A 144,179-nucleotide genomic window follows, 5' to 3' on the forward strand; every position below is an offset into this window, starting at 1 on the left:
CGTAATTAATTTTTAAATAAATTTTTTTTGATTTTTTTTCGTTTTTGCGACGGATTAGCGACGGATGATTCCGTCGCTATTCATATTATTCTAGCGACGGCTTAGCGACGGAATTAAATCCGTCGCCACGCCGTGGTCGCCGTTTAGTACCGGCGGATTGGCGACAGAATGTAGCGCTCGTTATTCTGTCGCAATTAGCGACGGACTTGGCGACGGAATTATTCTGTCGCCAGTTAGCGTCGAAATATTCGCGACGTAAGCATACTGTCGCCGCGTTGTCGCTAATCCGTCGCTAACATGGTTAGCGACGGATTAGCGACGGATTAGCGACGGAAGGTGGTCGTCGCTAATCTACTGCTTTGTTGTAGTGACATCCGATCCGAAACATCCCTAATTGGGGGTTCTATTGTAAAAAAAATAGATCAGATTTAGGTTGGAGAACATATCCAATCTGATCCATTTGTCTGACAAGCTAATAGCTATTGGGTTTACTTGGATGGATCTGATAAGGTCCAGATCATGATATACCCAAATATGAATATGCATATTGAGCAGCATGCCCGAATCCAAGTTTGGATGCGAAGCAGATCTGATGTAAGAGTTAATCCAGATCCGTAGTATTGAATCTGGTTGGGGTACTTGAAACTGTACCCGCTTATTAAATGCAAATCAGAACTATAACTGAAGTTAAATCCGCTGTTTAAAAATCAAAGTGTAGTATCTGGATCGTTTGCACTGCAGAGAGAGAGAGAGAGAGAGAGAGAGAGAGAGAGAGAGAGAGAGAGAGAGACCTGTTGGGTGATCCCTTCCCTGCTTTCTTGCACTTCCTTCTTTCATTTTCTTGGCATTTCAGGATTTCACGTAAGCCATGGAACATACAACAGTGAGGGCAGTGTGGGGTAATAACATCCACCAAGAGATGGAGTTCATCCATGACCACATAGTGGACAAGTATCGTTACGTGACCGTGCATCCCATCCTCACCGGACTCCCGCAACCGAACAACCGCTCCGCCCATTCCACCCCGAACACCATCTATTCCCGCATCGCCGACAACCTCAACTCCGGCCGACTCCGCCTCTTCCAGCTCGGCCTCACCTTCTCCGACGAGCGCGGCAACCTCCCCTCCCACCCCCACACCGGCGAGAAATTCATTTGGGAGCTAAACGTCATGCTTGCCAACTCCCCATCCGATATCAACGCCGGCTTGAGGCGGTATCTGACACAGCACGGCGTCAACGTCGACTTCAACATGCAGAACGGAATCCACCCGGACACCCTCTGCTCCGAGATCTGGTGCTCGGGCACGATCTGGAAGGACGGCATCAAGTGGGTGGGCTTCCAGGCACCCTTCGTATTGGGCTCGATGCTGAAGGTCCTCCAGGAGCGCGTGTCGGATACGCGGCAGGGGTTCCTGGAGAGGGTGAGGTTATACTTCCCAAACTTCTACGACGTGAGGCATCTGATGGTCTCCTGCGGCCTCTCGGGGACTCTCGGTGAGGTCGCCGGGTTGCTCCGGTTGCGAGCGGAGGAGATGGTCGATTTCAACCTGGGTGGGCGAGGCAGCCTTATCACTTTGCAGGCGTTCTTGGCGTTGAAGCGCCAATACTTTCCCAACGGCATTCCGCAGAATCATGCCAGTGTGTTCGAGATCGGTGGACTCTGAACGAGAGAGAGAGAGAGAGAGAGAGAGAGAGAGAGAGAGAGAGAGAGAGAGAGAGAGAGAGAGAGTTCTTGAAAGTTTCAGTTTCTTGCTGGTGTTGGTAGTGCAAAATTAGTGCTGTCGATCGATGCTGAGAGTTCCATTCGTGTCTTTTTATTTTTCTTGGTCATTGTGTTTTGTTCTTCTCCGTCAAGCTTCGTCATGGCGACCCTCAGATCACTGCCATCGATGCATTCGTTTCGTTTCTTCTTTTTTTTTCTTGGTGGTTGTGTTTTCATCTTCTTGATTGTGTTTTCATGTTCTTTCTTCTTGCAGAATGGAAATTCGTCATGTTACTTGTTCTTTGGATTTGAACCTTTTTCACGCCTACATTGATTACTAGTCACCCATCGAAGGATTGGACGCAATTCTGTTGAACTCTTCTTTCCTTCTTCTTCGTCAAATATGATTCTCTCTCTTTCACGCCTACCTTTCTTGGGCGTATGAGACACGAGCTGACACGATGACACGGTCACGATGCTAACAAGCATTGTTTTGGCGTTCTTTTTTAAATGATATTATAACACTTTTTCATTTTTACATTAAAAATGCATGTGTTATCATTGAAATACCAAGAAATAATTTTTTATTGATTAAAAAGTTGAAAATTTTCCGTGTCCTCGTGTCCTATTTTCTGAAAATTTTTGGAGCTTGCGAGTCGAACTCAAGTCATGTGCCCTAGTCTCCACGAATCTTCAGGACATAGCTTGCGTCGTTTTGAATTTTAGATTTTTCACATTTTAACACGTTCTTTTGGCAGGAGCAGTTACATATGACGGTATATTCTACGTCACCACCGCGCATCGCACTTGATGGAATGTTCGTGGGCCCCACTCTCACATATCTCAAGGTTCCCAAGTGAGATGTGCGGTGTGCTTTCAATGATAACACACGGAATTTGTTATATATCGTATGACCGTAAGAGGGGAGAGTGTTTTGCCACATGGAGTACGAATTGCAGTCTGCATTGGCGAACAATAGCTCGTGCTGTGGCAGATCAGGACATAGTGAAGTTCCTGTTCAATTCTCCACCGCACATCTCACATGAAAACAGTGAAAGAGTGGTGACGCACACGTCGATCAGCTGAGATGTTCGGTGGGGATTCAATATCACCCGATCTGCTGTTATGGCTTCCGGTTCTATCAAATAATAAAATATACCTGGTGGTTGGTCTTGATGACTCATTTCATCAACCCTTTTTGCATTGTATGAAATTTAGAATTTTAGGTAGTTTTTTTTTTTTGGGGTAAGGATGCTTTTTCAATTTTATCCCTTATATCATAACAATAGTCATTAGGGGTGTCAACGGGTCGGGTTTAACAGGACCCGATCTGGACGAAACCCTATAGGGTCTGGGTATGGTGACAAATACGAAGACCTGATTCTGGAGCAGAAGATCTGATTAATACATGGATCTGAGTATAGTTTATGAAATTTTGTACCAAGTTTCGATTAAGACCTGCAAATTTTCAGTGTAAAAATGATAAAAAAATATTATTTTACCAGCTATGATCCAGGTCTGGTTCATGTAATTCTTATCGGGTTCGGGTATGGTTTCTCTTATAGTAGATCTCATTAAACTTTGTTCTATAACCAATACAATACCCAAAAATCTGGTCCAAGTCTAGTTTAACCTGGGTCCCAACCAAACCCTACCTGCTGACACCCCCTAATCGTCATAACTAATGTTATCAATATCGGCAGAATTTTGATACGTTGCAAACCTGAATTGACTATTTTTTAATAATATAGAATACCAAAAATATTTATTTAATATTATTTTAAAAAAAATTAATGGCTTTATCAGGGGTCACGTTATGATTGACATAATAATTTATTATTGTTTTTAGGCCAATACAGAACAATTCAGTTGAGTATCAGTATCTCTGTCGATACAGCTGAATCGGTGGCCCAATTTTTTTATATACTGCCGAGCTTAATCGGGTTTATCAGTCATCGTGTCCATGCTGACACGAATCTTGTGCCTCCTGGACCACCTTCTCTCTCTCTTTCATACACTGTACAAAACACATGCGTACACAGACTCACATACATTCTTTCCCACCCTAATTCGGATTTTTGGCTCTACCTCTGATTGAAACGAGGGCAAACTTTAGGAAAACTAGCTTCTAAAATAGGAGAAACTCATTTCCTTTTAATGGCAAGCTTGCTTCTCCCCTTGCTTCTGAAATCTATTTTTCTCTGTTTCCTTGATATTTTCTTCTCCCATTTGTTGCTTCAACCTCACTTCCTATATTTTTCATATTAAAATATAATAAATTTTTATGACATTAATAAAATAAGTATGTGCTTATGAGCTTTGGATTCATTTTTTTTGAAGGAAAAATATATACTTTATTTCAGCAGAGAATTACTATACATTATATAGGACTGACGAGAGGTCAGTCCACGTTGATTACAAAAGAGATTCAAACTGTAGGATGAAATGGTATTGAAGATTCAACCATTTGAATGAGATGCTTTGACATAGTTCTTGAAGAACCGTTTTTCAAAGCACTTTACTTGACATGGATTTACCCTAAGTGTCGCAGCTCGTTCCTTTGCAATCAGATTGCTCCCCAAAGTATCAAAACAAAATACTTCCATGCAAATAGCTTTTTGTTACTATTCATTTTGATAAAGCTGCCAAGAATTACATCTCTAAGTTGAACATCTCCAAAATAAGTGATTAGAGCTTTCTTCCAGCTTATCACAAAGCGAGCATGACTTGGGAGGAAAATGCCTCTTCTTTTAAGAGCATAATCCATGAGAATCCCTTCATAGAGATGCCCTGACAGGAAAGACCAAGTTCCATAAAGCTTTAAGGGGTAACCACAAAAGCTTGAGAGAAACAAGCATACTGTTAACACGATGAGATAGAGAATGATCCATCTCTATAGTGAGTTCAAGTGATGTTGTCCATACAATTGTTTGGTTTATAGAGCTCCAACAACCCCACAAGCCTCTTCCATTCATCAAAATCTATGTTAACTTTCCTCGATTTCCTTTCGAGATCTTTTTCTTGAGACCCCTAAATGAAGGGGTAACCCAAGGTATTTTAAGGGAAGTTTACCAATGTGACTCCCAAATAGCTTGGTTGCAAAATTGCTAAGCTTTTAAGGGGACAAAGCAAGTCTTGGATCCATTAATTACAAGGTCCAACATTATGAAAAATGTTCTAAGCAATATCTATAATTTGGCAATATTGAGCTTAGAGGCTTGGCCAAAAATGAGTATGTCATCTGCTAAAAAAATATGGGAGAAGAGTTGAGTTCTGCGTATCTCCACCCCTTCAAAGAAGCCACCCTAATGGCAACATTAGGCATAGATGGCAATGCCTCCATGACAATAATAAAAAGAAGAGGAGATACCCATGGACGCAAACTTCTTTTTTCAATTAAAGAACTCATCTCGATTGCCATTGATGCAAACTGCCGAACATAAGATGCGAAGACGTCGCCTCGTTGTCGCTAATCCGTCGCTAACCATGTTAGCGACGGATTAGCGACGGAATGTGGTCGTCGCTAATCTACTGCTTTGTTGTAGTGGACGCTCTTTAATCCACACCACCCATTTTTCACCAAAGTTAAGCCGAGTCAAGCAAGCTAATAAGAAGTCCCATTTGATTGCATCAAAAGTTTTGGAGAGGTCCAATTTGAGGATGAATGTCTGCCCATGAATGGAATGTATTGTATGAATTACCTCATGAGCTAATATGAATCCCTCATTTAAACACGAGATGAAAGCATGCTAATTGTAAGAGATAATCTCATTTATCACTTTGCAATTGAGATTCCAAAAGCATGGAGTACAATTCTAGAAATAGAGATAGAACATCTTCTTTGCATACTTTCTATATTTTTCAAAAAAAAGGCATAGCCCAAACCATTTTTCTAATCTCCTCTTCAAAAAATGGGCTCAGAAGTGACTGATGCACTTCCTCATTGAATGCTGAAAAATCCATTGATCCTAAGTCTGGAGCATCAAGTTAATCACAACTATGTTTTTCTTTAAGTGAAATAGAGAAGTAAGCCAAAAGTTCATTTTTTTGAAAGTTATTGTTCCCATCAACTAAAAAGGAGATATGATTTATTCTTCTCTTAGAAGCAAAGCCATGAAAATACCTTGTGTTTCAGTCTTTATAATAGTTGAACCATCCTCATCATTCTTAATTAAGCTTAGCTCGGTTTCTAATTCCTCAAGTTCTTGCTCCCAAATTTGCAATTCTCGAAACGTAGTTTGGTCTTTCTCTTTCAGCCCAAGCAATAATGTTTTTCCGCACCAAGTCAATCTTCTTAAGAATCCATTGTGCTACCCGTTTCTCTTCTTATTTAGTTCTCTACCAATTGGATTTTGAATCACAAAATGATGGGTCTCTTAGCCACCACTGCTCAAATCGAAAGCAGTCCTTTGGGCCACTCATAGTTCTATGAAAGCATAATGGGGACATGATCAGCCAATGGTTGACTGCACATCATGACAACAATTCATAAGCGGAATTAGTAAGAAACAATCCAATTTCTTCAAAATAGGTGGGCATTGATTATCTCCACATGTAGGGTGAAATATGGATCGGATCCAACCTGATGTGACTTGGTTTGACATGGGTACATCATGGGATGGCATAACTCATGTGAGTTATAGGGCAGTTATTGCAACTGCCGGTAACCGCGGATAGTGGTAGCCACCCACTATAGACTTCTCTCATAAGTCTATAAGAAGAGGCCTGGTTGTTTGATGAGAACAACCAAGGGGTGTCATCTTTCTCTCATTTGGGTTCAGGGTTCTGCTCACCATCGACTTGACGGCTTCAGCTCATTGTAGGCGTCGATAGGTTGAAGAGAATGCAGAGCACCCGTGTACACTTATTCCATCCATGGCGTCCACATGTATGTATTTTAGATATTACATTCCGGTTCTGTTTTGAAGAATGCCAACATAGGGCCCTCCTCTATCTCAATAGCACGGAGCTCATTAAAATTAACAAATTCAATAAGCTTCCTCGTAAATATATAAGGCGGATGCATTCTATTTGATTCTTAGTTTTCCTTATTTTCTATGTCATTTCATAGTTTTTTTTATAAGCAAACTAATTTATAGTTGTGGTTGTTAATTTTGCATCATTTTATACATATTTTTTTCTATTCTTTATCCTTTTATGAAATATTTGGGAGGATATTTTTTAGAGCATTTGATTTTCTTTTTAAAGAAATATTTATTAGAGGATTTGATCGAGACTTAACTTGTCTCGGCTTCAAACTGGGGTTGCATTCAAACCTAATATCTATCAGGCAAAGATTAGTTTCTCTCCAATGCCAAAGTCCACACAATTCAGAGTTCTTGATCAAAAAACCTTGAAAATTTTCATATAAAAAAAGCCTGAACTTTCCATAATATATTTCACATCTGGATTTTTATACAAAATCTATACCAAAGGTACGTAGTGATCCGGTCTGAAATATATTTTTTGTTTCTACAATTGCAAACAGACCCCGGATCTCAATGTGTCAAACAAAGAGATGGCTCACACACTTTGTACAATTGCATTGCAGCTGATCTTTTGATCATTAAAGATATTCAATCTGCACCAATGTGGGAATTTGCTGATTCTGATTCAGGGTTGAATCAACCAAGTTTTAACAACAAAAGGGCATGTCAAAAAATATTTAAAACTATTTTTAACCATTTCAAGATTTATTTGGATTCAGCCTCCCCTATCATCATACCCTTTCTTGAGATCTCATCGATTCTAAGTCGTTTTGATCGAATCGGGCTAGAGAGAGATAGAGTCCCCGATCGATCACCACCTACTTTCCCGGTCTTGGTCTTGGCCCAATAGCATCTTTCAGGCTACATGGCATCTGTCCTGGTCAGACAAGTCAGGGGTAACACTCGCGGGATATAACTAGGGGTGTCAACTGGTCGGGTTAGGTTCAGACCCAGGTGAAACCAGACCTGGTCTTGATTTTCGGGTATGGTATCGGGTCCAAACTTGGGTCTAATCGGACCCATTATAAGAAAAATCATACTCAAACTACATGAATCAGACCCGGGCCATGCCTGATAAATTAATATTTTCTATCATTTTTTCATTTAAAAATTGTGGGTCTTATTTGGAACTCGGGTCGGGCCCGAGTTTGACATAAAATTTCACAACCTATACCTGGACTCCATGTATTAATCGGACCTTCAGGTCCAGACCTAGGTATTAATTGGGTCATCTTATTTATCACCACACCCGAACCCCTATAGGGCTTGGTACGGGTCTGGTTTGGGTAAACCCGATCCGTTGACACCACTAGGTATACGGCTCATGTTTGGTTCGGACCCAGATGAAATCAGACCAGACCCAGACTTTCGGGTATGGTATCTGGTTTGGACCTGGGTCTAATTGAACCCACCATAAGAGAAATCATACCCAGACTTGAGATGAACTACATGAATCAGACTTGAGCCATACCCGATAAAATAATATTTTTTATCATTTTTATATTGAAAAATTCACGGTCTTATTCAAAACTCGGGTCGAGCCCTTGTCTGGTATAAAATTTGACAAACTATATCTAGCTCCATGTATTAACACTACAAGAAACCTGTGGATTAGCGACGACCTAAATCCATCGCTAAACAGTTTAACGATAGATTAGCGTCGGATTAGAGACGTATAGCTTCTATCGCGATTTTTTTGACGCTAAGTAGCGACAAAAATTATTTGTCACTACTTTCATCGCTAATTTGCAATGGATTAACGACGAAAATGATCTGTCACGAGTTTGTCACTATTTTAAATTAGCGATGGATAATATTCGTCACGAGTCCTTCGCTATTTTAAATTAGCGATGGATAATATCCGTCACTAATCAATCGCTAAATTTAAAAAAAAATTGCTCTCTGTCGGGCGGTATTCCGGCAGCAATAGGCCGGACTTGGACCGATTCGTCAACGACGGCGGAGGAGGAAGACGACCCACCACCGGATCCCAGCAAGACGTACTCCCTCGGCCCCAAGATCTCTGATTGGGTCTCGCAGAGGTCGGAATGGACCGATCTCGTTGTTGACGGCCATGACAGAGACGAAGTCGGTGGCGGCAGGAGTCGAGGACGCACTTGTGCTCGGTCTGGGTGGTGACGACGTGCCGCTTCTTATCGCGGTAGAAGCGCATGAGGCCCTTGACGGAGATGTTGTTGGACTCGGTGGCGCCGGAGGTGAAGAAGATCTCCTTGGTGTTGGCGGTCACATGGAAGCGAGCTGCTCCCTGGCGCGCTTGACCGCCTCGTCCGACTCTCAGCCGTAGAGGTGAGTGCGGGAATGGGGGTTGCCGAAGCAGCCAGTGAAGAAGGGAAGCATCGCGTCCAGCATCTACGGGTCCACTGACGACGTCACCTGCATGTCCATGTACAACGATCGCCCCGCGATCCTCATGCCCTTCATCGAGATTCCCCTTCCCTCCTCTGCTGTGTCCGATGAGCCTTACGATGGCGAGCACGAGGCTCCGCTTCATCGGCCAGCGGGATCATCGGCCAACGAGATCTTCCGACGAGCCTTGCCAGTGGTCGCTTGACCTTTTCGACACCTGGGCTCTGATGGGGCCGAAGGGGAAGATCAGGCACAAGAACGCTTGTTTGGGAACGGTTTAAATCTCACATCAGTTTAAATTTCGAACGGGGAGAGAGGAAAAAATTTGCGCCTCAGGTGAGATGGTTTATTAAATCGAAAATTAGCGACGGATTAGCGACGAAAAAATTCCGTCGTTAATTGACATTTTTTTGTAGTGTTTTGGCGATGGAAAAATGTTCTCGCTAATCCATAGTTAATTAGCGACGAATTTAGCGAAAGAGATATTTTTGTCGCTAATTTTGTAAATATTTCGAATGTTAGCGACAAATAGTTTTCTCTCGCTAATCCATCGCAAATTTGAGATGAAAAAAATCCATCGCAAATTTTCGTCGCTAATTAGCATTTTTCTTATAGTGTAAACAGACCTTCGGGTCCCGACTCAGGTAAACCGGACCCGTTGTAACTGCATAATCAATGAGCTAACTGTCCCCGTCACCCTCCACTGCGAACCTATATATCTTCAGTGCTGAGAGAGAGAGAGAGAGAGATATGTGCTGAGTGATCCCTTCCCCGTATTCACATTCTTCCTTCACACACTTTCACAGGCCATGGAAACTGCCACAGTCAAGAAAATCTGGAAAGACACCGTCCACCAAGAGATCGCGTTCATTCGCGAATCCATATTGGGCAACTACCCCTACGTCGCAACGCACCCCTACCTCGCCGGCTTGCCACGGCTGCCGCGCCCCTCCATCCCTTCCACCACTTCCACCCCCGACTCCATCTACGCCGCTTTCGCCTATAACATCAATGCCGGCCGCCTCCGCCTCTTCCAGCTCGGCCTCACCTTCTTCGATGATCACGGCAACCTCCCGACCCTCCCTGGCACCAGCGAGAAGATCATCTGGGAGTTCAACATCAAGCTGGCGGACTCCCGGGACGAGCTCGACGCCGAGTTCCTGCGGATCCTGCAGCGGATGGGCGTCGACCTCGAGTTCAACCTGCGGAACGGCATCAACCAGAACATCTTCTGCGTCGAGTTCTGGCGGTCGGATATAAGGAACCGAGTCACGTGGGTGGCGTTCCGGGGATGCCTCATCTTCGGCACCTTGATGAAGGTTCTCCTGGACCGGTTGCCGGAGACGCGCGAGGAGTTTCTGGAGCGCCTGAGGTTGTACTTCCCAAGGTTCTACGACGTGAGGCAGCTGATGGTCCCTAGCGGCCTCTTAGGGAATCTGGATGGTGCCTCGAATTTGCTGGGCGTGCCACTCGAGCCAAAACTATTGGAGGACATGGTGCAGGGAGGCCTCGGGAGCCTCCGCACGCTGCAGATGTTCTTGGCGTTGAAGAGACAGTACTTTCCCAACGGCATTCCGGAGGATCAAGCCAATGTAGTCTTCGCGATCGGTTGATCGAGTCTGAGCAAGATAGAGAGGATCATCTTCTTTAAAATGGTTTCGTTTCTTTTTCTTTTTTCTTGGTGTGTTCTTGTTTTGTTCTTCTCCATCAAGACTCATCATGGCCACCCTGGAGATCACCGCATTCGGTTCGTTTCTATTTTCTTGGGTGCTTGTGTTTCTCGTGTTCTTTTTTGTTCTTTTCTTGCATGTGAACTCGGCTCTTTTATGTTTAACAAGCCTGAGCTTCTTGTTCAAGCTCGGCTCATTTACTTACTCAAATGAGTCCGAGACAAGTTTAATCGAGTTGAGCTCGAGCTAACTTGGCTCATTGTGCACCCCTTTGAGTCGATCACAATGCCAACCTTAACCCATATCTCTCTTAAGGGATTTCAGCGGGTTAAGGTGGGCAGGTGCATGCCCACCCTCCGGTTAATGTGGCTCCGCCCCCATGTGTGTGAGAGAGCAAGAAAGACTTAATCATCAAAAGTAATGAGAACTATCTTTTGGTATGCGCTAATTTATACGTTGGGCTTGAGCCCTTGAGCAATTGGGGTGATTTTTTTTTATCCATAAAGATATTAGGTTAATATAGATCATTAACCTTTTTGTACTTTCTAAAAGTTAATCTTACAGTTTGTTGAAAATAACACTATAAGATATTAGGTATATGTTTTGGTGATCAAAATTTGCAAACAAAAAAAGTACACCCCATAAATAATCTATTCATATATACTCTTTATTTTCGCACAATACTTGAATATGGAAGCTAATACATACCACATTTTGTTCTTAAAATTTGACATAGAGGAATTATTATGATAAAACATTTGCAACTAAAACCGTGTTTGCACTGGTGATCGCTGAGAGCGGATCAGGCCAGTCCCTCTTGATCTTTTCATCCATGGTGATTAACGGCATCAAATGGTTGCAGCCAAAACTTTTAAAGCCGTTCATGCACGATCAACAGCATTATTGCATGGTGAAACACAAGCTAAAACCATGGTGGTTTGATGTCATTGGGTGTGCATGGAGCCGGGCTGGGCCAGCCTGACAGGCTTGACCCCGGCCCAACTCAGTTACAATCGGATTCGGATCAGGCCGAGCCCTTTAAAACCGAGCCAGTCAATGTAGTCTTCGCGTCCTGTGCATTTTTCACATGGGCTCGGCCCGATTAGGGCTCAATTACCTAATCGGAGCTCAGCCCAGCCTGACTAATCAGGATATGGTTAAATGGATCTCCCACTTTCTACACGGGTTCACAGCAACTTGCAGCCCCGATCCACAAACCTTCTCCTTTCACGCCCAGGCCAGTAATCCTATTCTATCTGAAACGAAGGTCAGCAACCTTAAATCTCGCCGCACCAAGTTATCTAACGTCCCTTCAACCTTAAAACATCAAAAACTGAATCAGCCGATGTTTTATGACGGAATGTAATTCGTCGCTAATTCGTCAATAAATTGATGATGAAATTTAGTGACGAAAACATATTCATCATAAAATTTTAGCGATGGATTATCGACGGATATGTATCTGTCGCAAAACCAAACCAATTCTTATTTAGCAACGAATTATGACATTCACTAATCCATTATGAATTAGCGACAGATCAATTCTGTCGCTAATTAGCGATCAAGAAATTGTGACAAACGTTATCCATTGCTAAGTCATCGCCAATTCATCGCTAAATGGATTAGCGACAGATTTGTGATGAATTATCGTTGGATAGCATCCGTCGCTAATCTGCAAATTTCTTGTAGTGTCGGGGCCTATTCCTTTTGCACTATCAAATGAAAGGCAGCAAGCGTATGGCTCAGGCCTACATTTGATAGTCAGGCCTTTAGATAGATGAGGGTTTGCCCAGTTCACCTGATTCTAATTTTGATTGCCTATTGGATATGAATGCAAATGACTCAACTGCAATGATGACTGTAGGGTCTGTGCAAGACCAAGATCCAACAATAAGTCTTCATGAAAGTCGTCTCATGGAATATTCAGGGGTTGGCAAATAAGTCTACCCACAGGGATCTGCAACATCTTTTAATTGCATAAGCCAGATATTGTATTCATTCAAGACCCTCAAATCTCTCCAGACAAGTAGCAAACTATTTTGAAGCGTTTTCCAGACGATTTGTCTATCCTGAATGATATCGACATGAAGGGTGAAGTACGTATTTTCAGTTTATGGAATCCTCGATCTATTCACATAATTCAGGCTGACAGATTTGCTTATTACATTCAGCTCTGTTATGCATCTCACCATGCATAAGCAGTTCGTAGTTTTTGGTGTGTACATGCCCCCTGAGCCCCCGATACGTCGAGAGGCATTATCACTTCTATTGTCAAATATCCTTAATGTGCAACAACCTGTCCTGGTTCTTGTCAATTTTAATGCCATGCGTAGTTATCATGACAAATAGGAAAGGGTTAGACCAGGTTTTTGTAAATTAGACTGGGTGTTCATATCCCATGAATGGCTGGACGTCATGGGTACCAATCATTTTCTCCATCATTTTTATCCCTCTGGCATCAAGCCCTTTTTGCTTTTTCAAAATGTGGTTTCTCCATCCCCATTGTAGAGCTATTGTAGTTAAATGCTGGCACATCAGATCTCGGGGCTGCCTTGTAGAGCGTGTGTTGCATAAATTGCATGAAATTCAACTTCGACTATGGAATAGGTACTTTGTTGGGAATGTTGAGCAGAAAGTACATATTATCAAGGAACGCATTGATGGTAATGCTACTGACATGGAGAATGGGGACTCGGCAGCTTTTGAGAGAGAGCCCAGGTTGCGCCATGATCTGACAATGGCTCTAAAGGAGGAAGATTTATACTGGCGCCAAAAATCAAGACAATTTTGCTTGCTGCACGGGCACTCAAATAGCTCATTCTTCCATTCATGGTAGGCGGGCCCATAATGCTATTCATTCTATTACTCATGAAGAAGACATTCTTTGCTCCATCGAGGATATATGTGCAACTAGCTGGCAAAGAGTTTTTCTGTAAAATAAAAGAACACAGCAAAGAAGCAAAGAAGAAGACTTTACGTGGTTCAGCCAGTATGGCTTACATCCACGGTACAACCAGAGAGAATCCTTTTTCATATCAAGAACAACAAATACAAAGGGCTTAATATAGCCCAGCCATAAGAGGCGATAAGCATAAAGAAAAGGAAAGCTAATCTTTCCAAAAAGGAGAAAATGAAAGCAACTCAGGTTGCACAAGGAAAGACAAACTTAACACTCCCCCTCAAGTGGGGAATGTATATCAAAACAACCCCACTTGTTCAAAATGATTTTAAATTGAGCACAACTTAATCCCTTAGTGAGAGCATCGGCAAGCTGATCTTGACTCTTGGTAAATGGAGTACATATTTCTCCTTTTTGAATTTTTTCTCTAATGTAGTGGCAGTCAATCTCGATGTGCTTCGTTCTTTCATGAAAAACTGGATTGGCAGCAATATGAATAGCAGACTTGTTATCACAATACATATTTATTGGCAATTCAATGCTAACTCCTAATTCAGTGAGAAGAGACTTGGTCCATATCAATTCACAAGTAGTAGAGGCCATTGCACGATATTCGGACTCAGCGCTGGATCTTGAAACCGTGTTTTGTTTTTTGCTTTTCCAACAAGTAATATTTCCTCCAACAAAAATACAATATCCTGTGGTAGACTTTCTGTCTGAAGATCCTGCCCAGTCGGCATCAGAATAGCCTTCAATTTTATGATGGTTATTTTTGGTATAGAGGATACCTTGCCCAGGACTACTTTTGATGTATCTGAGAATACGATCAATAGCGTTGACATGGCATGGCTTTGGATCATGCATGTATTGGCTAATAACGCTGACAGCATAAGCAAGATCAGGTCTTGTCATAGTAAGATATATAAGCTTTCCTACCAGCCTCTGAAATTGTTCAACATCTCTTTTTGAAAGACTTTCTTCATCAGTATCGAACCTAACATTAGTCTCAATAGGAGTATCGGCAGGCTTAGATCCAGTTTTACCTGTTTCTTTGAGAAGATCCAAGGCATATTTTCTTTGAGATAGAAAGATTCCCCTTTTTGAGTAGGCAACTTCTATTCCAAGAAAGTACCTCAATTTTCCTAAGTCTTTAATATCAAAGGCTTCATGAAGGTACCTCTTGGTATTGAGAATTTCATCCTCATCATTTACTGTTATTATAATATCATCAACATATACCAATACAACAGTGAGATTGTGACGATTTTTAAGAACAAAGAGAGAATTATCAGAAATACACCTTTTGAAACCTTTTTTCTCAAGAGCAAGACTGAGTTTAAGATACCAAGCTCGTGGAGATTGTTTTAACCCATAGATAGCCTTTTTTAATTTGCAAGCAAGTTCTGGATTTCCTTCTTGGGGGTGTCCAGGAGGTAACAGCATATAAACTTCTTCTTCTAGATCTCCTTGAAGAAAAGCATTTTTAACATCAAGCTGAAACATTTTCCAATTATAATTGCAAGCCACAGACAAAAGAATCCGAAGACTATTCATTTTGGCCACTGGGGCAAACGTTTCTTCATAATCAACACCATAAGTTTGAGTAAATCCCTTGGCTACTAGGCGAGCCTTAAAGCGCTCTATAGTACCATCACTCTTATATTTTGTTTTATATACCCATCGGCATCCTACAACCTTTTTATCTTTGGGTAGCTTGCAGATTTCCCAAGTTTCATTTTTATTCAAGGCATATAATTCTTCCATCATAGCTTTAATCCAAACATCTTGACTTTTTGCCTCATTAAAAGTGCTAGGTTCTTGCACAATAGAACTAAGAAAAGCAACATACCTTTTTGAGAGATTGTTGTAGCCAATGCATTTTTCAATAGGATGCTCAGTTGTCATGTAAGTGACAAAATCTCTAAGATAGCTTGGTGGCCTAATAGTCCTCTCAGATCTTCTTATAGATTGCTCCTCCGACTGATTTAATGAGTCACTTGGTTGGGTGGCTTGGATATCACTTGGCTGAGTATGAGTTATAGCTTCAGTGTTGATAGCTTCAACAGGTATCACATCATCAAAAGAGCTTGGCTGAGTATGTGGCTGAGTGTGAGTTATAGCTTCAGTGTTGCTATCTTCAACAGGTATCACATCATCAAAAGAGCTAACATTAGGAAGGACAATAGAATCAAATATATTTTTCTCCCCCTGATGAAGTTTTTTGGTTTCATCAAAGTTTTCTGAAAAATAGGGAGCAACTTCATCAAAACTAACATCTCTAGAGATATATAAACGACTATGAGTAACATCATAGCATTTATATCCTTTCTTGGACGAAGAATATCCTAAAAACAGGCACTTAATAGCACGGGGAGTCAATTTGTCCTTTTCATATGGGCTGGTAGATACAAACACAGAACAACCAAAAATCTTAAGATGACTAAGACTCAATTTCCTTCCTTTGAGAATTTCCATCGGAGATTTTCCATTAAGACGTTTACTAGGGAGCCTGTTGATTAGATAACATGCAGTAAGAACAGCATCACTCCAGTAGTATTTAGGAACATTCATTTGAAAAAGTAAGGCTCGAGTTTTTTCCAACAAATGCCTATTTTTCCATTCGGCGACTCCATTTTGTTGAGGTGTCCCAACACAAGAAAATTGATGGTCAATACCATTTTCTTTTGCAAAAAACTCAAAGAACTAATTTTTAAATTCAGTTCCATTATCAGACCGAATAGCTTTAATCTTGGCCCCATATTGAGTCTCAACAAACCTGTAAAACTCCCTGAATTTAGAAAGCACTTCATTTTTGGTTTTCAACAAGAAAATCCAAGTAAGTTTGGAGAAATCATCTATAAAAGTGACGTAGTATCGAAAACCAGAATATGAATCAATAGGGGTTGGTCCCCACACATCAGAATGAATCAATTCAAACATGCAAGAAGAAACAGTCTCTGAAGTAGAACAAGGACGACGTGATAATTTTGCAAGTCTACAAATATCACAATTATTGCAATCAAACTTATGACCAAAAAATAAGCTTTTAAGAGCATAATTGGATGGATGTCCAAGACGAAGATGCCATAATTTACTCTCTTCTCCCCTTGACATGAACGCTCTACAGTTTTGCTCAAGAATATAAAGCCCATGAACTTTTTTTCCTTCACCAATCGTCATCCTCGTCTTGCGGTTCTGAAATAAAACATTAGTTGAAGAAAAGGTGACAGTACAATCGAAGTCTTCAACTATTATGGCAACAGACAACAAGTTTGATGTAAACTGAGGAATGTAAAGAACTTTGGAAATAGTCTGATTGTTAAAAAAGTGGATTTTTCCAATCCCTTCCACTTGAACGACTTTTCCATTGGCAACAGTAACAAGTCTCTTTCCATGATCATAACTGAAATCTTCAAGAAGAGAAACATTTTTTGCAATATGTTCTGAAGCTCCACTATCAATTATCCAGGTGTCATAAGAGTTAGAAGGCATACATTTATTTGTAGAGCTTATGGCAGAATGGGAGAAAGCAGTTTCGGTCTGACCATCTTTTAGAGATTGGAGAATATCAAAGATCTTGTCTAAAGACCGAGTGTTATCATATCTTTGTTCTATAGCAGCATGCACCAGTTTTTGCTTTTCAGTGCCAGGTCGACCATGAAGAACCCAACATCTCTCACGAGAGTGTCCCTCTTTTTTGCAATGAGTGCAAAACCATTTCTTGTTTTTAGCCTTTCCACGATCATCAAGAGTTTTCAAGGCTTCTGTTTTAACACTGAAGGCAGTTTTATCAGGAGTTTCAATCCTGCTGACATGGTTTATAACCTTCCTTCTTGATTCTTCTCTCATAAGAGTAGCAAAGACAGAGTTTAATGAAGGAAGCTCAGAATTCATAAGGATCTGGCTTCTCATTTGTTCAAAATCAGATCCAAGGCCAGCGAGTAATTGAAAAATGCGTTCTTGCTCTTTGGCTTTATGGAGAAGCCTAAGATCAGTGATAGTGGGAGAATAGGAGTCCAATTCATCCCACATCATACGCATTTTACTAAAGTACTCACTAAGAGGAAGATCACCTTTTTTTAAATCATGTATGTCTTGAGATAATTGATATATTCGGGCAATATTATATTGTTCTCCATACAATTCACTAGCTGACCGCCAAACATCTTCAGCAGTATTAAGAAACAAAAAACCTTCAGCAATTTTTGGTTCCATAGAGTTAAGTAACCATGACATAACTAAGTCATTATTGGATTTCCATTCATTATATTTTGAATCTAAGGTACCGGGATTAGTGATCTTCCCGTTTATAAAGTCAAGTTTAGATTTGCCACTCAAATAGAGTGAAACGGCTTTAGACCAAGCAATGTAGTTTGTCCCATTTAATAATATAGAAGTGATTTTGGAGCTAGGGCTGACCTGTTCGTGCACAAAAACAGTTGTGCTGGATGAAGACTGACTAGGATTTTCATAGTGTCGATCCGCCATGATAAAAAAAATGACAACCCCTCTAACTAATCTGACAAGCTTCAGCCCTTCTAACTGATCTGATAAATTTCAGCAATATGAACCCACTATTCGGACAATACTGGTAGCAAAAAAAACAGGCGACTATTCTTGGATATGCAGCAGCGAACTCCGAAGAGGCAAACACAAACAGGGAATGCAGCAACAACTCTGGCTGGAAGCATCAATCAGAAATCTGCAGAGATCTTTTAAAACACAAAAGAAGCGTGACTGCCTTCTCTCATTCAGCAACCTGTAATCAGATCTGGGTGCTAGAAGGCATCAACAATCAACAAAAAAGAATCTGTAGAAGTGTCTGCTATCAGATCCAGATGCTGGAAGGTCTCCATAATGATGATCTGGAATAGCAGCAGATCACCCAAACGTGCAGGAATCCTGAGAGCTCTGATACCATGTAAAATAAAAGAACACAGCAAAGAAGCAAAGAAGAAGACTTTACGTGATTCAGCCAGTATGGCTTACATCCACGGTACAACCAGAGAGAATCCTTTTTCATATCAAGAACAACAAATACAAAGGGCTTAATATAGCCCAGCCATAAGAGGCGATAAGCATAAAGAAAAGCAAAGCTAATCTTTCCAAAAAGGAGAAAAGGAAAGCAGCTCAGGTTGCACAAGGAAAGACAAACTTAACATTTTCCATGATCTATTGTCCAAGGATCCGCATTGTGGAGGTATGTTTTCTAATCTTGCTTTGGGACCTAAGGTCAATGCATCTGAGAATCGTGCTTTCTGTCAACCTGTTTCTCGAGAGGAGGTCCAAATAGATGGTGAAAAGGCTCCGGGGCCTGATGGGTTTCTGGCTTGTTTTTATCATTCCTTTTGGGATATTGTGGGAGAGGATATCACCTAGGCTATCCAAAAAATTTTGTGTCAGGACTTATTTTCTGCAAAATCAATGCTACCCATCTGGTGCTCATTCCCAAGTCCCCAAATGCTAATTCAGTCTCTGAATTTCGGCCAATCACTCTTTGTGATGTCCTGTATAATATCATATTTTAAGATTATGGTCAATCGTATGTGTGGTATTATTACCCGCATCATCTCTCGTAATCAAGGTGCATTCCTCAGAGGGCGCAATATTCACGAGAGTATTTTACTAGCTCATGAGATGCTTGATTCCTTGGTTTCGCACAATGTTCCTTCGATGTGTCTGAAACTTGATATGGCTAAAGCCTATGAGCAGGTGGATTGGGGTTTTTAGAAAATGGCCTTTGTTATTTATGATTTCACCAAGACTGGGTGCAAAGAATCATGATGTGTGCGTCTACTGCGCATTTTTTGGTCCTTAATGGCTCCCCGGGTGACTCTTTTCAGAGTTCTCGCAGTATTTGACAAAGAGACCTTCTCTCTCCTTACCTTTTTTTGGTGGTCATGGAACGCGTTAACCGTCGATTACAGGCTGACATTATTGTTACCCGTATCCAAAGACCGCAAATTCCTCAATGCAGAGATTCAGTATCCTCTCTTATGTTTAAGGCTCACCATACTTCCCTGAGCCACTTCAAAGATATTCTATTGGAATTTGAAAACCATGCAGGGATGAAAATTAATGCTATAAAATCTCTTTTCATTCCTTTAAATGTGGACCATAGCACTGGTGAAGCACTTCGATCTGTATTGGGATGGAGTCTCGGATCCATACCTTTCAAATATCTTGGCCTCCCCCTATTTTCTGGGAAGCTACAAATAGATTGGTGTTCGGATCTTTTACTTAAAGTAAGGTTCAAGCTAGAAGGATGGGAATCACGCCAACTCTCCTATGCAGGCAAGGTATGCCTCATCAAACATGTTCTCTCTAGTGTGCCTCCTCCTCATTAGTTGCTGACATTCAAGCTACCCAATGTTGTCATTAAGGGTTGGAAAGACTCATTAGTCATTTTCTTTGTTTCTGGGCGAGCCCGTTACCAAAGTTGCACCTTATTAAGTAGAGTCAAATCTGTCAGCCCAAAACGGAAGGAGGTATTGGCTTCCAGAGGCCCAAGGAGGTAAATAAAGTGAATCTCTCGCTTAATGTATCTCTACTAAGTCACGGTGGGCCCGATTTATGCATTGCAAGTACCTTAAAAAGAAGAGTATGTGGTGTTATAAATCACCCAATGGAGGCTCTTATGCATGGAAATGTATTCTTTGGGGTTGGAAATGCATTGCTAATGATCTCAGATGGAAGATAGGTAATGGTGGACATGCCAAGTTTTGGACTGAACCATGGTTGGACCATTGCATTAACGACTCCATCTCTCCTGAACAATACAACCAGGTTTTCTTTGATCTACACCTTACGGTGTTTAAGGCAACTTCGCTTTATCGATCTCGTGCTGACATTAGGAGCTGGCTTTGACATTGGGTTCATGCATGTTGATCTACTTTCTGTCCCCGCGGATTCACTCACATGGAAGGACATTAAGTTTTCAAGCATTTCTCGTAAACAATTGTGGGCAGTCTTTCGCACACTCTTATCATGTTTTGCCAAAGAACCATCTGCCAAGGGTGACATGGACACTTTTATTAGCCAGTCAAAACAGACTACTAACTCAAGATCGGCTCCAAAAAATGGGTATCTTATTGGTTAATGGATGCCCGCTTTGTTGTGCAAGTGAGGAGAGCAATCTGCACTTGATTCTGTTGTGCCCTATTGCTAACAGAGTTTAGCATTTTATTTTATCAAAATTCAGTAAATCAAGGAGATTACATAGGTCTCTTATCCTAGAGCTGCAATGGTGGACCAAGGTGAAGTTTAAACAGGATTGGTTGCAGACATGTTGGCAATTAACCTTCCACTTAGTTGTCTGGTTCATCTAAAAATTACGGAATCAAATTGTTCATAACGATGAACTGTTATCCGACCCAAGCATTATGACAGTTATGTAAGGAGAATTATCTCAAAATTCAGTGGTCAGATGATAGGCGGTTGGCACTCTCATGTTGGTTATGATTCAATGTTGAGCCTTGTCTGTGGACGCCCCCTACTGATGCATCCAACTGTTGTCGTTACCTATTGGTAAGACCACTTGAATTACTTATGCTATGCGCTCCCTGAAAGGTCAGTTTCTTGTCATGGGTGTTGTTCAATATCCTGAAGAATTATTGTGGCCGAAAGTTCTTCAGCTTGAGGAAGTGATTCGGGTGATGCACTCAGTAGGCCACAGACTATGGATCCACTCTCCAAACAGGCGATGGGTATCTTAGATGAAAGCGGTGTAGGAAGGTAGAACTCGACAAAAGAGACACACAAGTGCATTGTTAACCTCACCGAGTCATTGTGTGTTTCGAAGTAGAGAACTTGATCTGATCATGTGCTCTCTTTTGGCATGTCTCTCGAAAGATGAAGATTGTGTTATTTGGATAGATAAACCACCCGATTGGCGTCTTGACTTCCAGCCACATTAGGTCTTGTCTATTGTTGGTATAGGTAGGGAGCCTTAATCTCCCAGCTTGAATAAAAAAAAAAGCTATAAGAAGGAAATATCAATATTTATTGTTATTGAGGCTTTTTAACTTCTTGCTATTGACTGATTTTAGAAATAATATAATTTTTTCTTTCATTGAGATAGATCCGACCTTATCTGTCTATCAAAAAAGATTGATCCATTGAAATGATCAATAGATATATGGCTCCAGCTTCACAAACTATGAAAAAAGAAATCCCATCAAATCCATTTAGAAAAAATAGAGAAACAAATAGGGCTGAGCCATGGACGAGAGAGGGAGTTGTAGGATGGATATGAAAAAAGGCTAGGATAGGATGTTTTTATGGGCTCTCCTCCTTAGAATTGAAATATTGGTTATAAAATGTGCAAAATAGTGAAGATTCTCTTTGAGAAAGGTAACATGTTTGAAAAAACAAACAAACAAAGGAAGCGTATCCCATCCATCATTTGAAATAAGATGGGTTCCATTATACATTCAATCCTAGCCATCCAGCAAAATCATTGGATGGCTAGGATTGAATGTATGATGGAACCCATCCTATTTCAAATGATGGGATCCGTTTTCTTTTCCAAATAAAATCATTACTAAAATTATCTTAACAAGATAAGATATATTCACTAAGATAATCTCTCATAATCAAGGTGCATTTTAGAAATAAAGTATATACAAAAGACATTTGAACACCAATTTGAAAGAGATGATAAAGCAATGATATGCAATCTTTCTATTAAACTTGAACAAAATGATACGTTCTAATAAACTTGAACAAAATGAGGAAGTTCGCATATAATTTTATGTGGACCCTCAAGTTCGCATAAAATATATGCAAACTTGAAAGTTCGCATAAAATATGTGTGGATTTCCTTATTTTGTTCAATTTTAATAGGAAGTTCACATATAATTTCATGTGATCTCAAGTCCGCAAAAAACAAAATATGTGAACTTCATTTTGAGTGGGCGTATACGGCACCCGAGGACCAGAGCAATATATTGCAGGAGGGAACTTCATTAGTTCCTAGCATATAAAGGATAAAATGGACATTTCAACACTGGCTATTTGCGATTTTGGATATGGAGAGAATATCGAATATTGTCAGGTTTTTAGAGAAACACATTAAATTACCCATATAGTAAGATCAATTTCTGACATAAAATTATAGTTGAGAGAGAGGGGCATACACTTTGTTCAATTGATCCAATGAACACAGGCAACTTCATCAATAATTGCATATAATATTATATGCAAAAGTTATGAACATAAGAAAACCTTTTTATTCTAAGAATGTTTTGGCCCATTGAAAACATGCATATATCAAGCACATAATAAGTACTGGAATGATGGTCATGAAATAATAAAGCCTTACCCTTATTTTATAGAGATTTCCCAATTTATGGTCATCAAAGAGTGGGAAAGATATAGAGAGACGTGGAGAGAGAAAGAGAATGGTTATGTACAGTAACAATTTATTTTTTAAGAAAATTATGCTATAATATTATTAAGAGAAATCAATGGAAGATAATGGAGTAGTGAGACGTTGATTCAATAGATTTATGTTTATACACACACACACACACACACACACACACATGAAAGGGGTATCATCGGATCCCCCCCCCCCTCCTCAGACGAAAGTCTGACGCAGACTGAAATGTTGTAACTTTAATTGTCAGACTTTTAGCTGCAGTTTTGAACAACCGCTAAAAGTAGCATTTTGAGCAAAACAATTTGATTTAACGTTGAATTTGTTTTTAGGGTATGATGTTTTTTTTAAAGAATGGTGTATGACGTTACACCCTACTACTCTCTCTCTCTCTATATATATATATATATGCATGTTTGCATGATTGGTGTATATATATATATATATATATATATATATATATATATATATATATATATATATATATATATATATATATATATATATATATATGCATGTTACACCCTACTACTCTCTCTATATATATACATAGGATAGTTGAATTCCTATGAGAGTTTTTTGACAACCTTAGAACACATATTTGCATGATTGAATCATTATATATATGCACGTTACACCCTACTACTCTCTCTATATATATACATAGGATAGTTGAATCACTATGAGAGTTTTTTGACAACCTTAGAACACATATTTGCATGATTGAATCATTATGTTTTTTTTTCTCTCAGCCTAAGAACACATCTGAATTCTGTTAATATCCTTCACTTTATTGATAGTTAGACTATGTGTAATTCACTCATGTTACTTTGATTGCCTTAGCTTAGGTGCATTGCATATAATTTATTTCATTATATTTTGTTTATCAATACTAACCTTTCTTTTCTCTTGTAGAATGCTAGAGATAATCGGCGTAGAGGAGCTAAAGGGGCAGATCAAGACAATAAAGAAGATGACGCACAGAATCTTGGCGATGAATAGATTCATATGTTGAATTTGTTGTAACTTCTTGTTGTTTTAAAAGAAACTCTTTGTAAATATTTACTTGTAAATAATTAGAACTTGGTGAGGATTATAGTGGATCAATAAATTGTTTTAGTTGTTTTGTATATGTATTTTTTATGTGTACTTTGTTTTTTATACACAGGATATATAAATTATATCACAAGAATTTTTTCTCGATATTTATATTTTAAACAAATTTTTTTTTATTTTTTGCGACTGATTAGCGACGAATATTTATCCATCGCAAAAAGTGAATCGATTGATGTTTTGTGATGGATTTTAATCCGTTGCTACCATAGCGACAGATTAAAATCCATCACCAAACCAAATCTCTGCAGATTAGCGACGACCTTGTGATGAATCATGGCATTCACTAATTCATCGCAAATTAGTGATGAAACTAACTACAGCAAGTTTTTGTCGCTAATCAGGGACTAAAAAATTCTGATGAAAGTTAGTCGTCGCTACTCCGTCTCTAATGCATCGCTAAACTCTACAACAAGAGATTGGCGCTGGATTAGCGACAGATTGCGGCCGTCGCTAATCCACAAATTTCTTGTAGTGTACTGCAAAAGTGTCCATTCCAAAGTTGCCACTAAGTTGGCAACTTTATCCAAATGCATCTCTCATGGTGGAACCACAATACTCATAATTTGGTGCAAAAGGGTCCCTCAACCACATTGTGGTACCACTAGGTTGGCAATTTGATCCAAATGGGTATCTCACATTGGAATGACTGCCCATAATTTGATGTAGAAGGGTTCATCATTATGGAACTGCTTGACTCATGATTGGTTCAAAAATATCACTCATGATGGAACTGCTAGGCTCATGATTTGGTTCAGTCATGTCACTGACTAGAAGAAAGCATGTTATTACCGACCATAAAAATGACAACAATAAATTATCGTCGATGTCAATAAAAAATATCATACTAAAAATAGCTATAACTGAAGACAATGTCATCGCTCTTATCTCATCTGTAATATGAATAAGAACACACAAAAGATGGTTGAGACTAGACATTGTCGATGATATTATCATTGCCTTTTAAATATGAGGATAATTAATTATCACCTATTATCCTTTATATTTTTTATAGTATAGACGACGATAATTATCGTCGCATATATTCTTATTTTTGACGTAAGTATTCAACAATAATATCATCAAATTTAAATATATAAATGATGATATTTATTGTCATTATTTTCAAGCCTTAAAAATTTCTTCTTATACGTCATAATAAGATGATCCAAGAGTCTATTTCTATCAAACCATGCATCTAGATCACATCCGTACAGTGAAAGTTTAGAAAAACTAAAAAAAAACTATGAAAATCTCAATGCATACCTTTTTACAAAATCGACTGCTTTACATATTTTAGTTACTGTAATATGTAAATTTGTGTGAACGAAGATTTTCATAGTTTTTTTTTTTACAAATCTAACCTTGCAGATGCATTCGGCATGGTCCATTTGCTTGAAATCGACTATTGGATCATCGTAATCAGATAAAGAAATGTGATATTTTATGCTTGCATGTTTACAAAAATTTTAACTCATTGATTTTCAAGCCTTAAAAGATCCTTCTTATACATAGTAATTGGATGATCCAAGAGTGTATTTTTATAAAACCATGCATCTAGACCGCATCCATATGGTGACATTTTAGAAAAAAACAAAAAAAAAAACTATGAAAATATCAGTGCATATCAGTTTACATATTTGACTGGTTTACATATTTTAGTTACCTTGGATCAAAGAAAACTATAACTTGTAAACTGGTATGAACCAAGATCTTCATAGTTTTTTTTTTTGCAAATCTAACCTTGCAAATGCATTCAACATTGTCCATTTGCTTGGAATTGACTATTGGATCATCATAATCAGATATAGAAATGTGATTTTTTATGCTTGCATATATACAAGAATTCTGAGCCATTGATTTTCAAGCCTTAAAAAATCCTTCTTATACATTGTAATTGGATGATCCAAGAGTCTATTTCTATAAAACAATACATCTAGATCATATCTATATGATAAATTTTTTAAAAAAATAAATAAAAAAACATATGAAAATCTTGATGATTTGTAATCTATTGATAGCATATTAACGACAATAATTATCGTTGTCAATAAATTACAAATAATCAACATATTGATGATGATAATTATCATCATTATACTGATCATTTATAATCCATTGACAACATATTGACGATGATAATTATCATTGCCAATATGTTGATGATTTGTAATCTATTAAAAAAATATATTAACATCGATAATTATCATCGTCAATAGATCACAAATAATTGACATATTGGCAATGATAATTATCATCGTCATTATACTAATAATTTATAATTAGTGACAGCATATTGACGATGATAATTATCATCGTCAATATATTACAAATAATAATATATAAATGATGATAATTATCGTTGCCAATATGTTGATGACTTATAATCTATTGACAATATATTGACGATGATAATTATCATCGTCAATAGATCATAAATAATTAACATATTAGCTATGATAATTATCCTCATCATTATACTAATAATTTATAATCTATTGGCAACATATTGATGATGATAATTATCGTCATTAATAGATTACAAATAATAGCACATTGACGATGATAATTATCATCACCAATATCTTAATAATTTGTAATCTATTGACAACATATTGACGATGATAATTATCATCATCAATAGATTACAAATAATCGACATATTAATGATGATAATTATCATCTTTATTATACTGATCATTTATAATCTATTAACAGTATATTGACGATAATAATTATCATTTTCAATAGATAACAAATAATAGCATATTGATGATGATAAGTATCATCGCCAATATGATGATGATTTATAATTGATTGACAACATAATGATGGGTATAATTATCGTCGTCAATAGATTACAAATAATTGATATATTGGCGATGATAATTATTATTATCATTATACTAATCATTTATAATTTATTGACAACATATTGGCGACGATAATTAACGTCATTAATAGATTACAACTAATAGCATATTGATGACGATAATTATTGTCGTCAATATCTAGATGATTTATAATTTATTGACAATATATTGATGACCATAATTATCATCGTCAATAGATTATAAATAATCAACATATTGGCAATGATAATTATCGTTGTCATTATACTAATCATTTATAATCTATTTATATCTATTTGACAATGATAATTATCATCGTCAATATATTACGAATAATAGCATATTGACGATGATAATCATAGTTGTCATTATCTTGATGATTTGATATCTATTGACTACATATTAACGATGATAATTATCATCGCGAGCATATTGACGATGATAATTATCATCATCAATATGTTGATTATTTATATTCTATTGATGATGATAATTATCATCGTCAATATGTTGGCATGCACTGATTTAGACCATTGTCATTATTAATCTAAAATTGATGATAATTATCATTGTTATTATTAACCTAAAATTATTAATAATTACAAGAATTATGAGTTTAAAGCTCTAATTTAATTAAATAATGTTATAAGACTTGTATGTAATATGTATGCTAGGATCAACATACATATGTAAGATTGTGGTTGAGTTATGAGTGCTAACTTATGACTCTGGAAGTGTCCAAAGATCCATTCGTGAATGCATGTCTCATATTGATAATTTATGCTATTTATATTTAATTGCAATTAGAGTTAATATTGTATCTGCATGTTGATGCATTTTTAATAGCATGAAAAGTTTTATGGGTATTGACCCAAAAGTGCAACTATTGTAAATTTTTTAACATACTATATTTATTTTAAAAATGACATGCATCGAGAATATGATCTAAAAAAATAAGAAAAATTGCACAAATGATTTGGAGCTTCATATCGAAAGATTGTAGATGAGCGAGTCGATCAAATATGAGCCAGTGTTAAGTACGATTCTGTGATAATTCCAGTAGTCTCTCTAAGGGGTAATTCTAATACCAGGTAGTCTCGATAAATTTTTAGTAGTCTTTGTGAGGGGTAATTCTCAATACCAGCTAGTTTGGTCACTCAAAGGTTAAAAGAGACCTTGTCACTCAGCCACAACATATTAGGGGGCCAAACTCGGCTGATAGAGCTGGGCAGTCCAACCATGTACATGTGTGTTAACAACAACATTGTGATTTATCAGGCGAGTGATTCCTTGATGAAGGAATTATGGATACTTGGTGCAGGCACAAGAGTAAAATCTAAAAGTGAAATGTTTGAATAAACATCCCTTGAAAGTTTGAATGTCTGTAGTTTTGATCAAGCTAGTGGTGCCTTGGGTTATTGAACCGAGATTGTCACTTAATTATGTGAAATGTTTGCTAGCATGACATTTAATGCAAAAGCAATTTAATTTGAAAGACATTAATGTGATTCATGCATATATGATAAGTATATAGATGCATAATTATCTGTTTAATTAATTGCTTAAATTAATTGATATAATCTTTAGATGTAAATAATTATTTATAATTATTTAGATTAAATTATTTTGATTATATATTTAAATCATAAGGGATTGTAAGATGCAAGCAATTCCTTATGATCATTCAATTAATTGCAAGATTTTAGATTCAATTCAGTTAAAGAGATTGTTATGTGAAACGAAATAAGAATATGTATTAATAAATATATGTTTTAATTATGATTATGAATAAACATATAAAGAAGATGTATTTTATTTATAAATATTGTGTAATGTCACACATGAGAGGTGTGCCATATTTTCATAATTTCATATAGACCCGATAAAGGTCTAATAGTATGTGTTGTGACATTAAGTTATCTCACTTGTTTTATTTAAAAAAATTTAAGTTCACAAAGATGAACAGACGGATGCTACAATACATGAGAACTCAACTATAATTTTGGTATAGATTAGGTAGATTTGAACCGTCTTCGAGTCTTTGTGTTTTTAGCTTGTATAAACTCTGATATTCATACAATGAAATGAAATATTTTTGAAATATTGTTGTGGTTTGATTTTTTGTTATTTTTCAACTTGTGACGGGCTCGAAGATCAGAGCAGATTTCCATTATAAAAATGACTACCGCTGTGTTTTAAAAAAGAATTGAAGTAAAAATTTTAAGTCTCTGAATTTTCAGGGTGTTACATCTTCAGTGGATTATTTTAAGTCTTTGTTGGTTCCCCCCCTTTAGTTCATTTCTTACTTGATTCACATGTCTATTTGCTTTTCCTTGTGGGGATGTTGATTTCTCGGCTCCTATTGCATGATTTGCTGTTAATTTATTATCAATTTATGTATATTTAGTTCATATATTTCTCGATTTAGCTGTATTTTTTCATTTTGGTTTTTCTTTAGTTCATGTATGTTTGGTTAAACCATGGTGTTTTTTTCCTTTTTAGATCTATTAGTAAATCTTTGTTTTGATTACAGTTTTTCTTTAGTTGCACTCTGTGAGGGCTTTTCCCTGTTTCTTTTTGTTTTTGTGCTGGGGCCTGGACCTATATAAGTTATGTGGGTCCCGCCCCTCTTAAAAAATAAAAAAAACTTCTCCTTTAAAATACGATATTTTGAGAAAGATGGGATAGGCTTCCGTTGAGTTGCCTGTCTTATTTTCCTCTTGTTCCTGGCTCCTAAAACTAGATTCCTAAAATTAGTTTCCTACAACTAGCGTGAGTTGAGGTGCAGGTGTTTATGGTATGTTGTGCGCACCTTAGTTATCAGATCTATTATTTGTACCTCATGATCTTAGACAGGAAGGATCAAAGGCACTGTTGCTTGTGCATTGACTTGAGGGTTGTGCTTCCTCAAGAGCATATAGATTCATTGAAGGCACTAAACTTCTATCTCTGTGTTTTTCTCTCGTAAAAAATTAATGGCTAATGCATGCACACTCCTCGTTAGAATTGAAAGATGATACGTAGTATGGTAGGAGAAAGAGAAAAAGGAGGTTACTTCATGATTGTTGATATGGGAGGTGCTCTACAATGATAAAAAAATAAGTATTACATTGATAAACTGATTCTTATTAAGAAAACATATCTTACTTTGGCCACTTGATCTTCATTCATCAATGGTCTCAAATAAAATGCTGGTTCATATCATATAACAATATCATTTGATTCTCTGGTTTGGCTACCTGATCATCGATACTTTCCTTAATCAAATGCTGGTTCATATCAATATGCTACAATTCTCAGTGGTTTGTGGGACTCAATCAAATAAATTAATACTTTCCTGTTGTCAAATGGGATTTTGGAACTGTTTGATTCGATATAGCCAATGTAAGTTTTTATGTTGTTATTTTTATAATTGTGGACGTTAGTCCTCAAACATGCTTAATGCATTAGTCAATGTTTATAAGAATGATGGGAATTAAATTTTATAGTTATCTTAAATGGCATTTTTTGAGATAGCTGAAATCCCAGTAGTTGCTAGAGAACATACCAAGGTCCATTAACCCATAGTTTATTGTCATAATTTTTTTTACTATGCATTTGTGCCCACCCTAGCTTAAAAAGTGACCTCATAAAAAAATCAATTTAGCAAAACTTGGTATAGCATGAGCTTAGCTTGATTTCTTAAAATTAGTTTTTTGAGCTTGCATTGTCCTTTACAAGTCAAGCCCAAACTAGCTTATAATAACCCAAATTTCAAGTCAAACTTAAATAAATTGATAAGCAACCCTAGATTCATTAATACCTATACCTAAACTTAAATCAAACTAGTATACATTTTTATATTAAAGTATTTATATGATAGTTGTGATTTCTGACATCCAGATCATAACATGCATGTCATGCTTGGAGCTGGTAAAATGCTCCAGGTCCCCCTTACCCATCAGAGAGCATACACAACTTCGACCAGAGGGACATTTCATGTGGGTTTTAAACTATGACCATCTCATGTAAAGCGACCAACAACAGTTGCCCTTAGCTAAGAAGCTGAATCATTGTGAGTAGGAATGCAAATGGGTCGGATCCAACATGGAGGTTTTGTAATTTTTAGCTGTTTTGTATTCGATTCCAATTCAAATCTCTTTGTATTTACCTGTTCCGAATCCAAACCGTCTGCTTCAAGTAGGGATGTAAATGGGTCGGATTCGGGATAGAGGTTTTGCAATTTTAGCTGTTTGGGGTTCGATTCTAATCTGAATTCCCATATATTTCACTGTTTCCTATGCCACAAAGATTCATCAACACGAGGACATGTGATGTGAGGCGAGTTCGAAAATCTTTCTAAAAGCAAGACATAAGGACAACTTTTTTTAAAATTTTAATCAATAAAAAGCTATTTTTTGATATTTTAATAGTGAAAATGCTTGTTTTATTGAAAAATACTAAAAGTATTAAATATTATTAAAAATATCAAGATAATGCCTTACATGACGTGTCAGTGTCTACATGCCCTGTCGTGTCATTAGGGACACACCCAAAATGGCTTGTCGCTATGATATATGCTGTTTCGGATCGGAACTGTTTGCATCACTATGTGTCATTCTTAACGAAAATCTGCACAAAAAAATAAAGTGTCTCGTATCCTTTTGAGCTTGTCCATGTGACAGCCAGATATCTCATTCGACCCCGCACACACAGAGAATGACGAACCATGCAGATAATCGCCACGGAGGCGATATACGTAGATGGACGGTGGGTGGGGCGAGCGTGGTATTTATTTCCCTCACCCTTTTACATCTCTATATGGTAGCATTCCGTGGATGTGCTGGTTTCCCGTTTCTGCCAATGACCCTCGCAAAGGCCTTCTTCAACTATAGCAAGGCGAATCTCCATTAGGCTCTGTCTGTATTCTTTGCTTGGTTGGTTTCGGAAAGATGGGTTTTTACTTGGTCTTGAATGATGGTTATTTGGTTATAACTCCGTTTGCTTGGTGTTGGTGATGATCTCAGGGGTGAGAAGGAGAAGAGGTTGGGTTGGAGGAAAAAGTAGATATTTTTTCGTTTCCTGTTGGTGTTTCGTGGTGGGTGATAGAGAAATGGGGAGAGTCCATCTGGTGGAGTTGGAAGGGAAGATCTACAGGTGTAAATTTTGCCACAGCCACATGGCCCTTCTCGAGGACCTGGTCTCCAAGGTCAGCCTCTCTCTCTCATGAGTTCAATTGGGTACATGTTATTATCTCTTGTACGGTGATTCTCATGTGCTCTGCTTTTGGATTTGGGGTTTGATATGGTTGTTAGCTTGTTGGTTTTCATGCCATCCTTTTTATACCATCTTTGCTGTAGAATTTGGGGGATAACATTGCTTGGTTCTCTTTGTGTTCAACTGTGAGAATTGTGGATGCTTTCTGTATGTTTTTTTTTTAAATGGTGATTCAGTGGGCTAGAATCTTGTTACTGTGGATTTGAGACCGCTTGGGGAGTTAGCCTCCATGTATTAGATGATGCATTGTTAACAACATGATGGTGGAAGGTGGTAGAGAACAAGGATTCTTGTGTGGGCTAGTGCCCCTGCATGATATTCTAGGATCACATTAAAGGTTATACTTTGATAAAAGATATTTGAATGCTTTTTGATATTGTGGAAACCTGCACTCTTTTCTTAAAAGCATTTAATCTTCAAGTGAAATACGGGAAATCTATATTTGGAAGACCTTTGCTATGACCATCGGCCATTGTGCGATCCCTTTCACACAGTTTGAAAATCTAGTAACTTCTGACTCAACTCATTTAGTATCAGATATGTCCAGAAATCCTAAATAGTGTATCTATGATTTTTTTTCAAAAGGAACTGAATGAAATGAAAAACAAATACAGAAGTGGAAAAGTGCTTGAGAAAGCTGTTCAAAAATGTTTCTGGCACATTTAGGTCACAATGGCCATCAGTGCAGTGAGGATTTGTGGGCAAAGACAAAAATAGTTGCAAAAATATGGAAATTGCAACTAGGAGTAGAAAATCGATTCTTCGAACAAAATACGGAGAAATGGTGATTTTAGTTTGAAATCTATTTTAGTTTGTGGCCTAGATGAGGAATGAGAAATGGCAGTTTTAGTTTGAAATGGGGATAAATATTGGGTTAACCTTACAAAAGGAAACAATGAGAAAGATAAATTGAAAAAAAAAAACTGGATAGAAATAATGCTTCCTACAAGAGTTTTTCTTGAAGAAAATAGGAATTCTGCTGGGGTTAGAATCATTGCAACTGGAAATGGTCCCCTTAAGGTTATGTAAGAGACTCTTTCCATTTTTATTTTTTAGTGTAAAGGAGTTCCTGTAAAGATGCTGAAAACATGTTCGGTAATAAGAAGTTTTAGAAAATATACAAATGAATTCATGAACCATCCCATTATAACGAAGCGAAAAATCTTCCCCAATGGGTTGAAGTTATGAATTTAGAACTTAGTGCTCTTGAAAAGGCTAAAACTTGGGACATAACTTTGTTACCCATAGAAAAAAAATTATAGGATGTAGATGGGTTTTTAAAGTTAATACTAAGAGTGATGGGTCCTTAGAACGTTACAAAGATAGATTAGTGGCTAAGGAATATTCTCAAGAATATGGTATTGACTACGAAGAAACATTTGTCCCTATTGCCAGAATGACTAGTGTTAGGATCCTCATAGTTGTCGCATCTATCAAACAATGACCCATTTACCAATTAGATGTAAAAAATGTTTTTTTAATGATGAATTAAGTGAAAAAATTTACATGGATCCTCCGTCGGAGGTTTGTATTGGGAATGGAAAAAATTTTAAACTTAAAATATCCTTATATGGTTTAAAACAAGTCCCAAAATCTTGGCATAATAAATTTAGTAACGTGATGACTCATCTGGATTTTCATTCGTGTTATATTGACACTGCTCTTTTTGTGAAAAATACAGGTTTTATGGTGGTTATTCTTCTACTTTATGTAGATGATATGATTATCACCGGAAGTGATAAGCAATGAATCAATAACATTAAGAAGATCTTAAAAGAAAATTTTGATATGTTTGATCTTGGATTCTTAAGATACTTCTTAGGTATTGAAGTTGCGTACTCTCCCCGAGGGTACATTCTTTCTCAAATGAAACTTGCAGCTGACATTTGTACTAAGTGTGATATTTCAAATGATAAGAAGATAGAGACCCTTGAAGTCATTAATGCCAAATTGAGATTGGAAGATGAGACTCTATTCGAAGATCCTACTCCTTACCGTCAACTTGTTGGATCTCTTACATATTTGTCCATCACTTTGCCAAACATAGCTCATGCAGTTTATTCAGTCAGTTTCAACATGCTCCTACCATTATGCACATGAGCGCTATCTTAAGAATCATCAGATACATTAAGAATACCATAACCAAGGGAGTTTTTATTTCCTCATCTTCTTCACTTGATTTGTTTGCTTATACTGATGTTGATTGGGGAGAAAATCCCAATGATAGAGTCTCAACTACAGGTTTATGTGTATTTTTAGGTGACTCAATGATCTCATAGAGATGCAAAAAGCAGCACAAAGTATTGTTATCCTCAATTGAAGTTGAATATCGTGCAATGGCCACTACGACCATGGAGCTCGTGTGGCTTCAAAGTCTTCTCATTGATATGAGTATAGTCATTTTCACAAGTCACAACTTCGAAGTTGTATTGTGATAACAAAAGTGCAATTTATATCGCAAGCAATCACACCTTCCACAAGTGTACTACGCATATTGAGATGAATTGTATCTGAGAGAAACTATTACATTGTCATATGTCATATCACAGTGCCAGTTAGCGGACTTCTTCACCAAGCTCTTCCTGTCCCTCATTTTCTTTTTCTTCTTAACAAACTTTCGGTTATCTCCCCGTAAAATTTGAGGAAGGGTGTTAAAATATATGTACCAACATATATATATATATATATATATGTTCAATATACCTGATAGGGGTATTTTAGTCTTTTTATATAGTTGTTTCTAAAAACACTGTTAATTATAGAATCTTTTTGTATTTTTCATTTTTATTTTCTCTTTTGTAATATGCATTGGGGGTCCCAACATAGAGTTGTTGGGGCCCCCAACGGTCATAAATATGGCTGTTGGGGGCTCCCAACGACTCCATGTGGGAGTCCCCAATGGTTTCCCATTTCTCCCACTTTGTGTATAAATAGGGGACTTCACCCCTTGTATAGACAAGCATTTTCCAAGGCTCTCTTCAATAAATATATATTTTCTTTTCATGCTTGTGTAGCCTTTTTAGGCTTTTATATTGTCTCTTGTGGACTTCTCACTTGTGCATATGCAATATAAACAGTGTTGTTAGAGGCAAACGCCTCAGTACCTGAAGCGTACGCCTCAGAGGCGAAGCACAAGCTCAAGGAACCGAGGTGCTGTAGGGAGGTGTTTGCAGGCTCGAAGCGCACGCTTCACATGGGTGAAGCGCACGCTTCACATGAGTGAAGCGCAAGCCTCACATTGAGGCGCGTTTCGCTTCTAAGGTGTACACATCATGTCTAGCTCCTCCAATTAAACCCCAAATCCGACCTGTTTACTTTGCTGATGGGCGAAGGCGGCAAACCTCTGAAATCTTCGTCTCTCTCTCTCTCTGGAGATTTTTGGTGTTAGGGTTTTTGGTTTGTTGGTGGTAGATGTGGAGGAGATCTGCGTCCTTCATCCTGGACAACAAGCCATGCCCCTTCCTCCCGATCCGGATGCAGCGCCGCCTGGCATGGCGAAGCTCCGTCAACCCCGGCCAGCTTCGCCTACTACCAGACCCGCGTCGAGCACCACACCGTCACCAACGATTGGCTCTCTCAGGCGGCCACCACGTCGGACCGGATGCAGAGGGTCGGCCGGCCGAAGATGCCGGAAGACGGCGTGGGCACGGACAGAGACGCGAGCTTCGGCGTAATCGAAGAGTTCAATTACTGGCAGAAGAAGTCAGATCTGGCGGAGGCCGTTGCCGCGATCATGGCCCTGGCGGTCATCATCCGGTCAAGCAAGGCGACGACGATGATGGAGCTCGAAATCGAGCTGAAGAAGGCCTTCGATTCTTTAAAGGTGGGATTTTTAGGGTCTAGTATATCCCCTTTCTTCTTCTTCTTTTTATATTCTCGTTCGAGTTCTCTGGCCAAGGGACGAAAAGTCTATCGAAATTCTTATGCCATTGTCTTTTAAGGAAATCAATCTTTTGAATTCATGAGAAATTGATGTTCTTAGGTCGTGACTTTTGCTTGTTTGTTTTGCTAGAAAATGGTAGCATTTTCCTTTGCTGGATAATTCAAACGAATCTGCATTTCTTTACATATTACTTATTTATGGAAAATGAAACAAAAATTCATCAACTTGGCTCTATTTTTTTCAATGATTTGATAAAATAGGTCTCATCTGAAGCTGGTGTTTTTGTGAAACCTTGTATGACTTTAGGTCCAATTTGCTCTGACCAAGAATCAGACTAATGGTGAAGCAACCATTCGATATTTTAATTTGTGATTGACCTGTCACCATGAAATAATGATACTGATATTGGAGAATTTCATCAGATGGAATCTCATAAAAATGATGTTAAAGCTCTAGTTTAGACCAATGTAGAGGGAAGCTCTAGGTTCAAACTCTGGTTTCTCAAAGTTTCACTATGAGGATTTGGAACTTAATTGATCTTGTGAGGTCACAATTTATTAGAAGGGTCAAAAATAGAGTGTGAATGCATATAAGAAAATGAATAATATGAGTTAATTATAGGAAAGTAGTATTTATTTTATACCCTCATCGTCTCTCTACACTTGATTCATTTGATGCAGTCATACTCTTGCAATCTTCTTCTCTTTGGACCAATATATACACAATTGAAAGAGGGAGAATTTATTCTCTTCCCATCAAACTAGATTTGATGTTTTCATACTCACTGTCTAGCCCTATGAATAAGTCTAATACCTTTTCTTCTTCCAACTCTTCCTTGCGCTCTTTCATGCAGTGACGACACTTGATTTTCACATGGTAGCCAAGTTCTTCCCACAACTTTCTTAGCTCGTTATAATATGCACTTAAGGGTCGACCCCCTTACATCTGCATATTCGATCCTTGATGTCATATTTTTTTGCCACGCTTGACCTCTTTGAATATGCATTAAGGACAACATCCCACACTTCTTTCATGTCTATGCAATAATTGACTCCATAAACTGAAGAATCCAAGCCATTAGTAGGTAATTATCACTTTTCCAGTCAACATATGTGGGATCACTTTTTGAATGCTTCACCACTCCTCCATTTATGAAGCCAAGTTTTTTATTCGCAGCGATTGAAATTTTTACGGAGCGGGGACCATGTCTCATAGTTCCTTCCATTGAACTTCACATTGGTAATCTAAAAGTTGGTTGCATCCAGTGGCTGAGCCACGTTAGGGCCAGGGTGGCACGTGCCCACCCTGACCTAAAAAATCCCCTTGTAGGGGTATCTGGGTGCCCACCTTGACCCAAAAACCGCAGTATAGGTCCGGGTCAGGGTGGGCACCACTCGGGCCCGATCCAATGGCACAAGATGTGCCCCACCCCACCTCTCCAACTCTCTACTCTCAACTCTTTCTATGCTCTCCCCAACCCTAACCCCACTCTCTCTCTCTCTCTCTCTCTCTCTCTCTCTCTCTCGACTCGCGCATTCTCTCGAAATGCCACCTTTTGCTGCCTTCGACAAATCGTCGTCAGGCTATGGCTTCTGGTGCACGCTTCGTAGCCTAGCAATGGCAAGTCCTCTCTCTCTATTTAGGTCGAGACACCGGGTTAGGACCGAGGCGTGCAGCCTACCCCCTGCATCCAGTCATCCTCTGCAGCATGGGACACATGACAACACACCTCCATCTTCTTGTATTTTTTTAGGGTTTAGGGTTTTTCCTTTTTTAATTAGCATTTAGGTTTATTTTATTTTTCAAATAAAATGAATCGTGAATGTTTATTTCTATGTTTTTTATTTTCAATTAACATTAAACATGATTCCACTTGCTTGATTTTAGTTAGAAACTTATAATTTAGGGGTTTTTTTCAATTAGCATATATATGAAATTATGAATAATGTTTGTTAGGACTTAGGGTTTAGGTTTTGATTTATGTTTGAATATTTAAATTGGTCTTAGGGTTTTTGCGATTTTTTTCCTAATTAACATTTAGGTTTTTTATTTTGATTTTTTAAATGAGAGTAATATTTAATTATGTATTTCTGTGTTTTTTAATCAACATTAAACATAATTCTGCCAGCTTGATTTTAGTTAGAATTTTGGGGGTTTAGTTTTTTTATTTCAATTAGCCTATTATGAATGATGTTTGTTAGGATTGAAGTTTTTTTGTTAGTTTTTTAAATAACACAAATATTTAATTAGATTTTAGGGTTCTTTTTGCAAATAGCATTTAGTTAATTAGTTTTTTTTGTTTTTTGTTAGGATTGAGGTTTCCTAGTTAGTTTTTTTAATAGCATGAAAATTTAATTAGATTTTTATTTGGTTTTTAAACAAGATAAATATTTAATTAGGTATGTCTGCATTTTTAATTAACATTAAACATGATTCCACATTCTTGATTTTAGTTAGGATTTTAGGTCTTTTTTTTTCAATTAGCTTATATATGAATGGTATTTGTTAGGATTTCATGTTCCGATTTGGTGTTTTGTAAAATAGCATAAATGTTTTGTTATAGTTTAAGGTTTTTAATTTTTTTTCAATTACTATTAGGCATGAATCCAGTAATACTCAATAATAAATACTTGATTTTGGTTAACATGTTAAGGGTTTTTTTTTGTCAGTTAACATAAATGCAAACATTGTCAATTAGCATAAATGCAACAACCAATAATGAAAGGTATGTATCTGATTTTTTTTGAACAGCGCATTTGTGCCCACCGTAGGTTAAATTCCTTGCTCCGCCAGTGGTTGAATCAGTCACGTGAGATAACCCTCCACTTATAGTTTGGGTTCGTTTGAATGCTTTCCTACAAGACCCCTCGCCTTCTCACTGGGATTGTCCATATGGACTAGGCAACCACTGGCTATATTGCTCCTTCTTGTCTAATCACCTCCTACTAAGGTCTCTAGAACCCTGGTACACACTAAGGGTTTAATCTTCACATGTATTACACACATTAGAGGTTACCCTCATGGCTGCCACCTGTCCACACAGGTAGAAATCACTTTGAATCTTGCTCATTTTGTCGAACTACCACTATCAACCAGGCTAAACCTCTTAATAGGATCCTAGCTATCATTTCCAACTGACAGAACCAGCCCCATAGCTCTTGATAAGCATCAGACCTCCCAAAATTCAGCTCAGTCCCAATGACAGCAAAATTAAGGGAAAAAACTGTTAACTCCCTGTTCTGAATACTCACCAATTGAGCATGAACGCTGCACAAAAAATCTCTAAAGTGACACTCTTCAAAAGCCCTAATGTTTTCGCTTGAAATGCCTTCTTGGCAGACGTGACATGAGCAGCTGATGTCACGTCACCAACAGCCAAGATGGCTCTGCTACCATCTTGGCTTCTTTAATGGCTGCTGCAGTTGTAGTTAACCTGCAGATGGAAGATTAAAAGGAGAGAGAGAGAGAGAGAGTTTCTCCACTTTATTTAATAAAGAAACTTTACATAAAAAATAACTACTATGCCCTCAAGGTTCAGTGGGTCTATACTCTATAGTCATATACAAATAAAAAAGGTATGGACAGAAATAACTTTCTTTACATGCTATATATATTCTTTACAGGTTCTTCCTTTTGGGATTTAATAACAGTTCGATCCTTTTGCCTAAAAACATTGTTGTTAATGTTACTACTGTTCATATTGTTGTCATCATCATTATTATTATGATTATCACCATCATCATGATCATGATTGTTGTCGTTGTTGTGTCACTGTTGATGTTGATGCTAAACTCAGAGTCATCCTCTGCTTGATCATGTATCTACTAGTACAGTTCTTATGTACTGGTAATTGTAGTACATCTTTGATGGATATGACTTGTGCTTTTTGTTTTATCATATATACTAGTGCTTTCCTAAAATGCAAGTTACGTAACATATTTTTGCCAACAGCTTGTGAAATTGAGTAGCAAACTACTAAATGACAACTGAAGAATGCATGTGGTGATCCATCCTCCTAATCCAAATGCATGATTTTGATATCATTGGAATAGCTTATGTGTGTGTTACCTTTGGTTAGCCTAAACACTACCTACTTTATTCTTGTTCACATCTATTTTTCTGAATTTATTGCAAAGTACTTCAGTATCAACTATCAACTATCGATGTATCATTTGCAGTCAGCATACAGTAAAAAATAGTGTTTAGGTGATTTGTTAGTTTATGCTCATAGATTTTATCAATGGTTAATTCTAATATATTCTTCTTATTTTGCTAGGCTTTTCACTGTCGTCGAGGCAAGGCATATCTTTTCAATAACGTGTGAGTCCCCTTCGCTTTGGGGTTGATTATCATGTTTACTTGTCATTCTGCTTGATAATCATGTGATGAATTCTTATACATTCATCATGAATCTTTAGCATTAGATGAATTTAGATATAGCATATGCTCATATTGTGAGATCATAGCAGGTTGCAACTTAATTTGTTAACTATTTCATATTGTATAGCATGTACTTCAAATTGCCTGATTTACCAGTCCATGCTGGTACTTCTGGTGCTGCAATTTTGCATCATGTACTTTACAGGTTTGTGTATGTTGTATATGTTACATGCTCTTTTCTTCGTGTGCTCTTGCATTAGAAATCTTAAAACACACACACATCCATGGTTACCCTGGACATTCTAGGAAGCATCTCTGTAATGCAAGATATGAAAATTTTGACGCCTTAGCCATATGGATGTAACCTTTATATTATCAGGGTATTTCTGAGTTCTCATGCGTAACCCACAGTATATGTAGACATTCTTTTTTGCATTATGTTTCTCTGGTTATCTAGCTCCCTTATCAAATCTCACACCCAATTCCTGGACAAGTTTTTTTCATTTCTTATTATATAAATGAACCATTACTGATTATTTTCTTGCTTGAACTTCATCTTTGTAGAGTGAATATTATAGTTGGCGAGCCAGAGGAAAGACTGATGCTTTCTGGCATGCACACTGTTGCAGATATATTTTGCTGTTGCTGTGGCCAAATAGTTGGTTGGAAATATGTAGGTTTCTATGACCTGCTGATATGTTTGTTAATATGCATCCTTTTCTCCGGTAATTGATTCATTGACCTATTTATCTGTCTAAATTTTGTGCAGGAGGCAGCACATGAGCAAAGTCAAAAATATAAAGAGGGAAAATATATCCTAGAAAGGTACTTTCTGATATTTGCTGTTTGAAACCTGCCGGTGCCTTTCCTTTCCAATTGTTGCTGCCAACAAAATTATGTTTAAAAAAATCCTTTTTAAATGTCACCCCAACAAAATACAAAACAAAAAGAGGAAAATGGAAAATGAATCAAATGGTGGATATCGATTGGTGCTTTCAAAGGATTCTTTCATATACTATGGTATTCCACTTGGAAAGGAAAATCTCCTGTACTAATAGATTCAGGTCCATAGCCATGGGTTCCAATGCATAAGATCTTTTAGCACTTTCCATTGGTGTCCTATCAATTAGTATCACACGGAAGAAATCAGTTACCGACATAGATCAGCACTTCACAGACAAACTTAGGATCTCAGAAAATCGTCTGAACTGTGTCTTCACTTCTATGAGTATGTTCTTTCACAGGCATGAGTGGTTTTGGGTGCCTGGGTTATTCGATATCTTACACACCGCAGTCAGTCCACTTGTGCTGCTTGTATGTGTTCTTAAATTGCCTATTTGCATTTGATTCTGGGGTCACTAATGGTGCTTTTCTGGATGTTGAGTAGGGGGAGGATAGTCGATGGCGTAGACTCCGAATTTTACCTTGATACACACATGGGTGGCAGCGATGCTGAGGATCCTTAGTGCATTTCTATGTATATGCAAGTGTTGTAGCTTGTGTACATAAGGAGTAGAGAGATGAATGATGTTAATGGCTAGCTATTTTATGCATGTTTTGGTATCCTTGTTTGGGTTTCCTACTTACCCATCCTTTCTTCAGTGTTGTAAAAACTTTGTGAGGACAATTTATGCACATTTAGCAACACTTTTATTTCTATAACAAGAATGAATGTTCAAATTACATGCAATTTAATTATTTCCAAGGTTGGTAACACCAAGGCTTGGAAATTCAGGGGTGCAACAAACCCGTCTTGTACAGCTTTGCTAGAAATTGTTGAAAGTCTTTTTTTTAAGATGCAAGACTACTTTTATTATGAGTCGAGTGTTAGGTATTTTTATTTGAAATAAAGAAGCTCACACATACACAAGTGAGTGCACAAGGTTTAGTCCCTTTTTTCGTCCCTAATGTATTTTGCAATAGCATAGCTTCTCAAAATTAGTGGTCACAATTAGAAGTACCCAAGTAGTTTTAGAGAGTAAAGAAGCAAGTTTTATTGTGTATAGGGATGGCAGTGGACCGGGGTGGGTGCAGGGGACAAGGTCTCCACCTCCACCCTGTCTCAAAATTTTGCCTTCCATCCGTGTCTCAAAATAACTGTCCTCATCCCCCTTCTCGGTCTCAAAATAATTTTGTTCTTATTCTAAGAGAAATAAGAATAAAATAGAAAGGAGAGGAAGGAGAGAGGAGATAAAGGGTTTAGGGTTCGGAATATATATATGAGTATATTAATAATTTCATTAACAGGGATCAGAGACATGGCAGGGTGGGGGCAAGAGTAAGTCCATCCTTGTCTCCATCTCCACATGGGTTTTAATTTTTACCTTCATCTCCGGTTCATTCCACATTTTATATCCTCCATCTCCGGTTCAAACGGAACGTGGGACAGATCTCCATTTTTTCCCGGTCTACTGCCTTCTTTAATTGTGTATTTATTTATTGACATGTTTGTTGGAACATGAAACAGCTAAAATAAAGGCTTGTATGGTAATTTAAAGATTGTTGGGTGTAATACATTTTGGTGAATATATCAAATTCAAAGGCCATTGACATTAGCACACATTCACCACCTCTTCCTCCTAGTTTCTAATTTTGAAGATAGAGAGAGAGAGAGAGATTGAAAAGGTTCTTAGGATCTTGTAGTCACCTTACTTTATGTAAGGATATTTGAAGCAATGTTGTCAGTGTTGGTATCGGCCCTGAATCCATGGGATGCTGCTTCAGCTGTATTGGCTCAAAAATAATAAAAAATTATTACGTGTTGATCATGACATGCCATATGTTAAAACCATTAAAATAATTTAAAATTAGCATTAAAAAAATATTTTTTGGTATTTTTTAACATTTATTAAAAATTAGCCGGCATATCGAAATTCTGCCAATACTATGCGTATCGGGCCAATACGCACCGATAATGATAAAATTGATCTGGAGGGAGTGGCTTTAGGTTGTGTTTGATGTGCGGTACAAATCCTTCCGCAGGGACAAAGGTGTCCCGCATTTGATATGCGCATACAAGCATAGGCACCGCAGGATGCACGGGACAAACTGCATCACATATTTCGTGAAGTCAGCCCGGGGTGCAACAGTCGGACTGCTTAGGTTCCAGCTTTTGACCAAAACCACTTGTATCAGTGAGATCCCAAGATGGGGTATGACGATGGGGATGATATGGTATATATAAGTGGAAACAAATCGATACCCCCAAAAGCCAAATTGGTTCCATCATTCCTATCTTCGTACCCCTCTTTGGGATTTCATTGATGTAAGTTGTTTGGATCAAATAGAACTCCATAGATGTGATCTACATTATTTATTTATTGAAGTTCTATTTTTAAATTGCCAAAATCTGACTTATGTTCAGGATTTTTTGGCAATTCAAAAACCAACAGATGACAAAATACAAAGTTTGTGATTTAAAAAATCATTTCTTTGGTTGAAAAAACAAGATCCAAAGGTTGATACATATTAAAGTGACCATGCTGAGTCCATCTATAGGGTCAGATTTGATCAAAAACTTGTATCATAAGAGGGGTATGGAGATGAGGGATGACATAGGGGATGATTGGAACCGATCTGCCTCGCATGCTAAAAGTCAAAGAATGCAAAAAGGGTTGATGAATGAGGCATCAAGACCAAACATCGGTATATATTTCTGTTTGATAGAACACGAAGCCACAACAGCACATGGGGTCATATTGAATCCCCACCGAACATCTCGCCCGATCGATGTGTTTGCGGGCCCCACTCTCACAGTTCTCAAGTGAGATGTGCGGTGGGAATTAGGCATGAACTTCAGTATGATCTCTCATCTTGCCAGCACAAGCCACTACACGGAAGGAGGCCCAGGGCAATTGTTCGTTAATGCAGAGTGCACTTGGTTCTCCATATGTCAAAACGCTTTCTCTCCTCTTACGGTCATATGACATAAAACAAAATAGCTGGTTATATTCAATTCCCACCACACATCTCACTTGGGAACCGTGGGATATGTGAGAGTGGGGCCCACGCATGTGGTGATATAGAATATAACGTAATATTACAATATGACAGTAAGTGCTCGTTCCGAAAGATGAAAAACAAAACAAAAGAAAAGAACTTCTTAAAATGTAAAAGACCTAAAAATTCAAAAGGCTGCAAGAAAGGTTAGCATAAAAGAGAAACCATCATAATTGATATAAAACAGAAAACCAAGAAGAAGAAGAAGAGCTCCATTGAACTGTACCCAATCCTTCAATAGGCGACTTGACAACATCCACGTTCCAAACACCGACTAACATCACAAACTCCCATTTACATGCAAGAAAAGGAGAACCAAAAAGAATGTACCACCTTGAAAAACACCACCACCCAAGAAACCAAACGAACTGAATGCATCGAACTCAGCATCGATGGTCGTGATCTCGACGGAGAACAAAACAAAAACACCAAGAAAAAAGAAAAGGAACGAACAGAACTCGATCGACAGCACTAATAGGGCTAATGCTACACTACCCACGACGAATCTTGAACGACTAACACCAGCAAGAAACCAAACCTTTCAAGAAGATCCCCTCTCTCCCCCTCTGGTTCAGGCTCTACCGATGGCGAAGACCACATTGGCTTGATTCTGAGGGATGCCGTTGGGACAGTAGCGTCTTCTCAACGCCAAGAAAATCTGCAGCGTGAGAAGGCTGCGGAGTCCACTGAAAGGGTCCGTATCCTCGACTCGCACCCCGAGCAACCCAGCGACCTCATTGAGAGTCCCTGAGAGGCCACAAGAGACCATCAGGTGCCTCACGTCGTAGAACCTGGGGAAGTATACCCTCACCCACTCCAGAAAATCCAGGCGCCCGTCCGACACGCGCCCCCGAAAGGCCTTCAGCATCAGGCCGAAGATGAAGCCCGACCGGAACACCACCCACGTGATGGGGGCCTTCGCGATCGTGCCCGAGCACCAGAACTCGGCGTGGAGGAAGTCAGGGTGGATGCCGTTCCGCAGGTTGAAGTCGACGTCGACGCCCTTCTCCGTCAGGAGCTGCCGGAAGTCAGCGTCGATCTCGGCCGTAGAGTTGGCGAGCTTGACGTTGAACTCCCATTTAAAATTTAAAAAATAGTGAAAGATCATTTCAAAGCCTATAATTTCTAGAGAATATTCTGTTAAATAAAAAAAATAACATGTATTGCATGAATTATAATTCTCCGTAGAAAATGAGTTTTAACTGAAGATTTTTAAGTACTTGGGTCAGATATATCAAGTCACCCTTAGTAAAAATATCAGAATTTATTTAATTTTGTGTAATGTAAGGCTGCTGTTTCTTTGAAAAGACTAATGTGAGGCTATGGTTGTCAATGGGGCGGATCTAATTTTGACCCATGTGAGTCTGAGCTAATTAAGATCTGACTTTGATGGTACCTGGTCTGGACTCGGGTCTGCTCAGGTCTCTCATTTTTTCTTTTGAAAAGATTTTGTTAAATACATACCTCAGTCCTATAAATATTACATAACCTTATAAGATTTTTACCTTACTTATATTTAAAAATCACGGGTCTTAACCCGGGTCTGGTATGGAATTTCAGAAACCATACATCCTTCAAGGAAAGACCTGGTTTGTCAAAAAACAGGTTTTGCCTTTGGGATTAAAACAGGGCCTGGAGTTTCAGATTTGATTAAAAAGGTTGTCTCATGTCTGTCTGATATGCCATAATGCCATCTTCCAATAAACCAAGGTACATATTTTGCGAAATCCATGACTATTGCATACCATAACTTAAGGAGGCATTTGACGGCCAGGATGGTGTTTTTTTTTTGACAACATCCAATGGTTCGGATCTCAATCTCAATATGTATTGCATCTTGTAGGGTCAAGATTCTACAACAAATAAGAAGTCCAATTAACTATTCAGGTCAGACCTGTGAGGGTTTGAGTATTATATAGACCGGGTATGGTTTATGGAATTTCATACTAAACCCAAGTCCAAGAGATTTTTGATGAAGATCACTGCATTATAAAAATATAAAAAACTATTTTAAACATTTTTTATTTATTTAAATATATGAATTGAGTCCTTTTTGTATCAATCTTCTACCAATACAGTATCTATCATGCAATTCAGGCCGATACCCATAAAATTGTAGGAGGGCACCCGCTTTCCTCCAGCGATGAGAGAGTTTAATTGCACCGATAGTGCATACGACACTACGCATCAAAGCAGTATGCTTGTTACCAAAGCATGAGAATATAACAACAAACAAAATTTACTACTCAAAAAACATGAGTATGACCCTTCTAATAAAATGTCATTTCATCATTAGGGACGCCAGTGGACGGTGGGGAAACCGGACCCACCACGCTTCACCTTATTTGGATCAAGGATGGAGGACACGAAAACCGGAATGGACGTTAAAATAAAAACCCATGCAGGGATGGAGGGGGGTAGGATGGACTTAAAGTGACTGATAAAAAAATAAAGTTACAATTGAGGGAGCAAAGCGACCAATAGAGTGAGTGAGCAACGCGCGAACGAGCGGTAAAGATTTAACTCTATAGCTAAGTGTTGCCTAAGTGAGAGAGGTTGGGTCCAGACGCTTTCTCCATCCCCATCTCGAACCCTGCCTTGCCCCATCCCACCCCATCCCTAATCCTTCTTTAAGGATGGCAATGGATCGAGGAGAAACGGGGCCCCACCCCGCCTCACTCCGTTTGGGCTGAGGATGGAGGACATGAAACCATAATGGAGGTGAGGATGAAGGTTAAAATCTGAAAAGAAGGCTGCTAAACAGAACACAAACAAGGAACCTCACACAGAGAAGACCACTATTTAACGTGGTTCAGTCTTCTAGACCTATGTCCACGAGATGCTGCACCACTCAATTATGTCCACGAGATGCTGCACCACTCAATTGTGTTCAACCTTTAATTAGTTCTTTCTTATTTATAATTTTATCAAGCACATTTGGTCCAGCAGAGTTGCTACAATTATTGCCTCGTATTTGTTGGATTTTACATAGACTTCCTTCCATTAGATTTGCTATCTATAGCAGCTTGGATTTTCTAAACAACTTTGGCAACCACAGGATTAGGATAGATCTTCTTATCCTAATCTTGAGTAACGCAATCCTGCTTTGCAACAGAAAGAGTTGTGCTAACATCCCCCTGCAAACTCATAGGCCTCATATGGACATTGAGTTTGAATCGAAGTAAGACATGGCAAGGAGCAGTCAAGGGCTTAGTAAATATAGCATCCAACTGATCTTTGGTGCTAAGATAGTGAACTTGGAGTTGTTTGCTGGCAACTTTGTCTCAGACGAAGTGAACATCAATTTCAATATGCTTGGCACGGGAGTGAAACACAGGATGAGAAGCCAAGTGGCACCAATGTTATCACACAACAGGGTGGGAGGTGGAAAAGAGAAGCCAAGTTCTGTGAGTAAGGAGCCCACCCAAATGGATTCGGCAGCAGAATTCGAAAGAGCCTGATATTCAGCTTCAGTACTAGATCGAGAGACAATGTGTTGCTTCTTAGAACTCCAGGAGATAAGATTCCATCCAAGGAAAATAGCATAGCCTCTGGTGGACTTGCGGTCATTGGGGAACCCGACCCAGTCGGCATTAGTGAAGACAGAAATATTGTTAGCCGAAGAGCGATGTAGATGAAGCCCAAAGTGGATTGTGGCTTTCACATACCGTAAGATGCATTTGACTGCCTGCCAATGATCAATAGTAGGTCGCTGCATATACTGGAAAACTTTATTGACCGCAAAGGGGAGATTAGGATGAGTGAGAGCAAGATACTGAAGGGCACCAACAACACTTCGATAAAGAGTGGTATCTTCAAAGGAGTTGCCAGAGTGAGCCGAGAGGGGTGCAGTGAGTGTCATAGGAGAAGCAACACCTTTGGCATTAAGCATGTTTGTGCAAGCAAGAAGGTCAATCATATATTTTCATTGACATAATAACATGTCAGAGATAGTAGAGACAACTTCAATGCCGAGAAAGAAGTGAAGGGCCCCAAGGTCCTTGATAGCAAACTCAAAACTCGTGCCGAATGATATCATGAATGAGATATGTTGAATTCCCAGTGATAATAATATCATCCACATAAATAAGAAAAAAAACACAAAATTGTTGCTGCCGATAGAAAAAAAGTGAAGTATCCATCTTAGAGCCCTTGAATCCCAAATGTTGAAGAAATTGCGTCAGACGATGAAACCACGCATGGGGCACTTGCTTTAGCTCATATAAAGCCTTTTGCAATTTACAAACATGATGCGGGTAATGAGGATCTTAAAATCTTGGAGGTTGAACCATATACACATCTTCCTGTAAATGACCATAGAGAAAAGCATTATGCACATCAAGTTGGTGAATAGACCAATTGTGACTAACAGCCAGGGTAAGAACAAGACGAATAGTAGTAGGTTTGATGACGGAACTAAACGTTTCAAAATAGTCAATGCTAGCTTTCTGATTGAATCCTTTGGCGACGAGTTGAGCCTTGTACTGTTCTAAGGTGCCATCTGCCTGACGTTTGATCTTGTAGACCCACTTGCAGCCAATGACATTGTGGGTTGTTAAAGGAGGAACAAGGACTCATGTACCATTATGAATAAGAGCATTAAATTTTGAATTCATTGCTTGCCGCCATTGGGGATCTTTGGATGCAATGGTGAAAGAGGAGGGTTCACAATCGTGAAAGGATTCAGTCAAAAGGAGCCATGGAAGGGAGTGCTTGGAAGACAAGTAGGTTTTAGGTTTTAGAGAGCCTGTCATAAACTGGGTCACCATGGGATGGGTACGAATAGGAGCTGGGGAAGGTGGAGTCAAAGGGACAAAGGAGGTGCTTGGGTCGTCATGAGAGGAGGCAGACTCAGGCTCTACAGAAGAAGTGATCGGATTTTCATGAGAGGAGGATGGGACCAACGGTAGTAAGTTGCTTGAGGGCTCTGGGGAAGAATAAACATGAGGAATAGCTAAGACAAGAGGGGTGGGTATCACATGGGAGGTGGTAGACTCAACTGAAGATTATTTAAAAGGAAATCTACTTTCGTCAAAAACAACATGACGAGAGATAAAAACCTTTTTGCTAGACATATCCAGACAAATGTAGCCTTTATGGGAAGAGCTATAGCCTAAAAAGGTGCACAAGGAAGAATGAGGATCAAGTTTGTGTCCTTGATATGGTCGGAGGCATGGAAAGCAAGCACATCCAAAAACTCTTAAGGAAGAGTAATCAGGTTGCTCACAATAAAAAAGGTGAAGAGGACTGCGATGGGAGAGGGAAGAAGGTGGTAGACAATTAATTAAAAACACAGTGGTTTGAAAAGCATAATGCCAATAGTGTAATGGCAGCTCTGCATGAGTCATAAGAGTAAGTCTCGTATCAACAATGTGGTGGTGCTTTCTTTCATCAGCCCCATTCTGTTCATGAGTGTGCGGACAAGAGACCTGATGCCCAATACCACAAGCTTTAAGATAAGTAGAAACAGTTCGGTATTCGCCTCCCCAATCAGATTGCAAAAATTTGATTTTTCGATTAGCAAAATTTTTAACATAGGCCTTAAATTGTTTAAACACATCTAGAACTTGAGATTTATTCTGTAGCATATAGATCCAACAATAACGAGTATAAGCGTCAATAAAACTAACATAATAGCGATCACCACCAGAGCTCATCATCGGTCGGGTCCCCAAACATCAAAGAAAATTAAATCCAAAGGTCCATGAATACTATGTGTAGAAAAAGAAAAAGGAAGATTATGGCTTTTGTTAATTTGGCAAGCCTCACACAGGTTATTTTCAAAACGTTTATTAAAAGGCAAGTGGAACTTATGCATAATATGATGAACTATTCTAGAGGGTGGATGACCAAAGCGATAGTGCCATTGATCAACTGTTGTCCGCTTGCCAACCATGGAAGCTTTATTCCCTTTGACTTGCATGTCCAACTGATAAAGACCGCCATCATTCTTTTCGCAGGCCAGAACCTTCCCCGATACCTTGTCCTTAACATAGCAACAATTTGAATGAAACTCATGGAACATGTAAATCTTCTTTAAGAGCAAAATCAGGCCTTTTAAAAGTTACAATTCCAGTGTTAAGAATTGGCTAACCTGATCCATTAGCTACACGAACAACATCATTGCCTTGATATTCAGAATGAGTGGACATGTTGGCTAAATCATTTGTTATATGATGCGTTGCGCCAGAATCGGGATACCAAGCATTATCACTGTAGGTCATGAAATCCGATTGATATGCTGGATAGGCCTGAGGCTGCGACTGAGGTGCTTGATATAACAGAGCATACTGAGAACATTTTCTAGCAGAGTGGTCTGGTTTGTCGCATGCTTGACATACAACATGGCCAGTGGAGTCTGATCCCTGTTGTGAATCTGCTTGTGAGTTGTTTCTGTTTGACTGAAAATGACCACCACGATTTCTGCCTCTGCCATGGAAGCCACCATCTCCTCTACCTCCTTGATTCTGATATTCACCTCGCCATGGATGATTTTGTTTGGTAGTGAAGTTAACAACAGAAGCAGTAGAGTTGGTACTAGACTATGTGTCACAGTTCTGAGCCTCTTGGATGAGTAACAACCCATGAAGTTCACTCAATGAAACATACCCAGACGGTATTAGAATAGATGTTTTGAAGGAAGCATATTCAGGAGGTAATCCTCTCAGTATGTACATAACTGAATCATCGTTTGATATGGGTTTTCCAGCAACTTTCAACTAATGAGAAATAGATTTTGCTAGATGAAAATAATCATCAATCGATTTCGAACCTTTTTTCAACTCTTGCAACTGATTTTTCAATTGCATAATCCGTGATCTTGACTGAGCGACATAGGACTGCTTTAGGGAATTTCAAACTTCATATGACGTTGTCATTTCCACAACATGAGTGGGGTGCAATAATCCAACTTAGTAATAACTGGTCTTGCCGATGCCATAGTACAAATTCTGGGTTCAACTCTCTTGATCCCGGTTTCATTTTGTCTAGGCACGGCTTGGTTCCATCAACAAAACCCATTAGATCATACGATTTTAAAATCGATATGAACTGTGATTCCCACAATAAAATGTTTTCGGAAGTCAACTTAATAGAGATAAAACGATGCAAGTTTGATTGAGAGTTCGGCTGAAACAAGGGTGAGGTAGTGGTACTTGATACCTGACTATTGAGGATTTTGAGACTCCATGGATCTTTGTTGCCGACTTCGATACCATGAAAAGAAGGCTGCTAAATAGAACACAAACAAAGAACCTCACACAGAGAAGACACCACTATTTAACATGGTTCCGTCTTCTAGACCTACGTCCACGAGATGTTGCACCACTCAATTGTGTTCAACCTTTAGTTCTTTCTTATTTATAATTTTATCAAGCACATTTGGTCCAGCAAAGTTGCTACAATTATCGTCTCGTATTTGCTGGATTTTACATTGACTTCCTTCATTAAATTTGCTATCTATAGCAGCTTGGATTTTCTTAACAACTTTGGCAACCGCAGGATTAGGATAGATCTTCTTATCGTTATCTTGAGTAATGCAATCCTGCTTTGCAACAGACAAAGCTGTGCTAACAAAATCAAACCCGTGTGAGGACAGAGGCAGGGATGGAAGGCAAGATTTTGAGACGGTGAGGTCACCACTTGGTTCAACGATGGTCATCTTCACTCTTCATCCTCTTGAGATTTTGTCTAGAGTAAATCATTTATGGCTTGCTACACATGGCTACAAACTTTAAGAAAATAAAGAAGAAACTTTACAAAAATAATTATTTTTTTTTTACAGGTAACGAAGTTCTCATTGGAATTAAGAAACCTATTGAAATAGGAAACCCAGTAGAAGTAGGAAACCTACTGAAAGGAGTTGTGAAACAGGTCGTGGCTTTGAACCGATTATAATGGTGGGTCAGATCTGAACGGGTCTAGGTTTGGATTGGTTAAAGTCAGTTCGATTGCGAAATGGGCTCAGGTACATATGGGGTTCATGTTAGGGTCAGATTTGGGTATAGATTACTTGGAACTGCTTGAATCAGTATAAAAACAAGTAGAGTCTAAACGGGTTTGAGTCTATATTCACCATAACCGGTCTATATTTTGGACCCGACTTGAACCTATAGGTATAGTAAAATCAGGTCGGGTCGGGTCAGATCAGATCCAATCAGTTGGGGACGTGGGGTTGGGTCGCATATCCCCCATTCAGTTACACCCTTATATAAGATCTTTTGTTTTTTTATGAAAAACAAAAAGCTATGCAGAATATTAAAAAAAAATCAAAAAGCTTAATTTTAATCTATAAGGTAAAAATGACATTTTATCATTAAAAATAATTATATATTTTCAAAGAAAAACCATCAATATTGGCAACGTCTTTTATCATTTCAATACATGTCAGAGGTTGAATGTCGATCATCTTAAAAATGAACGACACCCATGAAAACAATGAACAAGCTCATTGTGAGCCGTTCATCTTGAGATCAACAGCATCCAGAGGTGCTATGACGGAATACTGTCAGATCACACTCTAACCTGATCCCATCTCGTTATAAAGTGTTTAAAATTAGAACTCTTTTCTGTAAATTTTTGAATATCTTATACTGGTTTTTCTTTGTTCTTGACATGGTGACAAAAATTTAAAACTGCAAAATATCGGTAGCCAAAAACTCATAAGAAATATAAATTTTTTGAAAAACTCGTGTGTTTTTTTCGAAAAAATATCAGAAATAATAAACAAATTAAAAAATTATGAAGAAATACAAATAACAATATTTAAAAAAGGCATTTTTTTGCTATAGATACCGTTTAAAACATAAATATCGTGCTTAAAACGAGATATTTATGTTTTTACGAAAAAACCGCACGATATTATGAAAATATTAAGAGAAATTACCGTTTAAAACTTTCAGGTAATTTATCAAGATGTTTTTGCGATTTTTAATGCCCCAAAATCGATTTTAGTATCGTCTAAGGAGACCGTTGCCAGCCCTAATTTCTCCTCGGGCAGTTCAACTTTCCAAGCAATCGAATTTCATCCGTAGGTGTTTGTTAAACGTCACTCAAACCGAGGATCTTGTTCCTTTGGGGCATTACAAATCCGTGGAATTTGTTTCCCGATGGGAAAACACATCCTAAGGTGAGCGCTCCTCTACCCTTTTTTATCTTTGTTTTTTCTTTGATGACCTCTTTGCTGGTTTCGTTTGATTTCAGCAATCCCATCCCCATTGCGTGAGAAGGGTATGCGTGTGTCTGTGTTGGTGCTTTTTCTTCTTCTTCTTTTCCAAATCTTCTCTCCTCTCATTTTCAGCGTCCTATCTCGATTCTCAAAACCCACAAATTTGTTGTATATGTTGGTTTCTCTGGAAATCTCAATAGATCCTTAAAACCCACAACTTTCTCCGTTGTAGCATCTCCATCCTCTTGCAGGTTTGCTTTCTAGATTTCTAGAACGTTCTTCGCAACTATTCGTAGTGGATTTGTTGTAAGGAAAGCTTTGCAAATTGCATCCATCTTTCTCTTTGTTTCTCTACTTTTCTGGTTTTGTTCTTCTACTGTCAAACTCTGATCACATGCTCGAAGATAAAAGTTGGTCTCGAGAGCTTGGCGTTGCTGCATATCACCATCATCTTATATTTAATCATCGTCTATATGATTGAATTGGTTATGCTGTTTTGGAGTTGGAAGTTTGCTAGAAACTATACCGAAACGTTTTCTGTTCCATGGTCCAATTTCAATCAGTTATATGCAAAAATAAGCAAGTAGAAAGCGCCTTTTATTCAGCGTTGTTGGAATTTTTCATTGGTTAATTTATGTTGTTTGGGAGTTGGAACATTTGTAGAAATTATACTGAATGTCATCCGATCGGTGGTAGAATTTCAATCATTTCATTGAAAAAAACCAAAACAAGAAAAAATGCTGTTTTTTCGATCGGTGGTTATCGAATGAACCTGAGCTCGTTTCCCACCTTTTAGGATCTCAATAATATCTGAACTTCCATCTTGATTTGTTAGAGTAGAATAATTGGTGCATTGTGTTTTTTCATGGCTTTTCGTAGTAGTCTCTCTGTTCCTGCAGACTTTCTTTCATTGCAGATTTACTAGTACATGATTTTGGATGCAACATTTTCCTTTTTATATTTGTTCTTTTCTATGGTATACTATTTATTGAACCTGTGTGGATGCTCAAGAAAATCAAGAATTGGTATTGTTGGAATCATTGATAGGAGCTCAAATGTCATGGCAGAAAGCAGATACATGGATATGATTATGGATTTCTAATTTAAAAACTTCTTAATGGAGCAAGCTTCTCGAAACAACATACCTACTGCAGAAGCAGTACTTTTGGGAGCTCTGGCTTCTGGTGTCAATGTATGGTCATTTCCTCCATATTGATTCACACTTCACATCTTTATGAATAAGTTTCATCATGTTGAATTGTAACGATTTGATGATGCATGTTTCTTTTCTTTTTTTATCTTTGCTAAGATCATGCTCATTTTGTTTTCAGGCCTCAACTTGGTCTGTTATTAAGGTGGTATTTTTGTCACTCGGTGTGTGCTTTGCTGCTATGCTGTTTCTAGCATTCGCATCAGATGACCTGAGTTTGATTTTGCATGTTCTCATACTTGTTGGTCTCGGTGCACTTCTGTTTATTCTCCTGAATTGGTAAGCACTGGTTCTACTTTTAGCTAGTATGTATATTCTTGAACTGGTATAAGATGCTCCTTTCATTCTCATATGCAATCTTAGTTAATTTAGTCTTGATCTCTCTTTTGGTTTCATATTTCCTTCTTTGATGCTTAAGAACTTATGTGTGTGGATGTGACATCATCTCTATAATTTTATATAAGAATTTCTGACACATTAGTTCAGATAGCCTGTAGAACATGATCTTAAGTTTGAGTTGGTCCATCACAACCATCCTGGATGCACTACTTTATGGAGCTTCTGTCACTATTGTTGAATTGCAAGGAAATATTTTTTGCATGGAATTCACAAGCAATTTTAATCTGCGGAATAAAATGAAGTTATGTGCCAAATTTATGGGCAGATTGGACACATTGGTAGATACTGCAGTGATACCATAAACTTGATCTAGGACAATAATTTGCTGCGAACATACATGTTGTTCTGCACCATAATGCAGATCTGCAAGGCAGCATTAGCCAACAGATATTTATTGAATGGATTCTAGGCCTTCAAAATTGGTTGGTTTACAATCCAAATTCCAAAAGGGGAACATCTTGAAGATCTGGTTACTAGTATTCCAGGTTAACTTATGGAGGAAGCATTATTGATCAAACTGTAAATTAGGGTATATGCTGAGGTAGAACACCATTTGTTAGGTTAAGGTTATTTTGGTCAATTTTCATCAGCGACATAAGCAAAATCTCTATTCTAACATCATGGGAAACCCAGAAACCAACCTAATCAATTGATTTTGCATATGGTATTGCTTTCCCATTGGTTAGACAGATTGAAGACTTGGAAATGTAAAGAAGGGAGTTTTGGCAGAGATTGTTTTCTCATTAACTAAATTGGATTTGAGGACACACGCTGTTTACAATATAATGACAGTAACCTCTAATAAAGACTAATAGCATATGCTACTGATAGATTGCATGCACAATCAAAAGTATCTTATGTACAATTAAATGACTCTCCTCAGACTCTATTTGCTGACAGAGAGGGCAATGAGAGTTTGGATAACTAGTCAGAGAGGCAAGGCAGAGTGATACTGAAGAAAGGAAATTGTTCTGGTAGTGAACTTCTGATGAGCCACATAATATGCTTCTGAAATAGTTCCTTGGCAACATAGCATTTAAGAAGGGTGTGGGGTAGAAGCATACCCATGTCAGTCAACAAAAAGCCTGCACCAGGCTACAATTTCTCTGGTTGTTTGACCACAACATCAAATATAGGCAACATCATACGGAATGGAAAGAGTGATCCTCTCTGCTTCAAGTTTAACATGAAAGCAACGTGTGAAGCAATGGTAGACTTCTTATTCAAGGTGGTTTCAGTGAAACACGATAGCGCCAGCAGTGTAGGCACATTATTTGAGGAAGTCTGTGTGAGAAATATTGTAAATGACTAGGTATCCTTATTGTATGGTTTATAATATAGCTGCAAGTGATCACTGATCACTGTTGACCTTATTGATCTGTCTAAGCACGTGGATACCACCAGTGAAACCCATCAACCAACAAGAAAGTGTCTGATCTACCCATCCGAGCTCAAAAGTTGGCTATGTATCTTGATTAGCATGCTGGCTTGGTCACCTAAATGTTTGATATACTTCATACTTGATGACAAGGGCCACAACTTTAATTGTCATACACAAATTTTTCTTCTTACATCAATTTGAGAGAACATTGACAAATGACAATAATATTTACTACTTGAGCTGATATCTCGTCATAATCAGTATTCTTCTTTGCAAAGCATCTTTCCCTCCAAAAGCACCTTCTTATGCTCCAATCAATGATGATCAATATTCTTCTTCCATCAAGGAAGAAGAATCTTTTTAAATCAACAAAGTTCTTGTGTACTGCTTGCTGCCAGTGATACACAAATGTACTTTTGTAACTGAGACTGAAGAAATGTTGTAAATAGAAAAATGGAGTGAATGATATCGAGTTGTGAAGAATCACAAGTAACAAGCCATGCTGTAGGGTCAGATTTATGTGAAAAATATTGTATCCTTAGTGATGGATCTATATTGAAAAGTTGCCATAACAGAGCGAGAGGTATTAATAATATCTTTATCCTGAGTAGCGTTTGGTCAAGAATTAAGTCCTTTAGAAGTGATATGAAGAAAGACGGATATCCTGCCAGTTGGAAACAAAGTCAAGATATGACAATTGATTTCAATCGGCATCTTCTACAATGTGATCATATTTGCTTGTATTGATTTACTTTTGTCCTCTTGTGATTCTATGTTATTTTTTTCCTGTTTCCTCCAACAGGTGCACATTAAGTCGAGCATACTGAACACATCTATGAGGTCAGATTGAGTCAAATCAACTTTCATCATGGAGACCCCAACTCGATTGTAGGTACAATCAATTATATATAAAGTTTGTGAGCAGATTCATCTCTGATGTAAGCCTAATCCATTATCTTTCTGGATAACTTCACTAACTAGATATTGTAATGAAATGGACTAAATCTAAGAACATCACTTATGGACAAATAAGAGCACACTTCAATCAAGTAAAACACTTGATTGAATAAACCGCACCACCCTCACAAGGGTCAAAAATATGTTTGTTATTGCATAGAGAAACTCTCTAAGGAGTGATAAATACAAGGCCTTGAATGGCCTATTTATAATACAAGAGAACATAAAGGGGGGCAGCACCAACAGCTAGTTGGAGCTGTCCCATCAGTTTGCATAAGGCTGAAAAATACAGAAAATAAGAAAAATAAGAAAATAAAGAATGGTCAGCCCCTAATGGGCTGACACCTATTATAGGAAAAGATTGAAATACCCCTGATGGGTATTTCAATATATATATATATATATATATATATATATATATATATATATATATATATATATATATATATATATCTTAACACCCCCCTCAAACTCATGGTGGAACAACCGAGAGTTTGCCAAGTAGGAAGTGAAATCTAGGTGACGGAAGTGCTTTGGTGAAGAAGTCCGCTAGTTGATACTCCGATGGAACGTAAGGCAATGTGATGGTCTTACTCAGGAATTATTCACGAACATAGTGGCAATATGTTTTGTCCTCTCATAGAACGTATGATTGCTTGCAATGTATATAGCGCTCTTGTTGCCACAAAATAATCTGGAGGGTTATGCGATGTGAATTCCTAAATCCTTCAGTAGTTGTCGCAACCATACTAACTTAGATGTAGTTGTTGTCATGTCACGATACTCAGCTTCAGTGGAAGAAAGGGATACCTTATGTTGCTTCTTGCATCGTCACGAGATTAGAGAATCACCTACAAAAACACATAAACCAGTAGTTGAGCGCCTATCATTCACATCCCCTCTTTAGTCAGAATCATAATATACAATGACTTCTAACGAGGAAGATGATGATAAAAACAATCCATGATTGATGGAATTCTTAATATATCTAATAATTCTCATTACAACACTCATATGTATTATAGTGTGAGAATGTTGAAATTGACTAACAGAGTGAATAGCATGAGAAATATCAGGATGAGTAATAGAAAGATAAGACAAAGCTCCAATCATTTGTTTGTATGGAGTTAGATCTTACAAAGGTTCTCCATCATCTTTCTTCATTTTTGCATTTATAACCTCTAGAGTATCAACCCATTTTTGCATTTGTCCTTTTCAGATCGCTCAATGATCTCTGTTGCATACTTAATTTGTAACAAAAAATAACTGCGAAGTGAGTAAGCCACTTCTATTCCAAGAAAATATCGTAAAAAACCAAGATTTTTCATGCCAAAATTGTCTTTAAGCACATCTTTGATATGATTAACTCCCTGCTTGTCACATCCTATGATTATCATAGTAATATAACCAGTTCTGCATTGGAATACTTAACAAATAACGCAGTGTCAATAAAACAAGATTTAAAATGTAGGTGTGTCATCACACTATTGAACCTATCATACCGAGCTTTGGGAGCATGTTTTAAACCATACAAGGCTTTTCGTAACCAAAGAGTTTTCTTATGTGCTAAATTCAAACCTGGTGGAGAATCCATGTAAACCTCCTCATTCAGATTACCATTCAAAAATGTATTTTTTACGTCCATTTGAAAGATAGGACATTTTTTAATTGATGCTATAGAGATAAGAGTTCTAACAGTGGTCATTCGAGCGACTGAAGCAAAAGTCTCGTCATAGTCTATTCCATATTCTTAACTGTATCCCTTAGCTACTAGCTTAGTTTTGTATTTTTTTAATGTCACATCCCATTTAGTTTTTATCTTGTAGACTCATCTACATCATATAGTTTTCCTTCCTTTAGGTAAGGTTTGAATTTTCCAAGTTTTTGCCTTTTTCAAAGCTTGTAATTCATTATTCATCGCCTTGATCTATTCTTGATGATTTTTAGCTTCACGGTAAGATGTCGGTTCTATATACGAGTGTATAGCCATTAGACATTATCTATACCTTAGTTCAAAGGAATCATAGGATACAAATCTACTAGGAGCTTTTGAAATTCGTATGGATTTTTTAATACTAGAGTGATCTACATCTTGATTTTAAGAAAATCTTTCTAAAGTACATGGTGGATGGTCTTCGGTACGTCGAGTGTAGGTTTGTATGTCACCATGAGATAGATCTATATTATTGGGACTCTCATTTACATTCTCATTTGCATCATGAGTGTCTTCATTTTCACTCTCATACATATTATAAATGTTTTCACACTTTTCATGTTCATTGACAAGGTCAAAAAGAAATGAATAATCACAATTCTCTTGGATTTTTTCTTTGCTAAAACCATTTTCACTTTCAAGAAAAGTAACATTTTGTTAAATATATAATTTGTTTCTTTCAATGTCATAACTAAAAAAGTCGTGTTTTGTATATTACACTTGTCATACCGACTGTACATTGTATATCGGGTCTAGACATTATACCAAACCCGGACCCATATTGTAAATCAAAACATAAATACATGTTTTTAGGTCACGATTTCATTATTGAAATCGTGACAGCCGCATCCCCTCTTCTCCTCTTCTTTCTCTTTCTCTCAAAACAGATTTAAGAGGAAAATCTCACATGGTATCAAAGTCAAGATCCACCTAGGGTTTGAAGTGGCTTCCAAAAGGTGCGACTTGACTATCTCAATCAAGAAAGGTTTCTTATTTCTTCCATCGCTTCTTTTCGTAAGTTTTTTTTTGTGTTTGGAGGATTTACGTCTCACGTGAATCCCTAAAATCATCACGTCTCACGTGAATCTCTATCTCTAAACTATCTTTTTCTTATTCTTGTCTAGAAGGATCCCGTTTCACGTGAATCCCTAAGTTTCACGTGAATCCCTAAAGTCGACCCATCTTCTTCTTCGTCTTGAATATTCAGATCTGGTCGTGCTTCTGCATCAGATCTGAAATATTCCACCTCTGTGCATTCTCATTTCTTTTTACTTGAACCGAAATATTCAGATCTGAGCGTGAAGTTGCATCAGATCTGAAATATTAAGTTTCTGATTGATTTTCTTTTATATACTGTCCAGACTTGATATTTGATATCAGATTTCTAATCTAAGTCTAATCTATCAAGCGTCTACAAGCCATTCCTTCTTGTTGTCATATCTGATATTCGTATAGCATTTTGCCCTCTGTCCACATCATACCCACCTGCGTTTTGTCTGAAAACACAATCAGTTTTAAATTCTATTCAACGTGTATTGTTCAGAACTTTTTATTGCGTCAATCACAAACCTTATAAATACAACAGAAGAAAAAAATTTAGATATGGTTCTCTTTTGAATGTGAAAGTTTCTGATCGCTAGTCTCTTGAAGGTTGCCCAACCTTTAAAAAAAAAAAGGCCGACCAGCAAACTTATCTGGCGGTAGACTGGGCACTTCGTGAATATCTTTGTTAAAACTTCTTTTCCAATTATGGATTCTCATTCTTCTCAATTGAGTCTTCCTTCGAGTTTCCTCAATCAGCTTGTTTCCGAAAAGTTAACCACCTCAAACTTCTTGATTTGGAAGAGACAAATCATTCCTTTTATAAGGAGCCAAGGTCTCTTAGGTCATCTGGATGGAACCACTCCAACCCCGCTAGAATTTGTTATGAGAGAAGAGAAAGATGATAAATGGGCAACTTCAATTGTGTATGTCAAAAATGCAGAATATCTCAACTGGGAAAGGAAAGACCAATCAGTAGTTTCATACATTACCTCTACGTTGTCTCAAGAGGTTCTTGTTGCAATCCTTGACAACTGTACAACCATGCACCTTTGGCAGAGATTGATTTAGACATATTCACAAGTTTCACAGGCGAGGATGGTTTTTCTCAAGAGGGAATTCCAGCTGCTGAGAAAAGACTCCATGACCATCATGGACTATCTAAACAAGATGAAGACTATCACAGATCAACTTGCAATTATAGGATGTGCTGTGCACGACAGTGATATGGTGCAACAAACCCTGAGTGGACTGGGATCCGATTATAATATGATCGTAACTTCATTGCTGTGCTTGCCTGCTCTTCCTACTTTTGATGAGTTGCGAGCTAAATTAATTCAGTATGAAATGACTCTGAAAGGCTTTTCTGAAGAAAACCGCGCTCATACAAATTCTCAAGAAGTTTTTGCCACAGGGGTGACTTATGGTCGAGGGGGGACAAGGGCGAAATGAACACGGAGGATGTGGATTGCTTCCCACTCCAAATATGTTGACCCATGCTCAGGGACAGAGATCTATCCCCACTTGCTTTCTTTGTAACTGTTGAGATTAAGAGGTTTTATGGTTAAGTTTTCCTAAACTAGAGGCTATTTGAATTTTTATTCTAATGAGGGACTTACGTGTAATTTCACTTCTTTGGCCTCTCTCTCTATTTAACATAGAGAGGAGCCCTAATCAAAGAGTAAGTTCTATTGTTTCCTACAACCGTCTCTCTCTCTCTCTCTCTCTCTCTCTCTCTCTCTCTCTCTTTCTCTCTTTCTCTCTCTCTCTCTCTCTCTGCCTCGGTTTCTGCATTTGCTTTCAGGTCGTCAACATGGTATCAGAGCGGTAGACCCCGGGAGCGTGATCGACCTACTCAACAAAAAAAAAATATTCAAATAAAACTGAAAGAGGTGGAAACAGGTGTGTCGCTCCTTTTTCTCTGATGATAGATCTTTGACACGATGAGTGTGTGTCATTAAGATCTGAATATGAAAAGTTTTTGTTTGTTGCTGAAAAAAAAACAACTGAAAGTTTCTGGATGTCGTGATTCTATGCTTCTGCGTGCGCCTGTCATCGTGGGTCGTGAATATGGTTGCCAAGTTCCCTGCTGAGTCCTGAAATTATTCTTTTTTAATAACATGTTGTCATTGGTTGTGAATCTGGGTGCCGAGTTCTTCTCGGATCTTATTTGGCTGTTCACTTTCAGAACATGATATCAGCATGCGTGATTCTTGCTGGTTCGTGATTTTTTTTTGGTCGTAGCATTAGTGCTGTGAAAACAGAATGTTAATAACGATTTCTGTTCGTGGAAGCAGCAGGCGTGAGCAGCAGGCTGTGTCGTGATATTTTTTTTGGCAGTAGCAGGAGTGCTGTGAGAACAGATGTTAATCTGCTTATATCGCCATTTCTTTAATGTTCTGGTTGTCGAAAGAAAAAAACTATAGGGATTCTTATATAAGTCGTGGTCCTGCATATTCCTTCAGATCTGATATTCTCTATCGAAGTCAGATTTCTCAAAATCAGATCATATTCAGATCTGATATTCCTTCTATTGTAGTTGAAGTTGTCTGCTGCCAGATCTGGAAACTGTTTGAAGACCCAACCAGGAGATAGCGTGAAGGTTGAAGTCGCGTGAAGGTGGAGAGAAAAATCTAATGATCGTGGAACCAGATCAGGTGGAGATCTGGATTGCTGAAAGTTTTTTTTTGGACGTTGATCTGGAATTAGGTTTGACGTCAAGTCTGGAAGAAAGTTGTGTTGAAGCTTCAAGGTATTTCGGTGAAGGCCATTAGCTGTCGTTGATCTGCGGAGTGTGGAGCAGGTCTTTAGTGCTATCTCTGGTAGTGGTGTGATATGCTGCCTATAGCAGTTCATTGTTAAGGTGAATGTGATATATTGGGTCTGAATAGTCGTCATATTACAGTCGGTGGTCATGAATCTCAGGGTTTATCTGTGAAATTAAAACTAGATATAGCAGTTGTATAGCTGGTTGTGAATCAGATTTGGATTTTCAGCAAACTGGGTGCGCGTGTGGTTGTAACTTTTTTTTAATCAAGCCCATCATTTTATCTTATGGCTCAAGGGGCTAAACCAGGTGAAAATTATTCCAATGACTTTGTAACTCTTAGCAGGGCTGAATATGATGAGCTCCTTGCCTTATGTTTATCCGCTTCGAAGCCTCCTGGTGCAGAGGTTGCAGGCTCGGCAAGAGATGACCTTCTTGGCCAAGGTGGTAGGTGGGTTATTGATTCTGGAGCCTCTGGTCACTTGTGTGGAAACTCGAGCAACTTTGTGAGTTTAAAATCTGTGACAGGTCAAAAAGGGGTACATCTTGCTGATGGTAGCTCTTCCCCAATTGTAGGGCAAGGAAACATGTCTATTACCCCTACTCTTCAATTGTCGCATGTTCTTCATGCTCCTTCGTTTCCACAGAATTTATTATCTGTCAGTCGATTGACAAAAGAGTGGAATTGTAGAGTGATTTTTGATCCTATGGGATGCACCTTTCAAGACTTGCTGACGGGGAGAAGGATTGGTGGTGGCTATGAGGAAGGTGGTCTGTATTACCTACACCAACCAGAGGTTTCGGCCAATTCTGCTGTTACATCATCATCAAGTCCTCTTGTGTGGCATCATCGTTTGGGTCACCTTCCAGTGACAAAACTTCGTCGTGTCATTCCTCATATACCTCCCTTAGTTTCTCTTCAGTGTGAAACATGTCAATTGGGAAAACATTGCCGAAGCTCTTTTCCCTCTAGTCAAAGTCCATCGAGTCAAAGATTGTTTGACCTCCTTCTTGTCGATGTATGGGGTCCGAGTAGGATTCCTAGTAGGTCTCAGTGTCGTTATTATTTGGTCATTGTTGATGACTTCTCAAGGTTATCGTGGGTGTTCTTGTTAAAAGATCGGTCTCAAGGCCCTGTCATTCTTAAATCTTTGATTGTTGAAATAAAAACTCAATTTGACGTGTGTGTTAGAATTGTTCGCACTGATAATGCTCTTGAGTTCAAATCCAAAGACTTGCTTCAATTCTATTATGAGAAAGGGATTCAACCTCAATTTACATGTCCTCATACATCCCAACAAAATGGTGTGGCTGAGAGAAAACATGGACAAATTCTAAATGTCGCTCGATGCCTAATGATTCAATCCAATATGCCTGTGTCATACTGGGGAGATGCAGTTTTGACTGCTGGTTTTCTTATAAACCGCATGCCTTCAAGTTTTGTAGAAGAACAGATCCCAATCCAAATTCTCTGTCCTGAGGCTCCTCTTTTTCCTATCCCCCCTAAAGTTTTTGGATGTGTGTGCTTTGTGCATAAGCTGGGTCCTGAACGAGATAAACTTGTTTCACAGTCTATTAAATGTGTTTTCCTTGGGTATCCTAAGAATAAAAAAGGATATCGTTGTTATGATCCTATATCCCATAAAGAGTATGTCAGTGCGGATGTTTCCTTCTTTGAGTCTACCCCATATTTCACGAGTACTACTCCAAGGTTACAAGAGAGTCAGGGTGATGTCTTTCCTCTGCCAATTCCTCCTTTTCCTTTAGAGTCGTTCACTCCACAGCCTGTGGCTCCATCCTCTGGGGAGTCTCGATATAGAAACCCTCCTATAGTGTATACTCACAGGTTACCACCTACCTCCATGCCCCCATTATCTCCTTCTCCTGAGGTAAGTATCTCTGAGCATACTGAAGCTTCTGCTCTTGATGAGGATCTTCCTATTGCTCTGCGAAAAGGGAAAAGACAGTGCACCCTTCATCCCATTTCTCAGTTTGTTTCTGAAGTTAATTTTGGGGCATCTATAAAGAATTTTATCTCGGCTTTGTCTGCCTCCTCTGTTTCGCTTCATCACAATCAGGCTCTCTTCGACCCCAAATGGATGCAGGCTATGCAGGATGAGATGGATGCCCTATGCTCTAGGGGCACTTGGGACTTGGTTGATCCTCCAACTGATGCAGATATTGTTGGCTGCAAATGGGTATATATCATTAAATATAACTCGGATGGGTCAATTGAATGGTACAAAGCCCGGTTGGTTGCAAAAGGCTATACTCAGACTTATGGTGTTGACTTTTTTGAAACTTTTTCCCCAGTCGCTCGTCTTGGCACTATTCGTCTCGTTCTCTCTGTTGCAGTGCACTATGGATGGCCCTTGTCTCAGTTGGATGTCAAGAATGCCTTTTTGTATGGAGATTTACATGAAACAGTCTATATGCAACAACCCCCAGGCTTTGAGGTTCAGGGGGAGTGTCAGAAAGTGTGCAAGCTGAATAAGGCTATTTATGGCTTGAAGCAGAGTCCTCGAGCATGGTTTCAAAAATTATTTGAGGTAATGTCGAATTTTGGATTTGTCAGGTCAGCCTCAGACCACTCCTTGTTTATCAAGAAAACTAGTTCTGGAATTGTGATTATGGTGGTATATGTCGATGACATCATATTAACAGGAAGCAGTGCCCAAGATATTTCCGCAACAAAGGATCACCTTCAGGAACATTTTGTTACTAAAGATCTTGGTTCCCTTCGATATTTTTTGGGTATTGAGGCTGCAAGAAACAAAGAGGGCTTAGTTTTGTCACAAAGAAAGTATGTGATGGACTTATTAAAAGAGACTGGAATGCTATGAGCGAAGCCAGCCAACATTCCTATGGATCCCAAAACTCATATGTTCGATGAGAAATCTGAATATGTGGATAGTACCAGTTTTAGATCCTTGGTGGGTAAGTTGTTATATGTGACCGTTACTAGACCAGACATTTCATTAGCCGTGAGTAAAATTAGTCAATTCATGGATAAACCTACCAAAGCTCACTGGGATGCAGCTATGATGGTTCTCAGGTACTTAAAGTCATCTCCTGGTAAAGGACTGTTATTTAAACAAAATCCTTCCTTGGACGTTGTTGCTTACACTGACGCAGATTATGCAGGGTCTATCGAAGATAGAAAGTCAACAACTGGATTCTGTGTTTTTATGGGAGGAAATCTTGTTACCTGGAGAAGTAAGAAACAAACTGTTGTAGCTAGGTCTAGTGCCGAATCAGAATACCGAGCTATGGCTCAGACTGCAGCTGAGATCCTGTGGGTAAAATCAGTTTTGACGGAACTTCAGGTGAACGTATCCCTACCTATAGTGATGGTGTGTGACAATAGGGCTGCTACATATATTGCCAACAACCCAGTTTTTCATGAAAGGACTAAACATATTGAAGTTGACTGTCACTATGTACGTGACTTAATCCAGGCTGGTTATATTTGCACAGATCATGTATCTTCCGACGATCAAGTTGCTGATGTCTTTACCAAGGCCCTTGCGAGGCCTAGTTTCTCCCATTGTTGTGACAAGCTGAGCATGATCGATATCTATGCTCCAGCTTGAGGGGGAGTGTTGAGATTAAGAGGTTTTATGGTTAAGTTTTCCTAAACTAGAGGCTATTTGAATTTTTATTCTAATGAGGGACTTACGTGTAATTTCACTTCTTTGGCCTCTCTCTCTATTTAACATAGAGAGGAGCCCTAATCAAAGAGTAAGTTCTATTGTTTCCTACAACCGTCTCTCTCTCTCTCTCTCTCTCTCTCTCTCTCTTTCTCTCTCTCTCTCTCTCTCTGCCTCGGTTTTTGCATTTGCTTTCAGGTCGTCAACAGTAACAAAAGGGGGCATATCAAGGTGAATTGTTGGTACAATCCTGAAAATAAAGGGAAGTCTGCACAGACGGAAACAAAAAGGAAGTCCAACAGTATCAGAGACAGTGGAGAGATAGAGATCTGTTGAGATCCGCCTTGTCAAAATTGATTTTTAAGCAGAATGATCAAGGAACTTGGTTTGTTGACTCAGGGGCAGCAACTCACGTGACTGGTGATGCAGGTAAACTTTTTAAACCTATTCCTTATTTTGGTAAAAGTAAGATTGTCACTGGAGATGGATCCTACCATCCCGTTTTCCACGTTGGAAAATCTGTCATTCCCATGTCACATTCTACCCTTGAATTTTTTGATGTCCTTCATGCTCCCAATATCAAGAAAAATATTGTCTCTGTTTCTAAACTTGTTGATGATAATCATGCTTCAGTCGAATTCACTCCCTTCTCTGTGCAGGTCAAGGACCTTCGCACTTGGGAAACGTTCGCTGAAGGAAAAAGACAAAGCAATATGTATGTCTTTGAAGAAGCTCCATGTCATTCCGTCTGTTCTACTCATCAGGATTTGAAGTCTTCATTAGAGTCGTGTTCTTTCCCTTCAACAAATGTTTTTAGTATTTCTGAATATAATAAGCCTTTCCTATAGCACAGTTGGTTAGGACATTGTGGGAGTCATTTTATTGAGAAACTTGTTTATAATAATCTCATTCCAAAAGAAAGTCTCAATGTGAATGAGAGAAGTCAAAAGTGTTCCAGTTGTCTTTTGTACAAAAATCATGCATTGCCTTTTCGCTCCATTAATAAGAGAGCTTCAAAGCCTTTTGAGATAATATGTTCTGATATATGGGGGCCTGCCCCAGTTGCCTCTGGATCTGGAAGCATATACTACTTAATTTTTGTTGACAGCTACTCTCGATACACCTGGATATATTTCATAAAAAATAAGTCGAAAGTTTTTCTTTTGTTTCAAAACTTTCTTTCCTTAGTAAAAAATCAATTCTGAGTCCATCCAATTTTTTCAATGTGACGGAGGAGGGGAGTTCTCATCTAGTGACTTTATTTCTTTTTCTTTAAAATAATGGGATAGGAAGAAAGGTGTCTTGTCCACACACACCTCAACAAAATGGGATTGCTGAGCGAAAACACATGCATATTATCGAAAGTACCATGAGTATGCTCTATTACAGTAATCTTCCCATTAATCTGTGGACAGAAGCTTTTCACTCTGCCGCACATGTGATACATAGATTGCCTATGGTTGTTTTGGAAAATAAGTCTCCTTATTACTGTCTTTTTGGGGTTTATCCTAGTTATCATGATTTACGTGCCTTCGGATGTGTTTGTTATGTGTACATTGAACGATCCCTGAGAAACAAGTTTCAGGACAAGGCTCAGAAGTGTAGATTTGTGGGATGTGCAGACGACTGCAAAGGATATAGGTGTTATGATCCCGCTAACAGACGTATCAGAATCTCAAGAAATGTTGTCTTTGATGAACATAATTTTGATCACAAAGCTGACACAACAAATATGTTCGCTACCACAACTGAAGTTTATTATCTTTGGCTGAATTCAGACCTTTTTGCTAGTCCCAATGAAGTTTGTTCTCCAGATTGTGTGCAGCGGGAAGAAGAAATGTTTGAGACTATAGGTGCATCAGGATCACAGAATGGGGAAGAAGTACCATCATCGGTACCGGGCAGATACAAGGGCATTTCCTATACTAGACAAAGAACGACTGCGTCAGGCCTTTTAAATCGCGCCCCAGCAGCTGCACCTACTTCCTCTCATATTCTTGAGATCAGAAGATCCAATCGTATGTGACATCCTATTGATAGGTGGGTCAGCTATAACAACTTCTTCTTGGATTTTCAGCTCTTTTTAACTGCCCTCAATAAGGAAGATGAACCTATTATATACTATCAGGCAACCACTTCTACCAAATGGGTAGAAGCCATGAATGATGAAATGCAAGCCTTGCATGAATGTGGAACCTGGGAAATTGTTCCCAGACCACTTGACAAAAATGTTGTCAGATGCAAATGGGTCTACAAAATAAAGTATAAACCAGATGGAACCATTGAATGATACAAGGCAAGACTGGTGGCAAAAGGGTTCACCCATGAAGCAGGATAAGACTATGATGAGACCTTTAGCCCAGTCGTGAGAATGAGAACTATTCGAATTATTCTTTCCTTGGCTGTTGAACATGGATGGAAGCTGAGTCAGCTTGATGTAAAAAATGCATTCTTGCATGGGGATTTGAAGAAGGAAGTTTACATGGAACAACCACCTGGATATCACGAGCAAGATTGTAAAACACATGTATGCAAGCTAAAAAGAGCTATCTATAGCCTAAAACAAGCATCTCGTTTTTGGTTTGACAGTTTCTCACTTGAGATTCAAAAACATGGATTTTCATGCTCTCTACTGGATCACTCATTATTCATTTTTTAGAAGTCAGAATGTGATCACCCTATTACTAATTTATGTGGATGATATTGTCATCACAAGATCACATCAAAGAAGTGAAAAACCTATTAGGGCAGAGGTTCAAAATGAAAGATCTTGGTGCCTTGCGTTATTTTCTTGGGGTAGAAGTCGATAGTCTGGCTCATGGCTTGACTCTCACTTAGCACAAGTATACGATAGACGTTCTCAGCAAGGCAGGTATGAAAGACTGCAAACCTCTAGGAACTCCAAGTGTGCTCCACCAAAAACTAAGTACTCATGATGGAGACCTGTGTGAGGATCTCACCAGGTATCGTTGTCTAATAGGGATGTTACAGTATCTCACATTCACTCGACCTGATATTGTTTATTCAGTCAATCAAGTGTCTCAGTTTATGCATGCACCATGTACTGGACATATGGAGGCGGTTAAGAGGATACTCAGATATCTGAAAAGGACAATTGGAGATGGGTTGATATATTCTCCAAAGTCGTCTGGCAAGGATATGTGTGAGCTTACTGTATATTGTGATACAGACTGGGCAGGGGATCCAAATGATCAAAGGTCTACATCAAGATTGTTAGAATACAGATCGAATATGGATCCAGTAGAGGATCCATATAGACCACATGTATGTTATATTATAATGTAATATACATTACTAACACAGGGTAGTTTTGTCATTGTAAAAGATTTATAAAAACCTATTTTATCTTAATGAAGTTTAGTGCAGCCATCCCGAATTCAGAGTGGCTGCCAATTCCAAGAAAAGAACGTGCTCTCTTCTCTCTCCTCTCCCCTTCCATTCCTTCTCGGTTTTCAGGACAAATTCTGCCAACCAAAGGCAGTTTTATCATGGTATCAGAGCAGTGTAGGTTTTGGGCGTGAAGAAAAGTTGTCAAGCCCGTGCTCCATCAACGTGAAAAGTCGACAGGTCACGTTACCTTCATCCTTCTTTTCCCTTCTGTTATTTTTATTCTCTCAAGTGAGTCTCTCTATTGCAGATCTGAAATCTTTTCAGATATGCTATCGTCTTACTTCCATTCTCTCTTAGTGAGTTTATCTGTCGCAGATCTGAAGCCTTTTCAGATCTGCTATCGTCCCTTCTTAAATCGAGTTCTCTTCCACCCTCATAAAGTCGAGTCCTGCTACCGTATCTTCTTAAGTTGAGTTCCTTTCAGTTTCATAAAGCCGAGTTTTTTTTTTCTCAGTTTCATTCCCATATCATGTTGTTGTTGGTTTCTGATTCTCTTCTCCATCATTTCTGGTTTCTTAGTTTCATTGTCTATCGTTTCAAAAACATCTCATTACTGCTAGTCTGAAATCTGCCTGTCACGTCTGCCTATTCTCATTAATCTCATATTAATTTTCTGTCAGTCCTTCATTTCAGTTTCAGCCACACTAGTTTTTATTTTATTTTAGTTTCAGTCACTAGTGTCCTTCGGTTGTCAAACAGTCTATCAATGGATACTTCAGGTAATTCGGGTCTTTCTTCCAACTTCCAGGGACAGCTAGTCTCGGAAAAGCTAACGACCAACAATTATCTGACTTGGAAAAGGCAAATTGCTCCTTTTATTCGAAGTCAAGACCTTTCAGGCCACTTGGATGACTCCACTCCAATGCCTCCAGAATTTATCACAACCGAAGCTAAAGAGGATGGAGGATTGCTAAATATTATTCACAATCCTGCATTTGTTACTTGGATGAAGCACGATCAGGCCCTTGTCGCGCACATCACTTCCACATTGTCACAAGAAGTATTGATTTTCATTCCTGATAATTGCACATCTAAAGTTTTGTGGGAGGATTTAGCTCAGACCTATTCTCAGATATCAGAGGCTAAAGTGTTGTTTCTTAAACGCGAATTTCAGATGTTAAGAAAGGGGGCAATAAGCATTATTGAATTCTTAAATCAAGTCAAAAGCATCACAGATCAATTAACCATGGTTGGATATCCAGTGTCAGATAGAGAGAAGGTGCAGCAGACACTGAATGCCTTGGGATCAGAGTATCATGTTCTTGTGACCTCTTTATTATGCTTGCCTATGTTACTCAGCTTTGAGGAATTACGTGCCAAACTCTTTCGGTACGAGATGACTCTGAAAAGCATGTATGATACTTCAGCAGGACAATCATCTACACATGAGGTTCTTGCCACAGGGATGATGGTTGATCGTGCACGAGGAGGACGTGGCAGAGGCAAGGGAACTCCCATCCAGGGTGGACGTGGGTTACTACCTACACCAAATTCCACAGTCAGTTTTTCAAATAATGTTCCCACATGCTATCAGTGTAATAAACGATGTCACATCAAAGCCAACTGCTGGTTCAACCCACAAAACCGGAATAGAGCGCAAAACAATAGAAATGTTGCTACATCAGGAACTACAGGTACATTTCGGGTTAGTGATGATGCTAAGGATCTTCTCCTATTTGCGATGGAAAACTTGAACCTGAAACAGAATGATGATGGAATATGGTATGTTGACTCTGGGGCAGCAGCTCGTGTCATTGGCAATGCAGGTAAGTTCTCTACTTTGGTTCCCTATTTTGGTAAATCTAATATTGTAAGTGGAGATGGGACTCACCACCCTGTTTCAAACATAGGCAACGTCCTCATTCCTTTGTCTGAGTCATCTATTTCTTTATCTGATGTTGTTCATGCACCAAATATAAAGAAAAATATTGTCTCTGTTTCTAAACTTGTTGACTCTACCGATTCTTCTGTGGAATTTACTCCTACTTCTGTCTTTGTCAAGGATCTTCAAACGAAGGAGATGTTCGCTAAAGGAGAGCGACGTGCAAACATGTATGTCTTCAATGAAGATCCAACCTCCAGTGTCTTGAAGCCCAAGTTTGATCATGTCTCTAAAAATGTTTTAAGTATATCCAAATGTAATAAGCCAGATCTCTGACATTCTCGTCTTGGTCATTGTAGTCAAGTCTTTATTGAAAAGTTAATGTCCAATGGTTTTCTCTCAGAGTCTGTTTCACCTTCATTGAAGGATAAAATGTGTCCTGGTTGTCAAGTTTGCAAGAGTCATGTACTTCCTTTTCATCAAATAAATAAAAGAGCCTCTATGCCTTTTGAGATAATATGTTCTAATGTTTGGGGACCAACTCTCAATCCTTCATCTTCTGGAAGTAAATATTATGTATCTTTTATTGACAATTTCTCTCATTTTACCTAGATATTTTTCATGAAACACAAATCAAAGGTCTTTCTTATTTTCTGACACTTTTATGCCTATGTTAAAAATCAATTCTCTCAAAGTATTCAAATTCTCCAATGTGATGGAGGTGGTGAGTATTCCTCCAAAGATTTTTTAGATTTTCTCCAAGATAATGGGATATATCGTAGAGTTTCTTGCCCATACACTCCACAACAAAATGGAATTGCTGAACGTAAACACAGACATATTGTGAAAAGTGCAATGAGTATGATTCATGGTTGTAACTTGCCCATCAGTCTTTGGACAGAAGCTTTTCACACTGCCACTCATGTGATAAATCGTCTTCCTATGCCTATCCTTGAAAATCAGTCTCCCTATTATGTTCTCTTTGGTGTACACCCTGATTATGATGAGTTACGACTTTTCGGATGCACATGTTATGTACATATTGACAAATCCATGAGAACTAAATTTCAGGACAAAGCCTCTATATGCAATTTGTAGGTTATGCAGATGAACACAAGGGGTACAAGTGCTATGACCCTGCCAATAAGAAGGTCAAAATTGTCAGAATTGTTGTTTTTGATGAAAATAGCTTTCTGGAGAATAAAGCCAACCATAGTCGTGAACATGGTGACACAACAGATAATTGGTATGATCCATGGCTCAGTACTGGACTTATTTCACATGCTGTTGAACATACCACTTTGGATCCTGAAAGCATACATGATGAGACGACTTCAGATAAGGTATCGGAAACAGAATGTCTGAGATACAAAGAAAATGTCTACACCAGAAGACCCAGAGAGCAAACAAATGCACCTGTTGGAGAACACATGGCATTATCCAGTAACAGAGAGATGCCAAGAAGATCAAGCAGGATAAGGCATCCTATTGAAAAATGGGTGAGTTATGATAACTTCTCTATGGATTTTCAGATCTTTCTATCCAAGATTGAAAAACATGAGGAACCACTTGGGTTTTGTCAAGTTGTTCAATCTAACAAATGGATTGAAGCGATGAATACGGAGATAGAGGCACTTCATGAGTGTCGAACATGGGAGATAGTTGGTCGTCCCCCAGATAAAAATGTTGTTAGCTCGAAATGGGTGTATAAGATTAAGTATAAACCGAATGGTAGCATTGAACGATACAAGGCACGTCTTGTTGCCAAAGGTTTCACCCAAGAATATGGTCAAGATTACGATGAGACCTTCAGCCCAGTGGTGAAAATGGAAACTATTCGTATTATCCTTGGCCTGGCTATTGAACATGGGTGGAGCCTTAGTCAGCTTGATGTTAAAAATGCATTTCTTCATGGGGATTTAAAAGAAGAGGTCTACATGGAGCAGCCTCAAGGTTATGCAAAGGGAGACCCAAAAGAATATGTATGTAAATTAACCAGAGCATTGTATGGTTTAAAGCAAGCCTCCAGGTCATGGTTTGAAAGCTTCTCCTTAGAGATTCAAAACCACGGTTTCATTCGTTCCCAACTAGATCATGCTTTATTCATGTACAGGGATGGAACCACTATGGTTTTCTTACTTATATATGTTGATGATATAGTGATCACTGGTAATGCTCCAGACCATATTCAACAAATTAAAGTTTTACTAAGTATGTGATTCAAGATGAAAGATCTTGGAGAACTAAGATATTTTCTTGGTATAGAGGTGGACAGACAAGATGAAAAAATGCCATTAACTCAACACAAATACACTCTTGATCTTCTGGCCAAAGCAGGAATGACAGATTGCAAACCTGTGCCTACACCCAGTGTTGTCAATCAAAAACTCAACATTTGTGATGGTGAGTTGTATCCTGATGCAAGCAAGTATCGCAGTTTAGTGGGCATGTTACAATATCTTACCTTTACTAGACCAGACATTGTATATTCTGTGAATCAAGTATCTCAGTTCATGCATGAACCAAAGACTGGTCACATGGATGCCATCAAACGTATTCTTTGCTATCTAAAAGGCACGGTGGGTGATGGACTCATATATGCTCAATCTTCATGGGTAACACCGAAACATGACATATTGGCCTATACAGATGCAGACTGGGCAGGGGACCCAAATGAAAGGAGGTCTGTTTCAGGATACCGTGTTTTCATTGGAAGCAATCTTATCTCATGGAGTAGTAGAAAACAGAAAGTTGTGGCAAGATCTAGCACACTGGCAGAATATAGATCTATGGCAGCTACCACAGCAGAAGTAACCTGGATTAGGCATCTACTTATAGAGATGGGAGAGAGTATCTTAAGTTCAACCCTCATGTGTGATAATAGAAGTGCTATACAAATTGCGTTCAATCCTGTTCATCACAGTTGGACCAAACACATTGAGATTGACCAACATTTCATCAGACAAAAAGTAGCAGACAAAGAGATTGAACCGGTTTATGTGTCTTCAGAAGACCAAGTTGCTGATATGTTCACAAAGGGTCTCACAAGTAATCGTTTTTGGTATCTGAAGAACAAGTTGCACATAGTTCAATCCCATGCACAACTTGAGGGAGGGTGTTAGAATACAGATCAGATATGGATCCAGTAGAGGATCCATATAGTCCACGTGTATGTTATATTGTAATGTAATATACATTACTAACAGAGGGTAGTTTTGTCATTGTAAAATATTCGTAAAACCTATTTTATCTTAATGAAGTTTAGTGCAACCATCGCGAATTCAGAGTGGCTGCCGATTCCAAGAAAAGAACGTGCTCTCTTCTCTCTCCTCTCCCCTTCCATTCCTTCTCGGTTTTCAGGACAAAGTCTGTCAACCAAAGGTAGTTTTATCAAAGATATTGTGTCTTCATTGGAAGAAACTTAGTCTCTTAGAGTAGTAGAAAACAAAAGGCCGTCATTAGATCAAGCACTAAGGTCGAGTATAGATCCATGGTTGCCGCTACTGCTGAAGTCACATGGGTTCGGCATTTACTAACTGAAATGGGAGAAACGATCTTTCGGTCTACCTTGTTGTGTGACAATCAAAGTGCCCTCAACATGTCATTCAATCTAGTACATCACAGTCGCGCTAAGCATATTGAGATTGACCAGCATTTTGTAAGACAAAAAGTTGAAGAAAAAGAGATCGAGCCTGAATTTGTTAATACTGAAAGACAAGTTGCAGACATATTTACAAAGGGCTTAACAAAAAGTTCAAAACCATGATCAACTTGAGGGGAGGTAAAAAAGTCGTGTTTTGTATATTACACTTGTCATACCGACTGTACATTGTATACCGGGTCTGGACATTATACTAGACCCGAACCCATATTGTAAATCAAAACATAAATACATGTTTTTAGGTCACGATTTCAATAATGAAATCGTGACAGCCACATCCCCTGTTCTTTCTCTTTCTCTCAAAATAGATTCAAGAGGAAAATCTCACAATAACATCTATATCCCTTTTGATTTTCAGCATAGCCTAAAAAACACAAGGGATTGTTGTTGGGAAAATTTTGTCATTTTTATTGGTAAGGACAAAACATTTATATCCAAAGACTCCTAACCTATTATAATCGGGAGTTGTTTTAAACAATTTTTCAATTGGAGAGATATTTTTAATATGTTTTGAAGGCGAATATTTGTCTGATAGATTGTTGTAAGGGGGCGGCTTCGGCCCAAAAACCTTTTGAAACATTTCTTGATACAAGAAGTGTTTTAGTGGTCTCAATAATATGTTTATGCTTTCTCTCGGCTAGTCCATTTTGTTGAGGTTTGTATGAACAAGATTTTTGATGAATAATCCCATGTAGACTAAGAATTTTTTTTAATTCTTTTGACACAAATTCTTTCTCAGAATCGGTTCTAAAAATTTGAATATTGGTTTTAAATTGAGTCTTTATATAGCAATGAAATGTTTTAAAACAATCAAAAACTTCTTATTTTTGTTTAAGAAAAAATATCCAAGAATGTCTACTATAGTCATCCATGAACACAACATAGTAAGATACGCCTCCTTTGGATACAACTAGAGCCGGTCTCCATACGTCCAAATGCACTAACTCAAATGGATTTTTAGATATAAAATGTCTTGACCCAAAGGGTAAAATGTTTATCTTACCAAGAATGCAATCTGCACAAACAAAATTTTTTTCTTTATAACTTGTTTTGAATATTACGTAACAATATCTTTAAAATTATACATATCTTTAAGATATTTTCACGCATCACTAGCGAATCAAATTTCGCTAAACTAGAACACTTGTGAATGTCCACACTATTGATGAATCATCTAATTATCTTGGAATGACCCATCCTCCACTCTTTCCATTTTTTCTCATAATCGGAAACGGCTTTAGACATTTTCTCTCCTTGAACAACTTTCTTTCCATTTTCAAATTTGGTGAGAGTGAGTTTAGGTTCATTTTCGGTACCGTCCACCAAACCCCCATAGACCTTTTTCTCATATTTTGTGTTTTATTATAGATCCCACATCACATAGTTTGTATTATTTAGGCGTACGAGAATGGAGACGATTACTTTCCTTTCATTCTCCATTCTTTTACAACAAAGAGAGAGAGGGAGAGTAATGAGAGAGAAAAAAAAAGAAATGCAATACAAGATTTGCTTGAGATGGTGCACTTTTCGATGCAACGATTCATTGTTTTCTCCATGCTCACGATCCTCCTCCTCTTGATGCTGTCACGATTCTCCTCTTGAAACTTATTGGAACAATGCTTCAAGATCAACAAAGCTATGATACAAAATAGACTAAATCCAAGAACGTCACTTATGGACAAATAAGAACACACTTCAATCAAGTAAAACACTTGATTGAATAAACGGCACCACCCTCACAAGGGTCAAAAATATGTTTGTTATTGCATAGAGGAACTCTCTAAAGAGTGAGAAACACAAGGCCTTGTATGGCCTATTTATAATACAAGAGAACATAAAGGGGGGCAGCTCCAACAGCTAGTTGGAGCTGTCCATCAGTCCGCAAAAGGCTGAAAAATACATAAAATAAAAATAATAAAAATAAGAAAATAAAGAATGGTCAGCCCCTAATGGGCTGATGCCTATTACAGGAAAAGACCAAAATACCCCTGATGGGTATTTCGGTTATATATATATATATATATCTTAACAGATATGAGGTAACGTTGTAAAACCTTTTCTCGATGATTGTGCGCAAGCCTGGTTGAGATCTGATAAATGTTTTCCTTAATTGCGAACACCAGCTCTTTATATTATGGTTGATGCACTTATATATTCAGTTTCAAGCTTGCCATGGTTTCTTCTCAAAATCTGGTATAATCCTCTTCATAGCATTTGAGGGTTTTGAAGCATGTTTTCCTATTATGCCTGCTAAACAAGCTAGTAAGAAGAATAGCTTTGTGAGACGGCTATTCATTGTGTGCTGAGTTTGAGAAAATTGCTCTCCTTTGCCAATATATTCATTATGATTGGAGAATAATCGTTTTTTACACCAAGGGACTGTCTAGATTACACCTTTTTGAAAACTCAAATTGTTTTAACCAGAACTGATAGTGAATTTTTTTGGATCTTGCTTTTGAACAATATTTGGCTTTTGATGATGCTTTGTTTAGTTTTCCTAAATTTTTTGTTTGTTCCTCACTGGTTGCCCTTGAAATAAAATCTCTCTCTCTCTCTCTCTCTCTCTCTCTCTCTCTCTCTCTCTCTCTCTCTGCTTCATTATCGTCTTTGGCGTCCTTTTCATAGTTATCATTTGGACATGAGGTGGCTGGGAAAGAAAATTTTCCAATGTTTGATGGCTTTTTCCTACCATTCTCCATGCAATTCCCTGGATGGAAAATGTTCTGAAAACCTTGGAACCTCTTTCTATCGGATGTTTTCAAGAGTTTGCAGCATTTTATATCTACAGATGCTAGAAAATGGTGGGGAGGGTATTATCCCATGCCAAGTGCAAGTGCGAAGGGTGAGACATGACCATTTGGAAAAACTTGGGTGAGGGGTGTGTGTGTGTATATATATATATATATATATATATATATATATATATATATATATATATATATATATATATATATATATATATATATATACACACACACAGAGAGAGAGAGAGAAGGTGTAACATCGGACGCCCTTACGCGACATCCATTGGGCCCACCTGGCATGCCCGATGGATTATTTTTTGTGCAGTCAGTGATTTAGCAGCGCTCTCAAGCGCCACTAATGATCCTCTTAAAAAACATGTTTTCGCCACTGATCTTGCAGGATCAGCAGCGGAAACGTGTATGATAGGCATTTACAATTATATAAGTTTTTGTTTTTTTATACAATTTTATACCTATGTTATATAGGTTCGAGTGTGGGTGCCTTGGGGTTCAGAAGCACCCATGTTACATCGGTATCATCTGATATGAATGACATCATTTCCTGCATTCTCTATCTTCTCTGTAGTGGGATGGGTTCAGGGAACTTGACATGGAGAAGGGTAATGGTGGTGTATGAAGGCAGAATTAGAGAAAGATGTAGATAAAGCAGTATAAAACAGTCCTTCTGAATTGTTTTCTGAAAACTAGGTCTTCTAATTTTTCAAACTTGCAGTTTTAAAGGGAAATCACCTTTTCATAATTCCATCTCTTGGAAGATTTTCCTTGGTGGTATCAGCAGCAGACCTTGAAAAATGAAAGATTATTTGCCTGGCCTCATTTCGCATATCAGCCTAATAGCTCCAAAGTTTCTCTAAAATGGCACACTGACACTTTCGTTTCTTTTTTTCTCTTTTTTTATCATGAGCACCTTAGTTTGAAATAGCTCATTTGCGTAACACCATTTTGCGCATCAGCCAAATAGCCCCAGCATGTCTCGAGTATGGCACTAAGTTGGTAGCCTTTCTTCTTTCCGTGAGCACCTTAGCTTACTTGGCTAGCGATTCATCAGTACCTGCTGAACATTTGCCAGTTTGCCTGTGATTATATGCTAGGGGTTTGAAGTTGCTAGGGCCACTAAATAGGTCAGACTGTGAATGTGGACCAATCTCTGACTCTGAATATCAGGATCCAGGGACCCGGTGTAGGGATGTTTGATTGTGAATCAGTGAAAGGTGAAGATGTCGGGCCAACTTGTATTTGTTGAGTCATATTCCAGAAAATCGAGCTTGGTCCTGATTCAGACCTGAAAAAGAACTCTGACATGTTGGTCTCTAGCTTGTAGGATCTGTGTCCAGGCCTCCATTGAGAAACTGGACTTTGGGCTACATCTGACACATTCAGTCAGGATGTGTGTAGAGCACCAAATGTGGAAGTTCCATGTTGCTTGTCTTTTATGGAGAGAGAGAGTTATGCTTTTTGGAGAACTAGAGTGCCTGAGATTATCAATCTGGTTTGGGTGTTGCAACTCTTTAAGATTTTTCAAAAATAGTTCCATAGGAAACCAATTGCTATAGAAAAATGTTGTCACATCAGATTCCAAATTCTCAAGTTTTTTTAGATGTAAGAGGGTAAAATATAAATAGCCTCAGATTATGTTGGTTTATGTTCAGTCACAGCAATTATTTCTGGTTTACCACAGGTTTCTTTCAGAGACGGGTCTGGTGTCTGTTGAACAACAGTTGGCCGAGATGGGTATGTCGGAAAATGAGCAGACTGAGCAAATAAAGCAAGAATAGGAGGATATATTTTGTCTCGGCAACCACTTAAGCAGATAAGCTCAAAGAAGTCATCTTATTTCACATCAGAAAATGCACATCATTTTGATTAACACGAGTCTTCAGCCCAACACCAATAACTTTTTATTACACATGGAATAAACTCAAAGAAAAGGCACTATACCCACATTTATGTCTACATGGTTGTGCTCTGCTCTAACTCAGCCTTCCTTTCCTTCCTTTTCCTTGGATTTGCTCTTCTTGGTCTTCATGAAGCAGAAACATGAGCAGCAGGGGCACTGGAAGAGGAACTTCATCTCTGCTTAGTTCTCGCTTCTCTCACCACCGACTCTAATTCCTGTCAATCTGTTTTCGTTTGCCCCTTAGCATTAAACCTCCTTGTGCTGCCAGTTTGAAAAGTTGATGCCCACTTTACTGTCATGACAAGGAAGATAAGAATAATGCCAAAATGACGACGTGTGGTGGGTTCAGTGTTTCCACTAAGAAAAACATAAACCTGTGCTTTCTCTGTATTTAAAGTTAAAAAGATACTATTCTTTTTACCTTTTGTGGTTTATGATAAAGGATAACTTTGGTGGCTTAACCCTCTTTTCTCGGTTATCAATAGAGGTTCGATTCTCATGTTTGCTTTGGTCACAGCTGAGAAAGTAGAAGCTTAAGAAAGTAGAAGCTGTGATTGTGAATCACAAGGTCAACCTTGTGGCCTACTTCAAAAAAACACCCTTAAGAAAGTATGGTAATTGTGATTAAACATAGGATCCAAGAATCACAGAGCATTGCAAACATGACTTTGGGGTGTTTGTTTTTACCTCTTTCTCTTTAATAAGAGAGATTTCTCACATGGGATGAAACAAAATGTCTAACGAGAAAGCAGTAGTAGCGTACGAGAACCTTTTTTTTGTTGGCATGTAGCACTGTCTCTCATAGATGTCCATTTCATGGGAAACTCCTTTCCTGTGGGTAATGTGTAACCATGGCCACAGATATTGGCAATATTTTGAAAATACCATGATAATATTTCTGTAAATTCATAAAATGATATTAAAGCTAAAACTAGCGATATTTTGAAATTTTCATAATTTTATATATAGTATGATAGTAGCTCAATAGTTTCACGATATTATCAGTTATTTTTATTTTTTTACTTATTTTTTATAGCTTAAATGTATCTTTTCTTCTTTCTTTTATACTTTTATACTTATTTGTTTTATTATATGTATATTTTGTTATCTTAACATGTTATTTTCTTATTTATTTCTGTTATTTTTAGAATATTCAAGTGTGGAAATTTTTTCAAAATTTTATCAATGATAACATACATTATCACAAGCAATTGCCTTGCAGAAATATAGCGGAGACCTATATTTGTGACTATGGATGAAACAAACACCCCTCTACAAATGTACCTGGTTAAGAACTAGGAAAACCAAAGTCCCTAAGTGGGGTTAGGAACCTAGAAGTGTCAAAGAAAGCTAGGGCTAAATACCTAACTTTGATTGGCAACTGGGAGATGCTTTTCCATGTACGGCCAAAGGTTTAGGTGAGAGGATGGTGAAGTGGTGCAGTTGGCGTTCCTTATCTTGTTCCTTGGCTTTTACTCTTTAGCCTGACCCCACAATTGGATCTGGGTGCTTGACAACTTGAGTTAGGATCTGCCGCAGGGCCCACTCCAGATTTTCAAGTTAAGCAAACGACGTATCTCAGTGTTTGGCAAGGCTGTTGGATCAAGGTGTGGAATTCATGCCTCGATCCATGAAACTTTTGTTCTCCTTAGAGATAAGGGGCAATCAAATGCACCCTTGAGGCTTTATTTAGGAGCTGTATTTGAGATGTAGATGGGCCTGTTTCGCATGTCATGAAACAGAGAAAGTTTATGTAGAAACACACAAAGCACAAGGCATTTTCGCAGGCCCCACCGTGGCAACGCAAACAGAGGGTTCTCTTTTCTCGTGGAAAGGGAGCCCCAAAATGAACGTGACCACCCCCATTTCAGCGGAATCGCTTCCCATAAAGGAGTGGTCCCTCTCTGTTTTCGCGGAAGGATGCTACCTGTGGATTGAGGCACGGAGCCTCCTTCGGCGTGATGCAAACTCACCCTGAATCCCTTAGTCCCCTTGCTGTTTGGTAGCCCAGATTTGTTAGATGGGAATGAAGATGGTCTCTCATACCCCCATTTCAACTACATCTTCAAAAGGATGTAGTTGCCAACTTCACTCTTATTATCAATTTTCCTTCACTCTCATCAACGTTCTTATCTCTGCTCCAACACTAGCTTTCTAACAGACCTTAATATTTCAAGTATTTTTAGCAACCATTTTTTTAAGAGAAAAACAGGATTTGGGTTTGGGTTCAAAAACTACAAGGCCTTGAGATCTCAAAGCAAACCGTCAACTGAATTGTGATGCTGGTGCAACCTACCACCTGTTTTCTGAAAGCAGCAGTTCTAAGGGCTGGTAAACACTCTTTTCAGCTAAGCCTTGGCTTGAGCTTCTGACAAGCCGAGCTCAAGATGGCTCGTTAATATAACTTTTCTTTTTTTAATGAAGATGAACACTTGCTGATAATCGACGTAAACCTTAGGGTGCGTTTGTGGGCACTCCGCGCCGCAATCCACACATAGTGTTCTTCCATGGTAAAGAAATCAAACTACCCCTTCATGGGAATGGTTTCTGTAGAAATGGGGGGAGGCCTTTGATTTTGGGGTCGTTTTTCTACTAGGAAAAGCTTGGCAGTGTTTGTGTAACTACAGTGGAGCCCGCAGAAATGCTTTGTGCTTTATACTTTTTCGCGAAAACCCGTCATTTCCGTGACACACAAACACCCCTTAATGAGCCTGAGCCAAGGCACGAGGATTTATGAGTGTTAAGATCGTGTAGAGAAAGGCATGGTCGGGACCAAGCTTGATTAAAAGAAAATTATTTTGTTAGAGGAGGTAAGGGGAACAAGTGAACTTCCAAACCTCAATTAGAATAAAAAATAAATTTTTCAAAAAGGGATTGGAAAACAATTTATTTTCACGTGCAAAAGTCATAGCTATTCCATAAATTTTCATGCAGAATGTTATACTATAGTTGATTTATGAAAAATATATATAGCTAAAATAGTGATAAATCCTGTCAAAAAAACAAAAAGGTCTTATGAAAAGTTAATCAATTCCGAGCCTCTAGTGAAAATAAAAATGATTTAGCCACTTAAAACCTTCTTCCAAGAATTAATGGATTGTCCAAATGAGAATGATAGCATAACACATAGGTTATTAGAAAAAGTTCAAATAAGTACAGATGGTATACCATTGAACCACCTTGTTTTTTTTTATGAGAAAGAAGTGAAATTAAAAAACCTGAAAGTCACTCGTAGCATCTAATTTTAGATGCCTAATCAAACCGAGTGACCCTTATACAAGCTTGCTTACCTACCCAAGATTAGTGCCCCTACAAGCTTGGTTTGCCTCATATGTAACCTATTGAGCCCATTTCATGAGATCTTTACTAATCCAAGTGGTGGCTTGGTCATTTACCGGTTTTCAATTAATACTCATCTTTTTTTCTATTATTATTTTAGGTCTATGAACATGAGAGAGGCATGGTGCCAATGTTCACATTCTTTACTTATTATATATATATATATATATATATATATATATATATATATATATATATATATATATAGGGTAATTGAAATATGTTTACCAACCAAATATGTTTACTGGTATGAACCAATATTTTAATAGTTTTTTTTTCAAAAATTCCATTGTACAGATGTGATATAGACGCTTGGTTTTTTAAAAACATACTCTTGGATCATCTATTTACGATGTATAATAAGGATCATTTAAGGATTGAAAATCAATGGCTTAAAATATTCATAAATATTCAAGCATAAAAGAATTTATTTCTTGATCCAATTACGATGATCCAATAGTTGATTCCTAGCAAATGAACCACGCAAATGCATTTGCAGAATTAGATTTACAAAAAAAAAATTATGAAAATCTTGATTTATACTAGCAAAATATGTTTGCTGGTATGAACAAGATTTCATAGGTTTTTCTTTATTTTTTTCTAAAATTTCACTGTACGAATGTGATCTAGAGGCTTGATTTTATAGAAACATACTCTTGGATCATCCGGTTATAATGTATAAGAAGGATTTTTTAAGGATTGAAAATCAACGGTTCAATTTTTTTAAATATTCAAACATAAAAAAATCATATTTTTTGATAAAAAAATACATAATTCAACTGTTGATTCATAGCAAATAGACCATGCTGCAGGGTTAGAATTGCAAAAAAAGCATCCGAAATGCCTAGTTCAAACAAGCAATCATGTTTTGCTAGTAAACATATTCTAGTTTCCCATATACATGTATAATAGGAAAATGAAAACTTCTCCAATGGAAAACCCTCTCAAACCTCTTTAATAGAGGTTTTATTGAATTTTTAATATATTTTTTTAAAAAAATTTGTCCGTACATATGGATAGGTTTTTATAAGTTTCAAAATCAACAGTCTATAATTTTCATAAATTTTTTAGGCTCAAAATATTATTTTTTATATCCAAAATTCATGATCCAAATGTTGATTTATAATAAATCAATCAGTCATGCTGAACACAAAAAACCAACAAATTTTCATTGGGGAGGTTTTCATTCCCATGTATAATATATATTATTATGTATGTATATCTACTTATATATTATACATTATATGTGTTTATATTCAGCCCTGCCCGGCCCGACTTGACCCGGCCCATGGGCCTAGTGGGTGGGCTGTGGGCCTGACTTTTTCCAATGGGCTGGCCCGAACCGGACCTCTGGAGTCTGGTCTGGCCCGTCAATTGAAGGGCCGGGCTTTGACTGGGACCGGGCCGGCCCGTTGCCCCACCCCTACCCTAACATCCCTCTCTCGTCTCTCGACCTCCCTTTCTCCCTCTCCCTCTCTCTTCTCATTACCCATTTGCCTATTCTTAAGCTTTGGCTTTAGCCGAAACTTTCTCGGTCTTTCTGCGAGCTCTTCAGCGGTTCTCATCACGTTGGGCACCCGAGAAACCATCCTTCTCCTGGAGGCTCTTCTTATTCTCCCATCAGATTCTCCTTCCGTAGCGTTTTGGTCGAGTTTCAGGTATGAATCGCTCTACCATCTCATTTTGATTCTAGTTGTCATTTATGATCATATTTGTTGATAGACATGGCAAACTTCAACTGTCAACTGAATCACATTTTTCTGTAGAATTTCTCGAATTGTCATCCGGAATTAGTTCATGGTCTTGGAATTTGACGATCAAAATGTGGTTTTTTCCTTCACGATGAGTTATTGGGTTGATGTTGTCTATGAAGTAGCAAATTAACAGAATCAATTTATAAAGGCGGTGGATGAATTTCCTAAAGATGTATCAATTGTAGAGTTTTAGTTTGTTAATTTGTTTGGTCGGGTTCTGAACTTGATCAATCCAATTTGGGCTCAGTTTGATCATCATAACAACTATTTTGAATTAACTAATATTTTGGTGATTCTCCTCGCTTTAGCTTAAAGAAAGAGTTGTCTGTCGAAAAACATTCTCGTTGTTTTTGTGAAGTATCTAGAATCATCATACATTGCTGACAAAGAGAATTCAGAAGTCAAGCTACTGATCAAGCGTTGCCCCTCTGTTTGGTTTTCATTAGGAATTAACAATAAATCCTAACACTTTTTGAGACATTGTTATCATGCCTTACTTGTACTCATACATCTTTAAGGGTGAGGTAAAGGTCAGCAGTGTTATCAGAAAGGAACAACTTATATTCTTGAAGTGAATGTCGTGCTTTAAGCAACATGAGATGCCTACTGCTTTAATACATCTTGAAATTTGGGTCGTGAATGTTAAAGAAGTGTGAAACAACATAGGCTTTCTTTCTTTTAAAGGAATTGTTTGTTTGTTTTTATAACTCTTTGTTTATGATTTATATGTAAATTGTAATCGATTCTTTGTTTCTGGAACTCTTTGAGTTTTTATAGTCTTTTCTTATATGCTTTTTTGCAGTTGAACAATGGGAAGAGATGTAGGATGGGATCATGCATTTTTTCAGTTGCATTTGGTTGTTAATGCTAGTATGTTTTTTTTGATGATGACATAATGTTGAGAAGTTTGATTGTTAGTGAATTTGTTACTTAATTTTTTATTGAATGCTCATATTTTATTTCTTAGATACTTACATAGATCAAGTTGTTGCATTAATGCTACTTTTACATGTTAATCTCATATTTTTTGGTATGTATTTGAGATTTTCTATTTCTTATTGGTTGTTGCTTTCATCAATAAAGCATTTCTTTTATTTATTTGTATTTGTAGATATTTTTTAAAGTTTTTTTTAGTTTTCAATTTTACTTTTGAGGCTTATGCTTTACGCCTCGCTTCATTGCTTGGTGGAGCACTTCGCTATGCCTCAACACTTTTCACAACATTGATATATATATATATGTATATATATATATATATAGAGAGAGAGAGAGATGAATGAAAACCTACCCACTAAAAAACATGCCAAACCTACCCACCACACGTTGTATTGGATTTTTGGTGTCTTTTTCAAAATTTTGACCGTACATATGTGATCTATATGCTTGTTTTTATAGAAATCAGTTCTTGGAGCATTTGATTCCAATGCATGGATAGGTTTTTATAAGTTTCAAAAATCAATGGTGTATAACTTTCATAAATTTTTTAGGCTCCAAATATCATTTTTTTAATCCAAAATTCATTAGCAAGTGTCGAATTTTAGTAAATCAATCATGCTGAACACATCTGTACGGTCAGAATTTTGAAAAAAATACCTGAAATTTTCCATTGGGTAGGTTTGGCATGTTTTTTAGTGGGTGGGTTTTCATTTTCCTATATATATATATATATATATATAGCATTTGCTACACTCGTGATAAGGAACCCCCTAGTTGGAATTAATTGGGGGAGGTTGTTTTAACCATATCTATCCCCATGGATGTGTTCAGCATTGTCAAAACAGTAGGAATTGACCCTTGGATCATAGTTTTTCGACGTAAAAATATATCTTTTTGAGGTTTGAAAATTTGGTGCATTGTTTTTGTAGGTTGTTTATTTTCCAACCCTCGCAAAATCTGACATATACATTAGAAAAACATGATCCAAAGGTCAGATTCTGCTAAACTTAGTATGTAGATAACATCTGGAGGGTCAGACGTGCAAAAAAACTGAAGAAAATAAAAATATTACATTTTTTCACTAGGGGGTTCCTTACCCCTGAGGGTAGCAAAGGTTACCCAATATATATATATATATATATATATATATATATATATATATAGCCAAAGAATTGTCAATATGATATTGGGGTGTGTCCTTAACAAAGGGTTTTAAAATGAGAACATAATCATTTTTGGGGTTTCAAACCACAAAGCTGAGCTCCAGCAACCTCCTTGAAGGACAGACAACGGGAAATTTTCCAGCATGTGTCCATGGGTGAAAGTTATGCTGTCATTTTTTCAATCTCTTCCTGTTCATCAATTTGTTCATTTCCCCTTTCTTCTCTTGCATTGGGTTTCTTTTCTCAGTTTTAAATTCTCAATCCTAACATCTCAAAACAACATGATTGTTTCTCATCAATAATCATTCTTTCAGGGTATTTCTAAAGAAGGTATAAATCATAGTCACAACTATTAGCAACGTTTTAAATTTATGACAAAAGAATCACGATAAATATGTCAGCTGGAGAGAGAGAGAGAGAGAGAGAGAGAGAGAGAGAGAGAGAGAGAGAGAGAGAGAGAGAGAGACCTCATGTACATGGACCATAGTTGCTATTTGTGATTCACAAATTGGTATTTGTTATAAAGTGAGTAATAAAAGGAAGGCTACACTAGTGGGTACCAAAGTAAAACCCACAAGTGAACAATGCCATTTAAGATATTTCTTCCTAAGGTTGGATCCTCTAGGTATGATGTATATGTTGGGGTGATTAAGAACCAGCCTTGAATCATGTTTTTCCGACGTGTATATACGTTTTTTGAGAGTGAAAATCAATGACCTACAATATACTAAATTTCATCCTTCAATAATTTGAATTCAAAAAACACATTCCAAGAATTGTTTCTGACCATTTCGAGCACATTTTTGGGTTCAGATTGTCATGAAATAGCACGGAACCCGAGACATAACCGAAAGACAAACAAAAAAGGAACTAAAGCACAAACATTATTTATTTAACCAAAAAAGGAAATAACATATTTGTACATTCACAAGAACATCAAGAAATAAAATAAATATTTTTTATTAATAGCAAAATAAACAAAAATTACTAATGAAACTCACTACAAAACACTCAAACACACACCATATGTACATCCAAGAGTGTACAAATGCCCTCAATGAGTCGCCAACCAATGAACCCCATATCTCTATGAGGGAAAACTACAAATAAAAAGGTTAGAGGGTTGCCAACCAATGACCCCCTTCCTCTGTCTCTAAACATAGCAAGGAAAGGGATTACCAGGCAACAACTCTCCTCTCTGTCACTTCTCTGAAACAGGAAACTCCCTCCCCTTCTCTTGGCTGAGTCTTCCCTGCCCAATTAGTCCTTATGAGACTTGAGCTCTCACTCAAGTTGGTATAGCTTCGAGTTTTAGGTCAAGCTCTCATCATATTAACCAAGTCTCAACTGTCTCCAGCCTGCCTCTGGCAGCTATATCTGTCACTTGCAGTTCTTCTTTTGATGTCACAAATTGTTCTTGGTTCTACTTCCGTCCTTTGATGGTAATATTGTTATTACCAATTAGCAATAATGTGATACCATTATTCAAACTATCAATATTTAAGGATCAGTCAGTCAAGTTTTTATTGCTAATTTAAGGATTACCTACTTCGTTTTGGCTTTCTTCTTATGTCAAGTCCCTTCACAAGTTGTTATTGGTTCTACCTGTCTTTATGTTAACATTGTTATTTACTCAACACCCATCAGAAATAATTTGATACCGTTCTCGTGCTATCAATAAGGGATCAGTCTTATGGCTACCCTGAGAGTTTGCCTACTGTTTTGGTATTTATTGTTGTAGAATTCGTTTTCTGGTTTGGTGTTCTGTGTGCATGAGTTCATTTTTTGTCAATTTTATTTGATTTTAGGATGTTAGTTCTCCATATTTATTAAGCTGTATTTTCCAAGAAAAATAAGAATGAGAATCTATGTCACACGGACTTCTCTAGGGAGGCGCCGCACCCGAGTCGACACGCCCCGACATGGGTGCGGACACGGGTGCGGCTTCGGACACGGCCCGGACTCGGTCAACGAGTTGAGGCCGAGTCCGTCCTTGTTTTGGACTCGGTCAACATTGATTGAGTCCAAAAATGTCCATTTTTAGGGCAAAAAACAAAAAAAATGATCTTTTTATATATTTTTTTAAAATATATATATATATAGCATGAGTCTCAAACATAAGCCCCAGGGAAAAAAAATCCGGGGGGCAGCGGCCCTCCCTGGACCCCCACCCGCTGACCGGTCAGCGGGACCTGCGTCTGGGGGAGCCCCCGGACCCTCGTTTCTACAAGGGCAAAAGTACAATTTGCAAAGTTTGTTAAAACACTCATGCTGGTGCCAAACTTTAGAGGACAATATCCACATATATGCACACACTGGATATATATATATATATTTTAAATATCTATATATATAGCTGAGTCCCCGTGTCCAAAATTTTTAAAATTGCGCCGCACCCATGTCGCACCCGCACCCTCACCCTCACCCATGTGACATAGATGAGAATTGGTTTTTGTCTACCCACTGAAAAGATTTTAAAATAGAAAATCTAGATATTGAAAGGTTGTGTTATGAAGTTTGATTTTAATCTCTGATATTTCTTTGTGATATTGGTTTTCATCTTGCATAGTGTACATATTCTTGGAATTAGGTTGTCAAGTGTTTTCATCATTGAGTTCAGGTTTTTTGGTTCAGGTTTGGAGTCATTGATTTGATTGGGTCTTATTAGTGGAAGGATACAGTTGGTCATGGTTAAAGGTACAAAACGTAAGAAGAGAGATGGAGAGAAAGAAGAGAAGATACCAGATGGAGAAAAGCAAATAAACCAGAAGAAAGATGAAGAAATAGATAAAGAAAACATGGTTGGTGGAGAAGATGAAAAAATCCTCAATGACTTGCCAGTTGAGGAATTTGCGGGAATATCAGTTCAGCCTACTAAACAGGACACTAAGCAAAGGGTTACTTTTATTCTAGAGAGGGCTTCATTGGAGGTTGCAAAAGTAGGAAAGGTAGATATTTATTTCCATATTTTTATGACTTATTGTTGTAGTTTTTGTTAATTTACACCCATTCAGTGACTTCACTGAATAATATACTATGCTTTTACTTGTCTTATTACATTGCCTGTCTATCCAGACCTACCAGATTTTGAATTCAAATGATCATGCAAGTTTCTTGAAAAGGCACAACCGTGATCCTCAGGCTTATAGACCTGACATTATTCACCAGGTTAGTGAACCTTCTCAATGTTATGCAATTTGATTTTGTTCCAGTTGTATAGATCTTTATGTATTTGCTTCCCTTCATTGTGTTTAGTATTGCATAAATGTTATGTAATGTATATTTGATAGTTGTAATTTGACTAATCTTGAGCTTGTTGCTTTTTTTCCTTTTTGGGAAAGAATTTATTACTTTAAATTTTCATGATTATTTGATCTTAAGTAGTTCAACATTCCTATACCTTATATATTAGATTTAGGTATCTTTGGTTCTTAGCCAAGAGAAGAAGAAAAAGAAGACAATATGGAGAGGCCTAAAAAACTGAATGATTCCTAACGGGGAAATCATGGATGCTTCCTCTATTAATAAAGAATCAACAATATTACAAAAAGTTACAAAACTGCCCTCACTTATCAAGTTACAACAAAATAGTTATAAAGGGCAACTTAGACCAAAGAAAAATATTACAATAGCGTTTCTGAAATCATACAGATCTGGACCCAGTATAGGACCCAGATCCAAATACATTATCTCTCAATAGTCTCCCTCAAGTTGTACATGGTGATCACCATGGATAACTTGGACTTTAAATACTAGAATATTTGCTTGGTTAGTCATTTTATGAAAAGGTTTGCTATCTGATTTTCAGAACCAACAAATCTTGCTTCAAGCTCTCCATCTTCAATCTTACTAATGATGAAATGTTGATCTATCTTTATATGCTTTGTTATTCCATGGTGGATCAGATTTAATGAGATCTTGATGGCGCTTTGAATTGTCACAAAACAAGACTGACTTAGAAAATTTCTCATTTAAATTATGCAACAAACTCATTATCCATGCTAGTTCTAAGGAAGAGGTGGCATTGGCTCAATATTTGGCCTCTATACTTGATTGAGCTACTGTTGTTTGCTTTTGAGATATCAAGTTACCTCCAACAAAGGCACAATACCTTGAAATTGATCTCCTCTTATCAGGTTCCCCAACCCAATCATCATCTGAAAAGGCCATGACAGAGATGACCTTGAGATCTTATAGAGCAATCTGTCCTTCAGACACCTTAAAATTTGATGGTTCTTGGCTGGTGCATGAATTGCAAGACTTGGTTAAAAGCATAGACCACATCCGGTCAAGTAAAGATGAGGTAAAGCATTTCAACTATGCTCCAATATCTAGTTGGATCCTCATATAGATCTCCATCATCAACACTGAGCCATTGGTGTATTGGTGCAAGAGTAAAGCACTGGTTTGCAATCATTCATACATGCCTTTCGCAAAAGATCAATTGTGTATTTGTATTGAGTCATAACTAATCCATCTTTCTTTCTATCGACTTCAACACCCAAAAAATACTTTAACTAACCCAGATCATTCATCTTGAGGCGTTTGTTCAACACCTCTTTTATTTCTTTGATGTGACCGTTTGAACTTCCTGTAACAATTATATGATCAACATAAGAAGAGCAATCATATATTCTTTACCTTTATGAACAAACAAAGAGTGATCCGAAGGTGATTGTAGAACCCATGCTTGTGTATCTCTAAAGAAAAACTTTCAAACCATGAACAGGAAGCCTTTTTGAACCTGTATATAGCTTTATTAAGTCTGCACACATACTAATTCAGATCATTCTCACTGTAACCCAATAGCTTGAAAAACTGAAAATCTCACAATATTATGGCGAGATATTTGCAAAACACAATTATCTCGATATTATCGCGAGATTTTTAAAATCTTGCCTAATTTGATTATCTCACAATATTATTGCAATACTATAGTGATTTTATTGCACTTTACAAATAATGAAACATCAAAAAGAAAAAAAATGGCAACGTAAAACTGGACACACCTCAAAATTCCAAAAACACCTAAAATGTGCTGCCAACAGCTGGCAAAAAGCACCTAAAAAGTGGTGCCCAGCTGGAGCACTCCACATGAACAAGACTGTTACCCATGAGACTGGGCAGGCTTGTTTACCCACGTGAACAAGGCAAAGCACAAGAGGAGAGGGTGGGGCACAACTCTTAAATAGAAATGGAAGGTGCCCTCCTTCCTTTCCAAGATATGGGACTAATTTTTTTACCGATTGCATTTGTATGCCTATGCTCACATTGGACATTATTCACTTATACCAATAGGTACGGGATATTTGTATAATTTTTAAGTGATGTTTTTTTTTGGATGATCAAGTTGAGGGCTATGTCACAGGGACTCGGCAAAACATATGCCGCACCCGCGTCGACGCAACGCGGGTGCGCGTGCGGGTGCGGCACCGGGTGCGGTCAACACGACCCTGGGTGCGGTCAACGCACCCAGGGTCATTTTTGTCCACAATTTGGGCGTAAAAAAAAAAAAAATTCCCGATGAAAAGGAGGATTAGGGCAAAATTTTTTTTTGCCCTAATCTCTCCTCTCTCTCCCCCTGAGCTCAAGCTCTCTCCCAGCTCCGTCGCCCCAGCTCCGCCGCCGCTGCCCCAGCTCCTCATCTCGGCTCATCGTCTCAGCTCATCCTCTCCTTTCGCAGGTACCCTCTCTCACTCTCTTCTTGGGTCGGCAGGGGAGGGGCCGAGCACCCCCCCCCCCCTCTCTCGGTCTTTTGTTGGGTCGGCAGGGGAGGGGCTGAGCCCCCCCTGCTCCCTCATTTTTCGGCAGGGGAGGGGCTGAGCCCCCCCCCCCCCCCTCTCGGTCTTTTGTTGGGTCGATAGGGGAGGGGCTGAGCCCCTCCCCCATGTGTTGTTTTTTTTTGGTCGACAGGGGAGGGGCTCGACCCCTCCCCCATGTGTTGTTTATTTTGGGTCGACAGGTGAGGGGCCGAGCCCCTCCCCCATGTGTTGTTTATTTTGGGTCGACAGGGGAGGGGCTCGACCCCTCCCCCATGTGTTGTTTTTTTTGGGTCGACAGGGGAGGGGCCGAGCCCCTCCCCCATGTGTTGTTTATTTTGGGTCGACAGGGGAGGGGCTCGGCCCCTCCCCCATGTGTTGTTTATTTTGGGTCGACAGGGGAGGGGCCGAGCCCCTCCCCCATGTGTTGTTTTTTTTGGGTCGACAGGGGAGGGGCTGAGCCCCTCCCCCATGTGTAGTTTTTTTTGGGTCGACAGGGGAGGGGCCGAGCCCCTCCCCCATGTGTTGTTTTTTTTGGGTCGACAGGGGAGGGGCCGAGCCCCTCCCCCATCTGTTGTTTTTTTGGGTCGACAGGGGAGGGGCCGAGCCCCTCCTCCATCTATTTTTTTTTTGGGTCGGCAGGGTAGGGGTTGAGCCCCCCCCCTGCTCCCTCTGTTTTCAGCAGGGGAGGGGCCGAGTCCCCCTCGCTCTCGCTCTCTTGTTGGGTTGGCAGGGGAGGGGCCGAGCCCCCCTCGCTCTCGCTCTCGCTCTCTTGTTGGGTTGGCAGGGGAGGGGCTGAGCCCCCCCTTCTCCCTGTGTTTTCGAATTGATTTGAAAATTGTAATGTATTTTTTTTTTGTGTTTTCAGGATAAAAATGACGGACAAAGGGAAAGGACTTGCGTCATCCTCATCCCAACATGCGAGTTCTGCTGCTAGTTTTGCTGATAGTTGCAGTGGGATTGATGATGTGGGGCCACTATGGGTACATGTAGATAAACTCGCAAAAACTGGAGAAGGAGGTGGTGGAAACAAGAGATTTCGATGCAAGCTCTGCGAAAGAGATTTTGTTGGGTCTTACACAAGAGTGAAGGCTCATTTGTTGAAGATACCAGGACATGGCATTTCAGCTTGCAGAAAAGTTGATGAGGCAATACGAAGACAATACAAGAAAATACAAGAAGAATATGAGAAGAGAAAGGCAATGGCCGATTCTTCTGCAGTCAGTGTGCCATTTGCAAGCCACCAAGAAGATGCTGAAAAAAAAAGAAAAGTCAATGTAGGAGGTAGAGGAACGATACAAGCAGCATTCAATACATATGGAAGAGAAGAATTGGATAGAAAAGTTGGGAGGTATTTTTATTCTGGTTCACTCCCATTTAATGCGGCTAGAAATCCTTATTGGAAGGATTTAGTAACATCCTTGGCAAATTGTAATTTGAGTGGTTATGTGCCTCCAAGTTCAGAAAAAATACGAACCACACTTCTTGCAGAAGAGAGGCCAAATGTGGAGAGGTTGCTAGAAATTAAAAAATATTCATGGGAGCAAAATGGAGTTTCCATTGTGTCTGATGGATGGACAGATATTCAAAGGCGTTCATTAATCAATTTCATTGCTTGTTCGCTTAGTGGCCCAATATTCTTGAAAGCAGTTGATGCATCTGGGGAATATAAAAATGCAGAGTATTTGAAGGGATTGTTTATAGAAGTGATAAAAGAAGTGGGTGATCAGAAAGTGGTACAAATCATTACAGACAACGCTCCAGTTTGTAAAAGTGCAGCGTTGAGTTTGGAGAGTGAGTACCCTCATATTTTTTGGTCTCCCTGTGTAGCACACAGCTTAAATCTAGCCCTAAAGAGCATATGCAACCCCAAAGAAGAAGAAAATTCACAAGCATATGCTTTATGTTCATGGATTGAAGATTTAGAAAGAAATGTCAAAAGCATTAGAAATTTTGTTGTTAACCACCATCGTGCTAATGCTATATTTAATAGGCATTCTGATTTGAAATTGTTGAAGGTCGCTGAAACACGTTTTGCTTCCATCATTGTGATGATGAAGAGGATTAAAAGATTGAAGAATGCTTTGATTAATATGGTGACTGATGAAAATTGGACATTCTATCGTATTGATGATGATATGAAGGCTCAAGAAATTAAGAAATTCATTCTTGATGATGAGTTTTGGGACAGAGTGGTATACTTCCTTCAATTTACGCAACCTATTTAGGAAATGTTAAGAGAAGTTGATAAGGATGAGCCCATGCTTCACAGAGTTTATGAAATGTGGGATAATATGATTAAAAAAATACAAGCTATAGTTTTCATGCATGAAGGAAAAAATCCTGCATTGGATGATTCAGATTTTTTTAATCATATTCATTCAATTTTAGTCAGAAGATGGGATAAGAGCAACACTCCTTTACATTGCATGGCACATTCTCTTAATCCAAAATATTATGCAAATAAGTGGCGGGCTGGTGGTATTGGTCGTGTCCCTCCAAATTTAGACCCAGAGCTATCAAGACATAGAAATATGTGTATGACAAGACTTTTTCCAGAAGCATATCTTCTACATCAAGTCACACAAGAGTTTGAAAATTTTTCATCTTCGAGATTATATGCACCAGCATTATTCGCGAGAGAAGAAGATAATATAGATCCTATCACATGGTGGTTAACATTTGGATCAGAAACACCTCTTCTGCAACGTCTTGCATTAAGATTGCTATCGCAGTCTGCTAGTTCATCTTGTTGTGAAAGAAATTGGAGCACATATTCTCAAATCCACAACATGAAGAGAAACAAACTCACCAGCAAGCGTGCAGAGGATTTAGTATATGTTCATTCAAATCTTCGATTACTTTCGCGAAGCAATGATGAATACAGGTACTAATTTGCTCTCTTAGTTATTTGATTATTTCTTAGTTTTCATTTAAATATACTTGTATTGTATTTATCATTTTCAAATTGGGTTTATAATGCAGACAAGGAACATCCAAATTTTGGGATGTAAACCCAGAAGAGTGTGACTTCGAGGGAGAACATGAATTCAACGTAACAAACATGGATTTAGCTGAGCCCAGTCTTCCTTCTAATGATGCATTTGATGATGAAGAAGAAAATTATTAGCATCCATTACTTCATCAGGATATACTTTGGTATGTAATTTAGTTCTTTTATGCAATACTTATTTGATTGATATTTAGGTCAATTTATGTAATTGCTTTACTTATTTGATTGATAATTTGATATTTAGGTTGATATATTGCATGCATGATGAATCATATTATGAGTTTATGACAATGTTTACTGTTAAATGTTAAACTGTTAAAACTTCAAAATCATTTATATATATATATATATATAATTTTTTTACATTTTTGCCCCTGCCACACCCCCGCACCCGGGTTTTTTGGAAGTGCCGAATCCCCGCACCCGCACCCGCACCCGCACCCATGTGACATAGGTTGAGGGTTAAGTGGCAGTTGATTGAATTATGGTTATATATCACCATCTATTAATTTATCTATTTATTTTAGATTTTGATTAATAATAAATTTTAATAAACCGATATTTTACCAATTTTTTTCTTTGAAAAACATGAAATTTCAAAATCTTGAGATATTTTATTGCTGAGAAATTGCCGAGAACGGTATTTGTGACCTTGCTCCATGTAAACTTCCTCTTTAAAATCCTCATGCAAGAATGCATTTTAACATCGAGTTGGATCAATGGTCAATGCAATATTCAAACGGTTCCTATCTTCACTACGGGACTAAACGTCTCCCCATAGTCCAATCCATTTTCCTGAGTAAAGCCTTTTACTACTAATCGGGATTTATATCTCTCAATACAACCATCAAGTTTATACTTGATTTTATAAACCCACTTCAATCCTATCACATTCTTATCAGGAGGTCTTTTTACAACGTCCTATATCTGACACTCATGCAATGTGTTTATCTCTTCATTCATAGCTTCGATCCACATCTTATTTTTGGATGCTTGGGTATAGGAGGTAGGCTCCACTTTCTTGTCAATCATCATGATAAAAATTTGATGATCCATGCTAAAACTGTCATAGCTTGCCCACCTTTAGATGGGATATTTAATTCCTTTCAACCTTTTGAATTCAGGCTGATCTATACTCGTAGCTGATTGATTATCATAATTTTCTACGTTACCCACATTTTCAGATTGCTGAATGTCATGCACATCTATTGTTCTTTTGTTCCTTCTAGTATAAACAAAGCCCTCTTTATACCCGTCGCCTTGAACTGATGAATTTCTATTGCCATCTATTGTTCCATTGCCAGGAATAAGATCTAAACTTTCGGTATGCTATCCACGATTTTCTGTATTTTCTTCCTGCAATGGCGGGTCATTATTTCAATCAGCAGCAAACAACTCCTCTCTAATCTAAGGTTGATAAAATTCAGCACTCGTCTCCTTTCCTTCCCGAACAGTATTTGCGCCAAACTTGCACTCAAAGGAAGTTTCATCAAACAGGGCATTTCTAGAAATTTAAATGCATTTATTCTTGATATCATAGCACCTGAACCCCTTATAATTATCAATATATTCCACAAATTTGCAAATTAGTGCCTTGGCTTCAAACTTGTTTCTCTGAGACTTATCTATGTGAACATAACAAATGCAACCATAGGCTCTTAATGAATCATAATCATAATCATAATCAGGGTGTTTTCCAAACAAAACGTAGTGAGGAGATTTATAACCTAAAATTTTCATAACATATTCATGACATATACAATAGAATGAAAAGCCTTCGTCCAAAGGTGAATAGGAACGCATCTAACATGTAACATTGCTAAGACACTCTCAACCATATGGTGATGCTTTCTTTCAACAATACCATTTTGTTGCAAGGTACGTGGACAAGGCACTCTTCGATTGATTTGATTACTTTCAAGATAGTCAATAAATTCTTTTGAAGGGCATTTGCCACCACCATCATACTGGAAATTCAGAATTGAGATAGAAATTTGATTCTTAACTAACTCATAAAATTTCTTGAATATATCAAACACTTGTCTCTTATGCTTCATGAAATATATCCAGGTATAAAAGAGAGAAATCATTAATAAAAGAAACATAGTATGACTACCAGAAGAGGAAGCATTGGGTGCAGAACCCCAAATATCAAAATAAACAATTTCAGAAAAGCTTTGAAGTTCTTTTATTCTACGAGTTGAAAGAAAGAACATGGCTTTTTGACAACTGACAGCTAGGACAAATGGCTTGAATAGATTAATGACTCAAAGTAAACTCTGGAATAAGACATCTCAAAACTAATCTCTCAATAAACCCACGACTATAGTGATCTAGACGACTATGCCAGACGTCAACTTTATTTGATTTACATATACTAAACAAAAAAAGCAGATTTGGAGACACTGAATTGAGTTTGAAACTACATTGGGAGACTTGGATGGTTGATTTTCTCGAAAGACGTACATATTGGCCCATCTTTCTCCTTCAGTGAACGTCTTCTTCATGAGAACATCCTTAACATAAAGAGGGGAAGAAGCAAATAATAGAAGAATTGACATCATCAACCAACTTGGACATAGAAACAAGGTTCTTTTTTATATTAAGGACGGAAAAGATATTAGAAAGATTTAGAAAACTAGAACTAGATGGAATGGTGAGTCCCATCTCCTGTTATAACAGTATCTTTACTATAACAAGGATCAACTTAAGAAACTTACCCTCATCACCAGTTATGTCACTTGCAACGCCATGATTAATATACCACAACCCTTGATCATTCTATTCAGGTTGAGTCCTGCAAGTTCAGCTAACAAGAACATCTTGTCCATAGGCAACTGTGCCTGACCGCTACTCTACCCGCTACTCTAACCTGCAACTTGATTATTTGCCTAACTCTTGTTTTGTGTTGCCTTCGGATTGTATCTTGGGTCATCTTTAAACTAGTAATTAGCCTTGACATGACCTAGCTTATTGCAAATAAAACAAGTGGGAATAGAGTGTTTCCCGTGATTATTAGCATTAGGAGGCATATTTGGCATGGGAAGAATGTCTCTATCTCCTTGCTTATTTCCACGACCACGCCCTTTGCCTCCTTGAAACATTCCTCCTTCCCACGTCCCCTAGCCATATTGGCGACCAATACTTCTTGGGTGTCACCTGAGAAATCAAATTATGTAAGTTCCATCTCATAATTCAGCATCTTTGAAGTTAGATTATCGAAGGAAGAAGGCACATTAGAATCCTGCAAAGTGGTGGAGAGGATGCAATACTCAGGGCCAAGTCCAATATTAGCTTGTTGAACTGTATTTTTCTTGCACTTCATATCCCACCATGGCAAATTGGTCAATAATGGTCTTAATCCTTTTCAAATATTCTAAGACTGACATTGAACCGTTCTTGATATTTTGAAACTCCTTTTCAGGAACATAACCTTGGATTATGATATTGCTGCATGGCAACACAATCATCAGGTCCAACAAGAACCTCCTAGGATAGGATAGGATGGAGGTACTGTACGCAACCAAAGGCCTGGTTCTTATTCATCCAGGCCTCAAATGTAGGATTCTTGACAGCAACAGATGGAACAACAAGCCTTTTGTCATCCTTTCCTTCTCTAATGACATACTCTGGTGTGGAGGGGTGATGGACCCATCAAGGTATTCAGAGAGATCTTGGCTCGTATGAAAGGAGTTATTTGCCTCTTCCAAGTCCAGAAATTGGAACAGTAAGTTTTTCATAAATGAGTTGAGGCAAAAAGGTGGAGGACAATAGGGCCTGAAAATTAGGATCCATATGAAGGCAATGACAAAGAAATAGGCAAGGAAGAGGAACATGTCACATTGTATAATGCAATTTAGTAATCACGTCGACAATATCGGAAGCTCCAAACTGAAACTGATCTGCATTTCTTTTTTCAGATCACCGAAAAATAATGCAACAATTTTGATATGAACTGTAGAGCAGCAACACACAATTCCTCTCAAAGATTTGTTTGTAAGATGTATGTGTGACGTGATCTAATGAGTCAAGACTCAACAGCAAAACCAATACTATATGTGATGTGATCCGAAGAATCAGAAGTAGGCAGTAGAGTCAGTAGAAGTTAAAGAGGATATCTTAGCGCAGAATCGTTTCAAATCTGGTCTAATATGAGATTCAATCAGATCTATAACTATGCCTTTGCAAGATGAGGACCGATACGAGAAGAAAGAGGTATTGACTGCACAGTGTAAAATAGCGATTTAGATCTGATTCGATGTGAAACCAATCAGACCCGATACCAACTGATACTATCAACACAAAAGAGAAATTACGATGAGTTAATATAACAGTTTCACAAAGCGAGACAGATGAGGAAGCCAAGAGAAACGTAGCAGACCAAGAAGATTGGGAATCAAACAAAACAATGGTGAGAGGAGAAGACAAGAAAAATAGAAAGAAAAAGAATCAACAGGAAATCTTGGGAGAGAAGAAAGAAGAATTGAAGAGGAAGCAAACACGTATGAACCCATGGTCATTTAACAAGTTACAACAAAACAGTTATGAAGGGAAACTTAGACCAAAGGAAAATATTAAAGCAACCTTTCTTAAAGCATACGGATCTGGACCCAGATCCCAATACGTTATCTCTCAATATCAATATTATAAAACGTTGTTATACTTTCAAAAACTCCGCCTGTGTAGTTATACACTGCCGGTCCCAAGCCCGGATAAAGGAGGGTTGCGGTAGGCCTGTGACAGCCAGCATAAAAACTTTGTCATATCCTATGAAAATGAACCAATATGAGAATTTCGTTGGGGCGTTCCCTACTGAGCGACGCGCTGTACTCTCTAGGCCCGGAGGCAGTGATAAATGTGCAAGGGTTGCTAGGTCGTCGCCCAGAAGCGACGCGTCACACCGGCGCCCGGGTGTGGTGTCAAATAGGCAAGGGTTCCCTCACTTTGTTGGACGGGTGGGGGTAAAGAAGTTAGTCCAAGACCATAAAATTAGGTTAGCCACTTGGAACATAAGGTCTTTAACTGGTAAGTTGGTAGAGTTAGTAGATGTTATGTGTAGGAGAAAGATTGATATTTTATGTCTTCAAGAGACCAAATGGGTAGGTGAGAAAGCTAAAGTGATAGAACCTTGGGGATATAAGATTTGGTATACAGGAATAAATAGGAATAGGAATGGAGTAGGGATTGTTATGAGTCGTCAGTTTATAGATAATGTAGTTGAGGTCCGTAGGAAGGGTGATAGAATTTTACTTATTAAATTAGTATTAGGTACGGATATTATTAATATTATTAGTGTTTATGCACCTCAAGTAGGTTTAGATGATTCCATTAAGCATCAATTTTGGGAAGATTTAGATGGAGTAGTACAAGAGACATCTTATGGAGAAAAGCTTTTCATCGGCGGTGACCTTAATGGACATGTAGGCATTAGTAGGGATGGATTTGAGAATATCCATGGAGGCTATGGTATAGGAGAAAGAAATGAAAGTGGAGAAAGGATTTTAGATTTTTGTTTGTCCTATGATATGATCTTAGCAAACACTTGGTTTAGGAAGAGGGAGTCTCACCTAGTAACATTTAAAAGTGGGGTTAATACGAGTCAGATAGATTTTTTCCTACTTAGAAAGAGAGATAGGGGTTGTTGCATCGATTGTAAGGTTATACCAGGAGAAAGTGTAGCTACACAACATAGAGTCTTAATTTTAGATCTTAGAATTAGACAATGCCGCAAAAGGGATAGACATAGGATAGATCCTAGAATTAAGTGGTGGGCACTGAAAGGAGCTAAACAAGGAATGTTTGTAGAGCAGGTAGTTAAGGAAGTTGATTGGTGTCTCGAGGAGGATTCAGAATCAATGTGGAATAAGATAGCGGGTGGTATGAGAAAAGTAGCTAAGGAGGTATTGGGTGAGTCTAAAGGCGGTGCACCACTAGGTAAGGATACATCATGGTGGAACGAGGATGTCAAATTAGCTATTAAGGTTAAAAGAGAGTGTTATAGAAATCTAAGTAAGAGTCGTGATAATGAGAATTTGGAGAAGTATATGATAGCAAAGAAGGAAGCTAAAAAAGTTGTTCGAAACGCGAGGGCTAAGGTATATAAGGAGGTTTATGACAAGTTGGATACCAAAGAAGGCGAGAAGGATATTTATAGGCTTGCAAAGATGAGAGATAGGAAATCGAAGGATTTGGGTATGGTTAGATGTATCAAAGATGAAACGCAAAGGGTTTTAGTCAAAGATGAGGAGATTAAGGAGAGATGGAAAGATTATTTTGATAAGCTATTTAATGATAGTCATGCTCAAGATCTTGGAGACTTCTCCATTCCTTTTCATGAGATAAATCGTGACTTCATGCGCAAGATTCAAAAGAAAGAAATTGCAGAGGCTTTGAAGAAAATGAAATCAAGAAGGGCAGTTGGCCCAGATAGTATACCTATCGAGGCTTGGAAATGCTTGGGAGAGAAAGGTTTAGAATGGTTGACAAATCTTTTTAACTTGATTTGGCGAACAAATAAGATGCCTAATGAGTGGAGGAAGAGTACTTTGGGCCTTTATATAAGAATAAGGGTGATATACAAGATTGCACAAACTATCGTGGTATAAAACTCATGAGTCATACTATGAAACTTTGGGAGAGGGTGATTGAGTCTAGGTTGAGGAAGGTTGTCATGATATCGGAGAATCAATTTGGTTTTATGCCTGGAAGATCAACTATGGAAGCTATACATCTTCTTAGACAACTTATTGAAAGATATAGAGAGAGGAACAAAGATTTGCATATGGTTTTTATTGATTTAGAGAAGGCATACGATAGAGTACCTAGGGACGTTCTCTGGTGGACAATGATGAAGAAAGGTGTTTCTCTCAAGTACATTAGTATAATTAAAGATATGTATGAAGGAGTAGTAACCAATGTCCGCACTTGTGGAGGGGTGACAACCAATTTTCCGATAACGGTTGGGTTACATCAAGGATCTGCTTTAAGCCCTTTCCTATTTGCAATAGTGATGGATGAGCTTACGAGATCAATTCAAGAAAATGTACCGTGGTGTATGTTGTTTGCTGATGATATTGTTTTGATTGATGAGTCTAGAGCTGGGGTTAATGCTAAGTTAGAATTATGGAGACAGACATTGGAAGCTAGAGGTTTTAAGTTGAGTAAGAGTAAGACTGAATATATGGAATGTCGGTTTAGTAAGCAACGAAGTAGTGATGGGAGTGTAGTGAAGCTTGGTGAGCAAGATATACCGGTGAATGATTATTTCAAATATTTGGGATCCATCATTCAAAAGTATGGAGAAATTGATGGAGATGTAAATCATAGGATAAAGGTTGGGTGGATGAAATGGAAAAGTGCTACTGGAGTGCTGTGCGATCGTAGAATGCCATTGCGGTTGAAGGGAAAGTTTTATAGGACGACTATTAGACCCGCTTTACTATATGGTACGGAATGTTGGGCTGCCAAGAGACATCATATTCAAAAAATGAGTGTAGCTGAGATGCGGATGCTTAGATGGATGTGTGGAAATACAATAAAAGATAAGATTCGGAACGAAGAGATACGTAAGAAGGTAGGTGTTGCACCCATTGAAAATAAGATGCGAGAGAATCGTTTACGGTGGTTTGGACATATTCGGCGAAGGCCTAATGATGCTCCAGTTAGAAGGTTGGAGAAATGGGAAAATATATTAGTTAAAAGAGGTCGGGGTAGGCCTAGGAAGACTTGGATGGAGATGATAGGAAAGGATATGAATGCTTTGAACCTCACCGAGGACATGGCGTTGGATAGAAATGATTGGAGGAAAATGATTCATGTGGAAGACCCAAAATGAATTTCTTTTTTGGTTCATATCGCTGACCCCAATTGTTTTGGGATGAAGGCGTAGTTGTTGTTGTTTGTTGTTGTTGTTGTTATACTTTCAAAGAGGCAATGAATATAAAAGGGATCCATGGGACAAAAGGTGGATCATTTACGTTAGTCTTGAATCCTTAGTTCATTTAGTTGAGATGTGTATGAACTATCATTGGATGGGGTCGTATGATAAGAGGAGATTCCCATATAGAGAATCTCATCGCAAGGGACCTCTTAGGCATTAAGATGAGATTTGGGAGGATAAAAACTGGTGTTTTGTAGGTTCCTACCACAAGCTATGTGTGAATCAAAAGATCTCATCTTCTGACAAACTCTTATCATAAATATTTAATAACCTATCTCACATGGACATTTCACTTAGCATGTGAAACTCTGTCAGCATGACTTAACCCTCAGATGCACCAGGATGCTTCATGAGCACATTCAAACCAGTGTTAGAAACAATCATTGTTGTGGGATTAAATTTATCTATTTCCTTTATGATTTTGATTGCTTATTTTATATTCGCTTGCATTCTTTTTCTTGCATTTTTTTCATTAATTACATTATGTTTCAATTTCAAGTTAGCTTTATTATTTTGTGTTTTTAGTTATAGTGATTTAGAATTCTTGCTCAAGAGTTTGCACTTGAGATGATATTCTTGTCTTATTGCTTTAGGTTGATAATTACACCCATATATATATATATAGAGAGAGAGAGAGAGAGAAAGTCACAGATATTGGCTATATTTTGAAACTATCTTCTATATTTATCTTTTTTAATGGGTAAACGATAACAAAGGTGAAATATTGCGAGATTTTCAAAAAGACATTTTTAACAATATTGTCACAATAACATTGTGATAATTTCAGTAACTTTTACTTTTTTTGTCCTTTATATATCTTATATATGTTTTTATTTCTTTCTTTCTATTTTTTGTACTTATTATTTTATTAAATTTTTTACATGTAATATTTTATTATCTAAACATGTTATTTTATTACTTATTTCTAGTATTTTTGTTTTTTAATTTTTTATTCATCGAGATTTTCTCAAGATTATCTACCTAACTTACATTATCACGTGAAACATCCTTGCCGAGATATAGCAGTGACCGATATTTGTGACTACGATACACACACACATAAACACATACATATTTGTATGTGTGCTTACAGCCGTGTCCTCGTGTCCTGATCTTGATAACAACACAGTCGTACCATGGGTGTCTGCATTGTGTCTCTTTCCTGCATCCATATCCAGGAGTTGGATGTTAAAGAAAATGAAAAAAAATCATTCAACCTATGTCACCTGGGTACGGGTATGGGTACAGAGGGTACGACACGGCAATTCCAAAAAATGTGGGTATGGGGGCACGGCTAAATATGTACTAAAAAATATATATTATATATCTAAAATATATATTATAATATAGGACACGGCAAATGCTGTGTCCAGGTACCAGTACCCCTGTCGACACATGTTGACATGGGTACAGCACCCTAAGTGTCATGTCCCGGTTACATAGCATTCAATTATTTATAATTGCTGAAATACAGGTATGTTGCATAAGTATGCAAACCACTCGCTTGTTCAATTTCTTAAAATAGACGTCATATTTAAATAGATGGCCCCATGCCTCACCTGTAGACATGTTTGAATGGCTAGATGAACTTTTCCGCTCTATTTTTCTTGATATCTGTTAATGTATAGGTTTTATGACACTGCAATTGCTTGATCTCAGCATAAAAGATAAACAATATGACTTTATTGGCATCAATGCACATTCATTCTGCAGTTGCCGCCATTAGCGTTTCTCTTAATCCTGAGGAGGTCTGGAGTTTTCCAGTTTCCACCTAGAGCAGGAGAGAGCCTTTGATCAGCAACCATTTGCAACTGTCCAATTTACTAGCCATTTTGGGTTTTGGTTATGTTCTGGCAGTGTATTGAAGCAAAGAACGGTCATTATGTCTTTCTATCTCATGCTAACTACAAACACGTTGATAAAAAATGCAATTGTAATCCAATGGCATCACTCCACTGTTGGTGTTTTAGTTCATTCTATTTGTTCTTGTTTCGTAATTCCTTTATTGTTTCTATCTTGGTCCTCCCCAAATCACTTAAGTTTTTATCCTGGTATATGCATGCATTCAGTTTGTTTGTTATATTTGAACTGGAGCAGTTATTTTTCTATTGTTTTTACAGGCTCTCCTTGCAGTACTTGATAGTCCACTTAATAAAGCTGGAAGGTTACAATCTCTTTATGTGCAAACAGAAAACAATGTTCTTATACAAGTTAGTCCTCAAATACGTATACCAAGAACATTTAAGCGATTTAACAGTCTTATGTGTAAGTTTATATTTATGTGTCATTTTGTATGATACTGGTACGTATCATTTCTTTAGCTGATATTTCCTTGCCCCTCGATTGATAATTGTTGCAGTGCAGCTGCTTCAGAAACTGAGTATACATGCTAGTAATGGACCTGATAAAGTTCTGCGCACAATAAAAAAACCTGTAACTAATTACTTGCCCCCCAACTGCCGACGAATAGGTAAATATCTTTGCTGCTTTACTTTTTAACTTAACCATTTTCATTTTCCTACTGTCCATTTTTACTATTGATGTATCTTATAGGTCTATCACGAAGTGCACCACGAGTAGTCAATCTACGTGATTATGTGAATTGTGCGAAAGATGACGACCACCTTGTTTTTGTGGTATGCTTTAATAATTCAATGCTTCTTTCACAAATGACTTCATTTGGACATCAAAATCTTCTAAGCATTTTGTGTTATTTTAAATCAGCAGCCATTATTATGTTGAGTCTCGGCTTGAATTTGGTAATTCATGCAGGTTGGTGCGATGGCCCATGGAAAAATTAATCCAGATTATATTGATGATTTCATTTCAGGTAATGTATAGGGACTTTTATGATCTGTTACTATAAACTTTTTTGGAAATTACACAAGTTTACTGCCTTTAGAACAAACTAGTTGTTTAAATATATTACATGAAAAGAGGTACATGACACAACTAGATACAGTTGGGTGTGACATGGGTGTTTCATAAAACTGAGAGACCAGTTGTGAGGTCTCTCTATTATATATATATATATATATATATATATATATATATAGAGAGAGAGAGAGAGAGAGAGACTAAATGCTCCACCCACATGTTCTCACTTTTAAAAATCGTATGCATGCGTTTTTCACATTTTTGGCAAATCCGACCATGCGGATGTGATCTCCATGGTTGAAAACCTACAAGCAGACTCTTGTGTCTGTGTGTGTTTGGGAGGGGGGGACCATATTTGCTAGTCATTTGGAAGTACAATGCCTCCTTTTTTTTCATTTTTTTGTTGTTTTTCATGAAACCGGAATTGGCTCTTAGATCATCTGATTACAACATGTAGATAGGTTTTTATAAGGCTTCAAAAATCAATGGTCTACAATGTGCCATACTTTCCTGGGGTCATAAAATCATACTTTTTTTGTCAGAAAAACACAATTCAAAAGCTGATTCCCACTATTTTGGACATGCTGAACGAGGTCCAATTGAATCAAAACAACATGCACCATGGAGATCTAGAGACATTTGTACCTATAAATATTTGTACAAATACATTTCCCTATATATATATATATATATATATATATATATATATAGCATTTTATTTTTTGATGTTTATTGCATGTTTCATAAATCAACCTCTACAGATATAATCTCTATAGTTTATTTAGTGGAGAACATCTATTGGATGAGGAATTTCTTAAGGCAAAATTTTAAAAGAATCTAAAAGTCAACAGTCTATTGAAACCAAAACTTTGCAATGAAAAACCCAAGCTTGTCATCAAAACAATTTGATTCACCACATCTTTTCCAGTAAATAAGCGATTATAAGCACATCTACAGCCTCATTATTTGCTTTTATATTTCAAATTTGCATTGGTTAGGTGTATTTAAAGTATCATAGTTCTAAAACCCAGGGAGTCAAATCAGGCCCTTAGCTCATTCCAGGGGTAATGCTCTCACTGTCTGTCCTCCATTATGCTATGAAGATGGGCATCCTTTAATGTTAATTCCTGATCTCTTCTTTGTATCTGCTCAACTAGTTTCAATTATATGGGATGCAGAGGCCTTATAATTATAACCAAGTTGTGTTTCCTATAAACTTGATTAATAAACATTCATTATCCGTTGCCCTCTGGTACTCGGAAGCAGTTCAGGTCATGCTGAACATGAGTGTTTTTGCTCATGCTGTCATCATGGCCATCTGATTTGCATTTTAAAAAGCTCAAAAGTCAACAAAACCACGTGGCATTCATCCAAAATGCAAACAGACGGACACGATGTCCGCATGAGCAAAAACGCTCATGTTCAGCATGACCTGATCTGCTTCCCTGGTACTCAGCTATCATCTAAATTGCATGCTTTTCCTGAATATTTTGTATCTCCCACAGCTGTTTGCTAATCGTGGTTTGAAAATTTAGGAAAACTTCTCATCTTGTATTTTCCTTGTTCTTGGACCCAGTTCTTCTGGGTTTCATCTTTCAAATGGTTGTCAAAAGTGAAATGGCGGGTTAACTTTGTTAAAAATTTTGTTGATAAGGTTTGCATATCTTGCTTGTTACTTGATTATTTTCCCATGGAATTTTCTTACCCAAGAGAAACAAGTTTTTTTTGTGCTTCTTTTCCTTGTTGCTGGAACCACAATGTGCTGAAACTCTCTTTTTTTCTCTCATTTTCCTCCTTTTTTGATGCAGTTTCAGAATATCCACTTAGTGCTGCATGCTGTATTGGGCGGATCTGCAATGCATTGGAGCAGAAATGGAAGATCTTGTAAACCATCTCAATGTAATTCGAGCTTCAGATCCACAATTGCTTTTTAAAGTGCTGCCAGTATGGAATTCTTCGCTGGTGTAATTGAGAGATTGGCTAGGATGTGTCTATGGTTCTTCACTTAAATTTTGGCGTGCATTTTCTGCTATAGGTTGTAGTCTATCTTGCTGAGCTCTACTTTTCTTGGGAATTTCTTTTCTTTTTTCCCTCTCCCTGTGATAGCTTTGTCCATCTTCTGCGATAACTCAAGTGATTCAGGGCTCTTGGAAAGTTGGCATGGAAATGAGGAAAATCTTAGTTTAAAATTTAGTTTTTTTAAACTAATTGAATCCAGATGGAAGATTCGGCAGCCACTGCAGCTCCTGCTTCTTTTAGCTCAGCGGTAGAGTGTGCCCTGATAATTGCATCGTTGTGCCTGGTAGGGATGCACACAGCCGAGCTTGGCATTTTCAAGCTCGGCTTGCCCACAAAATTACATGTACAGGCTGGCCCAAGCCTGAACCATTGGTGTTCAGGCTTGTGCCGAGTAACAAGCTCAGTTCATTAAGCCTTTTCTGAGCACAACCGACTGAGCTGGCCCGGTCTCGGTCTGGGCTCAGCAGGCATACACACAGATATATATATATATATATATATATATATATATATATATATATATATATATAGAGAGAGAGAGAGAGAGGAGCTGCTAACCTGAAGAGTAACAGCTCAGCATTTACAAGCTTGGCTCATTTACAGCACGAGCCGAGCCTGAGCTAGCTTGGTTCATTGTGCATCCCTAGTGCCTGGGCTTGTGATCAATCAAGTCGTTCATGACTAGGAGAATGTACAAATATGGTAGTCCTATTAGTATTCTTGTCAAAACCAATATAGGTGTTGGATTTACCATCTCTTCCGCCATCATGAGTTTCTATAATACTTTGTTGAACCTGCTCTAAGTATTATCAGTTTACCCATCATCAATGTCAAGACTTGGAGTAAGTAGTTCTGGCTTGTCCACATTTTCTGGTCAACTCCTAATCAACTTGAAAGATCTATTTTTTTTACTTGGCTTGGTGCAACTCCAGATGCCAAGTTGTATAATGCTTGTTTGATATTGGATATCAAAGTTTCGTTACCCGTTAGTCCATCTTAAAATTCAAAAGTTTGTAGATCAGTGAAATGCCTTGAATCCCACAAGGGCTCCGCTCATCTGGTAGGGGCAACTTGTAAATGTCACCAAGTTTATGGGATGTCACAAGTTCGAAACTCACCGGTGGCATCCCTTGCCACAAGATCGAAGCTGGATTTTCTTCCCGGTGGTCTGGGAGACATTAAGAGTTTTTCCAATCGAAAGCCAGCCCATGTGCAGTCGGTGATAGGGATTTTTTCCTTGGATTATAAAAAAAAAAAAGTGAGTTGCCTTCAATATTTGCTGGGCCTGTAGAAACAGATTATAGGGCTCATGATCACTCAATTAACTTGGTTTTGAGGTTCCAGAATGCTGCTTAATACTTAAGAAACCAGATTCTTCAAAGTCAAAACCTAGTTGGGGCTGGTTTTTCATAAACCAGGTTTTCTTTAAAGCACGGTTTAAACCAAGTTATGTTCCATCCAAACAGACATATAACCCATTTTTTAGCCTTGTAAGTTGGTTTACACCATGTCATCCAAACGGGGCCTTAGAATTAGACAATCCTATCAGTCATGACTCCACCAAATAATTCTGACATCACTTCGCAGTTGAAACTTGTTCAAGGCAAAGACTTGGTACTATCTAATATTAAAAGGGAGCGTGACTTAAGAAGAAACAGGATAAGATTAAAAATGAATATTTTAAAAGCATTAAAGAGTTCTATCAATGAAAGAAAAAAAAGACTATAAAATGTTTAAAATGGTTTGGACATGTAGACTTGTTACCACTTGTAAGAAAGATAGTGTCAGTGTGTAGGCTTAGTACAAGGAACAACAATAACTCATCATTGTCATTAAGATCGAAATGTACATTTAGATTGTCTTTCGGATTATTTTCACATTCATATTGGATTTGAATCTGCATTTAAATTAAATTTGGATTAGATTTGAATTGGTATTTTAGGTTATATCTAATTCCAACCCACATAAATTTTCTAGCAATTTGCATTTTTTCACATATGAATAGCGTTTTTTTATTTACCAGATCCAGTATTTCCCATATATATTTTGGATCTAGATTCAACTTTACCTCCTTGGATATGGTTCGGATCCTGACCTGGATCTGGTCTACAGTTTGTGCTTGGTATTTGGACTCTAACCTGCTTGATCCATCCCATATCCGATCCGTTTGAAACCCTTTCTGTCTCCCCCCCTTCCTCTTCCTCTTCCTCTTCCTCTTCCTCTTCCTCTTCTCAGAGAGGGACTATGCATGTCTCTCTCTCCATCGATCAACTCCCTTTCAGTTCGATCTCTTCTTCATCATCGAGCCATATCGAGGAACTCGTCTGCACATGAGTTTTTGTGCTTTTATATCTCTTTTTAGTAGCAATTTGTAACATGCACCCCATCTTGGGGCGGTTATGGGAGGAGGGGGAACCGCTGCCCCTTCCTCTTCCATGAATTAGATCGTGGGAGAGGAAGAGATGGCTCCCCCAATTAATGCGAAGGGGGGGAGGGGTAACCGACCCCCATGTCTATAAAAGCCATGGGTGGGCCTCCACCCCTTTCCCTACTCGAACACCAAAGTAGCAGAGAGGGAGCGAGAAGGGAGAAGCGGGAGAGGGTCGATCATCGACAGGTAAGCCCCTCTCCCTCTCGTTGTCTTAATACAGAGGTCGTCGGCAACCTCACGGTTGCCGGCGAGATGTAACAAAACAAGGACAGGGAGAACCCTGTCTCTGCCCTACAGTAGAAGAAAAAGAGCGAGAGAGGGGTTTTCCCTATGTTGTTGTCACCCGTTGGTGACAAAAACGGGGAGGAGAAGACCGCCTGCCACGAGGAGGTAGGAGGTCCGGTCGCTTCCCTCATCGCCACAGGCACCAGCCCATCTACAAAAATTGCAGCAGTTCGACAACAATAGTGTTGCCGAAACTGTTGCAGATAGAGTGCAGGGCAGACTCGGTCTGCATTTTTTATAGACCTTGTTGGTCATACTGCTCGGTTTGGGCATGACCCAGACCGAGCCAGGTTAGCGCAAACTGAGCCAAGGTCTGAGTGCTCTGACAAACCAACTCGGTCTTAACAGACTGAGTCGCGTCTATATACCATGACAAACTGACTCGGTCTGTTAGGACTGATTTAGATCTATTTGGCCATAGCATACCGACGTGGTCTGAATATACCGAGTCGGGGTCTATTTTCTTAATAACTTGATTCGAACAGACCGAGCTCGAATGGTATTAAGGGAAGACCGACTTGATCTAGACTAAGTCGATCCTTGATGTGGGTCAAATTGAAATTAGATTTTGATATATATGGGTGCGCAGTAATGGGCGAGTGCAGTGGAAAAATTGAGATAGTGAAGACAGTGATTTTTTATACAAACCAGATCCAAGTTGGAGGTAAAACGTAAATTGGATCGTGAATACCCAAATGGATATGGGTGCGTAGTAGTGGGCGAGTGCAGTGGAAAAATTGAGATAGTGAAGACCGTGATTTTTTATACGAACCAGATCCAAGTTGGATGCAAAACGTAAATTGGATCGTGAATACCCAAATGGATATGAAAATAAGTGTACTTAGTGAAGTTAGTCCAAAAATCCAAGAATGCTTAGCACAGACGCTATGCTTATGCCAAACTATCACAAACAAGTTTTGATCAGTCATATCAGATCCAGGGTCCAAATTAGAATTTGGATGTGAATCTTAAAGTGACATAGCACCAATATAACATAGAGGTCATTATGATTGGTCGAAAGAGCAAAAAAAAAACCATTTTGCCCTTAGTAGGCCTAAATGATAAACACGACATAACTTAGTACCCCGAAGTAGGATTCAGGTGATTATTGAATCCATGGATTCTACTACTTGAGTAGAATCCATTAGTAGGGGATGTGAGGACAAACTCTAAAAGAATTGAGTCAGAGTTTGACATTTAAGTTCAAGGGTAGTTTAATAATTTTGATGATAATATGAGGTATTTATTGATTTCAGATCAAAGGTTGCATGAAACTAAGAATTAGAATTTAAGCATTTCAAGTAAGTGAACATTTGTAAATTCCTCCTTAGTTGATTAAAATGCATGCTAACTAGTTTAGGCATTCTTAGATATGATTCTAAATGCTTCAAGTATGCTAGTTTTGTTTATTGTGAATAGACATTGTTTTGCATGTTCAGGAATCTATAAAGTTCAAGTGTGATGTTTAAACCTGATCATGCATATTTTTTGAGTTAGGAAATAAATGTAGCATGACATGATTGCATGTATGAGATGGATGTGTTACGTGGAAATTGATGGTAGAGTTTCAGAGTCTCAGGGTAGGTATTACCTTAAAGAATGTCACACTTATGCCTTGGGAGGGGTATTGTAAGTGTCGTGAATTAGTCTGTGATGGGTTGTCATCCTTAATAGTTCAGACATGTGAACATGTGTTAAAAAGTACTTAATGGATATACATTGATGATTGTATAACGCAGACTTCAAGATATGAATAGTGAGAGAAAATTGTGTATAGGATAACCACACAGAACATGATGGAGAGCTCTACTAAGAGGTATGGTTTAGGGCAATATTGAGGTGTGTGTCTCGTGAGTAACTTAGGAATATCTCAGACGTTCCTAGGTAACCTTTAGGGGTTAAAACATTGCCCACTAGACACATGTAGGATGTAGCATGAACCACAAAACCTTGAAAGCAGGTATAGCTCCTTGAGACACCTTGAGAACGGGTATAACCACCCTGACTCTTCGGCTAGCTATCGATTGAGCTCTTTTGCTTCCAGCTTGCAATCGGTGAGCAGTTGCAACACTTGTGTCCGTAGTCTGAGTTGATTTGGACTACGTTGTTGTGAGTAATTCATATGTCTGGCCAACATCTTAGACTCTGAGTTGTCTACATGGGTTGTTACGTCCGAGGAGGCTATGTCCGAAATCGTCAATTAGAGTAGAAGATGTGTTTGAGAATGATAATAGAGATACAGTAAAAAGAGGGTAAAACTCATAAATAACATGTGCGCATAAGTAACAAACTAAACTAAGAGTAAGAGCTTAGAGCTCACTACAATTGTAACAGTCGTGTCTATTTGAAAATAGAATCTTACTAGGTTGTAGACTTACCCCCTTCTTTTTGTTACAACTGTAGGTTTAGGAACTTCTCTCACTCACCGGACCTAGTTTTGGACTGCGACTCTGCCACATCAGAAGTATAGTTCACCTTTACTTTTTATTCTGCTTTTATCTTTGGATGGTTATGATATTGTAAATAAATGTATGGACTTTCAATTATTAAATAAAAAAAATTTATTTCTGGCATGGTTTTAAGTTATTTTTTAGATTATCAAGTAATTTCTCTCTGAGAACTAACTTCCACGAACCCAGGCTTGAGAGGCCTCAGATCGGATCGTTACAAGTGGTATTAAAGCCAGGTTTCGATAAGAAAAGTTAGATTTTGAAAGAATAATTTTGTTTGGATCTGAAATAATGTGAAGGTCCTAAAAGAACGATAATTGCAACCATCCAAATGAATATGTGACAAAAGAGTCATAGGAAGGTTCACGTAGGTCCTAAACTTATGAGTGTCTCTTGTTAGCAGAAATGGACGTCAATAACAATAGTGGCAATGAGAGCAATCGTAGAGGTAGTAGGTGCTCAGGGAGGCAGAGACATCCCGAAGTGATCCAAATGGATCAAATGGTCGTTGTTTATTCACTTTTCGTGATGACAATGCTAGACGTCATTAGGGAAATGTGGAGTATGATACCTCATGTTCCATCTCCATGCTCAGTTTCAGTCACAATCAACAACTGGAGGCACAATAAATGAGAGGAAAGGGTAGCACCACCCCAACTGCCTGTTGGAGGATCGTCATGGTTATAAGGACGTCCTCCATACAGGCACGCTAGAAGAGGTTCATTAGCAAATCGAGGTGGTAGGGGAGCTACAACATGTTGTTTAGGCTGCAACATGCCTTGTTTCAGCCAAAATAGGGCAGGGTCGCGCAATACTACACCTACCAGTAGCGGGAGAAGTCCTGGTACATCCTATCATGAGGGTATTCAAAGGTCGATGGTGTAACAAGGCATGGGCACTAATGTCATAGAAGAGAAACAAATAAGAGAATCAGTGCAATATCTTCGATGAATGGTCTTACTGAGGAGAGGCGGGGGGCATATGAATAGGCACGCATACCTATGTGCTTTTAACATCATGGTAGTGTCAGTACCAGTTAGGGTTCCTTCAGACTCTAAGAAAGAAGAAGACCCTATTTACACCCCTAGTACCCCTACACCTTAGTTTTTATGATATTTTATTTAAGTCATGTAATAAATGCCTATGGTGGCCTTGTAGTCGTGTAAGTAACGGGTTGTATTACAGAAGAACCTGTGAAAAGTTGTAAAAATATTGTTTTTATTAATAAATAGTAAATTTCTTTTAACGAATGTGCAAACCTGCGAGAATGTGAATGAGTAAATAAATGTAATCATTTAGTAATCACTCTACTCATGTTGCAGTATGAGGACTTGTCAGAGAACATCGTACCGATCAAGTGGTTCTCAAGTAAGCAGGAGACAAGCAAGTCCTTCGCAAGCAAGGCATGTGAATGAGGGTTCTACAAAGAGAAATGTTGCAAGCCCATTGGTCCTATGTCTTCATAGGCACCAGGCAGCCTACCTCAAAGGAGCATGGGAGTAGAAGGTGGAGGTGTTTCACCAGTTTCACCTCTGCATGAATGTGCTACAGTTGGTAGTGGTGTGCCTCTCGGCTATACCACAAAAAAAATTTTGTATGAGTTATTACAAAATTCACTGCATCAAAGTCAAAACCAAATAGCATCATGAAGCAGTTTTTGTGCTAAGAAGTTCAAAAATATGAGAGTGCCCACCTTCGATGAAACTCCTGGAGGAGTGGCAGCAGAGAAATGGATGATACAAACAGAAAAAACACTGGATGCGATACAGTGCTCAGAGGACCATAAAGCATGGGTTGCAGCATCCAACTTAATTAGAGATGATGAGTATTAGTGGCGATCCATCAGATATGTCCTGGGTAGTGGAGAATTTGTTCTTTGGATCACTTTCAGGAACAAGTTTTACATACAATTCTTTTCCAGAATTGAGAAGATGGAGAAAGAAGAAGAGTTTAAAAAGCTCAAACAGGAAAACATGAGTGTAGCAGCTTACACCGCCAAGTTCAATTCACTATCCAGATTTGTGAAGGCTTTAGTATCTACTAAAAAGCAAAAATGCAAGTTGAGTGGATCGACTTCGGCATGTTCATAAGATATATTATAAATATGTGACCCAAACAAAAGAGTGGAATTGAAAAAAGCGCAAGCTAGATCCAACCTTGAGGAAAAGTCTTCTCCGGCATGAGGAGAATGACGCACGGGCAAGAGCAAGTTACTATCGGGTCTACAAGGTCTATTCAAATTCATTTTCATTATTTGTTTTTTTTATAATTATTTAGTTTGGATTTTTGTTTAGTGTCATGCTTTGGATCTTATTTCATATCGGATCTATCTCATATTCACACTTGTTCTTGAGTCAGATTTTGATCATAGTTTAGGATTGGATCTATCTCAGGTCCATATTAGGATTAGGGTTTCTAAGGTTGCTTTATTGTTTGCTATATATATTTATTGTAGAGAGAAGAAAGAGAGTTTGATGAATAAATTATTGGTGATATTTAGTTATTTTCATCTATTTTTTGTGTTATCTTCAATTAATTTCCTGCTTGATTAGTTTGTAGCTGCGGTAGGGTGTCGATTCTTGCGGGGTTCAAGAGTGATCCTCTTGTCCTCTATATCAATCACTTTGGGAATTCTCATTGTTGTTGCTTGTTTTCTTCCCAAGTCGATCTTCCTTTTCCATGACTTAAAAATTCTATCATTAGGAAGGAAAAAGGAAGGTTGTGGTGAACACTGGGACCAGCTTTGAATGTTTGAGGATGTCATAGCTTTGCTTTACCTAAGTTTTCTAGTGGTGTTGATCCTTTTTCTGTTAATTCTATCATTTTGTTACATGTTTGGATCCATTACTGGGGTAGGAGATTCTGTACTTGAAGAACAATCCTATTGATAGGTTCCCCTTTAGGTAGGAAGTGGGGACGGATTCTTTATTGCTTAAGATAAGGAGGGGGCCAACAATGATCTGGTTCTACTGGTTAGCACATAAGCCACGTAAGTTAGAATTTTCAATGCAACTCCATACCAAGCCTTAAATGTTCTTATAATAGATTTTTCACACTGCTTCAGCCTCAGATATTTCTATAGCATACCTGATTCATGCAATTGGATGTCAATTTCATAGAATGAGATATTTCTGTGCCGTCCATACTCCACAAAGAAACCAGGAACCAGGATTTTTTTTTTCTCAATTAACAGAGAAAGGACTTTCATTTTCCACGAACATGATATTATCGTTTCTCTAGTGCTTACTCAATGTGTATGTCTGGTGATTAGCATATTTGATCATCCTTATCTAATAGCACTGATAAAGCTAGGGCTTTTTTGTATTATGATGTGAAAGAAAATCTGATGGATCGTACCAACACTAATTCACTTCACTTGATTTCATCAACTGTTTGGAAACTGGTAGCTGGGATGGGAGTTTATGCATTTGGTAGATACATGGTCAAACTTGCCTGGTGGTGAGTGTTTGGAAACCGGTAATTGGGATGGGAGTTTATGCATTTGGGAGAGGAAGTGAGACTGTCGCCTCTTATATTTGCACTAAAGAGTGGATTTGGAGGTGGTAGATACCAAGTCCAGGATTTGGCCGCTACCACTTTTCCAAATGCATATACTCCCTCTAACTACCAGTTTCCAAACAGACCCAAAGCATCCTTGGGTGAGAGTAGTGTCAAGCTTACGAGTAAGACATCCCAACAGGCCTTCCTTAGAGTTTAATGTGATATGAAAATTATTACGAGTATGTTTTGTTGGATCTCATGAGATTTTAAAAGTGATTCTCATTTGTGCAGCACCCCAAAAGCAAGCCTTTTCAAATGAGACCTCATGAGATTAGGGTTTTCATGTCAGATTTAAAAAGTGAATCTCATTTGCACAGCACCACACAAGCAACCAAACGTACCTTATATGGTTGGCCATTTCTAATTCAGGTTTTGATAAGATTTTTTGAATCAATTAGTTTCGATCTACGTGTCTTGGGATTAATTTCATATGTATTGGTTTTAAAATCAGAGGTTTAATTGAATACATTCAAAGAAAAAGGTGATATGTGATCTCTTGATGTGGATGTAGGTATTTAAATCATTTATATTTAGTCAAATTATTTTGTCAGCATTTAACTGAAAAGGAAACTTGTTCAGCCTAATGCATTGCATTGCGACCTAACAGTCTTCCATTAATTCATTTTTGTCAAACGATTGGTATAGATAGAGATCTTTCCTGCATGGTGAGCAACTTTGGAAGAGATCAATCGTAGAGGGCCCCACGTGTCGAGAGGTGATCTTAATTTTTTCCCTTAGGTTTCTCTTGGTTCAATCATATGAGATTCACTTTCTCGTACACTTTAGAAAGTGATTCTCATTTGCTTTTTTTTACAAAAGCAAGCAAATGTAAAAAACTATCCTCATGAGAAAGTGACTCTTGCAAATGAGAGTCGTTTTAGAAAGTGAATCTCATCTGTGTGAGAACTCGAATCTCCATAAAGATCTCGTGAGATTCAAGTTCTCATGAGATTTAGAAAGTGAATCTCATTTGCATAGCACCCCACAAGTAACCAAACCCACTTATAGTGTCGATGGGTCTTCCCTTTTTTCTATCTTTTGATGTGATATGTAGGGCTCTCTCTGTCATTTTTGACAGGTGTATAAAAGCAAAAGATTAACGTAGATGGGAAAGTTTTTTTCTTGAAGTCTGTTTTTTTTACGAGAAATCCTCGCGGAGAACTGAGTCACCTAATGGGTCTGCCTTCCTGCTAGGCTTAGGTAGACTCCTACCAGTTGCAACAACTATAACCATGGGCATTGAAGTCGTGCCGAGCCTGCATAGGTCGGTAGATTGCTGCGAAGCCAAGAATCCAAACTAGGGTGGGCACAAACCCCTCTATTGGGGGATTTGGGTTGAGAGAGAGAGAGAGAGAGCCGAAAGAAGATCAACATTAATACTCATGAAGATCAACAAAATGTTGAACCCATGAACCGAACAAAATAGAAAACAAAACTAAAATATGGAAAAAACAAAAGCTAAAGAAAAAGAAACTACAGACAGCTAGCAACAAACAACAAAGCCAGCTCAACCAGGATCTGCTGGATTAGAAGAAACCACCGTTGAGTGAACGTTGTTCAGATGAAAGGTGGGGTCTGAGACACCGTAAAAGATTTAAGGTGAGCACTGCCCTCATGAATCGACTTTCATTGGGTAACCCCTTACTGAGGGGATTTTTGGGTCAAGGTTTGCACGTGCTCACCTTGGCCTCAATGTTGCTCTGCCACTGGACTGGATTGGAAAATTGGAAGCAGGAAAACCTTGTGTTTTTTCATCAATGTGCAATATTGCATCTTCAATATGATCATAAAGAGAGACTAGTGCAATGAGAAATGGGTAGGTGCCTATGCTCATTTTCTATCATATTTTATTATTATTTTTTAAAAATCTGACTTTATAGATGTGTTTTATACAATTGGTTTCGTAGGAATTGGCTTTGGATCATTTGACTCCAGGGTGCTTGAAGGCTTAAAAAACGGATGCAAGAGCAAGGGAGAAACTTATTCGGGTCAATAGAGTTCATTTGGATCCGTTTTATACTTTTAGATCTTTTTTATGGATATCAGATCTAAATATTTGATCCATATTCCAACTTAGTAGTTCATTAGGATTGACAAGTTTTTAAATTTATGTTTATCAAAAATAGTAGTTTTAGGTCTACTAGGATTAGGATTTTTCTTCTTTAAGTAACAGGGAGGCCTTGGATTAGAGGGACAATTGCATCGGAATTCAGAATTATTTTACTTTCAATTTATTTAAGTTATTTTTTTTAGTTAATTTTCTGCAATTTCCATTATATTTTCTGTTTTCCCTAGATAAACTCGGAGTTTGTTAGAAATTCTTGTAAATCAGCTCTCGGATTTACATAAAAAACCATCCACAAATTTTTAAATTTCAGATCTTAAAATATAATTTTTTTTCAAAAAATAAAAATAATGCAAAAGCCAATTTCTAGCAAATGACCTAGCACACTCATGCAATTGGATCACTAAGAAACTATGGTTTTCAGTAGTGCACCCAGGGCATGCACACCTAAACCTTGGACAAACCTACCCCTTTCTCCTAGTGCTATAATTAGTATTGATAAACCTCCAAATCTGTGGCTTAGTTCTAAGTATCTAAGATTCGTGTACTTGGTTCACAATCATTATTCTTGACAAATATACTTGAAAATTTGCTTAAGAACCATAGGCATTGACTTATGCACATTAATTTATATAAGTGTTCACATTATATGCAGTGCCACTGAAAGCCACCTATCTTGGCATTTATCGTGATGGATTTAATCTCCATCTCTAAAAATGGTGAGATGAGTGGCTGTCAGCAGCAGCTGCTGCATTGTATCATGCAGTGCAGCTGCATAAAAAGTGCCCAGTTATATGATTGTTACCACTATAATTGTATTAAAAGCCATAATAACCATTATTTAACTATGAGAAGTCACATGGATAGCACTGCAGACACACGGATAAGTTTTCTAATATTACTACTATATAAATAGAACAGATATCAGACGCATTTTTAGCTGCCTCTGTTACCGTTCATCCACAGGATTAACAGCCTCCCAAACACAATGCTTTGGGCTTATTTTGAGCCGTCCTGTATACTCGAGATGCCCTTCATCTAGAGCATCGATGACGCTGAGAAAATTTGTGAGACACATCTAAGATACCAAGAACCCTGTCATACTGTTTGGCAGGCTGTTCATCTTGTAGATAAAGGGTACAGAGATAGCTCTCATGGATTACTGTTTTGACATCCCTTCTCCTATATAAGAGGATATAAAATTCAAATAGATGAGAGAGGATCACGTCAGAGGCACCTTCATGGTCTTTTTTACGAGAACCATGCTGCCTCTAGGATGCAGACTAGGCAAGCCTATAGAACGGAAGCAGTGCAACAATGTGAAGTGGGGAATTGAGAAACGGCGCTGAGGAGCAAAAGCAAAGTGTGTTTCAAGACCACGGCATAAGAGAAGATGCCCAATCAGTGCTCACAACACTTGAGAGGTCCAATAAAATTAGAGGCAAGCAACAACTCAAAAGTGACTGTTACACCTGAAACCACAAAGGCAAACAATGCAGCAGGCAATCACCAAGGAGCACGAGCAATCTACAAACAAACAAGCAAGCACACAAGGTTGTGGGCAAGGCACCAAGCAAGCAATTGAAGAGAGAGAGAGAGAGAGAGAGAGTGGCTGGTAGGTATAGGGGTGGCAATTTCTGACACGACCCGCCAACCCGCCTCTTAGGCGGTTCGGGTTGGGTTTAAGCCAACCCGTTTAATAAACGGGTCGACCCGCGTAACCCGTTTATTAAACAGGTCGGGTTCGGGGTATGCCAACCCGGCTGACCCGTTTAATAAACGGGTTAGGCTGGTGGGTCGACCCGCCAACCCGCCAACCTGTCTGCCCGACCCGTCAACCCGCCAACCTGACCCGCGAACCTGAAAACCCGTTTACCCGACCCAACCCATTTATTAAATGGGTTGGCGGGTCGTGTCAGGTTACCCGTTTATTAAACGGGTCGGGTTCGTGTTTGCCACAGCCGACCCGTTTAATAAATGGGTCGGGTTCGGGTTGAGGTATGCTGACCCGCCAACCCGACCCACCAACCTGCCAACCCGACCCGATTGCCACCCCTAGGTAGGTAGAGCTCCTCTCAAAAGCACATTCTCCGAGACCTTACCACCTCACATTGTTAGTCTTCGTGCCGCCTCACCAATTAAACAACTCAGAGCTGCCTTGGATGTTGTTTGATCTTAAAAATGAACAACACTAATCAAAACAGTTAACAAACTCGTTGTGAGCCATTCATTTTGAACTTGGCTGAGAGCTACATCGAAAAAACAGGTTTTGGATGCTATTCATCTTGAAATCAACGGCACCCGAAAGTGCTCTTACGAAATACCATCATACCACACTCTGACCTGATCTCGTCTTAAAATAGGGTATCCGTGTGCACAAGTGATGTCATTGAAAACCAATCTTCCTTGAATCAGTGGGAAACACCACAGTGCAAGAAAAGATCTTGCAACACATGAGGACAAGAATATCAAATGTGCATTGATGCAGCTAGGTAGTTGGGTTCAATCTTTGCTGATCAAGTCACATTTAATTAAAGATTTTAGTCTTGTCATGCATCCACCAAAAGTCTCTCTCTCTTAATTAAGTTTCAATGAATAATGCCTTCTATTCAACTTAGTGGCCCCTCAAAAGTTTGGGCTTGGTCAAGATTGAGCTGGCACTGAAAGGTTACCTTCACATAGGTATGATTTTATTGACTGAGACACTATGAAAATATCTTCTTTGTTCTTACAACTTTCTTTTACCTTTCTCTGAAGAAATGTGAACCAAGAAACAGTGTGGGTAGATACAGGGTCCTAGGCGAAAACTCCAAATGAGGCCTTAATTTTTTTTTTAAATAGCACCTTATTTTCTGTAAAAAAAAAGTAGCATCTTATTCTGTTCTGTTCTCTTTTTTCTTTGTCCGTAGGCAGTCTGACAAGCTCACGTTGCTAAAATAGGGTTCTTCAATATAATCTCACAAAAAATCTTGGCAAGGAAAATCTAGAGAATATATATATATATAAGATACATAAAAAATATAAGAGTATATAAAAGTGTAAAAAACAGAAAGATTAAATGTTAAAAATGTCTTAAATCATGTTAATATCAGGAAAAAAGAAATATTCCAAAATAATCAATGTTTTGATTCAACTTGTTAGCTTGTAACTCAGTTTTGCAGAAAACAGTCCTTTAGTTGCTCTGTTCACTAATCGATAGAATCTGTACCCCAAATGAGAATCTTTTCTTTGTTCGAATTAAAAGAAAAGAAATTTCGAATGGGTAGATCACAATGATTGATCTAAGCCTTACTGACTAAAAATATTTGGAACCCCCTTTTTTGTAAAGTTGAGTCAAGATGCATTGGACCACTGTCTACTATTTTCGTCTTAATAACATGATTAATTCCTTTTTTTTTCAAAAACAAAGTTAAAAAGTTGAACTTTTAAAGTATTCAATCATTTCAAAATTTTCAAGTTTGAAGACCATGCAAAACAGCTGTCACATACCCGTTTGCCTTCAGATCGTAACCAGAAATTCCCCCTACATGGTTGGCTGCTTTACACTGCAAAATTTGGAGGCCCTCCCAGATAGGAGGCCCTATGGGGTGGTGGCCTCAAATTTTGGCCATGAGTAGATATTATATAACATAAGCCCTAAGAGGGTTGACACAGTAGGGTGGGGCCATTGGCCGTTAGACGGGCAGTCAAGGTTAGATTTGTTGGCGAATCCCAGAAAAATCAACATGGACATGAAGCGTACTTGAATTCGCCATAGTTCGGGTAGGTAATTCGGTGTTCTCTTCAGCCGGTCGACGCCCACAATGAGGCCAAGCCTTAGGTCGATGGTGAGCAGAACCCTTTCCGCAGCGTCCGAATGCGGAACAAAATTTTGGCAGGAAAATGCTACAAGTCTCTCATCATCCTAGTAGCTCCTAACCCCTTATGTATAATGGGAGATTAGGCAGTTACGTGAATGTGGTCTCTCCACATTCACGTAACTCCCACCCACTATCTCCATTACATGGCCACTAACGTGACCCACTAATGGGTGTCAAACCGGGTCACACTGTGGGTTGGACCCATAACCCATAATGTCCAACATTCTCCCACTTGACCCATTGACACCAAAAATGTAATAAATCGAGGTATATACCTGTCACGGGCCTATTTCCTTCAATGGGCCAGCGCGGCGCGACGGTCCTTCCTTACCGCCGCAAGCCTACTCGTCAGCTCGCTTGCCGGTCGCGGAAGCTTATGATCAGAGTGCAAGAGAGCAAGAGAGAATAGAGGGAGAGAAGTTGCAATCACAAGAAGCAATCACAACGAGGGTGAACAAAAGAAAGCTCAACGCATTTAATTCATTCACAATTTTGCCCGCAGGCTATTACAGTTCAAGTATACGGGCTGCCCCTTCGGGGTATTAATTCACCTGAACCGGGCAGCTTACATCAGACTCAACAAAAGCAAAACAGACTCTAAGCGCAACTGTACACTGTAAGTCGCAAGGGAACATGCTCCCCCCTTCAAATCATGCGCCGTCCTCGGCGCCATCTGTTTCGTGGTAAGCCCTGACTTCAGCCGGGTAGCGACTGTTCATTCGAAATGCAGGCTCCCACGTTGGTTCCGCTGTTTCCTCCCACTGCACCAAGTATTTCTTCGCTTGCCCCAAGTAGTTGACCTTGTGGCGAAGGATCTGACTGAGGTGCTTTTCGGCCCGTTGTGCTGCCGGGGCCCTCTGCATGATGGGAGCGCGTTGCGGCACATTGCGTTCCGGGTCTCCATCATCTGGATGGAACTGCTTGAGGTTGCACACGTGGAACACCGGGTGCACCTTGAAGTCTGGGGGCAACTCCAGCTTATAGGCTAGCTTGCCCACCTTCTTTGTGATGGTGAAGGGTCCCTCATACTTTCTGAGTAGTCCGCGGTGCCGCCCGCGGAAGATGCCTGTGCGACCAGGATATAACTTCACCAACACTTGGTCCCCAACTTGGAACCCTGCGGGCCGACGGTGTTTGTCTGCCCACTTCTTCATTCTCTTTGCCGCTTTGTGTAAGAATGCCTTCGCTAACTCATTTTGCTCGTGCCAGTCGCGAACAAACTGATAGGCGAATGATGGCCTTCCCTTTTCCTGTGTGGCAAGAGTGTGCGGGGTCAGTGGCTGCTGCCCCGTGGCTATCTCGAACGGACTGTGGCCTGAAGACTCGCTCTTCTGCAGATTATAACAAAACTGTGCCACATCAAGGAGCTTTACCCAATTTTTCTGATTGGCACTAACAAAGTGCCTAAGGTACTGCTCCAGGATCCCGTTGATGCGCTCTGTCTGCCCATCTGTCTGCGGATGGAAACTAGTTGAAAACAGCAACTCAAAGCCCAGTAGCCGAAATACTTCACGCCAGAACTTGCCCGTGAAGCGAGCATCACGATCACTCACAATGCTCTTTGGTATGCCCCAGTGCTTCACCACATGCTTTACGAACAACTCTGCAGTCTTCTCTGCAGGGCACTCCTTAGAAGCCGGGATGAAGGTGGCATACTTTGAAAAACGATCCACCACAACTAGAATAGAACTGAGGCCCTCTACCTTTGGCAGACTAACAATAAAGTCCATGGAGATGCTATCCCATGGACGTTCTGGAATTGGTAGAGGCTCAAGGAGACCGGCAGCCTTCTGATTTGTCCCCTTATCCTGCTGGCAGATGAGGCATGTCCGCACATACCCCTCAACGTCGTCTCTCATCTGCGGCCAATAGTAGCCGCGCTCAAGGAGTGCTAAGGTCCGCTCCTGACCAGGATGGCCGGCCCATAGTGTATCATGGCACTCCTTGAGTAGCTCTCGGCGAAGGCTTCCCCACCGTGGTACAAAGATGCGTCCCCCTTTTGTTATGAGGAGGCCATCTTGTAGCCAAAATCGCCGAGTCTTCCCTGCCTGCGCTAGAGAAACAAGGTGTTGTGCGGTCGGATCCTGCTGCGTACCCTCGCGGATGCGACTCAGCAGTGCACCCTCCAAATGCACTTCAGAAGACTCCGCACGCGCAGCTGCCAGTTCAGCCCTACGGCTCAGGGCATCCGCCACAACATTGGTCTTTCCAACCTTGTACTCTAAGGCAAAGTCGAACTCAGCCAAAAACATCTGCCATCGAGCTTGCTTGGGCGTCAGCTTCTTTTGCGTCTGAAAATAGCTCGTGGCCACATTGTCCGTCTTGACGACGAACTCGGCACCCAAAAGGTAGTGCCGCCAGGTCCTGAGGCAATACACAATGGCGGTCATCTCACGTTCGTGCACTGTGTACCGCCTCTCTGCATCCTTCAGCTTACGACTCTCATATGCGATCGGATGCCCGTCTTGCATAATAACTCCGCCAATGGCAAAGTCTGAGGCATCAGTGTGGACTTCGAAGGGTCTCGAATGATCAGGCAGTCGCAGTACTGACTCTCTCACTAAGGCTTTCTTCAAGCCCTCGAAGGCATCTTGGCACGCTCCTGTCCAGAGCCATACCCGATTTTTCTTTAACAAATCTGTGAGAGGCGCAGCAATGAGGGAATAACCTTCGATGAAACGCCGATAATAATTTGCCAAGCCGAGGAATGACCGCAATTCTGGCACTTTGCTTGGCGGAACCCATTCCTGGATAGCCCTTATCTTCTGCCCATCCATACGCAGCACACCACGCCCCACAACGTGGCCAAGGAAGCTGATCTCCTCCTGCCCGAAGAGACACTTCTCTCGTTTAACACAGAGGTCATTCTCCTTCAGCACCTGAAACACTGTTCGCAAGTGCCCGACATGTTCCTCCATGTTACTGCTGTAGATCACGATATCATCCAGATAGACTACCACAAACTTGTCTAAGTAAGGGTAGAAAATCTGGTTCATTAAAGTCGTGAATGTGGCTGGAGCATTTGTCAACCCGAATGGCATTACTAGAAATTCGTAAGCACCATAGCGGGTGACACAAGTTGTTTTCGGCTCATCACCTTCGGCAATCCTCACCTGCCAGTAACCCGATCGCAGATCTAGCTTGGAAAAGATACGGGCACTGCCTAGCTGATCGAACAAGTCTGCTATCAATGGCAATGGGTACTTGTTCTTCACCGTGACCTTGTTCAAGGCCCGGTAATCCACACATAACCGTTTAGAGCCATCATGTTTCATCTGAAAAAGGACCGGGGCACCAAATGGGGCTTTTGATGGACGAACAATGCCTGCGTCCAACATCTCGTCTAGCTGCCTGCGCAGCTCCTTCAACTCTGCTGGCCCCATACGGTATGGAACCATTGCGGGAGGCTTTGCTCCCGGGGTCAACTCAATCTTGTGGTCGACCTCGCGTCTTGGCGGAAGACGTTTTGGCAATTCCGGAGGCATCACCCCCCGAAACTCCTTCAATAGAGGGGCTAGGGTCGGCGGCACTGCTGCTTCTACCTTCCCTTCATCTGCACGCACTGCAACTAGGAATGTCTGCTCCCCATGCTTGACACCCTTCTTCAGTTGCATTGCTGATAACACTGAAGACTTGCCTTTCTGCGTAAGACACTGCACTGTGTGGGACAGGTCCGATCCCATGATCGTCAACGTGTTAAACTTTGGCAGCATCATCACATTCTGGCTTCGCAGAAACTCCATACCCAGAATCACCTTGAAATCGTCCAGGGGCACCACAGAGAAATTGGCTTTGCCGACCCAACTCCCCACTTGAGTAGCCACATCTCTTGCTTCACCAAGAATGGGCTTGGCCTCAGAGTTTACTGTTTTGATAGTCCTCTGCTTTGGCCCAGTTTTCAAGCCCAACCGCTCTGCCTCTTCCCGCGAGACAAAGTTGTGTGTGGCCCCGGAGTCTACCATTGCCGAAGTAGACTTTCCATTCATGATGACTTCTACGTACATAAGTTCTTTACTGACCTGCATGTTCTTAGCTGCGCAACTTCTAGCTGCGTTAATCGATCGCATGGCACCCATCCTCGGTTGCATGGTCTCAGCGTCACTGCCTTCAGTATCGCTGCATTCTTCCTGTGCAGCATTGGCTTGCCCGTCGTCCTTTACAAGGCGCTTTGGGCATTGCCGGGCGATATGTCTATCACCACAGAACCAACATGTCACAACCGCACCCTTGTTGCTGTTGTTATGCTTCGTGTAGTTCTGTTTCTTTTCGGGTTGATGGCGCGTCGACGCCTCACCTTTATCGTTGCGCTGCTCATACTTCTTGCCTCCGTGGTCAGGCTTCTTCCCAACTTTGGTTGATGGGGTGAAGGGTTTGCGCTGAGTATCAACTAAGCGCTCCGCCGCCACATATGCATCCTCCAAAATACGGGGGTTGCTCCTTTCCACTTCGGACTGTGCCCATGGTTGAAGTCCCACAATGAACCAGTTGAGCATGTCGTCTTCTGGCATGTTAGGTATCTCCAGCATAAGCTTCTGGAACGTTCGGACATAGTCTTGCAACGAACCAGTATGTTTGAGTTCACGAACCATCCGGTAAGCCTGTCTCTGCGCATTTCTTGGCATGAAGTAGTTGCGCAACTCTACTTTGAAGTCGTCAAAGGTGTCTATCACACATTGACCCCTCTCCATGTCATTGCGCTTCCGCCTCCACCAAGCGATAGCATCACCATCAAGTAAGGCCGCTGCAGCCTTGATCCTCAGATCTTCAAGGGTCACATTTTGGATATCCAAGTAGTCTTCTACTTGGAACAAGAAGTTCTCAATGGCCTTGCTGTCGCGAGAACCATTGAATTTTGCGGGTCTAGGTACATCAATCCTTGACGATCTCTCACCATTTCCGCCATTCAGGGTCACCGTCCGCTGTAACGTACGGTTTCTCAACTCAAGATCGGCCACTGTAGTCGTCAACGAAGTGACCTGCCCCATTAGTAAGTTCACCTGCTCTTGCAGGCTCGCCACCACATCATTCAATCCATTGAATGAATCACATGCACGTGAAATCGCTTCATCATGCGAAGTCACATCTTCCACCAGCTTATTAACAGTTGCAGCCAACTCTTCTTGGCCCTGAGGTGAACCCATCTCCTCAGCTTCGGCAACTGCCTTGCCTCTGGTGTTGCGCAAGTGTTGATAAGGCGCCACGATGTCTTGCTCACAAATCGCAGCCTGTCGGCGTGTCTGTCGACACCGACTCCGGAGTCCCTTCCCCAGCACGAGAACGGGCTCTGATACCACTTGTCACGGGCCTATTTCCTTCAATGGGCCAGCGCGGCGCGACGGTCCTTCCTTACCGCCGCAAGCCTACTCGTCAGCTCGCTTGCCGGTCGCGGAAGCTTATGATCAGAGTGCAAGAGAGTAAGAGAGAATAGAGGGAGAGAAGTTGCAATCACAAGAAGCAATCACAACGAGGGTGAACAAAAGAAAGCTCAACGCATTTAATTCATTCACAATTTTGCCCGCAGGCTATTACAGTTCAAGTATACGGGCTGCCCCTTCGGGGTATTAATTCACCTGAACCGGGCAGCTTACATCAGACTCAACAAAAGCAAAACAGACTCTAAGCGCAACTGTACACTGTAAGTCGCAAGGGAACAATACCGTTATCTCGATTTAATTCATGTGGGTTCACATGCCACCCTTTATCACAAGGATGAATCGTATGAGTCAAGGATATAAACACCTCTTTATGAAATGTCATATTTCCATGTACTACGCTATAATTCACCTTTAATGTTTAGGCATGTAAAGAAATTACCTTTATGAATAGGTTGGTCTCTCACCTATTCTATTGGTCTTTTAATATTGTTATTCTGTTATTCTCTCTAACCCATACGAGAGATTCTTTATGCAAAATCAACAATAACACAAAACCTTAGAGAATCAAAACATAAACACAAATGTGATCACATAATGTATTGTCATACATCAGAAAGAATAAAAAAGACCCATCCCCTTTACATATTGGGAATACAATCCCGGTGCTAGCCCTTTAGTAAGGAGATCCGCAGTAATTTCCTTCGTCCCAATTGTATCAATACATACCAGATGATTCTCAGTCTTTTCTTTAACAACAAAATATTTTAACTTCATGTGTCGACACGATGTTGAGCTCTTGTTGTTATTTGAAAAAGACACGGTTGCTTCATTGTCACAAAAGATCTTTAGTGGTCTCTCAATAGAGTCCATTATACCAAGACCCATAATGAAATTTCTTATCCAAATGGCCTGTGACGAAGTCTCATATAGAGCAATGAATTCTGCCTCCATGGTATGAGCAGCAGTGGTAGACTGCTTTCCACTTCTCCATGAGACAACACCACCCGCTAGAAGGAAAATGTATCCAGTAGTAGATTTTCTACTGTCAATACACCCTCCTAAGTCCGCATCAGAGTATCCAATGACCTCTAGGTGGTCAGCTTTTCTGTAGGTCAACATATAGTCTTTCGTTCCTTGTAAATAGCGCATGACCTTCTTATCTGCCTTCCAGTGCACAATGCCTGGATTTGATTGATATCTACCAAGCATTCCCACAACAAATGCTATATCAGGTCGAGTGCAAGTCTACGCGTACTGTAAACTCCTAACTACTGAAGCATATGGATAACATCCATCTGAGCTTTCACAATATCATCCTGAGGACAGTCCTATAAGCTCAATTTATCCCCTTTCACTATAGGTGTCGAACTAGGAGAACAATTCTCCATCCCATATCTTTTAAGAACCTTAAGGATATAGGATTTCTGAGATAGACCAAGAACACCCTTAGTTTTGTTACGACGGATCTCGATTCCAAGGACATAAGTGGCCTCACCCATATCTTCAATATAGAAATGAGAGGAAAGAAAGTCTTTTATTTCATATAAAAGACTCAAATCATTAGTTGCAAGAAGAATATCGTCAACATATAAAACCAAAATTATGAACTTACTCCTACTAGTCTTAATATAAATACACTGATCAACAATGTTTTCAGTGAATCCAAAGTTCATTATTACTTGATTGAACTTCTTATACCACTGACGGGAGGCATGTTTAAGTCCATAAATTGACTTATTTAATTTGCAAACTAAGTTATTCGAGTCATCTATACTGAAACCAGAAGGTTGTTGCATGTATACCTCCTCATCTAGATCCCCATTCAGGAAGGCAGTTTTCACATCCATCTGATGCAACTTTAAATCAAAATGAGCTACGAGGGCCATGATTATCCTCAATGATTCCTTAGTTGAGAGAGGAGAGAAAATCTCATTATAATCAATGCCCTCTATCTGTGTGAAACCTTTTGCAACAAGCCTAGCCTTGTACCTCTCCACATGACCTTTAGAGTTTGTTTTGGTTTTATAAACCAATTTACAACCAACAGATCTAACTCCATCAGGTCGAGGTACAAGATCCCACACTTGGTTCTTTGCCATAGAGTCAAGCTCTTCTTTCATGGCATTAATCCAATGTGTTGATCTTTCACTTTTAAACAGCCTTCGTAGGAACCTTATTCAGAATATGCATTGTTGTCCTAAGAGCTTCACCCCCACAAGGTCAAAGGGAGGTTTGAGTGATTCAACATCGCTCGAACCATTTTTTTAAGCGTACGGTTTCTCCTTTCAGCTACATCATTTTGGTAAGCACTACCAGGCATGGTATACTGAGGCACAATGCCTTACTTTTTTAGAAACCGCGCTAATGGATTTTCTTTTTGTCCCATCTTAGTGAAACGACCATAATATTTGCCACCTCTATCTGACCTGACAACCTTAATAACTTCACCAGTTTGTTTCTCTACTTCTTTCTTGAAGTCCTTAAAAACCTGAAAGATTTTTTGATTTTTCATATAATAAGTAGAGATACATATACCGTGAATAATCGTCTATAAATGTGACAAAATATTTTACACCCGTATAACACGGTGAAAAAGGGCCGCAGACATCCGTATGCACTATTTCTAACTTTTCATTGTTGGGTTTGACATCTTTCTTATATGTGTTAGACTGCCTAGCCTTTATGCAGTCAACACATGGCTCTATATTCGTAAAATCAAGGGATCCAAGGATTCCTTCTTTCACGAGTCTTTGGACTCTCTCTTTCGAGATATGTCCTAATCTTTGATGCCAAAGCAAATAGGATTGATCATACTTTAGGCCACGTTTATTGCCAATCATTGTGTTCTCAATTGAGTGAGATTCCTGAATTTGGAGTTTGGTTCTTAATTGATATAAACCATCACTCATATATGCACAACCTATATTCGTTGAATTTTTCATAATAATAAGTTCAGATTTTTCAAATTTAAATACAAAGTCAAACTTATCAAGTTTTGAAATTGAAATTAGGTTCCGACTATAAGATGGAACATAAAAAGTATCGACCAAATCCAATATAAATTTCGACTCCAACACAATTCTGTAGGTCCCAACGCTCTAGACATGCGAACACATCTTATTTTCTGAGAAGATGCTTCGTTCATGCTCTGTTGGTTCCCTTTTGTTCAGAAATGCCTGCAAAGAGTTGGCAATGTGCACTGTGGCACCAGAATCAATCCACCAACTATGCAATAAAACATGAATTAGATTGCACTCATGAGAAATGAATGACCTATTACCTTTATTTTCGAGTCACTTCTTGTACTTCAAACAGTCCACCTTCTTATGTCTCTTCTTTTTGCAGAAGAAACACTTCATAGAAGGGCCTCCTAACTGAGATTTAGCTTTCGCCTGAGAGTTTGAACTCTCCTCAGTGGCTTTCTTCTTATTCTTCCTTTTGAAGGATCTTTTCTTTGGCCTCGACCTCTATTTATCCTTATGAGAGTCCATATGTGCACTTGGCACCCTCTCACCCTTCAATCTCTCATTTTTCTCAACACACTTGGCCAAGACGTCATTAAAAGACCACTCATCATTATGTGTGTTGTAAGAGATTTTAAAGGGTCCATACTCAGTAGGTAACGAGGTTAAGATCAGATGGACTAAAAAAGAGTCAGAGATGGCAAACTTCATGTCATTCAGTTGAGTCACAATATTCCTCATTTCCAAAATGTGTTGTCGGATGTGACTGTCACCAACATATTTCATAGACACTAATTTGGACATGAGTGTATTGGCCCTTGCCTTATTAGAAATGATGAACTGAGCCTCAATGGTTCCCAGAAATTCCTTTACAGTCCTACAATGAGAAATGTCGCCTCGAATATTCTTAGCCACCCGAGATTGCAAAAGCAACAGGCTAAGTCTGTTCGAGCGCTCCCACTTCTCAGAGGCAGCCTTTTGATCGGTTGTGCTATGCTCTGTAAGAGCAGGAGGTTTGTCAATTCTAAGGGCCAGATCTAAATCCATATAGTCCAAAGTGAATAATACAATTTCTTTTCAATCAGAAAAATTTGATCCGTCTAAGATAAAGATACTACTTGAACCGTCGATATGGAAGGAACCTGATAAATCAAAGAACGAATAACGGAAAGACATTACTATTATTGCTCAGACGAGACTCGTGTTGAAAAAGTAAAAGTGAGACCCTTTATTTTCACCTTTTCTGAGACAAGCATAGTTGAGCCATTATCGTTTCACTTTGGTGAAAACGAAAATACTCATAATTGCTTCGTCTTTTCAATTCTCAAGGAATTGACATCAGTCGGTGAAACTAGCAGATCGTGTAACCAGAGGCAATTCAACATTGTACCTTTGGGTACGAACATGCTTCATGGGCTGGAATACACATCTACTATCACACCCTGTATAAATTTGGAACACAACGACCTACCTTTGGGTAGAATCGATGTTTTACAAATTCACACACAATCATAATTACGAATCTTAATACGGTCCAAAGAATCCTTAATTAATATGACTCAGATCACTTTGGTGATTTCATGGATCGGTCAATCAAGATCTTTTACCGAAAATCTTATTTGTATTATGGAGCACGCCCATGCACACATTTTAATACATGTATATTCATGACATAATTTAAGTTCATACTTCAACAAATATGCACAAACTAATTGTCATGAATTTAGTTACAATTCATGCTTAAAATCATCATGCACAACTTAACCAACGGAAAATACATGAATTAACATGCATAAGTCATGCATTATTTAAAACAAATACTTTATAAAGCATGAAAGATAACAAAAACATGCTCATATGGGTAAAACCCAGGGTCCTCAAGTAGGAACCGGTCTAAAAACACTCTAAACCGGTCTGAAATCGCCCCGAACCGGTCATCTAAGGGTCCAAACCGGTTCTAATCCTTATAAACCGATACTTAATATGAACAAAAGTTCATAAAACCCTATAACCGTATGCAAAATACCTTGTATCTTTTTATATTTATGAAAATAGGGTTTCAGCATCTCGGAACCGATGAAAAACTAGAAAAAACCGGTCAAAAGGGGCTCTGTACCAGTTCCGGAAGGGGTCGGATCAGGTTCCTGATCCGATTCAGTCTTAATAGTGTTCGGATCCTACTTTCATGGATCCGACCCATACTTGATACGGGTCGGACCCGGTCCGAACATAACCCGGGTTAGACCCGGTCCGAAACGGACTCGGGTTAGACTCGATCCGAAACGGACCCCAGGTACAACCCGATCCATAACAAAACCGGGTACGACCCAGTCCTAAATGGACCCCGGGTACGACCCGATCCATAACAAAACCGGGTTAGACCCGGTCCTAAATGGACCCCGGGTTCGACCCGGCTCTTAATGGTCTGGATCGGACCCGGGTCAAACCCGATCCGAGAGAAAGACCCGATTCTTTTCGGATCAGACCCAGACCCGGTACCATTATGGGTCCGGGTCAGATCCAAAAATGAATAGCAGACCCGATCCACCCAAAAAAGGGTTTGGATTGGGTCTGACATCGGGTCTTCTCGCCGGACCCGATCTGGTCCCCTTAAAAACACAAAAAACAGAAAACTCGATGGTTTTCTGTTTATGGTTTTTAGGGAAACCGAAAGGGTTTATGCTTTTTTCGGTTCCACGGCGACCCACGTCGTCGTAATGGCAACCGACGCCGGTTGCCGACGACCTGCGTCACCCGACGGTGACGTCGATCCGGCGACAGCCCCCCCCCCCGTCAAAAGACGTCGTCCCATGGCGATGATTCGTGGCTTCGTCGTCCGATGGCTAAAGACCGACACCGCCTGCCGGTCCGGCGGCAGTTTCGGCGGTGTCAGCAAGGCTGCCGCCGACCAATTGCTGCCCTTGTCAGCAAAACGCCCCACGGCAAACCCTTTTCCCCCGGCGACCCACCCCTCCGGCGACAGGTAAGGGTTAAACATTTTTTTTTATTATTGCCGGTTTACTTGTTACTCCGGCGATGAGGTGGGGCTACATGGGGTCCGGCAAGGTCGTTGCTGCTACCTGCAGCTCTCAGCAAAGGCCCCCAGCCGGCCGACAGCTAGGGGAATTTTCAGGCGATGGTTCCAGCGATCATCCCGGCAACATCGGATCATCCCTGCAGCCCGACGGCCACAGGTTTATTACGATTATCCTTTCTTTTTCTTTTATAAGGATTTGATTTGTCGCTTATCGGTGGTTGTCGCCCCACGGTGACTCCACCGACGTCGTAAATGCCGAAACGGCCTACACGATCACGCGCAACCAATGTTGGTGAATCCCTGAAAAATCAGCATGGACAGGAAGCGTACCTGAATTCGCCATAGTTCGTGTAGGTAATTCGGCGTTCTCCTCAGCCGGTCGACGCCCACAATGAGCCCAGTCCTTAGGTCGACGGTGAGCAGGACCCTTTCCGCAGCGTCCGAATGCGAAACAGGATTTTGGCAGGGAAATGCTACAAGTCTCTCATCATCCTAGTAGCTCCTAACCCCTTATGTATAATAGGAGATTAGGCAGTTACGTGAATGTGGTCTTTCCACATTTACGTAACTCTCACCCACTATCTCCATTACATGGCCACTAACATGACTCACTAATGGGTGTCAAATCGGGTCACACTGTGGGTTGAACCCATAACCCAAAATGTCCAACACGATTCTCATGAGCATCACTTTTCTGTGCAAGCCAACGCCTAGCATAGCCCTTAGGGGCAGGGGTCCTAGCCTCATAGTTTTATGCTATGATACGATGACAGTAGGTATGGCAGGCTGAGGCAGCACGACTAGGTCTTCGTTGGGTGAGTTAAAACAAAGTTATGATAGAACATATGTGATCACTTTTATTATTGAAACTGCCCAAAGAAAAGGACCCCTCCATTACAATTTGCTTTTATTATTTTGGTTTGCCAATTTGAAACACTGGGCTCCACTCATCTGTAAGGAGACTTGTGAACATCACAAGTTGACAAGATGTCACGAGTTTAAAGCTCACAAGGAACGTCCTTTGCTACAATATTGAAGGTGGGTGCACTCTACGATTAACAAGGAAAACCTCAAGGGTTTATCAACCAGAGACTTGCCAATGTGCAATTAGAGGGACGGCTCCTACCTTAGCTGCCATTTTGTTTTTGTTTTTACTTAAATTAATCTCTTATTTAATATATGTATGTATGTATGATTTAGGAGTTTGCCGACGGTAAGGTCGCCCATATGGTTAGCTTTGAATTACATTCATTCTTTTGTAGTGTGTATGAGGTTAGAGTGACCTCTGACAGTAACCTGTCAGCGGTTACCCTAATGCCATTCATCCATGCAATGAATAACGTCGAATTAGCCTAGATCTTTCCACCATTTTTTCATAAGCGATCATTTTTTTTTATGAAGTGTCGTTCCATCCTTGGCATACAACTTCATTTGGGATGTCCATCCATTTCAACATTTTTTTGAAATGAACACCCAACACATCTCGAGTAATATCAAGATGAACGGCTGTTAGGCAGGTTGCTGCATGCGTGCTGCATACAAAAATTTTTTTTAAGAGAAAAAAAGGAAAAGTCTTTCTATAAAAATAATTAAGGTTGTTTTCAAGTTAGAATACCATGTCATTTTTGTTATGCTGTTCATTTTTTCGTGTCATAGGAGCAGTTCATCTAAAACTTGAACGGCTCTCAAAAAATTTGTGGGACCCATCTAGGAAACAACCTATCCATCCATGGTGCAATCGCTGCCGTTCATCAAATGGATGAACAACATCCAAACATCAAAGCTGTCTGACCTAATGCGCTGTCTTTAGGAGTTGGGCTTTTTCTTTGAGACAGGATCAGGTCAGAGCCACCTATGTTGGATTACTGTCAGACGTGCATTGGATGCAGTTCAAAACTGCAACCCAAACACCATGGTTGGATTAGGATAGCTTACCTCTTATATGGGTCCCACCAAATTTTTAAGAGCCATTCATCTTGTAGGTGAACAACATCTAAAGCACAAAAAAATGAACAGCTGAAAAAGAAGGAAAAATGGTGGTGTTTGGGTTAGGGGTGTAAACGGGTCGGATTTGGTTTGGACACAAATTTGTTTGAACTCGGCTTTGTCTTTGAGGTACTGGCACCAGGTTTGGACTCCAGGTTCACTATAAAAAAAAACATACTTGGGTCCTATAAAGATTAGGTGAACCAAACTCGAGTTGGATCCATGTTTGATATCAGATTTCACAAACCATACCCAACTTCATATCCTAATCAGACCCAGTTTCTAATCCGCGATCCAACCTCTTTTTTGATCGCCGAACCATAGTGACAAACGTTAAAAATGCTAAAAATATCGTTTTTCAAAAACTCGCAAGAATTTGAAAAGTTTTCAGAAATCTCACATTTTTTAGGCAAAATCTTGGCAATAAAAATAATTTTTATAAGAAAATATTAATAAAAATAAAAACATGAATTTTTTTATGATAAATAGCCATTTAAAACATAAATATCACGTTTAAATCACAGTATTTAATTATGTTTTTTAATAAATCTCGCGATATTTTGAAAATCTTGAGAGAAATTGCCGTTTTAAACTTTCAGACAATTTCTCGCGATATTATCGCGAGATTTTGGTAAATCTCGCCATATTTGTCACTATGCGCCGATCACTATAAAAAACGGGTCGGATCCGGGTCCGGGTCATCGACACCACGTCAGATGTGCCTCTCTCTCTCTCTCTCCTTTGTCTTTTACATTATCTCACCGTAATAGGTGGGCCCCACAGGACAGTGGTGTGCGGGCCCGCGCGTGGGAGTACGGATAAACTTGAAAGGATGACACTGGAAGGCTCTTTGTCCGATGCCCACCTGCCCATGTCACTGTTGACGTGGCAATCAACTATTGGATGCTGCTGCTGGACTTTCGCTCCCATAGCGACATGAGCAGGTTTCGTGAGAGTGAAGCTGAAGCCCCTGGAAAAAGGAAGAACAATAAAGAAGGCGGAGGGAGCGATCCCTCGTTTTGTCCTCTCTCTCGATCTCGATCTCGATGGGATTTTGTTTCCTTCCGAGAAGGGACAGATTTGGAGTGCACAAGCAGGTAGTGCAGCCAGCCTTTCTGGGTTTTTTTTTTTCTACATCATTTTCATACTTTCCGAGCTTCTTCGAGATGGTTGGATATTTTCTTCCGGTGTCTTCCTGTTTGCGGTAATCCGATTCCGCGGTTTCTTTGCCTCGTATCGACGTGCTGCGTTAGTTTGACGCGACTGTGAGAAAAGTTTTTTCCTTTTGTTTGTGCGTGTGCAATTTTTTTTGTTGGAGATGGTTTGTTGTTTAGTGGATGGTGAGCTTTCAGAGGGAGAAATTAGCGGGAAAACGTTGGCAACTCTCGGTGGTACCATACTATCTAGCAAAAGACCATGCATGTGAGTTGCATTTGCTCAGTCTGAATCTCAGAGATGCATTTACCATGGTTCGTTTTATTGGAAACCACGATTTGGATCGAGTTGTTTTGAGGTGAAAAAATGGTTTTTTTTTTTTCAATCATGAAGTTTTGGTGCATGGTTGACTGTTGATTTTTGCAGCACTTGGAAAACCTGGCTGTAGAATGCAATCGGACACTCTAAAAGTATTTATATTTACTACAATAGATTTAACCTACAATCAAGTTGGAATCTTGTGAGTTGTTTTGACTCAATCTAACCTCATAGTTGTGTTCAACATGCTCCATTTAGTAGGAATGGACTCTTGGATAAAAACATGTTTTCATGAGTCCAAAAAAATAGATACATTCATAGCCGACGCTTTTCCAAAAGAACCTGTATGCAGGTCTGATTCCAGCGATCTAAATGCCGGTTCATTAGTGGATCACATCAAAGGAGGGCCACTTTGCTAAGTCGATTGTATTTACAATGGACTGTAGCAAAGATTAACCCACTCTAAACGTTCTTTTACCTAAACAAAGCATATAGATCATGATTTGCAAAAAAAAAGGGCTAGTTTTTTTCTAGAGAGTATGGTACGGTCGTTGGCAACCATATTAACCCCTAAATTACGATGTCTTCTAGAAAGGAAGGCGCTTCTCCTATTTTATTTTGGGGATTTTGTAGTTAAGTGGAAATTGGAGCCATTAGTTAGTTGTTCCAACGATTTGAGACATACCAAATGTAGGCCTGCTTGACAATTTTGTTCTTTTTTTTTGTTTTTCTTCAGAAAAAAAAGACAATTTTGTTTTACACGAGTTCATTGTGTAATTGTGTAATTCCTAGGTATTGTTTGATTGTTCATCAAAGAAATGCTATTAACTCCGTCTTACTTAAGCTGTCCTTTCCTCAAATGAACAAGAGGCGTTCTGTTTTAACAGAAGAAGACGGTATCTATACGGAAGTATGTTCAATTCTGCAGGGTTAATATTTTGCCATGTCGATATGACCATCATATCTAGCTGGAAATCATGGTGAAAGCTATACGTATTACGTACCCAATCTGACCCCATGGACATGTTCGGCATGGTCTGTTCGCTAGGATCTCGCCGTTTTTTTATATTTACACGGAGAAACAGCCCACAGGATCAGAGACCTAGCCGCCCTGGTTGTGCCTGCCGTACTTACGGTCTCTATCCTGGTAGCGCCGCCCCCCCCCCAATTCTATATTTGTTGGTTATTATAACAAACTCTGTGAATTTTAATAAAACAGTCCATCATGACTTGCTACCCAATTGGTTGCATTGATGTGTTCCTGATGAAAGACACTTGAATGTCGAACGTGCCTTTGCATCTTAGCCTTTAGCTTTCAGTAGTTCAAGTTTTTTATATTTTTTTTGCTAGTGTTTAATTTCCTTGATCTTGTTCTGTTGGGCCACAATGAAGCCTTTTAACTCATCACGTTTGTTAGATTTGTCTTTCTTTAGAGTTAGTATGTGCAGTACCATGAGGTAAGCAGTAAGATTCGATATACTTCAAGCTATATGCATCCGGTCATCCTTGTAATTTCCTGAAGTGGGAGGATTGCTAATGAACAATGAACATTTTGAATGCTACAGAAGAAAATATGGTGTAGTTCTGGTTGCAACTAGATATATGTGAAGTTTCAGCTGGATGCTTCGAGAATGATTGCATCAAAACAAGTCGGACCAGATTTCAAGTCAGTAAATGATGCCAATTTTACACACAATGGTCACCTGATTCCAAAGAAATCCTGGAAGCTTATAATGGAGGTGAACTTGGAGCTTCCATGTGTTTTTTTTTTAACAGTAGTGTCTGCTATATGTTACAATCCTTTGATGATTTAATAATTTATTGGATATAACATGCTTAATTTGCGCTTTTGTTATTTACTTTAGGCTGTTGAAGCAGAAAACCAACTATGGACTTCAATCAATTCTAAGGGCCCACTAGAAAAAAATGTTCAGGAGTTATATCACAAAGCCCGATCGGGCTACATGAATGCTATTTTTGAGGACAATGAATCTTCTGAAAGTTATGATTTTCTGTTATGGTGGCTTCACTACAGGCTTATTGAAGAGTTTCGTAGCAGAATTAGGCCATGCTGTCAAAATACAAGTGGTTCAAGCGTAGCAAATCCCCAAAACCCACGTATTTTGCAGGAAACTTGTATTGGAATTTTGAATGGATTCCAGAACTTCTTGGCACAGTCCACAGAATTCTACGAGGAAATGATCTTAAAACTAAAAGAATATTACGGGATTCCAAAAGAATGTTCAATTGACAGTGGTGTTCCTCGTGATGAATTGGAGTCCAAGGGCATACACAAATTCCGGTTCTTATGCCATCGCTGCTTGATCTATCTTGGGGATCTTGAACGCTATAAAGAATTGTATTCAAGCCTTGAAATTCTAAGCTTTAACTCATCCTTAGCTGCTCGTTACTACTGGAATGCATCTTTACTTTATCCTGCAAGTGGAAACCCTCATAATCAGGCATGTTTGGCTACTGTAATATGTATGATTTACCTTTGCCTTCTCTTTTCAGGTTGATGATTTGATTACTGCTCATTTTTCTAATTACAGCTGGCTGTTTTGGCCATGTACAATGGAGACGAACTCCTAGCAATGTATCACTTCGTTAGGAGTATTGCTATTGGCGAACCATTCCTTAAAGCATGGGATAATCTTATTTTACTCTTCAAGGATTTGATGGTAATCCTTCGCTATCACTGCACCACTGGCTGTCTCATCTTGGGACCTTTTCTGGAATGATATACAATAATTATTTGGGCAAGTGAAAATATGTTCATGACCATCCCTTTATCTGCACTTTCGCACTCCCTTCCAAGTCAACAGAAGCTTTACATTTTTTGCAGTAATTTATCAGTTTAACAATAACATTTATTCTTAATTCTGCTAAAAGGATATTAAAGTTAGTTTCTACCGTCCAAATAATTTTGTTTCTCGATTGTGGCCACTGGTGCTGTAGCAATTATTTAATGTACCTGCACATTATCCCTGCCACACTCATTAGAAATGATATGAATGGTAATTGGTTTCCAATTTTCATATACACATCTAAATTAAAGTTCTTGTGATTGGCTGAAAAAGTTGTCAGATCCACATAAATCTTCAAAGGAGTTAAATTTGGAGATGAGGACTAAAGAATCAGGTCCTAGTCATTCAGTAACCATGTTATGCGAGGCTGCTACAATGGATATGTCTAAAGATTCAAATTTTATGACAGCTTTTGGATATTCATTCATGAAGCTGATTAGTATGCTGTGTACAAATACCAGGTAAATTGTACTTTTATAATATTAGAATATGTGTTTTCTTCACATTTAGTTTGTGTTTCTTTTAATGTTCAGTTTGAACTTTTAAGTGTAACACTTAAGTTGTATTTGATATGGCAGCAAAAGTTGGAAACCAGATTAAATGGCCTGTTATTAGTAACATAATTCAAGAAACTAGGATGAATATATCTTAACAATATTCAGACATTTCACACAAACAGGTCTAATTGATTGCAACACGATTAAAGAATCTGATCTGATATAAGAACAATCAGATTCAAACAAGTGTATATCCAAAAGCGATTGAACGTACTTAGTATCTGTTTTCTATATGATTAAGATAGTCAAATTTGAATAAAAGAAATAAAAGTAAACGTGATTACATTAAACTAATGGTACATTTGTATAGTTGCTATGAGCAGATAGCATGATAACAACAGGCTTATCTCGATGATAATTGTGGTAGTAAAAATTTCAGACTTATAGCAATTAACAGTATGCTACGATTTCTGTAGTTATGACAATGAGAATACACTGTTCCTTTTTTTGTAATAGGTAATACCTTCTAGGGGTATTGTGGTAATTTATACATGTAATAGGCTCTGTCCTTATGTAATGTCTGACAGATGGTATCATCTTCCCGATGCTAATTTGTTGGACAAATATTGGCACTTGTGAAGAGAATAAAAGCAAAATTTCTTATCTCAAGTTCTTAGTTTTTCTGTGTTTGAATTCATCCAGACAAGTTAAATATTTTCTTAAACATTTATTCAATTGAAATTACGAAGAATCTTAAAAGATTTTCTAATTTTTGGCCTAAAACAACATGATGCATTTAGTGAGACCAAGTTCAACTCCTGATGATATGTCGTATCAGTGATGGTTGTACTTGTTGCTTCTTAGAATGTGTGTTTATTTTGGGCATTGTGGTTGGAAACATATTTTATTCTGGGTACTGATTTTCAGAATGTATCTTTCATTTTGATTAGTCGTGTGGCTCCTGAACTTGACTACCTGCTTGATAAATATCAGGTCGGATGAGCTTTCTGATATATATGGCTCCACATTGATTGGTTTGGAAAAGGTGCTCTCACTTGATGATGCAAAGTTGGAGGCTGTACTGCAACCTTGCCAGCCTATAGGAATTGAAGCAACCAAAAATAATGCATTTCGAATTATACAACTGGTCTGCATCCTCATCTTTACTATCTTGTGCCAAAACCTAGAATTTCAATTTGTTAGAGATGAGCAAAAAAGACAGCAAGACTTCATACAGCTGGCGTGGGCTGCTGCTTTTGAAGTTATGGGGCATGTAGTACATCAATGTGTGAAGTGCAGTTCATTCAGTGACAGTCCTCTATTTCCTGGTGTATTGGTTTTTGCTGAATGGTGTGCCCTTAGAGCAGATCTAGCTAAAACAATGGATGAAGCTGATGAAGAGTGCACAACTGCAGCAAGCCACTTCTTCAGTTGCTTTGTAGATTTGCTGAACAAAATTTGTGATAAAGTTGATGTCAGCGATCAATCTACTGGTGCATGCAAGCTTTCAAATAATGATATACTTTGGGAAGATCATGAATTATGGGCTTTTTCACCTCTTTTTCCCATCCATGACTCATCTATCGACCTGAATTGTATTTCTGGAAAAGAAGTACAAGATAAGCATGAGCTTCAGATTCGTAATAAACGTATCGTTGCTGCAGCTGCCAAGCTTGTTCACATGTTCTCTACCTCTAGTTGCAAGTGGATCAACTACAACAAAATTGAAAAAAAGTTTCATGCATTTGAAGCAGGGAAAATGTGCGAGAAAATAAAAACCCAAGATGATCAGAGGCTTCCCAAGCCAGAAAAGTTACCTATATCTGAAAATAAAGAAGAAAACGTATTGGCTTATGAGACCATTGTGGTGTCTGAAGAAACTAATACTTTCTGTCAGCCTTCTAATGGAGAAGAGGATGAAGTTATTATTTTCAAGCCCACTGCAAGGAATAACTTAACCTCAGATCTTGTTTGCTATCCTGAAGCCACAAACCTTGTTGATTTATGCTCAGAAGCTTCCAATACAATTTCATGCAAACCAACACTAGAACAAAACTCAGAATTTGCTGATTATCATTCTGTTATTCAAGCCTTCTCTGCTTCATTGGGCCATACTGAAGTCTCTTCTCTTACTTCCCATTCAGATAGAGCAAACATCATGAATGGTGTGGCTGTCAACTCTGGGAAGTCATTGGTTATCGATTCTGTTCTCCACCCTATGTCTGATCTCAGCATTTCACCAACATTGGCAGAGCGAAA

General features: G+C 38.9%; 8 protein-coding genes across 14 annotated transcripts in view; 7 read left to right on the plus strand and 1 right to left on the minus strand.

The window, feature by feature from the left end:
- The first annotated feature begins 868 nt into the window (after window positions 1-868).
- LOC149844692 (putative CCR4-associated factor 1 homolog 6) lies at window positions 869-1,666 on the plus strand. Its single transcript, XM_089985927.1, has one exon. The coding sequence runs from the start codon at window positions 869-871 to the stop codon at window positions 1,664-1,666; it is 798 nt and encodes a 265-aa protein (XP_089842053.1).
- Window positions 1,667-9,868: 8,202 nt separating this feature from the next.
- Window positions 9,869-10,672, plus strand: LOC149844693 (putative CCR4-associated factor 1 homolog 10). Its single transcript, XM_089985940.1, has one exon. The coding sequence runs from the start codon at window positions 9,869-9,871 to the stop codon at window positions 10,670-10,672; it is 804 nt and encodes a 267-aa protein (XP_089842066.1).
- Window positions 10,673-13,639: 2,967 nt separating this feature from the next.
- On the minus strand, window positions 13,640-16,199 carry LOC149844694 (uncharacterized). The gene is made up of 3 exons (XM_089985951.1): window positions 15,478-16,199; window positions 14,417-14,622; window positions 13,640-13,659 (listed from the first exon to the last, which is right to left on the minus strand). The coding sequence occupies exons 1-3, from the start codon at window positions 16,197-16,199 to the stop codon at window positions 13,640-13,642; spliced, it is 948 nt and encodes a 315-aa protein (XP_089842077.1).
- Window positions 16,200-31,774: 15,575 nt separating this feature from the next.
- LOC149844695 (protein yippee-like At5g53940) lies at window positions 31,775-42,181 on the plus strand. 2 transcript variants are annotated; one of them, XM_089995130.1, is made up of 6 exons: window positions 31,775-31,870; window positions 31,979-32,160; window positions 40,388-40,431; window positions 41,056-41,164; window positions 41,261-41,316; window positions 41,879-42,181. In XM_089995130.1, the coding sequence occupies exons 2-6, from the start codon at window positions 32,065-32,067 to the stop codon at window positions 41,955-41,957; spliced, it is 384 nt and encodes a 127-aa protein (XP_089851256.1). In that variant the 5' UTR covers window positions 31,775-31,870; window positions 31,979-32,064; the 3' UTR covers window positions 41,958-42,181. The 2 variants fall into 2 exon arrangements, with proteins under 2 accessions (XP_089851256.1, XP_089851257.1); XM_089995131.1 differs by having other exon boundaries at window positions 31,782-31,888.
- Window positions 42,182-53,531: 11,350 nt separating this feature from the next.
- LOC149844696 (uncharacterized) lies at window positions 53,532-109,121 on the plus strand. 2 transcript variants are annotated; one of them, XM_089995154.1, is made up of 9 exons: window positions 53,532-53,617; window positions 54,988-55,145; window positions 90,158-90,471; window positions 90,599-90,691; window positions 106,355-106,499; window positions 106,594-106,704; window positions 106,788-106,870; window positions 107,007-107,064; window positions 108,920-109,121. In XM_089995154.1, the coding sequence occupies exons 3-9, from the start codon at window positions 90,211-90,213 to the stop codon at window positions 108,997-108,999; spliced, it is 831 nt and encodes a 276-aa protein (XP_089851280.1). In that variant the 5' UTR covers window positions 53,532-53,617; window positions 54,988-55,145; window positions 90,158-90,210; the 3' UTR covers window positions 109,000-109,121. The 2 variants fall into 2 exon arrangements, with proteins under 2 accessions (XP_089851280.1, XP_089851279.1); XM_089995153.1 differs by lacking the exons at window positions 53,532-53,617; window positions 54,988-55,145 and adding an exon at window positions 85,130-85,328.
- On the plus strand, window positions 53,557-80,828 carry LOC149844697 (uncharacterized). Of its 3 annotated transcripts, none has more exons than XM_089995166.1 (4): window positions 53,557-53,617; window positions 54,704-54,848; window positions 54,988-55,145; window positions 80,113-80,828. In XM_089995166.1, exons 2-4 carry the CDS (start codon window positions 54,774-54,776, stop codon window positions 80,207-80,209), a joined length of 330 nt encoding a protein of 109 aa, XP_089851292.1. In that variant the 5' UTR covers window positions 53,557-53,617; window positions 54,704-54,773; the 3' UTR covers window positions 80,210-80,828. The 3 variants fall into 3 exon arrangements, with proteins under 3 accessions (XP_089851292.1, XP_089851286.1, XP_089851287.1); XM_089995160.1 differs by lacking the exon at window positions 53,557-53,617 and adding an exon at window positions 53,790-53,907 and having other exon boundaries at window positions 54,724-54,848; XM_089995161.1 differs by lacking the exon at window positions 53,557-53,617 and adding an exon at window positions 53,874-53,907.
- Window positions 94,046-96,581, plus strand: LOC149844698 (uncharacterized). The gene is made up of 2 exons (XM_089995148.1): window positions 94,046-96,169; window positions 96,268-96,581. The coding sequence occupies exon 1, from the start codon at window positions 94,158-94,160 to the stop codon at window positions 95,508-95,510; it is 1,353 nt and encodes a 450-aa protein (XP_089851274.1). The 5' UTR covers window positions 94,046-94,157; the 3' UTR covers window positions 95,511-96,169; window positions 96,268-96,581.
- Window positions 109,122-138,092: 28,971 nt separating the features above from the next.
- The window catches only part of LOC149844699 (nonsense-mediated mRNA decay factor SMG7-like), a 7,302-nt gene continuing 1,215 nt past the window's right edge, over window positions 138,093-144,179 (plus strand). The window contains exons 1-6 of one of the 3 annotated variants that reach the window (XM_089995132.1): window positions 138,093-138,240; window positions 140,182-140,355; window positions 140,482-141,078; window positions 141,169-141,297; window positions 141,697-141,884; window positions 142,914-144,179. The exon at window positions 142,914-144,179 is cut by the window's right edge and continues 1,215 nt beyond it. In XM_089995132.1, coding sequence (XP_089851258.1) covers window positions 140,248-140,355; window positions 140,482-141,078; window positions 141,169-141,297; window positions 141,697-141,884; window positions 142,914-144,179 — 2,288 coding nt within the window. In that variant the 5' untranslated portion in view covers window positions 138,093-138,240; window positions 140,182-140,247. Of the gene's footprint in view, window positions 138,241-138,321; window positions 138,566-138,640; window positions 138,657-140,181; window positions 140,356-140,481; window positions 141,079-141,168; window positions 141,298-141,696; window positions 141,885-142,913 lie in introns of those variants that run through there. The other 2 variants (XM_089995134.1, XM_089995138.1) reach the window with 2 other exon arrangements.

Source organism: Nuphar pumila, chromosome 2 (assembly GCF_984573655.1).
Source record: "Nuphar pumila chromosome 2, dmNupPumi1.hap1.1, whole genome shotgun sequence".
Lineage (NCBI taxonomy): Eukaryota > Viridiplantae > Streptophyta > Magnoliopsida > Nymphaeales > Nymphaeaceae > Nuphar > Nuphar pumila.

Excerpts from the sequence above, each read along its gene's own strand:
- LOC149844692 (XM_089985927.1), top strand. The coding sequence starts at position 869 with ATGGAACATACAACAGTGAGGGCAGTGTGGGGTAATAACATCCACCAA.
- LOC149844693 (XM_089985940.1), top strand. The coding sequence starts at position 9,869 with ATGGAAACTGCCACAGTCAAGAAAATCTGGAAAGACACCGTCCACCAA.
- LOC149844694 (XM_089985951.1), bottom strand. The coding sequence starts at position 16,199 with ATGAATGTTCCTAAATACTACTGGAGTGATGCTGTTCTTACTGCATGT. Across the intron at positions 14,623-15,477 it reads TACAACAATCTCTCAAAAAG|GTTCGATACTGATGAAGAAA; the intron begins GTATGTTGCTTT and ends GACTAATGTTAG. Across the intron at positions 13,660-14,416 it reads CAAAAGTAGTCCTGGGCAAG|AAAAACTCTTTGCCAGCTAG; the intron begins GTATCCTCTATA and ends TTTATTTTACAG.
- LOC149844695 (XM_089995130.1), top strand. The coding sequence starts at position 32,065 with ATGGGGAGAGTCCATCTGGTGGAGTTGGAAGGGAAGATCTACAGGTGT. Across the intron at positions 32,161-40,387 it reads TCGAGGACCTGGTCTCCAAG|GCTTTTCACTGTCGTCGAGG; the intron begins GTCAGCCTCTCT and ends TTATTTTGCTAG. Across the intron at positions 41,317-41,878 it reads GGAAAATATATCCTAGAAAG|GGGGAGGATAGTCGATGGCG; the intron begins GTACTTTCTGAT and ends GATGTTGAGTAG.
- LOC149844697 (XM_089995166.1), top strand. The coding sequence starts at position 54,774 with ATGGAGCAAGCTTCTCGAAACAACATACCTACTGCAGAAGCAGTACTT. Across the intron at positions 54,849-54,987 it reads CTCTGGCTTCTGGTGTCAAT|GCCTCAACTTGGTCTGTTAT; the intron begins GTATGGTCATTT and ends TTTTGTTTTCAG. Across the intron at positions 55,146-80,112 it reads CTGTTTATTCTCCTGAATTG|GTTTCTTTCAGAGACGGGTC; the intron begins GTAAGCACTGGT and ends GGTTTACCACAG.
- LOC149844696 (XM_089995154.1), top strand. The coding sequence starts at position 90,211 with ATGGTTAAAGGTACAAAACGTAAGAAGAGAGATGGAGAGAAAGAAGAG. Across the intron at positions 106,705-106,787 it reads CCCCAACTGCCGACGAATAG|GTCTATCACGAAGTGCACCA; the intron begins GTAAATATCTTT and ends TGTATCTTATAG. Across the intron at positions 106,871-107,006 it reads ACGACCACCTTGTTTTTGTG|GTTGGTGCGATGGCCCATGG; the intron begins GTATGCTTTAAT and ends TAATTCATGCAG.
- LOC149844698 (XM_089995148.1), top strand. The coding sequence starts at position 94,158 with ATGACGGACAAAGGGAAAGGACTTGCGTCATCCTCATCCCAACATGCG.